General features: G+C 52.5%; 6 protein-coding genes across 6 annotated transcripts; 3 read left to right on the forward strand and 3 right to left on the reverse strand.

The window, feature by feature from the left end:
- Positions 1-12214: 12214 nt before the first annotated feature.
- On the forward strand, positions 12215-19697 carry LOC144950412 (cysteine-rich venom protein-like). The gene is made up of 7 exons (XM_078880524.1): positions 12215-12237; positions 14350-14527; positions 15961-16051; positions 16877-17025; positions 17420-17514; positions 18818-18906; positions 19520-19697. Exons 1-7 carry the CDS (start codon positions 12230-12232, stop codon positions 19657-19659), a joined length of 750 nt encoding a protein of 249 aa, XP_078736650.1. The 5' UTR covers positions 12215-12229; the 3' UTR covers positions 19660-19697.
- A 3423-nt stretch (positions 19698-23120) lies between these two features.
- LOC144950342 (uncharacterized) lies at positions 23121-39158 on the forward strand. The gene is made up of 9 exons (XM_078880460.1): positions 23121-23638; positions 25022-25546; positions 26343-26620; positions 28019-28114; positions 29759-29928; positions 31048-31136; positions 31671-31728; positions 32066-32961; positions 35183-39158. Exons 1-9 carry the CDS (start codon positions 23237-23239, stop codon positions 35432-35434), a joined length of 2766 nt encoding a protein of 921 aa, XP_078736586.1. The 5' UTR covers positions 23121-23236; the 3' UTR covers positions 35435-39158.
- Positions 39159-44173: 5015 nt separating this feature from the next.
- Positions 44174-54719, forward strand: LOC144950413 (procathepsin L-like). Its single transcript, XM_078880525.1, has 9 exons — positions 44174-44223; positions 46178-46287; positions 49293-49435; positions 50904-51098; positions 51732-51923; positions 52327-52492; positions 52955-53060; positions 53656-53763; positions 54663-54719. Exons 2-8 carry the CDS (start codon positions 46191-46193, stop codon positions 53753-53755), a joined length of 999 nt encoding a protein of 332 aa, XP_078736651.1. The 5' UTR covers positions 44174-44223; positions 46178-46190; the 3' UTR covers positions 53756-53763; positions 54663-54719.
- Positions 54720-55563: 844 nt separating this feature from the next.
- Positions 55564-63976, reverse strand: RSPH3 (radial spoke head 3). Its single transcript, XM_078880526.1, has 8 exons — positions 63041-63976; positions 61154-61241; positions 59634-59775; positions 59085-59230; positions 57289-57492; positions 57001-57163; positions 56370-56456; positions 55564-55863 (listed from the first exon to the last, which is right to left on the reverse strand). Exons 1-8 carry the CDS (start codon positions 63136-63138, stop codon positions 55796-55798), a joined length of 996 nt encoding a protein of 331 aa, XP_078736652.1. The 5' UTR covers positions 63139-63976; the 3' UTR covers positions 55564-55795.
- A 3458-nt stretch (positions 63977-67434) lies between these two features.
- On the reverse strand, positions 67435-84836 carry NOX3 (NADPH oxidase 3). Its single transcript, XM_078880499.1, has 11 exons — positions 84768-84836; positions 82804-82914; positions 80700-80813; positions 77682-77863; positions 75596-75728; positions 74552-74644; positions 73494-73711; positions 72188-72483; positions 70300-70469; positions 69430-69554; positions 67435-67561 (listed from the first exon to the last, which is right to left on the reverse strand). Exons 1-11 carry the CDS (start codon positions 84834-84836, stop codon positions 67435-67437), a joined length of 1638 nt encoding a protein of 545 aa, XP_078736625.1.
- Positions 84837-103070: 18234 nt separating this feature from the next.
- Positions 103071-115422, reverse strand: MPC1 (mitochondrial pyruvate carrier 1). Its single transcript, XM_078880450.1, has 5 exons — positions 115250-115422; positions 111147-111150; positions 106287-106383; positions 105072-105204; positions 103071-104203 (listed from the first exon to the last, which is right to left on the reverse strand). The coding sequence occupies exons 1-5, from the start codon at positions 115318-115320 to the stop codon at positions 104173-104175; spliced, it is 336 nt and encodes a 111-aa protein (XP_078736576.1). The 5' UTR covers positions 115321-115422; the 3' UTR covers positions 103071-104172.
- Positions 115423-117663: the final 2241 nt, after the last annotated feature.

Consider the following 117663-nt stretch of genomic DNA (forward strand, 5'->3'; position numbering starts at 1 on the left):
GCTGCTTGTCACTTGCCCCCCCCCAGCTTCGGATCTGTCTGGCAGCGAGCCATGCCACCAACCTCCACCCCGCCCCCGGGAACGGGCCCGCGGAAGCGGATACCACAGAGCCACTTCTGAGATCCCGGCTGCTTCTTGACGTGGCACGCTGTGGTGCACCCATCCTGCCGTACGGGGGGGGGGGGCGGGGGGGTTGATGTTCGTTGCCTGACGGTCATAAGCCGACGTGATAATGGGAGCGGGCATTGTAGCCGAATTATGCGCAGGGAAGACATTTCTTGAGTTGCGTTGTTGTTGTTGTCGTGCGGTCATTGGTGACCCCGAAACCAAGACCGGAAATCCACCACGGCCTTCGTCTCGTCACTGGATGACGGCCGAGACTCCGAGTGAAGTGCAGGTTGCTGCTGCTGCTGGTGGTGGTGGTAGTGTTAGCGGATATTGCTTCCCACCAGCGAGTGCAGGGTTTGTTTTTTATTGCCCCACGTGTTTGTGCTCCCAGGTTTGGCGTTGGTTGCGGGGGGGGGGGTGTGTGGAAAAAGGTGTCGCGGTCACACTGACAATCGACCGAGCCGAATTGCTCCACAGTCGATTGTGCAGAGCGATCTATGGAGTCAAGAGTCTTTCCTTAATAGACGTTTTTTGGGTTCGATCGCGTCAATATAAATGTGCCGTTAAACCCGCCACCACCCGACGCGGCCAATTCATACGGGGTTGTCACGTAAACATAACGTGCCACTTTGTTACACAACGTGCCACTTGGTTACAGAACGCGCCACTTTGTTACACAACGCGCCACTTTGTTACGCAACACGCCACCTTGTTTATACGAGGACAGCGCAGCAGAGTGTTGGGGGAGCAAGCCCACTGCGTTGACTTGGCAGTGACGACTCGTAGCCAATGTGGGTGGCAGGGCGGGTGGCAGCAGGGCAGGTGGCAGGGCGGGCGCGTGCTGATGGCGCTGCTCCAAGAGGCTCGCAGCCGCAAGTCCCTGGGTTCGATCCCCGACTCGGGCGTCGTTCCGGTGTGCGGTTTGTTTTGGCCCGTGTCATGCCATGCTGCGTGTCAGCAACCACCACCACCCACCACCAACCACCCAACCACCACCACCACCCACCAACCACCACCACCATCCACCACCCACCCACCAACCACCACCCACCACCACCCACCAACTACCACCAACCACCAACCACCACCAACCACCAACCACCACCTACCACCACCCACCAACCACCACCAACCACCACCACCCACCACCACCAATGCGTGCAGCTGGTTGTGGCTGCAGGAGGGATTCGTTGCAATCTGTCAATGGATCGGTCTGTATGATGAGAAAGCGTGATTCCTTAGCATTTGGCGCTTCGCAAAACTGAAACCGTGTGGTGTCGCAGATCTGACCTCAAATATCAGCCGGCACCATCAGGCGCCAGCCAGATGATGCCGGTTGTAATGACAGGCGAAACGTCGTACTCAGATTGTGAATGTTGTGGATTTGCTCTCCAACACACTACCGGTCTTGCCGTACTAGTGACGAATTGGCACATTCTGTTGACGTGACAACCCTTACTAGTTGGCTGTGTCGGGTGGTGGCGGGTCTAACAACACATTTATATATTTATTACGCGATCTAACCCAAAAAAAACTTGTATTATGGATGACATTGGTCGTGAAAGCCTCCGTGTTAAACAGACGTTTTAATGTTCTGATATTTGCGTGCTAAAGTTTTTGTTTGTGTAAAAACTTACAATTTACAGCGTTTTGTTACTGATTTAAAAAATATATGCAAATTTGCATTTGATATATCTCTCTTTATATATATACACATCTGTGTTGTGCCAAGGATTTTTGTACAAATGTTGTTTTGTAAGTGTCTTGTTTGAACGCAACGTTGTAATCGGTTGCGCGATGCCGTCTATTGTATTTTGGTAATCGCGCGATGTTAGAACCGACACCGTGTTCGGACTTGTTTCATAAGCAAAAAAAAATGATTCCATGTTGAATTAAAAATATCTATATTTTTTTAATTGACCATATATGTTCGTGGCCTAATCTGTACTTGGAGGTTAGCGCAACCGAGATGTACATCTGTTTGCTAGCCAGCGTCACCAAGTGCCTCACCTCCCGTCCAGCGGCACACCTGTGGGAAAACTCAGAGAATTACCCCCCCCGCCCGCACCCACAACAATTGTTGCGTTGTCCGAATGGTCGAGAATATTGAAGCGGTACATCGGCGCGCGGTCGTCGTCGATGACTTAAATGGTCCCAACCCGCTTGGGAAGAATCGAAACACTCTTTTGTCGCCTTTGCGGTGATTGTCATTTCGCGGAGGCCTTCATCCGGCAATGGATCGAGAAAAAAGGGGGACTGTGGCGTTATTGGTTTTAATGTTGATAGCACCTCGCCCGAGGACTTGAACCTGACCCCAGCATCGCTAAGTAGTTGCCTTGACACAACCATTACGAGCCTGCTGATGAATGGGGGAGAACACCCAGCAGCCTCGGGGGGCTGCGGGCCGCCGGCTCCGTGCAGACCGGCCGGTTTAGAACCCCGCAAAGGGCGAGTTGCGACGGCGCGGGGGCGCATGCGGGGTGCATGCGGGGCATGTGGTGCATGCGGTGCATGCGGGGCATGTGGTGCATGCGGTGGAGGTTGGGAGATGAAGGTTAAGGAGGAGGTGGTGATGGGTGGAACGAGTGTTGTGCAAGGTGGAGGAGGAGGTGGTGATGGGTGGGACGAGTGGTGTGCAGGGTGGAGGAGGAGGTGGTGATGAGTGACACGAGTGGTGTGCAGGGTGAAGGAGGTGGTGATGGGTGGGACGAGTGGTGTGCATGGTGGAGGAGGAGGTAGTGATGGGTGGGACGAGTGGTGTGCATGGTTCATGAGGAGGTGGTGACGGGTGGGACGAGTGGTGTGCAGGGTGGAGGTGGGCAGATGACTGAGACCGGCATTGGAGTGGCACCCAGAGGTGGGCGACCAAGGGAAAGAGAAGACCTCAAGCCAGACGGTGGTGGTGGTGGTGATCGTGGTGGTGGTAATCGTGGTGGTGGTGATCGTGGTGGTGGTGGTGATCGTGGTGGTGGTGGTGATCGTGGTGGTGGTGATCGTGGTGGTGGTGGTGATCGTGCTGGGACTGAGAACGACCCCTTGAAGGTCAAGTCGGTTGTCCACGTCCTTCAATCGCCACGCGCTCTATCGTGCGACGCCGTCGGTCTTGTTGTTGTTGTTGACACGACAGCACGCAGCAGATTGGCGGAGGCGACAATAATTTTCAGGCTCGTCGCCCCGGCGTCGTGTCTAGTGAGACGACGTCGCCCCGGCGTCGTGTCTAGTGAGACGACGCCGCCGCCGACGCCGCTGCTGCCACCGCTGTGCCGCCGCTGTGCCAGGGAGGCGCCAGCTCCACCACGGTGGGCGCCAGCCCCACCACGGTGGGCGGCAGCCTCACCACGGTGGGCGCCAGCCCCACCGTGGTGGGTGCCGCACGGAGGCGATTCACGCCGGGCGGGGTGGCCTCAAGTCCCCGTGAAGGCCACGCACGCCCAAGCCGCCATGTGGCTGTGACAGTCCGACAGAGATCTGGCAGAAGGAAGGAAGCGATGGCATCGAAATTGGAATCAAGATTTATTTATACTGCAGGAGAAATCCGATGAGCTATAAAGCTCTTTTTGTTTTACAAATGTCCGTAAGGGGCACGGGATGAGCACGTTGCAACAACAAACAATACAAAAAAATACGCCAGAAGTTGTACAATACAAGAAAGGTAAAATAATCAACCCAAAAACAAACAAATACAACTAAACCTTCCCCATCCTACCACGCAAAGCCACTGGGGTTTTTACAACGTATTGCTGTTCATAAGCGACCTGGTTGCCACAAATGGTTGCTCAAACAACGTGGCTTTTGGTCGACAATTATTCCGCCTCTTTGACCAACGCGGCCTCACCGTGTCCCGTGACGATGCTTCTTGAGAAGGGTCCTGCCAACATTTCGCAGCGGGGCGGGCGGGGGGCTGGCGATGATCGTTTGCCCGTTCAATCCCTCGGTTTAATTCGGGGTGCGATTTGGCCAACATGTGTAGCACGCATTGTGGGCCCGCGACGCCATCACGCGCTGGGCCCGCTCCTTTCCCCGACGACGTCCACCCCCTTTGACCCCTTTGACCCTCCAACTTCCACCGCGGAGAGCAGGCGGCGATTCGCCGCTACCACGATTGATGAACGCGCAATACCGCGGCCACCAGTAGTTGACCGGGGGGGGGGCAGCCGCTGGAGTGGGAGCCGCGGAGAAGCCCTGGCGAGCGAGTGGCGTGGCCGCCGTCGAGTGAAGGTCACGAGGCTTGACAGATCGACTGCCCGCCCGCCTCGAATGCCACGCGTGGCTGAGACGCGAGACAAACGGAGGCATTCTTTGAACTCCCGGAGGGGCCGAGATGGTCGTGTTGCGACAACAAATGGGTATGACTCGAGAATTAATTTTAGTTTTTTGCAAAACAAGAAAAATGCAATACCCGGATGTGGCGTTTTATCTCTCCACTGCTGGATGAAGGCCTCTCTCTGCGCTTCGCGTGACGGCCACGGCACGGGGAGGCCACCGTGCAGCAGTGGAGTGGCACGCTCTCAACAACGATGACAACTATTTCAGGTTTTTTTTGTTTTTATTAAAATTGGCAGACCTCACTTGGTCTTAATAAACTCAGCAATGTTTATTTTTTTTATTTTGCCAGGAGTAAGACCCCGTTGAGCTATGTAGCGCTTTCTCAGACGCGACTTCCCGGCTATCACAAACGATAGATCAACGAAGTGGCTCATCGTGTGGAAATTCATAGCAGCAAAACACTCTTTGGGCACGTTTCTAAATGTCGAGGGAAAACCCAGAGGACACGGAGAAAATCCACACGACCACGGGAGAACACGCAGACTACAAACATACAGCAGCGTTAGGATCGCACCCATAGCCCCCCTCACACCAGGTGATGGAGTTAACATCTCGCCACCACGACACCCCAAAGTCACATCTGGGGTTTGCAATTTGGTATTTTCCAGTGTTTGCAAGAAGCATTCGTTTCAAATGAAATAACAAAAAATTGTTGCGTACTTTTTTTTCTGAGTAATTATATTCATGCAATTATATGATTCATTGTATATATTATTCGCTGTAGGGATCTCTATAGCTAGATGGTGGTGGTGGCCACTGCAGTGCCCATGTGATGCAGCACTTGTGGAGGCAGCAGCTAGGGTTGGTGGATCACACGCAGACGTTGCAAGACTCGATTCCCAGCAGAGTGTGGACTCGACCTGTTCCGTCTGTATGGGATGGAGTGTTGCCCCCTCGCACCGCGTGGGTTTTCGCAGCTCCTCAAGGTTTCTCCAGCTGCTCAAGGTTTTCTCCCACACGCGTAGTCGCCAATTGCCCGAGAACACCTTCACATATAGAGGACCGCAGAGCTATGGCGATTGGGTGGGTGAGGAGGTGGGTGAGTGGCCCGGTGGGAGAGTGAGTGGGTGAGTGAGCGAGTGAGCGCGTGGCCCGGTGGGAGAGTGGGTGAGTGAGCGAGTGGCTCGGTGGGAGAGTGAGTGGGTGGGGAGAGTGGGTGAGTGAGCGAGTGGCTCGGTGGGAGAGTGAGTGGGTGAGGAGGTGAGTGAGTGAGCGAGTGGCTCGGTGGGAGAGTGAGTGGGTGAGGAGATGAGTGAGTGAGCGAGTGGCCCGGTGGGAGAGTGGGTGAGTGAGCGAGTGGCCCGGTGGGAGAGTGGGTGAGTGAGCGAGTGGCTCAGTGGGAGAGTGAATGGGTGAATGAGTAAGAAGGTCAAATACTTTGCATGAAGTGACAAATTGGAATTCACACCCGGTAGTGGTCCTCCATCGTGTAGATGGAGCGATTAAATCAGTGTAGTGTGGGTGGATTGTCACATCGCATAGCTTGCGGAGACCGTCATCCAGCAGTGGATAGATCACCACCGATGATGGTTTCAGTAAAGAGGGCGACGGGACATCCCTTTGCTTTTGTTCGACCAGCGAAGCTTCACTGAGTCTCAAGATTTTTTTTTCAGGAGGGTCCTGCCGGTACTACAGGGGCGACGTTGCTGTGTGCATATACCAATCGAGTAATTTTGCGGCGTACATTTGGATGTACATACTGGACGCCTTTTGGCGTTCTCTGATCTGACACCGGTGAGACTAGGCTATAGAGGAGGCTTCTGTGTCTTTGGTGTAGGCCAATCCGATTCAAAGACAATGCCAAATAATATCAGAGCATGTTGGTTTGCAAGTTCACCGCAAGTACGCGTGGTTAATGCAGACTTCATTCCTTGCAAGAAGGTTTTCCAGAAAGGGTTAAACCTGTTCTTATTTTTTCATATTCTGATTCTGGCAAAACAGGTCCCATTTTGGTTCACTCTGTTCATCACCAACCCGCATTGGCCGGCATGGCGTGGGGAGGCCTTCATCCAGCAGTGGATTGACAACTGGGTGTAGGTTATTCACGATATGATCGCCTTGTCGAAAGGAGAACGAGTCGTCCTGTTGTCCCCTGTCCAGTGCCAGTGACTTTGGCTCAAACATCATCGCACGCTGCATCATCATCATCATCTCCTTTATCATACACACATCATCATACACACACCATGATGATCATCATACACACATCATGATGCTCATCATACACACATTATACACATCTTCATCATACACACATCATCATACACACATCATCATCATACACACATCATTACACGATGTGACACAATTTTTGTTCCTGGGTAGTCAGTGTTATTTCGTAATTGTTTATGCCAAAAAAGTATGGAAATTGGCGATTATTCCCCACAAACTTTGCTTTTGTGACCAGGACAGTGATATTTTTAAATTTACCTATTTACAATGAGAAAACGGGTGAATTTGTGTATTTTCGTTCACATAAAGTCAGAAAAAACAACATATTAATCTAAATTAACATGTATTTATACTAAAGTAATCTACAAATGACTACAAAATATTTATAAGTGAATCGTTTTTCGAGATTTACGATTATACTGTAAATCACTTTCACGAATCAGCCCGCAAATGTAGTTTCCCATCAAGTTCTCGTTATACTGTCCTCGGTAGCGGCGTTCAAAGTCCAGTATATCCTGGTGGAAGCGCTCGCCTTGCTCCTCCGAGTACGCTCCCATGTTCTCCTTGAATTTATCAAGATGAGCATCAAAGATATGGACTTTGAGGGACATCCTACACCCCATTGCGCCGTAGTTCTTCACAAGTCTCAACCAGCTCCACATCGTTTTCGACCTCGTGATTGCCCAGGAAGCCACGAACCACTTCGACAAAGCTGTCCCAAGCTGCTTTCTCCTTACTAGTGAGCTTCTTGGGGAATTCATTGCACTCCAGGATCTTCTTTATCTGTGGTCCGACGAAGACACCGGCTTTGACCTTTCTCTCAGACAGCTTAGGGAGAAGTATTGAAGGTTCTTGAAGGCTGCCGACTCCTTATCTACAGCTCTGACAAATTGTTTCATGAGGCCCAATGTGATGTGCAGTGGTGGCATCAGCACCTTCCGGGTGTCCACCAGTGGCTCCCACTTGACGTTGTTCCTCCCCACAGAGAACTCGGTCCGCTGTGGCCAGTCCCGCCTGTGGTAGTGCGCCTTGGTGTCCCTGCTGTTCCAAAGGCAAAGATAGCAGGGAAACTTGGTAAAACGCCTTGGAGACCCATCAGGAATGCCACCATTTTCAAGTCTCTGATGACCTCCCAGCCGTACTCATCATACTTCAAGGCATCCAGCAAGGTCTTGATGCTGTTGTAATCCTCTTTGAGGTGCACCGAGTGAGCCAGGGGAAGAGACGGGTACTTGTTACCATTATGGAGCAGCACGGCTTTGAGGCTCCTGGATGAGCTGTCAATGAAAAGGCGCCACTCATTCTGGTTACAGGCGATTCTGATTGCCTCGAACAGACTGGTCACATTGTGGTCGAAGCAGATCCCATCTTGACGGGTGAAGAAGCTGCAAAAAGGTTGGTGACGCTTCCTCTGATCTGCGACTTGCACACTTTTATCCAACAAGTTCCACTGTTTGAGCCTAGACGTTAAAAGCTTGGCATCGGACTTGGTGAGACCAAGATCTCTGATCAAGTCGTTGAGGTCTTTTTGGTTGGGGTAGTATGGATTTCTCTGCTCAACTCCACCTCTGAAATTGTCATCTGGATCTACAACGTCTTCCTCGCTCACTGACTTGCTGCTCTCTTCTAGAGACGGCTGCTCTCGCTCCGGAGGAGTGGGTACGGGGAGCTCATGGCAGTGTGGCACCGGGGCGATGGATGAAGGAAGGTCCGGAAGGGTCCACCATGCAGAAGTAGCAGTTGCTTGAGTGGTCAGTGGGTTCCCGCCAAATTCTTTGGATAGCGAACTTCATGGCTCTCTTTTCTCCTCTGTACCATCCTACAAAAATATTTATTTCACCCATGACTAACGTGTAAGAGATTCTCGCAACATTTTTCATTTTGATATATTTTTTCAATAGCATTCAAAATTGTAAAACTTTTACTTTTTTTATTTTTTAAACAAATTTTATAACGTAAAATTCCGAGCAACAATTTTCCATCTTACCTTCCAGAGTTTTTGTTGCATTGCTCGCAGGTGAAATGAGGTGCCCAGGGTTTGTCTTGATCCCCGACAGGCATGCCGAAATATGCCTTGTAGGCCTCACACATCTTAGCAGACGCTTCCACAGAGTACTTTTTCGCTCGTCTTGATAAATTGGCCGCAGACATCGCAAAATGCGTCTGCCGGATGCTTGCAGCCTCTTGATGACATCTCAGAAAAATGCAGATATGTATCCACTTAGGCAGCTGGCACTAAACTGAACTAGTGGGCTTAATGCCCCTGTATTATTACTATTAAATTACTGGAAAGATCTAGAATGCTCTAGAAGTTACTCCAAGTTTACTCAGCACTGAATCTATCTGGAATGTTCTGGAAAATTTCAAAATATCACTCGTCACAAAAGCAAAGTTTGTGGAGAATAATAGACATTTTCTTTACTTTTGAGACATAAGCAATTAGGAAATAACACTTACTACCCAGGAACAAAAAAAATTGTTACACAGTGTTATCATACACACCATCATCATCATACACACATCAGGATCAACATACACGCATCATCATACATCATCAGCATCATCTTACACACATCATCAGCATCATCATCAGCAGTCCTTCCTTCTAGAATCTCCTGCGTCAAGGTTTCACCGCTCAGAATGGGCTCTACTCTGCACGTATTTTTTGGTAATTCTGGAGATCGTCATCGCCAGGATCATCATCATGACCTTGAGACTCCACCTGCTGGCTCTGTAGAACACTCCCGTCACTCTGAATGTCTCCCCACGCCCGCGTCCCATCGTTACCCCGTGGCTCCGCGCCGTTTGCGAGGTTTTTTTGCGATCTGGCGTCCTTTAGATGTTTTTGGTTCTTACCGAGAAGCGTCGTCATAGGATTCCGTCGCAAAACAACAACAACAAAAACACAACAACAAACGCTGCGGACATCCAACGCCCGTGACAAACAAAGAAAAAAGTCATTCATCGCCGAGGAGTTGAAACCGCGCCGGGGGGGGGGGGGGGGGGGGTAAACGCCCCCCCACACAACGATGTTCGCTGACTTATAAAAGAATGACCGCGGCTTCTTTAAAAAAAAAAAGAACCCGAGACATTGAGACCTCCTGGTGACAAAACACACGAAAACAACAACCACCACCTTAATGTCTCCCCATCGCCCAGAGACAGGCGACACGACACTCGATGATTTACTGGGACCTCAACGACCTCCACACCCTTCGCCGCTGCGAGCGATGAGCACGGGCTGAGGAGGTGGGGCCCATGCATCATCCTCGCTGCCACAAACCTCGCTTCCAGGAGCTTCTTTCTCCGGCCCGAACGTCTCAAGAGACATTGCTCTCGCAACAACGACAACAACGACAACAACGACGACGTGTCGCATTAAGGTCGATGAATGACGGCGGCCACGCGGCGCGCAATACATTTTTTGCGGAATCTTCGATTGCGTCTTTCTTGGCGTGCGGTTGCAATGGGGGGGGGGGGCATGTGTCGCATCGCGTGAACCCATCCCATCCCCGCTCCCCCACTCGCTTCGGTCTTCTCGCGAAGCGTCTGGGCCATAAACCCCTGAGCCGCATCTGCTGCATCAACCGTGGCAGTGACAGCAGCAGCAGCTGCCGCGGCAGAAACTCTGATGATGATGATGATGTTGTTGCACAAATGGAATTTTTTTTGCAAACTCTGCAAGTCGCTGTCCTATGTTGCAAGGCTCTGCTGCTCTGGGTGGTGACCGCAGCCACTTGTGACAGTGACTGCGGACAATTGTGGGACCTTTCTTGCCAGTATCAAATGTAAGAGTAGGTTTTATCCATTCTGGCAATAAAACAGTTGTGTTTAGATGTTAAAACACCAAACAGAATCATTTTTCAAGAAGTCCTGTCTGCTTTAACCACACAGTACTTACTGTGAACATGCAAACAAAAAACATGCTCTGTCAATAAATTATGCATTGTCTTTGAAACAAAGCTGTCTCTGGTGTGGACCAATCAGCTTCAAAGAAAATGCACCATGTTTTATCAGAGCATGTTTTGTGTTTGCATCTTCACCACAAGTCCTGTGTGTGGTGAATGCAGACAGTATTCCTTGAACAATGATTCTGTCTTGGTGTTTTAACATCTTGACACAACTATTTTATTGCCAAAAAGGGTAAACCCGATTGTTATATTTTGATACTGCCAGGAAAGGTCCCACAATTGTCTGCAGTCACTGTCACAAGCGGCTGCGGGCACCACCCAGAGCAGCAGAGCCTTGCTACGTAGGATGACCCTCGACGCCCGATTCACAAACACACACGAGCGAGCGAGCGAGCTAGGCAGGAGGCATAATCACAGCAGCAGCAGCAGCGACGATTCACCACTCCGCCACACTCCTGCCGCCGCAGTCATCTGTACACGTCGACCAACCTCCTCCTCCTCCTCCTTCCTCGATGTAGAATCGCAGCTGCTGCTCGACATCGTCAGCAGCAGCCGTGCGCAGGGGAAGTCCATGACATTCACCGCGGTCACTCAGCAGCTACCGTTTGATTCGACCAGACGACAGAGGTGTTATTTGGTACCGCAACTATAACCGTTTGGGTGTCTAAAATAACGTCTTAAACATTTTATTTTACCAGGTGTAAGGACCCACTGGGCTACAGAGTGGGGTTCTTTTTCAGAAGCGACCTCCTGGCTATCACAACTGATAGTTCGACGAAGTGGGCTCATCACGTGGACATCGGAAGCCAAAGACTCTTAAGCGCACGTCGATGGTAAATGTGGAGGGGGAAACCGGAGGACCCGGAGAAAAATCCACGCGACCACGGGGAGAGAGAGAAATATACAGCAGCAAGCGTCAGGGTCAGGATCGAACCCCAAACTCCTGTATACCAGGCGAGGTAGTTAACATCTCCTAGCCACCGTGATGATGATGATGAAAGAGACACGCAAACTCCAAATATACAGCAGCAGGTGTCAGGGTCGGGATCGAAGCCACGCCCCCCGGTGGTTAAGATCGACAACGGAGCGGCGGCCAAGGCACGGGACGCGCCCGTGAGGACGTCCGCCCAGGGAGGAGACGGAGCCGTGACAATCAGCCGCTCCCCCGTGCGGATCGTTGTATCGTCACGGAATCGTGAGAGGTGGCGGCTTGGGCAAGGCCTCCATCCGGCAGTGGATTGACCATGGCTGATTGATGATGATGGTAGTGGTGGTGTAACAACAACAATGCATTTCGCAAACGGTTTGGAAAAATACGTCGAAACTAAAAAAAAACCCGTCATTTATCTTCCATTTTTAAAACAAAATTACACTTCGAGCCGAGCTCCATTGAAACTCATTTTGAAAATACCAACTTGTCATCGCGTGATGAATGTAAACAGATCGACAAACATCATGGGAAGCCCAGGGCGGCGCAGAGAGTGCGGCATTTGCATGACGGCTGCGCGTGTTTATTGGGGGCACGGAGGGCGCGACTCTGAAGATTTCTGCTGGTCAGGGCAAAAAAACAGAATTGTACAATTTTCGGTGTCTGCTGTCACATTGGCAACATTATTGTGTCGTCACCACATGCGGCTGCGGGTGATATAAAGGGTTTGCTTGGTCCACCGTGGAGCATTTACAGCAGACTCCTGATCACCTGGCCTCTCAACATGAGCACGTAAGTAATTGTCATCGCCACCATCAGGGGACCTCCCTTGCCGCTGTCAAAATATAGGAATAGGTTTTACCCCTTTCCTGGCAATAAAACAATTGTGTTCAGATGTTAAAACATCAAAACAGACACATTTTGCAAGGAATCGTGTCCGCATGAAACACATATACTTGTGGTGAACATGCAAAAACAAACCATGCTCTGGTAGTATATTCTTATATTCGCTGTTCACCCCGAGCTCTCAATGTCCTCATAGTGGCATTGTATTTGTGCTGTTCGCCTTTTGGCGTCCTCTGGTCTAACTATGTTTGAGACTCGGCTCTAAAGAAAGCTGCCTCTGGTGTGGACCAATCAGTTTTAAAGACAATGCGTCAACATATACTCCGAGAGAATGTTTTTTGTTTGCATGTTCACCACAAGTATACGTGTTTAATGCAGACATGACTCCTTGCTAAATGTTTCTGTTTGATGTTTTAACAACGTAACACGACTGTTTTATTGCCAGAAAGGGTCAAACCTATTCTTATCATCACCACCACCATGAGCACAACAATCCATCCATCTATCCACCTGCATGTTGGCCCGTTCTATCGCTCCATCTCCTCCTGCGTGGTGATCCACTTGGACGAATCGTGCCCACGTCCCAACTCGCTCCTCTTCGTGGGCGATGTCGTTGTGGAATCCTCCCGTTCCTCTCTCCGTCTCTCTCGGTGTAACTAAAATACCCTTCTGAGTTAGGAATGAAACTATGTTCTGTTTGACCAGGTAAGAGCCACAATGTCGCTATTCTCTCGGCAGCGACCCGGCCACACGTGACAGCCCAAGTGGCCTCGTCACATGGACACGTGGACCTCGTGGCGGGACCCCGGGGTCCCGCATAAACGGAAGTCAAAATCGTCATTAAATTTTGACTTGAAACTTTCGCGACTGCAGGAATTCATATTCTTTGGTGCTTCCGGTAAAGCCACGTAGATAGAAAAAAATAATAATACAAGTAAATAAAATAAAAAACGACGACGTTTCGTTCACAACACAAGCGATCGTCTTCAGGAGGAAACTTCGTAGTTTTATTTTATTTACTTTCATTATGTTTTGACTTAACGCTTTCATGACTGCAAAAATTCACATTCTTTGGGTCTTTCGGTAAAGTCACGGAGAACAAAACATGTTTTAGCAACACAAGCAGTCGTCATCCTGATGACGACTGCTTGTGTTGCTAGGTCCCCCAGTCGTCATCCTGATGACGACTGCTTGTGTTGCTAGGTCCCCCAGTCGTCATCCTGATGACGACTGGGGGACCAGTTTCGTGGAAGACAATTTTTTCACGGGGGGGGGGGTCATCATTGGGTCTTTCCCCCTTTTCAAAGAAGCTCTCCAGCGACGTTTGTTTTGTACTCATTGTGGCTACTCGGGGTCAGAGCTTGTGGGCTCACCACAACTGTGACTGAGTCAAGTGCGCAATGCGGGAGAGAGGCGCGGATGGAAGTTGTGAATAATAGAACAATGGGGAGGGGGGGGGGCGCACACGGACTCACCGCTCTCACCTCCTGCTGCTGCGCGGCCCGGTTCCTAACAGGCCACGGGCAGGTACCGGTCCGCGGCCCGGGGGTTGGGGACCCCTGCTCTAGATCATCTCAGTGCATGTTTATAATTGTGGAGGGATAAAACCGGAGGAACCAAAGAAAAAACCAACGCGACCACGGGGAGAGAGACACGCAAACTTCAAATATACAGCAGGTGTCAGGGTCGAGATCGAACCCACGACCTCCTGTATACCAGGCGAGGTAGTTAACATCTCCTATCCACCGTGATGATGATGAGAGGGACACGCAAACTTAAAATATACAGCAGCAGGCGTGAGGGTCGGGATCGAACCTCCTGCATAGCAGGCGAGGAAGATGACATCACACCACGTGGCTTACCTTCACTTCACCTTGACCTTCTTATAAGTAGCTGCTGCTGCTGCTGCTCGTGATGATGAAGATATTGATGACATGTTCACAGTGATACGTTTATAATGATGATGTCAGCTTAAACTGATCTATGAGCGTTTTTTTTGGGTGAGATCGCATGAAATATAACGATCGCGAGGGCTGACGCCGCCTTCTCCGCCGTCAGCTGCCGTAACGCGTTGGCGGCGCTGGTGGCCGCGACCTGGCTGCTGGCGGGCGCCTACGAGCTGCAGACGATCGAGCAGCTGGACACGAGCTCGCCGGACGTGCAGCTGGCCATCGTGAGGCTGCACAACGAGCTGCGCGCCAACGTGACGCCGCTCCCCACCAACATGCTCAAGATGGTAAGGCCTGAGCCAGACCAAGGTCCGCCCACACACGGGCACGGGTCCTGCGAGTGGGACAGCAACAACAACAAACGACCACACACACTGGCCGGGTCCTCGTGTTGAACCCACATCCACAATGCGTGTGGGAAGTCCACAGGCCTCGTGGCTCTCCCAGGCCCACACCAAGCTGCGGGATTTGTTTGAGCAAAATAAACTCCAGGCTGGATTCGACTTTTGGGGGTCTCATCCTAAGCCAGTGGGATCTCAATCGGGGGTAGGCACGGACCCCCCCCACCCCCTCGTGGGGGTGCACGTGGCAACGTCCCAGGGTGTGCAACGTCGGGTGATTTATAAATGTGACATATGTCGTACGCGAGAGTCATTGGCGCATAATCATGGACGACTCTGCCAACTGACAATAACTACGATGCAATTATAATCCACGTGGTCACCTTAGAACAACATTAAGGACATTTTCTAAACTCGCTGATCGTGAACAATGTTGGTTTACACGAGCAACCAGCATCGCTGTCAACCCCTTATCAGTGCCCCTACCTCATTACAGACCCATTCAGAACCTTATTGGTCACCCCGTGCCACTTATACATCTCAACGTTAATCCTACAAGGTTCCATCACAAGGGAGAAACACAAATACATAGACAAAGAACACTTCGTGGCCCGTATTGAAACGGTTGTTCACCGTATGGACCTGAAAACTCAATTTCCCCGTAAACCGTGTGGGTTGACACGCTATGAACCAGTGAGCATGAACAAATTACCTCACGCTTGCAGAGCGTCTGTTGATTTTTGTTGTTGTATTCGCTGGCAGTTACATAACTACAAAATGGGACCTTGTTTGCCAGTATTAAAGTACGAAAACAAGAAGAATAGGTTTTACCCTTTCTGGAAATACAACAGAAGGTGTTAAGATGTTCAAACACCAGATATAAACCTTTTTTTCAAGGAATCAAGTCTGCCTTCACCACACATACTTGTGGTGAACACGCAAACATGGCCTAATAATAATGAGGGCATTGTCTGTTTGCATGTTTCGCCCCAAGTGTGTGTGGTTAATGCAGACTTGATGCCTGGCAAAAGGTGTATATTTGGCGTGTGAACATCTCAACACAATTTGTTTTATTGCCAGAAAGATTTTTCAAACTTATTCGTTACCGAACCAGTTGGGGTAACCCCACGAATTTGGCAATTAAGATTAAAATATCGACGTTCATTAATCCATACGTGTATTTCTCAGAACCACGTTGGGTCAGACAAAATGGGGGGGGGGGGGGGGGGGTTAATGGATTGAAACAAAATTCAAACAAGGAGGGGGGGGGGTCACACAGCAGTAGCCAAGAAAGGTTGAGAAGAACCATTGCTCTCGATATCCCCTGCGTGCCATCTGGTGACGCAGTGTGACCGTCTGTCCGTCTGTCGCCGGCACAGGAATGGAACTCGATCGCTGGCAACAACAGCCTGGCCTGGGCCAAGAGGTGCATCCTCAACCACAGCCCCGCGAACAATCGCAAGACCCCAGGTGAGGGTACCTTGAAGAGGGCACGGAGCAGAGGAGGCACTTGGACGTTGAGCTCACCTGAGCGCTCGACCCAGGGCACTCACAGCAACCACGGCCCCGACCACAGCCTCGGCCAGAACCACAGTTCGATCCCGAATCACGGTCATAATTCTGATCGTAGCCCTATACACATCTCTAGCCCTATCCACATCTATAACCCTATCCACATCTCTAACCATAACCCTATCCACAGCTCTAACCATTAACCTGTCCACATCTCTAACCATAGCCCTAACCACAGCTCTAACCATAACCCTGTCTACATCTCTAACCATAACCCTGTCCACATCTCTAACCATAACCCTGTCCACAGCTCTAACCATTACCCTGTCCACAGCTCTAACCATAACCCTGTCTACATCTCTAACCATAACCCTGTCCACAGCTCTAACCATAACCCTGTCCACACCTCTAACCATAACCCTGTCCACAGCTCTAACCATTACCCTGTCCACAGCTCTAACCATAACCCTGTCTACATCTCTAACCATAACCCTGTCCACATCTCTAACCATAACCCTGTCCACAGCTCTAACCATTACCCTGTCCACAGCTCTAACCATAAACCTGTCCACATCTCTAACCATAACCCTGTCCACAGCTCTAACCATTACCCTGTCCACAGCTCTAACCATAACCCTGTCTACATCTCTAACCATAACCCTGTCCACAGCTCTAACCATTACCCTGTCCACATCTCTAACCATTACCCTGTCCACATCTCTAACCATAACCCTGTCCACACTCTCTCACCCAACCCGTGCCCGCCGGTCGTCGGTCGCACAGGGTTCCAGTGCGGGGAGAACATCTTCCTGGCCACGGGGCCGCTCTCGTGGCAGGACGCCGTGCTCGACTGGTATAACGAAGCCGATGAGCCGGGCTTCATCTTCGGCAAGGGTGCGGCCGCCCCCGGAGACATCGGCCACTACACGCAGGTGCGCGCGTCTGTGGGGAGCGGCGGTGCAGCGGTTAGCGCGCTGCGCGACGAACCCGGAGGCCCGATTTCGATGATGACAACGACGGAGATGAAAAGTGCCGGGTGTTTTTTGTTGTTGTTGTCAGCTGCGTAATAAAATCCGCAACTCAAGATGATGAATTCACGCGCGCGTCGCTTTTATACCCCCCCGCGCCCCCCGCTTCTGGCACTGCGAGTCATATTCTTCCTTCTCCCGTGATAGGCCCCGGTTTTTTCTTTTTTGAACCAGAGAGGTGGCAACCCTGGTCGGCGCGGTGGCATCAGCCGCGGCACCCATCGGCCGAGACGTTGACCCCCCCCCCACCCCCTCATTGACATCAAGGCTGTTGCCCTGCTGTTCTCCGTCCCTTCAGGTCGTGTGGTACAGCTCCTTCCAGCTGGGCTGTGGGGTCAGCTACTGCCCAGAGGCCATCTACAAGTATGTCTACGTGTGCCATTACTGCCCCGCGTGAGTAATCCATCAAGATGTGCACACGCGAAACTCGAGGGAACAGCGCCACTCGCGAGCGGGGGTGGAGGGGGGAGTGGGGGTGGAACACCCCACCGTCTGCACTAGACATTAACCAAACAAGAAAATGTTGCATAACAAGACCATTTATAAGGCTCACCCGCAGGGGACACTATTTCTGCTATGCACACGTCACTTTCATCATCAGCAACACGAATTTTACTTAGTTTTTAATACATTTTTTTAGATATTTCAAAATATCGCTGCTGTTTGCATTGTCGTTGTGAATTGTAACTGCCCTGATAGTGCAGTGTCTTTTAGCGTTCTCTGGTCTGACACTGGTAGTGAGACTTGGCCATGAAGAAGGCTGCTGCTGTCTCTCGTGTAGACCAATCAGTTTCAAAGACAACGCATCGGATATTATCAGAGCAAGTTTTTGTTTGTGTATTCACCACAAGTCCTGTGTGTGGTTAATGCAGACAGGATTCCTTGCAAAAGGGTTTTGTTTGGTGTTTTAACATCTTAATGGTAAAACCGATTCTTATACAGCAACACATGTTGACGACGCAAACCTGTTCTGTCCTGATGGGGATAGAGTGTTTCCCCCTCGCACGCGTGGTTTTTCTCCGGGCGCTCCGGTTTCCTCCCACATGTAAACGCTCATCAATTGGCCGACAACACCTTCGTACGTGGACGGCCACAGAGATTGGGCAATTGTTGACGCCGGCCCATCGTGTGGCTGCCTTCCTGCTTGCCTCTGGTTCCTCCTCTCGCCCCTCATTCATTCTCTCTCTGTGAGAGTGAGTGAATACTGTGCACGTTACAAGTTGAAATAATCACGACTATTATTGTTGCTGTGTTAACCAGGGTGGCTACCGGGTTCAAACCCGTGAACCTCCCAACGCCAAACGTGATACTGCTTGGTCATGGAGTTGCCACCTTGACATGCAAAGCATGCTGGGACATCCCGAAAAATTGATTATTCAGGGTGCTTCAAAATGTTTTTACACTCCTAAGAATTTGCAGCAATGCCACAATAAATGTGCTTCCAGGCTCTGGAGACCACCTGGAGAAGATTCCAGGCACGCGTCGACAATGATGACGAACAAGTGGAGACTCTTTGACTTTTTGAAGCTATTAACATCCATTTGTTATCATGTTACAGTGTATTATCCGTTCCTTTTCCGTTCAAAACGATAGTCTCGTATAAGTGTTCAAACATCTTTGAAGCACCCTGTCAAATCGGATAGCCCGGCTCTAGTGTTGAGGCTGCTGAGTATGACTTGCGTGTTGTCTCTCCCAGCGGTAACCTCAACACTCGCTTGAGCCGCCCCTACGACGAGGGGAGCCCATGCGGAAGCTGCCCCAATGACTGCGAGGACGACCTCTGCAGTGAGTGTCCCTCGCCTGGTTTACAGGAGGTCGTGGGCTCGACCCCGACCCTCACGCCTGCCGCGCGTCTCTCTCTCTCTCCACGCGGCCGTGTGGATTCTGGTAGTCTCCGGTTCCTCCGGTTCGTCCGTCCACAGCGAGTAATCGACGTGCGCTTCAGGTATTTGGCTGCTATACATGTCCACGTGACAACCCACTTCGTTGAGCTCTATCATTTGTGATAGCCAGGTCGCTTCTGCAATAAGAGCTACATTCGCTGAGTGGGTCTTACCTGGTAGAATAAAAGTGTAGTTTTAGTTTGTTGTTTAAATCAATGCAATATTAAGTCATTACAAACATGCCCAACCTAATTGCACGTGTGTAGACATTGTTCAGGAAGGTCACTGACCGGTTTCTAAACAGGCGCATGAACAGTTGCCCGACTGAGTGTCCGCGTTGTGATCGCCCTGCACGCGAGGAGAGAATAATAGCACGACAGTTTTGCTCACGTGTGTGTGACGTGTGTGTGACGCGTGTGTGACGCGTGCGTGCGTGTGTGTGGCGCGTGCGTGTGTCTCTGCACGTGTGCGTGCGTGTGTCTTCGTGTTCATGCTGTGCACACGGACGTGCACAGCCAACGCGTGTCCGTACAGAAACCTGTACGCGAACTGCGACCCGATGAAGAAGATCTACGGCTGCGCTCCAACGGGAAACGGGAAAATAATCCGCTCCTACTGCCCGGCCTCGTGCTTCTGCTCGGACAAAATCTACTGACATCCCTCGTCATCGTCGTCGTCATTGCATTACCATCATCATAGCTTCAATATAACCATCGTCATCATCATCACCATCGCATTACCATCATCATAGCTTCAATCTAATCATCATCATCATCATCACCATCACATTACCATCACATTACCGTGGTCATAGCTTCAATCTAATCATCGTCGTCGTCATCGCATTACCGTCATCATAGCTTCAATCTCATCATAGCTTCTTTCTGACAACTTCAATCTCAGGTCACTCTCATCATAGCCACAACATCAGAGCTTCGACATCATCGCAACTACAGCCTGAATCATAGCAACTACAGCCTGAATCATAGCAACTACAGCCTGAATCATAGCAACTACAGCCTGAATCATAGCAACTACAGCCTGAATCATAGCAACTACAGCCTGAATCATAGCAACTACAGCCTGAATCATAGCAACTACAGCCTGAATCATAGCAACTACAGCCTGAATCATAGCAACTACAGCCTGAATCATAGCAACTACAGCCTGAATCATAGCAACTACAGCCTGAATCATAGCAACTACAGCCTGAATCATAGCAACTACAGCCTGAATCATAGCAACTACAGCCTGAATCATAGCAACTACAGCCTGAATCATAGCAACTACAGCCTGAATCATAGCAACTACAGCCTGAATCATAGCTTCAACCCAATTGTCGCCTGAAGTTTAAGTCGTGCCGGAACAGCCCGGAACACTTTTCTAGGAATAATTTTGGCAACCCCCAATCCATCTCACGTTATATTGTCCTCGTGATACTGTGGCGGCGTGTGGGACTGTAGGGTACAATAATATCGGATTGTCATGGGTAGGCGCGCTGTGTACTCTAATGCAAGCGCTTCACGGCAAAATTCTCTTCTCCGAGCCAGCCGAGCAGCGTTCCGGAGAATCTCGAATGATAAATGAAGCTCTGGGTTTAAACTGATCAGAGCTTCGACCTGCTCATAGCTTTCAGACAATAATGTAGTAGCAGTAATAATAATAATGTACAAAGATATTATTGTGGCACCAAACCTCTATGAACACGACCTGGCTATTGCAGCACTCACGTTGACAACACTGGATGTGCTCAGCAGTTGGCGGCACTTGGACGCAATGGGGGTCGGGGGGGGGCATCCCTCAATAGCGCCGTGGTGCTTGGCAGGAATAACCTACAACCCACAGTGACAAAGCCTTTAACTTCAACTCATTCTGCTCGGCTGGCTCCAGCCTCCAGCCCCACTCAGGCATCCATCTCGACAGGTGACAAGGGCGTGGATTGGCTGTCCTGGAGGAACGCGAATACCCACGAGACTGGTGGTGTTGTGGCTTCGCGAAGAGGGCATGATCGATAGCTGTCCAAAACGTCAGAGACAAACACGATGTGCCCCATCTCACACTTGTTCAGATACGGCAACACCCCAATGTACGTTTCCCCTCTCCTCTTCACTCTCCCATGCGCTCGCCACGGGCACAAAGTTAAACACACATTTTTATGACATTTGGGAAATGTATTGCGCGGTTGCATGCTGGTATTGGTTACTTTATCTCGGGATGGTGTTAAGAACTGGGCGGGACAGTCCCAGGTTACCGAACAAAAATCAAATAAAAGTTCCTTCACAGCGTTTGTCCCGTCCGCAATCTGAGCGCCGCCGCCGGCTGCGCGGTGGACGGCGGAGAGAGAAACAGCCTCCACGTGGTCCGCCTTTGGGTGGCGTCTCCCGTCTGGCTGCCGTGTTCACGAGCCTCTCGTCTGTGGCGAGCCGCTGTGTTCTCGTGGGACAGGAGGGACGCGTGGGTCTGCGGGTCTCCCCCATTCGGGTGTCATCCCCCCGTCTGGAACGGAAGAACGATCGGGGCGTCATTGCACGACTGTGATTTTTAATGTCGGTGGTGTTTAGCGTTTAGTGGGGGAGGCCGCGAAGTTTCTTTCACCATTTAGTCCCTCATATAAGAATAGGTTTTACCCTTTCTGGCAATAAAACAGTTGTGTTAAGATGTTAAAACACTAAACAGAAACATTTTGCAACGAATCATATCTGCATTAACCACATATACTTGTGGTGAACATGCAAACAAAAAAAAAGTGCTCTGGTAGTATATGATGATGCATTGTCTTTGAAACTGATTGGTCCACATCAGAGACAGCTTTCTTTAGAGCCGAGTCTCACTAACAGTGTTAGACCAGAGGACGCCAAAAGGCGAACAGCACAGAGACAATGCCACTATGAGGACATTGGGAGCTCGGGGTGAGCAGCTTCATCATGGGAACCCACTTGCCAGTATCAACATCTAAGAATGGGTCTTGAAATCAAATGTGGTGACGAAGAGAGGCCGGGACCACACGAATTAGAGAACACACGCAGCAGGCTCACGGCATCGACCTCGCTGGTCTCGTCCAGGAGTGTAATCCATACCGTGTGAGTTCTCAGGCCCATGCGGCGTTTGTGTTTCTCCCTTGTGATGGGACTTTGTAGGATGAACGTTTAGATGTATAAGGGGCACGGGGTGACCAGTAAGGTCTGAATTTGTCTGTAATGAGGTAGGGCGCTGATAAGGGGTTGTCAGCTGTGGTTAAACCCTCACGTGAGCTCCGGTCATCCTAGCAGCAGCGGCAGCGGCTTCTGGCTGCTGCCCATCGAACAAAGGCGGCGGTCACCGCATCGCGTGGCGCTTTCGGATGTGCTTGTGCGGCCGTCTGGAACGCGCTCTTCCTTCCAATGCTAGGAAGGCACTGGGAGCGACACTTTTAAATCGTCATCTAGGTTGACAAATTCGTTTCTTTAGAACTGCTTGTTGTTGTTGTGTTTAGTTTGTTGTCCTTCCTCCCTGCACCTCCGATTAGCACGGTTAGCTACGTACGGTGCGAAAGAAGTCCAACATCCACGAGTAGAGGGACATTGATCACAGTTCTTCCAACTGCGTGATGCGCTGGTGGATGTTGTGAGCCGAACGTCTGAACCTCGTATTGTTGAAACGTCGTGTGGATTTCTCTTCAACAACTACCGCACATCTTTGAAAAAGAGCTTCATAGCTCATCGGATTCCTCCAGGGTCGATGCAGACTGTGATTGTGAACGCTATTGGCACTGCTGCTGAAGCACGGTGGCCAGGAGATGTTGACTACCTCGCCCGGTCTGCAGGAGGTCGTGGGTTCGATCCCGACCCTGGCGACGCCTGCTGCTGCTGCTGTCTATTTGGAGTTTGGCTCCTCCGGGTCCCCACTAAACATTCAGAAACGCGCGTTTAGGGCAATTAGCTCCTGCTATAAATGTCCACATGATGATAAGCCCACTTCGTTGAGCATATCCCGCAAGACGTCTTCTCAATCTCCGGCAAGACGTCTTCTCCATCTCCACAAGACGTCTCCTGAATCTCCGCAAGACGTCTTCTGAATCTTCCAGAAGCGGTGGTGGCGTTCGCCAAGGATCTTCCAGAATCCGCGCGTTGCCGCTCCGCCAGTCGAGGGCGAGCGTGACAATAGAGGACGGGTGGGGGGGTGCTGGGTGAGAAGGGACAGAAGCACACAAATGAGTTTTAGTTGAAAGTCTCGCTCTGCATAAAATATGCGCGATGCAGTCAAAGATCTGCAGTGAAACGGCCGCCAAGACGATGCCGGAGAACGGAGAGACCGAAGAATCGAGCGCGAAATCTGACGGGCGACACACGCCACGGCCCGGCGAATCTGCGGAAAATGCCGAAGCCTTTCCCTCGCCTGAATCGGCGGCCGCCCCAGAGGCTCCTTGCCCGGCGGACGAAGGGACCCTGGACGGGGTCACCGCCTCGGGACTGGTTCTGAATGGGTTCCCGTTCCTGAAGGCGGGCGAGCGGCCCTTCTCCCAGCGCGGGAGGCTCGTCGTGAACAACGTCCCTCAGGGAGCCAGCGAGGACGACCTGAGGAGGTTCTTCGCTAAGTTTGGGCGCCTCTCTGAGGCGTGCGTCGACTCCGACACGCGGGAAGGAGTCGTGAGGCTGGTGAGGGCACGTCCATGAGTGAGGAGGTGAATGAGTGGGGTGGGTGGGTGGCAGGGTGTGTGAACGAGTAGGTGGGTGGGTGAGTGGGGTGGGTGGCAGGGTGTGTGAACAAGTAGGTGGGTGGGTGAGTGGGGTGGGTGGCAGGGTGTGTGAACGAGTAGGTAGGTGGGTGAGTGGGGTGGGTGGCAGGTTGTGTGAATGAGTAGGTAGGTGGGTGAGTGGGGTGGGTGAGGTTAGGTGAGTGGCAGGGTGTGTGAATGAGTCGGTAGGTGGGTGAGGTTAGGTGAGTGGCAGGGTGTGTGAATGAGTCGGTAGGTGAGTGAGGTTAGGTGAGTGGCAGGGTGTGTGAACGAGTAGGTAGGTGGGTGAGTGGGGTGGGTGAGGTTAGGTGAGTGGCAGGGTGTGTGAACGAGTAGGTAGGTGGGTGAGTGGGGTGGGTGAGGTTAGGTGAGTGGTAGGGTGTGTGAACGAGTAGGTAGGTGGGCGAGTGGGTGGATGGATGAGTAGCTATAGTAAGTTTTACACGAAGGCTTTCGCAACCAATCTCATCCATAATACAGGTTTTTGGGCTAGATCGCGTATAAATATATAAATGTGTCACGTAAACACAACGTGCCAATTCGTTACCAGTTCAGCACACCGGTGTGTTGGAGAGCAAATCCACAACATTTACAATCTGAGTACAGAGTAAAATCTGAGTAAAGATTGTAAATGGTGATTTTTTCTCCAACACACCGGTGTGCTGTACTAATAACGAATTTCCACGTTCTGTTTACGTGACAAACCTTACTACTGTAATTGGCTGCGTCTGGTGGTGGCGGGTTTAACGACTCATTCATATTCACGCGATTTAACCCCAAAAACCCAATGTTATAGGTACAGTATGATAACTAGAGGGTGTGTGAGTGAACTAGTGAGTGAATGAGTGGCTGAACGAGTGAGTCGGTGGATGAGCGAGAGCGTGGGTGGGTGGCTGAGCCGAGTGTGCTCTTGGTTGAGTGAGTGGATTCGTGGATGGGCGCATATTCGGATATTTGAGTGACAAATATCCTAAGCTGGGGCTGGCATTGCATCGGTATAATACTGCAATAATACTATCCCTGATTGCAATCTTATATTATGAACAGTGGTTCTAGTACCAGCCCTGGTGGCTATACGAAGCACTGTAAAAAAAACAAAGATACGACTACTGGTCTCTAATCCCATGCTTATGTCAAAACACTCATTATCCACAAGCGAAGTCTGTTTGTTACCGTCTGTCAGACCAATTGCATAACATATCTCGTGTGAAAAGTTCCATATTTCTCGGCACTCGCCCCAACAGTCTGGTAAGGCTATACGGAGGATCTTTGTTGTTTTATGTGTTTAATTGCACGAGCACAGGAGACCAGCGCTCTGGCTGAAATCGCTCGCACCGAGTTGGACGGAACTTGCTGGGGTCTGCCCGCCCTGCCCAACCCATCGACCCCGCCGCCACCGCCAGACCCATCGGCTGACCCCACCACCGCCAGCGCGGACGCCGCCAGCAACGGAGAATGCAGCCCCGCCGAACTCGCCGACGGCGACGACGACGGCGACGACGCTACCGCGGCGGGTGCGGCGGCAGCAGCCGCGGCAGTCGAACTGGAAGCAGCCGATGCAGCGCAAGCAGAAGCGGCACCAGAAACGCCGGAGGCGGACGCGGCAGAAGCAGCGGGAAGCGACGGCCCGGCCGATGGAGAAGCAGGTGATGCGCCAGGGGAAGAGGGTGAGACGGGCGTAGCGGAGAGCACGAACGAGGAGGAGGAGCAGGAGGAAGACACCACGGTGGAGGGAGCGGATTCGAATTCGGAGACTCAAGATGCGGCGCCACTTAACGAAGGCAAGGGGGAGGCCAACGGAGGAGAGGAGGAGGAGGAGGTAAAGGAGGTGCGTATATGTTAGCATTGAGCTCATGTGTGAGTTACTCTGTCCTGTACAAACATCCACAAAGATCCCCCCCTCCCCCCCGTATAGCCTTAACTGCACTCTCAGGGCAAGTTCTGTTAGCGAACGCCTACGAAGGTCGACACAGGACACAAAGGAGTGGTGTGGCCAGCACCGCCGCCTTTGTCTCCCCAGTGCTGATGGTTACACACCGCACCAGGTACTCAATTAGGGCTCAGTGGCCTGCAGGGAGGCTGAGGACTGGTTCACGTTTCACTCACTGCTGATGTTCACTGCGGGCCAGGAATTAAACTCGGGTCACCAGGTTCATAGTGCCTGCCACTGCTCGCACGTATAAATACACATACGTGCACACGAAGACAAAGATCCCCCATATAGCCTCAGCAAACTTTTGTTGCAAGTACTGTTAGCGAGCATCTATCAAGGCCGGCACGGTGCACGAGGAGGTGGGTGGTCAGCACCATGCTAGGTCGCCTTGGACTCCCCAGTGGTGATATTCACACATCGCACCAGGTACTCATTTGAGGCTGAGTCGGCTTAGGGGGGGCCCAGGACCGGTTTAGATATTCGTCACAGATGTCGGCCATGAGCGGGAATCAAACTCGGCTCGCAGAGCGCTGACCGCTACACCACGTACAAACACACAATCGTGCTCACACACTGACGGCATTAGACGTTGGGCAGACAGAATGTAGACTAAGCGGGTGAGTGAGTGACTGACTGGTTTAACCGAGCGATTGGGTCGGCGGCTAATGGATCGCGCACGTCGCCACTGCAGGCGGCCGAGCCGCAGGGCCCGAGGGTCCGCGTACGCCGCGCCCGCCACTCGGCGGCGCTCTCCGTCGGGAACCTCTCGCCTTGCGTCTCCAACGAGCTGCTGGCCGAGGCGTTCGGCCGCTTCGGGGAGGTGGAGAGGTCCATCGTGGCGGTGGAAGCCTCGGGCAGCGCCAGCGGAGGGAGCCGGGCGTCGGGGCGCGGGCGGCTGGAGTTTGCGAGCACCGAGGAGGCGAGCCGGGCGGCGGAGGCGTGTCGCGACGGCGTCTTCCTGCTCACAGCGTGAGGGCTTCGTGGCGGACGGGGGACGGTCGCGCTGCACGGGGCGACCCGCTTTATTTGGCTCGTTAGATTTTTTTTTCTCTCTCTGCTGACGTGATACTCCCCCCCCCTCCCGCACGTCGCGTCGCCAGACAAAGGATCCATTGGGAAATCTTGCAGAGCGGCGCTCGCTTTCTCGGAGAGCAGCTGCGGAGGGAGAGATTCTTCACGGTAGTGGGCGCTGCCCACTCAGATGAGCACGGTTGGCTCCGTAAATGTTGCGGGTTTACCCCCAAACACAACCGGTGTGCTGAACTCGCAACTGATTGGCGTGTTTCGTTTGTGTGATCAACCTTACTAATCGGCTGTGTCAGGTGGTTGGGGGTTTTTAAAGACACATTTATATTTACGCAATATAACCCAAATAAAATTATCGTGGATGTGAAAAAGTTCAACATGCATATTTTCTTAACCTGACATTGCATGACAGTCAAGCATCTTGGGTGTGTTATCGTGAAATCAAGTTGCTTCTGTTTGGCCGGGTAGAGTTTGTTGTTGTGGCACAAGAGGAATTGGAGTTGAGTGGACCTGCTGATAACAGGCACCGTTATTGACGATATCGGCCTCTGGGATGAGACTCGTGAAGGACGCTCCTGGGCAGGCGGTGGAAGTTACCCTCCAGCAACAACAGAGGGCGGTAGAGCAATGCTCACAATATTGAGCATAACTCCAGGCGATTTAAAGCATTGCAAGGGCACAGATGGGAAGAGCATTTGACAGTCAGCCTCGTCCGTTAACCCATTACAACCTGCTTGACCTGCCAATGGTCCTTCATCGCTAAAGTGTACCGAGTGTGGCACAAGCACCATTGTCTTTTCACCGGCGGATAGAGGTGAATGGCAGTTGTTGCTGCTATACTGTGTACGTGCGAGTGCTGTATTGGCACTTTGCTTATTGCTTCTTTTGCCACCGTACAACCGAGCTGCACCAGGGCCGTGCCGAGCCAGCCCGACGTGGCTCGGGAGGCGCCGGTGTTGTTTGTTCACTGCCGAAGCCGTGCCAAGCCGTGTCGAAGCCGTGCCAAGCCGTGCCGAAGCCCAAGCCGTGCCCAAGCCGTGCCGAAGCCGTGCCAAGCCGTGCCGCCGACCTGTCACACGTGATGAACGAGTCAAGGCGCACGCAGATGACGCCGTGTCCTCCGTGTCCTCCGTGTACTCGCTTGATAGAGTCGTTCATCCTACCGCTGGCCCAGCTTGGCCCCAAGCCAGATTTCAGACGTCTTTTTCCAGATAGGCACGTCAAACACCAAAGCGGAAAAAAACCACCCTGTGCCGGCTCAGCTCGAGTGTGCCAGTGGGAAAAAAGGGGGTTATGTACGAAGGCCCTGGCTCAGGGCTGTTTCTTTACGGCTGCGTGCAGATGCCTCCGTCCTGTGATGGTGGAGCCCTTCAAGCAGCTGGACGAGGAGGAGGGGGTCCCGGAGTCGAGCCTGCCCAGAACCCTGCACTACTACAAGTGAGGGCATGTGCTGGGCCGCCCCCCCCCCCGCCCGCGATCCCAATCATCGCGCGGCACTTTCAGATGCGTTTCTGCGGCCGTCTGGAACGCTCTTCCGTTCCGATCTTTGGAAGCCACTGGAGCTCTGCACTTTTAAAATCATCATTTCTTTAGGACTGCTTTTTGCATTTTAGTTTGTTGTCTTTCCCCCGCACCTCCGATTTACGCGGTTAGCTACGTTACGGTGCGGGGAAAACATCCATACTGTGCATGCATAACACAATCCCAACTTGGCACTGAGATTTTGATCCGTCATGAAAACTTCATTCGCAATTGCATCTGACTCGGATACCCGTGTCTGCCCACCGACTTCCATTGCCCACAGACGAACAATGCCCATTTGACTAGTTTTCTGTACATACAAGTACAATAGTTGCCCTATACCTGTTTAATGTTTCCCTAACTTAGTTTGTATTCGTGCGATGATCAGTCTGAACGTAATCTGCTCGAGCCCACTCGCCCTCCGGGTTAATTTATTATTTGACGTCGATTCATTTTTCGTGCAATATTTTCGACTTTCACCCCATGATGCTGGTTTTTTTTTGCTCTTAATTAATACTTGCCTCATCGCTGTATTTTATTTCGATTTCTTTTCTCATTTTTGCTGACAACCCAGGTCGCTCTCGCAAGCGACTCTTTGTCCCGAGTTCTCACCTGGCTCAACATGATCTCGTCTTAACGTCATTTATATAACGCCTTAACCCAGGCGCTTTACAGAGAATTGAGAATGATATAACAACAACAACGACGCGTGTGTGCGTGTGACTGTAATTGGTCGAGATTAGGTGAATGAAATAGATGGGGGGAAGCAATGGGGGCGGGCGAATCTGTGATGGTGCGTGAATTAGGTGACAGCAAAATTGATGACAAATCGATTGAGTCTCCACGCGTTTGCCCCACTCATGTGCGGGTGTCCCCCAGTCCTTGGCAACCTTCTCCACGCTGCCCTGTCCTGCGCCGTCTCTCTTTCCGCTCCTCGGCCCACCGTGTCCGCTTGCACCACATCGCCCCCCCCCCCCGTCTTCTTCTTCTGCCCTCCTCCTCATCTTTTTTCCTTCCACCTGCATCACTCGCCACCTTCTGACCCACGTCATTTCCCTGTCGTCTCTCCGCATGACCGAACCTCACCTGAGCCTCTCTCTCATCTTCTCTGTGATTTCTAACCACCAAAAAGTCTTCCTCTCACGTCTTCATTTCTCACCCTGTACTTCCTTGTTGAAGAGTGATTGCGGTGCAAAGAGAATATGAAGTGGGAACAGTGACGGTGGTGGTGGTTGTTATGAGGGGGACATTAAGGCGGTGTCGTGGGGGTGAGCTAGAGGTTACACTAAGTGTGAGTTATGAGTGAGGAGCGGAAACTTAGTGAGTGAAGGTGACCGCTTCATGCGGAGGGGGAAGTTTGTTCCAGTGAAGTGGCGGGGGGGGGGCGAGAAGAGAGAAAGAGCAAAAGCGTGGATTGAGCGCAAGGAGGAGAAGGAGGAACAGAGAGAGAGCAAAGATGGAGAACGTAGAGGGTGAGAAGATAAAACACAGTCGCCGAGTGAACTCACCTCCCGCTCCTCCGGCTCTCCGTGTCCCGCTCTCCATCACCGCTCTCCGCAGGGAGCGCTCGAAGGCGCCGCGCTTCGCGACGCCGGGCACCCTCGAGTTTGAGTTTGCGGCGCGGTGCCGCGCCCTCGACGAGATGGAACGGCTGCACGTGCAGCAGGTGGAGCGCGGCGTGCAGCGTGCCCGGGAGAGACTGGAGGCCGAGATGGAGGCGGCCTATCACGGTGGGTGGGTTGGTAGGTGTGTGGGTTGGTGAGTGGGTGTTGGTGTGTGGATGGGTGTTGGTGGGTGGATGGGTGAGCGGTGTGTGTGAGTTGGTGAGTGTGTGTTGGTGGGTGGATGGATATTGGCGTGTGGGTGTTTGTGGGTGGGTGTTTGTAGGTGGGTGTTGGTGAGTGGATGGGTGTTGGTGGGTGGATGGGTGAGTGGTGTGTGTGGGTTGGTGGGTGGGTGTTGGTGGGTAGGTGGGTTGGTGGGTAGGTGGGTTAGTAGGTGTGGGTGTTGGTGGATGGGTGTTGGTGGGTGTTGGTGGGAGGATGGGTGTTGGTGAGTGGGTGGGTGTTGGTAGATGGGTGTTGGTGGGTGGATGGGTGAGTGGTGTGTGGGTTGGTGGGTAGGTGGGTTGGTAGGTGTGGGTGTTGGTGGATGGGTGTTGGTGGGTGGATGGGTGTTGGTGGGTGTTGGTGGGAGGATGGGTGAGTGGTGACACGTTTGCTGGATGATTGCAATTACACACTAAAAAAATCAAAGATCCCCAGTATAGCCTTTAATGGACTGTTAGGGCAAGTGCTGTTAGCGAGTAGCAGCACCTCTAAAGGCCGGCACGGTACACGAGTGGGTGGGTGGCCAGCACCACGCCCGACCGCCGTTGTCACCCCAGTGGCGATGTTTACACACCGCACCAGGTATTCATTTGAGGCTGAGTCGACCTAAGGAAGGAGGCCCAGGAACAGTTCTGATAATCGTCACTGGTGGTGGCCATGAACGGGAATTCAACTCTGGTCACCGGGTTCGTAGCGCAGCGTGCTCGCCGTTACGCTGCCACACAGACCCACGGACCCAAACAGATCCCCCATTTGGCCTTTAGCTTTTCAAATCAACGTGGTGAATACTTATGCGCACGCACTCGCTCACTCACATGCAATCGCTGTGAACTCACGCCCATACAAGCACGTGCGTGCGCTCGCACACTCACTCGTTCGCGTGTTGACTGGCGTATGCGTCGCTCTGTGTGTGTGTCGCTCTGTGTGTGTGTCGCTCTGTGTGTGTGTGTCACTGTGTGTGTGTGTCACTCTGTGTGTGTGTGTCACTCTGTGTGTGTGTCGCTCTGTGTGTGTGCGTAGACCGCGTGCGGCGCCGCGAGGAGATGCGGCGTCTCGACGAGGAGAGGAGGCGTCACATGGACTCCCAGCGAGCAGCCTACTCCTCTGACGTACGCTCACCACCGCCAGCCCAGCGTCTAGCCCAGCCTCTAGCCCAGCCTCTAGCCCAGCCTTTAGCCCAGCCTCTAGCCCAACGTCTAGCCCAGCCTCTAGCCCAGCGTCTAGCCCAGCGTCTAGCCCAGCGTCTAGCCCGGCGTCCCACCCTGTATCTAGCCAGGCCTGCAGCCTGGCGCTTAGCCAAGCATCCAGCCATGCGTCAAGCTCGGGGTCTCGCCAGGCGTCTAATCCAGTATCTAGCCAAGCGTACAGCCTGGGGAATGTGTGCGTATTGAATTTCTTTGCACCGTACGTAGACACCCGTGCTAATTAGAGCCTCGTGGTCTAGTCAGGTGTCTAGTCAGGTGACTAGCCACGTGGTCTAGTCAGGTGTCTGCCACGTGGTCTAGTCAGGTGTCTACCACGTGGTCTAGTCAGGTGACTACCACGTGGTCTAGCCCAGCGTCTAGCCCAGGTGCTGGCTAAGAGGGCATGCCCTGGCGCTCTGTACACTCGGCTCATGGGCATCTTTGTGTTTTGATTTCCAGGCGCAGCATCCCGTCGCGGATGAACACCCTGGAACGGAACTGGAAACGGAGGGAGCGAGTAAGAGCGGCGACGCTCACCGATGATCCCTGTGAATGCTCCTCCTGACGATGACGATGCCTTGACCACCGCTGAGTAGGAAGACGATGAAACTGCTGCCGTTATGGGTGATGATGTCGCTTTTGATAATGTCTCCACGACTGCTGATTGTGGCGGCGATGATGATGATGACGACGACGACAACACTGCAGCTTTTAATGTTGCGACCGTTGACGATGATGGCATACATCATCATCAGTCGCTGTTCATGACAGTCCTGCTTCCGCTCTTGCGGCTTTTTCTGCTCCAGCTGATGCCGATTCTCTCTTTCCCCTCTCTCTTCCCCGTGCACGTACAGACCCTTACTCCTCTCCTCTGCCGTACAAATCGGAGTCGGCTCACTCGGCACGCACCACGCCCATCGCCGCACAGACGCAGCAAGCAGCGCTGCAGCATGCGCAGCACGCAGCACAGCAGCAGGCGCAGCAGCAGCACACGCAGCATTCGCAGTACACGCAGCACACAGTGCAGCAGCACACGCAGCACACAGAGCAGCAGCAGAACACAGCGCAGCAGCAGCACACGCAGCACACAACGCAGCACAGGGAATACTCAGAGCTTCCTTCGCAGCAGCAGCATCCACAGCAGCAGCATCCACAGCAGCAGCAGCACCTACAGCAGCACCAGCAGCACCAGCAACACCAGCAGCAGCACCAGCAGCAGCACCCGCAACACCCGCAGCAGCACACGCAGCACACGCAGCACCCGCAGTACTCGCAGTACTCGCAGCACGCAGATCGCGCCGTGCACGGCTCGCAGGCGGAGCGCATCTCCCGCAGCGTGCACGGCGCTCGCGTGGCCCATGCGGAGCAGCACGTAGCGCAGCACGTAGCGCAGCACGTAGCGCAGCACGGAGAGCAGCACGGAGAGCAGCACGGAGAGCAGCACGGGGCGCAGCACGTGGAACACGAGCAGCACGGGGCGCATCAGCAGCAGGCGCAGCAGCAGCATGCGCAGCATGCGCAGCACGCGGAGCCGCACAGGAGCGACATGGAGCTGCCCTCGTCCTCCGCGCACCAACAGCGCTCGGACCTGGGGCAGCTGCTGCTGATGGCTCCGGAGCAGAGGAGACTCCACGGGGGCCACGGAGGTCACGGGGGTCACGGGGGCCACGTGGGTCACGGGGGCCACGGGGGTGCCGTCGGTGTTGGAGACGACAGGCTCTGGGCCGGCATCCCGGAATCGATGGCGCTGGTGAGTTTGAGAGAGACGCGGGGAGGCGAGCGCGTGTGGGGTTTGTGCGAGGCGAGGCGAGGGGGTGAGGTGTGCGAACGTTGAGTGTGTGCACGAGCATATATTGGAAGAAAATTAGTCACCCCCTGTGAGTGGCTGGCTGAAGCGCCATCTGCTGAGGAGTACTGAAGGCGATCCAGAGTCTGAGACCAGGAAAAGGGCCGGGCAGAGATGATCTCCCTAGCGAAATGCTGAGGGAGGGTGGCGTTTGCGCAGACTGCCCTATATGACATAATAACAATCTGGACCACTGGCCGGGTTCCGCAGGATTGGAAGGATGCCCCGGTGGTCCCCCTCTTTCAGAAGGGGGACCGCACAGACTATAACAACTACAGGGGCATCTCACGCCTCAGTGTGTCGGGAAAGGTCCTGGCAAGGATTCTTCAATATTGCCTTGCCAGGCACGCTGAGGAGAGGCTTGCAGAGCCCCAGTGTGGTTCTGCACAGATGCCATATTTTCTGTCTTTTTGCTACAGCAGAGGTGTAGGGGATTCCAACATGATCTACATCTCTGCTTTATTGACCTGGTTAAGGCCTATGATACCATCAGTAGGCCTATGCTCTGGGTTGTGCTTCGTGCTTTCAGAGTCCCTGACTCTGCTCACTATCATTAAAGACCTTCATGATAATGGGCAGGCCCGGGTAAAACTACGTGGCCGGGAGTCGGAGCCATTACCTGTACACCTTGGAGTTTGTGAAGTCTTCTATGGCTGTACCGGAGGAATTTATATCTGGTACAGATACAGAGGGAGGCTGATCGAATCCCAGGTGTGGTCAAGAGATGGCTCCATATTGGTCAACCACGTTATGTATGCTGATGATCTGGTAATTGCCGCTCACTCAGAGGAGGAGTTGGAGGCGATCTTGCCAGTAAGAGCACCTGCCTGGGTATTTTGTGCCATCAAACCCTCTACCCCCTGAACTCCCCATTGGTGATGGGGCAGATGTGGAGAGAGTGTCGAGTTTTCCATATCTGGGTAGTGTGCTCATGGGTTTGACAGCAGAGGTCTCAGAAGCATTAGAACGGCATTATCTTTTCATCGGCTGCGTAATGCTGTGTGGAAGCTACCTGGTCTGTTGCTCCACGCGAAGTTTTGAGTCTTCTTGGCCACGCTCATGCCCTCCTCTATCCTTGCGAAACATTGACCTTCCTAATGGAACATCTTCGCCAGTTATAAACATTTAGGCTGGCCTACCTACGATCCATCCTGAGTTTAACCAGGCTGGATTGTGTGAGGAGCTCACAAATCCTTGAAAGATCTAGACAAAGTCCCATCGGTGAGCTCCTCCAGCAGGCAAGGCTGCGTTGGCTGGGTCATGTAGTCCGGATGCCCAGCCACCGCATGCATAAACAGTTTTTGTTCAGCCGGATAGAGAAGGCTAAATGGGCACGGCATGGCTAGAGAAGAGATGGAGTGATGTTGTATTGAGTGGACTTGCCAATGACAGGTACCAGCGGTGTCAAGATCGGCCTTTATGGAGGAGGCTCGTGAAGGACGCTACTGGCCAGTTGCAGGCAATCACCCTTCGGCAACAACGGAGGGCGGAGGAGCAACGCTCACAACAACCAGCAGAGTGCCGGGTGGCTAAAACACAGCAAGTTAGCACAGTAGGGGGCACAGTTGGTGTATCCGCCAGCCATCTCAGTCAACCTATGGCACCTGGGTCTGTCCCATGACCTCCTGCCAGAGGACGTTTGACACTTCACGTGGCCTTAATGTGCACATGGCCTGGCACAAAGCGCCGTGCTGACGTCACCGCCACTTAGTGGCGATTGGCGTCCCGTGACGACCTCCTGCCGCCCGAGCCACCCGATACTTCGCGAGTGGCCTCGAAGTGTGGCCTGGCACGGGCGGCGGTTTGGCACTTACGTCGAACTTCGTACGTAGCCCAACTGTGCTCAGCAGAGGTGCGGGGCGACGTCGCCGTCTGTTGTTGTCGGTGTTGTCGTCAGTGTCGTCGTTGTTGTCGTCGTCGTTGTTGTCGTTGTTGGAGTTGTTGTCAGTGTTGTCGTTGTGTTCGGTTTTGTTGTTGTTGTCGGTGTTGTCGTTGTCGTCGTCGGAGTGGAAGATGGCAAGCGGCGTTCTCGCTGCCCGTGCCGCAATCTGGAGCGGTGAGCCGCCGATGCAAAACCGCCGTGTGCACCCCCCCCCCACCCCTGCGTCTGTGCGGTCTCCCGCAGGCCGGCTTCGCGCAGACCAGCGCCGTGGCCCTCGGCGTCGCCGGACTCATGAGCCTCTCCCAGTACGATCCGTACCGGGACGCGGGCCCCGCAGCCGGCACGGACGGCCGGGGCCACGCCTCCGAGTCGGACGCGAGCCGCTACGCGAGGCCGGACCGGGGTCGGGACCCCGCGATGGGCGCGGCGCCGCCCGGCGAGTACGTGCCGGCCGGCGACGAGTACGAGGCGGAGATCAAACGGCGACGGTTTTAGGCCGTGGGTACTCGCGGTCGTGTTGCCGTGCGTGCGTTCCTTTCTGTCGCACCGTACGTAGCCGACCGTGCTAAGTGGGGGAGGCATCCCGCGCACCCGCCCACGCGCGTGCGTGTGTGCATGTGCGCGTGTCTTTTTCGGGTCGTGCCCGCCCGTCGTTCCGCGGCGCGATTCCGTCCGACGTTTCACGCCGGAAGCCGAGTTGAGTTCCTGAGGGAGCCCCCCAGCACGTGCAGCGAAACGTCGGACATCGTGCCGAAGAGCACAACCCCCGAAAACACGTTGGAGAATTGTGGATCTCTCTCTCCCATGAGTAGTGAAAGAACTGTGGTGGCGGTGGTGATGATGAGTTAAAAAATGTGTGTACGTAATTACGTGTTTGAGAGAGAGTGTGTGTGTGAATAATAGGGGGAGCGGTGGTGTAGCGGTTAGCGCTACTCTGCGCAGTGAACCCAGTGGCCAGAGTTCGATTTTCGCTCACGCCCAACACCGGCGACGATTATCTGAACCGGTCCTGGGCCTTCCCTACGTCGACTCAGCCTCAAATGAGTACCTGGTGCGGTGTGTCGTAAACATCGCCACTAGGGAGACAAAGGCGGCCGGCCGGGCGTAGTGCTGGCCACCCACCCCCTCGTGTACCGTTCCGGCCTTCATAATTGCTCGCTAACAGCACTTGCCCCAACAGTCTGTTAAGGCTATACAGGGGATCTTTGTTCGTGAATAATTTAGAGATCTGTCATACAGCGGTGAGCGCTCCGGGCTACGAACCCGGCAACCCAAGTTAAATTCCCAGCCGCTGGTCAAAATCACTGCTGGTTATTTGAACCGCTCCTGGGCCTCGTCCCGAGGTAGACTCAGCCTAAAGTGAGTCCTGGTTGTGGTGTGTAAACATGAGAAATGGGAAGACGAAGGTGGCTGGATGTGGCGCTGGCCACACCACACCCCCCCCCCCCCCCCGCGTTGCTGTGGGGGCGTGGATCTTTGTCTTGGTCTGCGTGTGGCTTCTGGTGGCATTCACGGGCTGCTGAGGCTCTTTCCACCACCAACTCGGCAACCCGCGACCGCCACTCGTCCTGGCGGCGCCACGCGGCCCTTCGAACCTCCCGAGTGCAGCCTGCGGGCGAGGCCCCGACGTGGGATGTTGGAGATGTGGGAGCGGCGCCGCATGTCCCTTTCAACTCGGCTAGCCAGGAACGCCTCCTGCGTCAGCCCAGGGTCTCCGGGGAGGCCCGGACCGCGTAACCCAATGCAGCCACTGCGGCCCTGTGAGCCACGGTCCTAAACTTCGCCCGTCAGGAGGAGGGGGGGGCAGGATGGTGCCGAGCCGAGGCCGCTGTGGGTTCGAGTCGGGGTGGTTAAAAATTGCGCTTTGCTGTTGACCAACCGCGTGAAACGAACTCGCGAACAATCGGTTACCGCTTGGTCGCGACGCCAGCCAATGTCCACAGCTGTAAAAGTCACGTTTGTGACCTCTTAACTGTGTAATGGTCAACGCACTGGAATCCACCCCCACCCCCTCCCTCCCGTCACCGCTTCTGTCGGCTCTGCAGCGTGAACGGGCTCATCGCGGTCGATCCCTGGGCCGTGTGTCCTGTGGGATAAACGTGTGGGTGTGCCGCCCCCACCCTTCCCAAGGTTCGTGGAGGAAGTCGGCCGGCCACCCTCTTAGGCAAAGCTCCCTGTGCGGTCCGCGCGTGTGCGCCAATCGGGCCAGGTTCTGCTATACGTACGTGCGTACAGTGGAACTTCTTTCGCACCGTACATAGCCAGCCGTGCTAAACGGAGGATGGGTGAGTGTGTGGGTGGGTGAGTGACTATGTGAGTGGGTGAGTGACTTTGTGAGTCTACGTATGTACGTACGTTAAACTTCTTTCGCACCGTACATAGCCAACAGTGCTAAACGGAGGATGGGTGAGTGTGTGGGTGGGTAACTATGTGAGTGACTTTGTGAGTCTACGTATGTACGTACGTTCAACTTCTTTCCCACCGAACGTAACCCAAACGCGCTAATCGGATCGTGCTGGTAGCGGTTACCGGGTTAGCGGTTGTCGCTGAGCAACCCTACAGGTTGCAGTGTCCTCCGTGGTTGACGCCCTCCTCCGCAGAGTTGCAGTGGCAGGCACCGCGGTACGGACCCAGCACACCTGGGTTCGACTCCCAGACGTGATGCTGGACATCGGCACCAAGTGGTATCTGTACCTTCCCGTGGGCCTCCCCCTAGGTTAACTCGGCCTTAAATTACCAGCTGGTGTATTGTGCACTGGAGAGAAGCAAAGGTGGCCGGACCAGAGCTACAGTATCACCCCCCCCCCCCCTTCCCTGCCTTCTTTTTGCCAGCCTTAATAGGTGCTCGCAAACAGCACCAGAACCCATGCTGTACGAGGCTCTCTCTCTCGAGAGAGAGTGTGTGTGATCGTGTCTATGTGCGCCTACGTGTACGCGCGCAGGGCTGTGGTGCGCGACGCTCGTTGTCTTTGTAAGACGGTGCGGCGAGTCGGTCTTCGCTGGGGATCGGTGCCAGGGAAGGCCGCTGCTTCCCCTCGCACACTCGGCTCGGCCCACTCCAACTCCCCCTCCTCAAACGAGCGCGTTCAACAACATTGTGGGTGTGCGTACGCGCGCAAAGTGGCCGGAGGCTAGCACAGCTGGGGATTATTGAATCCATCTGTGCGGAGGTCCGAGTGCTACCCCCACCGCCCGACGTGTGCGTTGATGGGTTGTCTGCGGGGGGGGGGGGCGGAACTCTCACGCGATGGCATTCGTGGACAAACGCCCCCAATGCAGCAGCAGCAGCAGCAGGACCCCACCTGAGAAGCAAAGACTCGTGCGAGGCTTTCCCCAACATAGAGGCTGCGAGTGTGCGGCAGCTCGCGAACAAGGGGATTGACAGGACGGGTGCAGAGGATTCGTTGGGACGTTTGTTGCGAGCCGCTGTTAGGTAGAGACGACGTCGTTTGGCAATGCCGCACGGGCGGCGATGCACGTGCCCGAACGTGAAGCGAGCGCACGAAGACAAAGATCCCCCATATAGCCTTAGCAGACGTGGGCCAAGTGCTGTTAGCGAGCGCCGATGAAGGCCGGTAGGGCACACACGAGGGGGTGGGTGGCCAGCACCACGCCCGCCGTTGCCCCCCAAGTGGCGGTGTGCACGCCCCGGAATCTCGTGCGAGGCCGAGTCGGCCTCTAGTGAGGACGCGCCGAGCACCGCAGGCCGCCAGCAAGCGCTGCGGATGAAGCCCTCGCAGGCTGCGGAGCCTCTGGTGCGATCAGCGCCGCGTCCTTGGTTTGAGTTTCCTCCCGGAGAGCCGCCGCGGTGCCAGGTCACGGGTCGTGGGGGGTCGCGGGGGGTCGCGGCGGTGCCGGGTCGCGGCGGGTCGCGGCGGTGCCGGGTCGCGTCTGCCATGCGGTGGGGACTCGCGTGGCTTGTGGTAAAATACAACTGGGGGGCATCTGATAAGGGGGCTGGTCGGTGTTGGAAAAACTCGCCACGTGACACACCCACGCGTGTGGATGAGCTACTACTACTACTGTTATTATTTTGTTGTTGTTTAAAGTACCCGCCCGCCGCGTTCGCATTTCCCCGTCTTGATTGCGGGCCGCACGGGGACTGGGTTCACGTCTACGCCGAATGTCCGGTGCCCCCGGGGGAGCGAGAATCCGCCCAGCGCCCTCCGGTGTCGTGAACAAACCCTGCGCGTGCCGAGCGGTGCCGAATCGTGCACCTGTCCCTGGGGGGGGGGGGGGGTTATTTTTTACAACGGAATACAAAAATAAACTTGTTTCTCTTTATTTTACCAAACTGACGGGAGCCTTGGATTTGTTTTCGCAGCGCGAGCGCCGAGCACAGACACCTCGCGGCCAGCGAGAGGCGGTGGCGGGGCTCTTGAGAGTTGGAGCGACGGCCTCGTCAGAACTTTGTGTTGGGAAGAGGCGATGGCGGAGATGGGTAGGAATGGAATTCCGAAGTGGATCCGCCTGGTGTGAGGGAATGTGGCGGGAAGAGAAGGGGGGGGGGTGACCTGAATTGTGGTGAGTGTGTTGGTGTGGCCTCGATTGTGGTGAATGAAGTGGTTGAGCGAGTGTTGTTGTGGCCTCAATTGTGGTGAGTGAACGGGTGAGTGAGTGTTGTGGCGTGTATTGTGGTGAGTGGAGGGGTTTAGCGAGTGTGTTGTGGTGGTCTGCAGTGTGATGGTTGAACACACCACGGTATAGACGGGGCTAAACAGTGTCTAGTCGACCGAGTGAGCGAAGTTTAACAGCAACAGTCGCCACGGCAGGAGCGCTGAAAGAGTGACAAGGGAGCGACTGGCTGCCGCTGCTGCCGGTGCTGGGTCATCATCATCACCACGACTGCTGCTGCCGCTTCACTCTGAACCCGAACTGCGGTGCAGCAGTGTAGGAGGGAGCAAGGGGCACCGCCCCACGTGACAGCAGCGGCGGCAGCGGCGGCGGCGGCGGCGGCGGCGGCGGCGGCGGCGGCGGCGGCGGCGGCGGCGGCGGCGGCGGCGGCGGCGGCGGCGGCGGCGGCGGCGGCGGCGGCGGCGGCGGCGGCGGCGGCGGCGGCGGCGGCGGCGGCAGCGGCGGCAGCGGCGGCAGCGGCGGCAGATTGTTCAGCGTGATCACGCAACACAAAGCCCATCTTGCTCACGTGCTCACTCGATGCCTCCTGTCAGATCGTTCATTGTGCATCGTCTGTTGTGATCTGGAACTTTGCAAGGGGATGGAGTGGGGGGGGGGTGATCACGAGGCTACCGGTCTACTGGGCTGCGAGGTGTGTGTGTGTACGTATGTTGAACTTCTTTCGCACCGTACGTAGCCAACCGGGCTAGTCGGAGGTGCGTGGGAAGGACAACACAAACTGAACACCAAAACGCAGTTTTAATAGAAATTAGTTATCAACCTAGAAGTGGGAGTACAGCAAGCAGGTTTGAGAATACGTACGATGCAAACAGACCGTGGCTGAGAGAAATAATCAATGGCCCGGCATCCTGAAGCAGGAACTCTCCTTGTGGGTTCTCAAAAGCGTTCTAGACTTTTGTGCACAACTTGTGGCGAGACACGTGATCGGTGTACCTGTCGAGTGATCCATCGCTGCGCCTCGTCATGCCGATGATTTACCCAGAGTAATGTCTTTGCAATGACTAACCGAAGTCGTAGAATTCTCAATATAGTGGAGCTTAACCAATTTAAGTGCAGATACCAACATTTTAAATTACGGGCTTGCGTGTGTGTGTGTGGGTGTGTGTGTGTGGGTGTGTGTGGGTGTGTGTGTGTGTGGGTGTGTGTGTGTGTGGGTGGGGAGCGGTAGTGTAGCGGTTAGCGCGCTGCGCTATGAACCTGGCGACCCGGGTTCGATTCCCGCTCACGGCTAACACCAGTGACGATTATCTGAACCGGTCCTGGGCCTCCCCTAGGTCGACTCAGCCTTAAATGAGTACCTGGTGCGGTGTGTAAACATCGCCACTGGGGAGACAAAGACGGTCGGGCGTGGTGCTGGCCACCCACCCCCTCGTGTACCGTTCCGGCCTTCATAGGTGCTCGCTAACAGCACTTGCCCCTACAGTCTGTTAAGGCTATACGGGGGATCTTTGTGTGTGTGTGTGTGTGGATGTGTGTGTGCGTGTGCGTGTGTGTGTGCGTGTGTGTGCGTGCGTGTGCGTGTATGTGTGTGTGCGTGTGTGTGTAGTGTGTGCGTGTGTGTGTGTGGGTGTGTGCGTGTGTGTGTGTGTAGTGTGTGCGTGTGTGTGTGTGTAGTGTGTGCGTGTGTGTGTGCGTGTGTGTGTGCGTGTGTGCACTCATTGGCGACTGCGTTGCGGTCAGCGCACTGCGCTATGAACCCGGCCCCGAGGGCGATTCCGACTCATGGCCAACACCGGTGACGATTATTTGAACCGGTCCTGGGCCTCCCCTAGGTCGACTGGGCCTCAAATGAGTACCTGGTGCGGTGTATAGTAAATATCGCCACTGGGGAGACAAAGGCGGTCGAGCGTGGTGTTGGCCACCTCCCCCCTGGTGTGCCTTGCCGGCCTTCATAGGTGCTGCTCCCCAAAACAGGTGTTTTGGGTTAGATTGTGTAAATATAAAAATGTGTTGTTAAACCCGCCACCACCCGACACAGCCAATGAGTCAGGTTTGTCACGTCAACAGAACGTGTCAATTCGTCACCAGTACAGCAACACCGGTGGTTTGTTGGAGAGCAAAGCCACAACATTTACTATCTGAGTACGACGTTTCGCCAGTAATTACGACTCGTTTCATCAGGCAACAGCCAGAATTGTGTAGAAATCCTCCCGATTCGTTCCTTACATAGCGGGAGAGATGAGATGACGTCACTTGCGCGAAGTGCTGCTCGCTAACGGCACTTGCCCCAACAGTCTATGAAGGCTACACGGGGATCTTTGTTTGTGTTGTTGGTAGTCATTGGTGACCAGGCTGGCACCAACCCACCACGCTGGAGAAGCCCTCTTTATTGAAGCCCTCTTTATTGAAGCCCTCTTTATTGAAGCCCTCTTTATTGAACCCCTCTTTATTGAACCCCTCTTTATTGAAGCCCTCTTTATTGAACCAGGGATTCAAACTCGGATCTCAGCGGTGACTGATCGGCGGATCTGATCCACGAGGCCTGAGCCACAACCTGGCCACCGGCAAATGGAACGTGGCCGATTGACAGCTCTCGTGAGCGCCAGTTAGCCCCGGTGAATAATTGTCGTCGTCTTAGCTTCATTAAAAAAAAAACCTCAACACCATGCATGGGACCTGCAGTAAAAAAACATAAAAAAGAGAGAGAGATCTGCAAGTCATGGACCGCTCGCGTTTGCCCTTCCGGGCGCTGCTGCCGGCGATCTTGGTCCCCGTGACCCCGAGGTGGAAGTGGTTCCTTGACGGGGAGGCTGCGGCTCGAGTTCGAGACGAAAAGCGCATTTCCAAACCGACGCGGGCACGCAAACATCTCCCGCATGTGAGACCAACTGAGAGATGTTAACCCATAATATCGGGATTTTTGTGGGTTAGTTCACTACACGATCTCACCCAAAAAAAACTTATATTATGGATGATATTGGTCGCGAAAGCCAACGTGTTAAACTCAGAGATTATTGTTGTTGTCCGTGCGGTGCTTTGAAGCCCTTTGTTGGGTCAGCTGCACCTTATAAAATAACTTAAACAATAACAACAATAACAACAACACAACAATGAGAGGTGGCTTCGTAATGGCTGCATCAACGAGACGGAGCCAGCAACGGCCAAGAACCCTGGCTTCAAATCTGTGTCTCAAGCCCCTCCGTGATTAAACCTCAACTAGTGGCAAGCACGTGCGCACATAACGACGACGCGCGTGGCCTGTTTAAAACAAAAAAGCGACGTTTTGGGCAATGGCCCTTCTTAGCTTCGCGCAGAGGCCTCTCCTCTCGAGTGTTCTATGACGACCACCTGTGCACCGCTCCTGCCAGGCGCGAGACGAGGCCGGGCGCGGGGTCGACCACCTCGCTGGCGGCCTCGGGCCCGATCGCCAGGCATGGCTGCAACGCAATGCACACAAAACGAGATCATACTTTATTTTGTTCCGCTTGGCTCCGTTCCAGCTCCGTTCCGGCTCCGTTCCGTTCCGTTTTTGGCTCTGCACGACTTTTTTTGGGACTGCACTCCCCGCTCTCGACATTCGAACTTATTTTTTTAAGTTTAGGATCGCCACGCATGAGACGAGCGCCCCTCTACCCGGGGGGCCGTGATCCAACGCCCCCCCCCCTTCCCCCCGACTGTGGAGAGGCGACTTGTTGAGGCAACCTGAGAAGAAGTTCTGTGATGTCATCATCGGGGACCATTCTTTGGCACAAGCGTGGCGCTCTGCTGACCCTCTCTGTCGCCGCGACACCGACAACACTCACCCAGGTAGATCATTTGAGGCTGAGTCTACCTAGGGGGAGGCCCAGGACCGGTTCAGATATTTGTCACTTTTATTGGCCGTGGCCGGGAATATAACTCTGGATGCCAGGGTTCGTAGTGCAGCGTAGCGCTAACCACTGCACCACCGCTCACCCACATACAGGGACATACTCACATACCTGGGCACGAACACGCGCGTACCTATGCTGTACACACACACACGCCTGTGCACACACACACACCTGTGCACACACACACGCCTGTGCACACACACACACGCCTGTGCACACACACACACCTGTGCACACACACACACCTGTGCACCCACACACCTGTGCACACACACACGCCTGTGCACACACACACACACCTGTGCACACACACACACGCCTGTGCACACACACACGCCTGTGCACACACACACACCTGTGCACACACACGCCTGTGCACACACACACGCCTGTGCACACACACACGCCTGTGCACACACACACACCTGTGCACACACACACACGCCTGTGCACAAATGTGCTGACACTTGTGCAACCACCTCTCCCACCTCCATAGCCGTAAACAGGCGTTTGGGGCAAGCGGCGTTCGCGCGCACCCATGAACGCAGACACACACACGTGGTCACACACACACGTGGTCTCACACACGCGTTGCATCTATAAACGCACATCTGTACACTAATATGCTGACAGTCACACACACACACACCTATAAACACAACCTATAAACACACACGTGCTGACACGCGCCCAGGTGCAGTCTTGTGACTGCAGGCGACCCGCCAGCTCTGTGTGTGTATATAAGGCCCCAGTCCCCACTCAGTCCCAGGTACGACAGGGTGCGGGACTCACCAGGAACTCACCTGTTCTTCAGAAGCCTTCTCTACTCCACGACAGGTAAGGATGGGTCCTCACTTGATTTGCTTTTCAGTCAGCTGAGGATCCTCTTCACGATTTACAACGGCGTCCACCGTGCATTCGATCCGCCGTGTTCCCAACGGGGTTCACGGCGCAACCGTCGAGGAGATGATCCGACGCAGGCGGCAGCTCTGAGCGTCTCGTCTCGTCGTGATGGGTCGCGGCAAATAAGCGGGCGGCGAGTTTGAATGTGGGCGGTGGAGGGGGACCGTGAGGACGATGCACGGGAGGGGATGTTGGGCGAATCTGTGATGCGTGAATTCGTTGTCAAGGCAGAGTTGTGATGAATAAGAATGCGGTTTCACCCTGTCTGGCAATAACACAGGAGGTGATAAGAGGTCCAAACAGCAAATAAGATGTGACTATTGCAAGGAATCAAGTCCGCATTAGCCACACGTCCTTGTGCTAAAACGTGCAAACAAAGTTGCTCTGATAATTAATAAATGCATTGTCTTTGAAGTTAATAGAAGCACAATCGACGAGAGCAAATTATGATGATGAATGGATAGATGGGGAATGAGTGATAGCCATGGAGAGAGGTGTTGAAGAGGACGAGGGAACGGTGGTGGTGGTTGTAAGGGGGGAGATGAAGGGGTCGTGGGGTGAGCGAGATGGTGCGGAGCGGGAACTCGTGAGCGAAGATGACTACTGAACGTAAAATGGTGCTGCTATTAAAGCTATTACAACAACTATAAACTATTTGTTTTATTTGACTAGGTAAAGGCCCACTGAGCTATGTAGATATCTTCCAGAAGCTCTCGCACATGATAGCTCAATGCGGTATCACCACGGGGACATTCATCGCAGCCGCCACACGCTCTGGACGGGACTCGCAGAAACTGAAAATCGGAGCAATTTGACCAGAGGGGGTTCCCCAAAACCTGGAGACCTCAACCAGAGCAAGATTCAACTCGTTTCAAAATACTGAGTCGAGCTAGGGGAGACAAAGGCGGCCGGGCGTGGTGCTGCCCACCTCCGCCCCGGTGTGCCACAGTGCCGGCCTTCACAGGGGCTGCTCCTCGCTAACAGCGCTTGCCCCAACAGTCTGTTAAGGCCGCTGCCTTGCGTGGAGCGGTGGTGCAGCGGTTAGCGCGCTGCGCTTAGGAACCCGGCAGCTCATCCCGGCTTCAGACCCGAATAATAAAACAGCAACAGCACCCCCCCCCCCCACAACTTAAAATGGAGGTCAAACGAGCTGCGTGGACATCACAGCAGCAAGTTGGTTCTGCTGTGCAGGGTGTCCGATAAGTCGGGGTTCATTTGGCAAGAACCACAGCTCTGTGCTGTTGGCTCGCGGTCTGGATGCAGTCTGCTAAAGTCAACAGCGACCTCACTCCGATCTGGACTCGTCCTTCCTTACTACTCGGAGACATCTTGGGCCTGCATAAACAAACACGAAAGACGACTTTGTTATTTCCCCCCTAAGATTCCAGTCTTGTGGGCCACCCTGTCGAGTGGCACTGATTTCATCCCTCGGAACGCGTGGGTTTGGCTTCACTCACGCGGGGAACCTCAGGGCCACTGAGATAAAACTTGTTGACTGATGCTACTGGTGGTGATGATGCTCGCGATAATGAGGTCGCTGTCTCTGATGATGCTTCTCGTGATACTGTTGGCTGCTGATGATTATTGATTACTGATGGCGATGTGTTGTTTATTATGATGGATTAATGATTGTAACGGGTCAGTTATAAATGATTTATGGCGGTGGACTGGTGATGGTGGAGTGCTGATGGTGGAGTGGTGATGGTGGAGTGATGATGATGGTGGTGGTGGTGATGATGGAGTAGTGATGGTGGTGATGGTGGAGTAGTGATGGTGGAGTGATGGTGGAGTGATGGTGGGTGGTGGAGTGATGGTGGAGTGGTGATGGTGGAGTGATGGTGGAGTGATGATGCTGACGCTGATGCCACTGGCGGTGATGGCGCGGTAGAGTCAACTCCAGGATGCTGCTTCGTGTCACGGCACTCGCCGCGCTGTTGGCGCTCACTCAGTCGCTCAGCGTGGAGCAGCTCGAGTGGGAGTCGTGGAAGACTCACCACGGTGACGCTCACCACCTCGCTCACCACTCACCACCTCGCTCACCACTCACCACTCACCACCTCGCCACCTCACTCACCACTCACCACCTCGCTCACCACTCACCACCTCGCTCACCACTCACCACCCCGCTCACCACTCACCACCTCGCTCACCACTCACCACCTCGATCACCACTCACCACTCACCACCTCGCTCACCACTCACCACCTCGCTCACCACTCACCACCTCGCTCACCACTCACCACCTCGATCACCACTCACCACATCACTCACCACTCACCACCTCGCTCACCACTCACCACCTCGCTCACCACTCACCACCTCGCTCACCACCTCGCTCACCACTCACCACCTCGCTCACCACTCACCACTCACCACCTCGCCACCTCACTCACCACTCACCACCTCGCTCACCACTCACCACCTCGCTCACCACTCACCACCTCGATCACCACTCACCACCTCGCTCACCACTCACCACCTCGCTCACCACCTCGCTCACCACTCACCACCTCATTCACCACCTCGCTCACCACTCACCACCTCGCTCACCACTCACCACCTCGCTCTCCACCTCGCTCACCACTCACCACCTCGCTCACCACTCACCACTCACCACCTCGCTCACCACTCACCACCTCGCTCACCACTCACCACCTCGCTCACCACTCACCACCTCGCCACCTCGCTCACCACTCACCACCTCGCTCACCACTCACCACCTCGATCACCACTCACCACCTCGCTCACCACTCACCACCTCGCTCACCACCTCGCTCACCACTCACCACCTCATTCACCACCTCGCTCACCACTCACCACCTCGCTTACCACTCACCACCTCGCTCACCACCTCGCTCACCACTCACCACCTCGCTCACCACTCACCACCTCGCTCACCACTCACCACCTCGCTCACCACTCACCACCTCGCTCACCACTCACCACTCACCACCTCGCTCACCACTCACCACCTCGCTCACCACCTCGCTCACCACTCACCACCTCGCTCACCACTCACCACCTCGCTCACCACTCACCACCTCGCTCACCACCCACCACTCACCACCTCGCTCACCACTCACCACCTTGCTCACCACTCACCACCTCGCTCACCACTCACCACCTCGCTCAGACTCACCACTCACCACCTCGCTCACCACCTCGCTCACCACTCACCACCTCACTCACCACCTCACTCACCACTCACCACCTCGCTCACCACCCACCACTCACCACCTCGCTCACCACTCACCACCTCGCTCACCACCCACCACTCACCACCTCGCTCACCACTCACCACCTCGCTCACCACTCACCACTCACCACCTCGCTCACCACTCACCACCTCGCTCAGACTCACCACGGTACCCCTCACCACCTCGCTCACCACTCACCACTCACCACCTCGCTCACACCACCCAGCTCACACTCACCACCCAGCACTCGTTTGACCCCTGTCTGCCTATGCAACTAGGAGTTGTGTTTAGATGTTCAAACGCCAAATAGATGATACCTTTTGCAAGGCATCAAATCTGCATTAGCCACACACGTTACTTGTGGCAAAACATACAAATTAGCATGATCTGATCATGTTATACGAATTGTCTTTGAAACTGACACCAGAGACAGCAGCTTTCTTTATGGCCAAGTCTCACCGCCAGTGTTAGACCAGAGAACAGCACAAGGCGAACAGGACAAAGACTGCTCGTAACATTAACACTGACCCTAACCACTGACCCTAACACTGACCCTAACCACTGACCCTAACCACTGACCCTAACCACTGACCCTAACCACTGACCCTAACACTGACCCTAACACTGACCCTAACCACTGACCCTAACCACTGACCCTAACCACTGACCCTAACACTGACCCTAACCACTGACCCTAACACTGACCCTAACACTGACCCTAACCACTGACCCTAACCACTGACCCTAACCACTGACCCTAACACTGACCCTAACCACTGACCCTAACACTGACCCTAACACTGACCCTAACCACTGACCCTAACACTGACCCTAACCACTGACCCTAACACTGACCCTAACACTGACCCTAACACTCACCCTAACCACTGACCCTAATACTGACCCTAACACTGACCCTAACCACTGACCCTAACACTGACCCTAACCACTGACCCTAACACTGACCCTAACACTGACCCTAACACTGACCCTAACACTGACCCTAACACTGACCCTAACCACTGACCCTAACACTGACCCTAACCACTGACCCTAACACTGACCCTAACACTGACCCTAACACTGACCCTAACACTGACCCTAACCACTGACCCTAACACTGACCCTAACACTGACCCTAACACTGACCCTAACACTGACCCTAACACTGACCCTAACCACTGACCCTAACACTGACCCTAACCACTGACCCTAACACTGACCCTAACACTGACCCTAACACTGACCCTAACCACTGACCCTAACACTGACCCTAACACTGACCCTAACACTGACCCTAACACTGACCCTAATACTGACCCTAACACTGACCCTAACACTGACCCTAACACTGACCCTAATACTCACCCTAACACTGACCCTAACACTGACCCTAACACTGACCCTAATACTCACCCTAACACTGACCCTAACACTGACCCTAACACTGACCCTAACACTGACCCTAATACTGACCATAATACTGACTCTAACACTGACCCTAACACTGACCCTAACACTGACCCTAACACTGACTCTAACACTGACCCTAACACTGACTCTAACACTGACCCTAACACTGACCCTAACACTGACCCTAACACTGACCCTAACACTGACTCTAACACTGACCCTAACCACTGACCCTAACACCGACCCCAACAACACTCGGACCCGCTCACAGTGACCCCAGCACCCGACCCCCCTGGTACCCGCGCTGACCCTCTGACCCTCACCCCCTTGCACCCCGCCCCCACCTCCACCTCGGACCGTGACCCCCCCCCCCCCCCCCCCCGCTGCTGGCAGGCAAGAGCTATGAGAGCGAGCAGGTGGAGTCTCTCCGCCAGCAGGTCTTCCAGTCCAACCTGCGCCTCGTCCTGCAGAGCAACCTCCTGGCCGACCAGGGCAAGGTGTCATACCGCCTGGAGACCAACAAGTTCGCCGATCTGGTGCGCTGTGCTGCTGCTGTGTCTGGTGGTGATTGTGTTTGTTGTTGTGAGCCTCCAACTACGGGGTAAAGGCATCCTCCAATTCCCTCCACTCCTCCTATGGGTCTCTGTGTGGTGAGTCTATGGGTCTCTGTGTGGTGAGTCTATGGGTCTCTGTGTGGTGAGTCTATGGGTCTCTGTGTGGTGAGTCTATGGGTCTCTGTGTGGTGAGTCTATGGGTCTCTGTGTGGTGAGTCTATGGGTCTCTGTGTGATGCGTCTATGGGTCTCTGTGTGAGTCTGTGGGTCTCTGTGTGAGTCTATGGGTCTCTGTGTGGTGAGTCTATGGGTCTCTGTGTGATGCGTCTATGGGTCTCTGTGTGAGTCTGTGGGTCTCTGTGTGGTGAGTCTATGGGTCTCTGTGTGAGTCTATGGCTCTCTGTGTGAGTCTGTGGGTCTCTGTGTGAGTCTATGGGTCTCTGTGTGGTGAGTCTATGGGTCTCTGTGTGGTGAGTCTATGGGTCTCTGTGTGAGTCTATGGCTCTCTGTGTGAGTCTGTGGGTCTTTGTGTGAGTCTATGGGTCTCTGTGTGGTGAGTCTATGGGTCTCTGTGTGATGCGTCTATGGGTCTCTGTGTGAGTCTGTGGGTCTCTGTGTGGTGAGTCTATGGGTCTCTGTATGGTGAGTCTATGGGTCTCTGTGTGGTGAGTCTGTGGGTCTCTGTGTGATGCGTCTATGGGTCTCTGTGTGAGTCTATGGCTCTCTGTGTGAGTCTATGGGTCTCTGTGTGGTGAGTCTGTGGGTCTCTGTGTGATGCGTCTATGGGTCTCTGTGTGAGTCTGTGGGTCTCTGTGTGGTGAGTCTATGAGACGATGAGACCTATGACTAAGTTGGCTTCGAATGTGCGGGGGGGGGACAGAAAACAAACGAAAACACTAAAAAGCTGCCTGAAATAAATGAGCGTGTCAATGGAGATGATTTACAAGTTCATCGGCTCCCAGTGGCTGCAGGATGCGTGTCGAGGCACGGCGTTGGTCGTGCTCGAGGTGGCGTGGCCCACGGCGCCGTCGTCTGGGCCACAATTTCCAGACATTTACCCGAAAGTTCCCGGATTGATCCGGGCAGACAAAGAAACGATGATGGGGAACTCCTCGCCGGTTGGGATGCGGTGTTGACTCGGGATCTGCGATGGGTCCCTCCCTCCCCCCTGCCTCCTTCACCCTCCCTCCCCCCTACCTCCCCCTACCTCCTCCCTCCCTGCCTCCCCCCTCACTCCTCCCTCCCTCCTCCCTCCCCACCTCACTCACCTACCCCCTCCCTCCCACCTCCCTCCCTCACCCCCTTAACCCACCATTCCTCACTCACCCCCTCACTCACCTCCCTCCCTCCCCCCTCCCTCCCTCACCCCCTCCCTCACCTCCCTCCCCCCTCCATTCCCCCCTCCCTCCATTCCCCCCCTCCCCCCGCGCCACCTCTGTCCGCCCACCCAGACGGGCCGTGAGTTCCGTGACCTCGTGGTGGGCCACTGCCTCCTGAACCGCACGCGCCGCGAGCCGCGCGCCCCCTCCACCTTCCTGGCCGCGCGGGACGCCGTGGCGCCGGCCAGCGTGGACTGGAGGGACAGCGGCTACGTGACCGGGGTCAAGGACCAGGGCCAGTGCGGCTCCTGCTGGGCCTTCAGCGCCGTGAGTGGACAGCGCCGGTCGCCCTGAGTCCGCACCGCGTGTCTACTCGCGTGTCTCTCCACCTTGTGTCTCCACCTTGTCTCTCCATCTTGTCTCTCCACGTGTGTCTCCACCTTGTCTCTCCACCTTGTGTCTCCACCTTGTCTCTACCCGCGTCTCTCCTCGTGTCTTTCCACGTGTCTCTCCACGTGTCTCTCCCCGTGTGTCTCCGTGTCTCCACCTGTGTCTCCACCTTGTCTCTCCACATGTGTCTCCACCGGTGTCTATCCACCTTGTCTCTCCTCGTGTCTCTCCTCGTGTCTCTCCACGTGTGTCTCCCCGTGTCTCTGCACCTGTGTCTCCACTTTGTCTCTCTCGGTGTGTCTCCCCGTTTCTCTCCACGTGTCTCTCCACGTGTGTCTCCCCGTGTGTCTCTACGTGTCTCTCCACGTGTCTCTCCACGTGTCTCTCCACGTGTGTCTCCCCGTGTGCCTCCACGTGTCTCTCCACGTGTGTCTCCCCGTGTGCCTCCACCTACAGCGGCTCGTCTGAGATGAGCGGCACAGGCGCGAGTCGTGGGGGTGGCCCCGGGCTGCGCGACCGCCGTGAGAGCCTCGTGTCCGTGTGCTGCCCCCCCCCCCCCCCCCGGGACAGACGGGCTCGCTGGAGGGGCAGCACTTCGCCGCGACGGGGAAGCTGGTGTCGCTGAGCGAGCAGCAGCTGGTGGACTGCTCGGGCAGCTTCGGCAACAACGGCTGCGAAGGAGGCCTCATGGACAACGCCTTCCAGTACATCATCGCCAACAAGGGCATCGACACGGAGGAGTGCTACCCCTACACCGCCATGGTGCGTGCGTGTTGGCACCGTAGGGGGCACGGGTGGTGCATCGGGCAGCGGTCGTCTCGGTCGGTCGACCCGTGGCACCTGCTGGGTCTCCCCCGTGACCTCCTGCCGGCGGGCGTTCTGACAACTTCACGTGGCCTCACCGTGCACCTAGCCTGGCACGAGCGCCGTGGTGTCGTCACCGCCACTCAGTGGCGAATGGCGGTGGTTGTACGCGTGCGAGTGTCCGTCGGTGTGTGCGTGTCGAGGACTCCCCAGATCTTCATCCTGACGTCCAGAGGGCCTCGTCCTGACGACATTTGACCTGGTTTTGAATCCACTGCTATTCCCCTCGATGATTGATGTCGCCGCCGCTGCTGCCGCCGTGACGATTGGTGCCGTGCGGTCCGGCGTGCCTCCGACGCAGGACGGAGTCTGCAAGTTCAAGCCGGGCTGCATCGGGGCGACGTGCACGGGCTTCGTGGACATCCCCTCGGGCGACGAGGCCCAGCTGAAGCAGGCCGTGGCGTCTGTGGGTCCCGTCTCCGTGGGCATCGACGCCAGCAATCCCTCCTTCCAGCTGTACGCCTCCGGTGAGCAGCGCGCCGGGTCCGTGCCGTGGTTTTGATGAACCGAGTGGACGTTGCCGATGCCCGGGTACCGGCGGCGTCAAGATCGGCCTCTGTGGAGGAGGAGGAGGCTCGTGAAGGACGCTGCTGCTGCTGATGGGCAGTTGGCGGTGCGAGTCGCCCTCACAACAATCACAACGGAGGGCGGCAGTGCGATGCTCACAACAACGAGCGGAGCGCCGGGTGGCTAAAACACAGCGAGTTGGCACAGTAGTGGGGGTGACACGATGACTGGCTGGCGTGGTCCTGGCCCCACACCACTTGCGTGACGTTGTGGCCTTAATAGATGGCAAATAACAACACTTACCCCAGCGCTACGCAGGTTACACGGAGGATATCTGGATTATTCTTGAATGTGTGTGTACACCTGTGTGTGTGTGTACACCGTGTGTGTGTGTGTCTACCCCTCCCCACCCACCTGCCCAGGCGTCTACGACGAGCCGATGTGCAGCAGCCAGCAGCTGGACCACGGAGTGCTCGCCGTGGGCTACGGCACCCAGGACAGCGCCGACTTCTGGCTCGTCAAGAACAGGCGAGGGCCCCGCGTCTCGTCCGTCTCCACGTTTCCCCCTCCGCACGCCCCCCCGATGTGCCCTCTCCACACGCTGTCCCGCATTTCCCCCGTGGCTCTCTTATACCCAATCGTCACGCCCTCCCCTCTATACACAGGGTGCTTAAAAAAATGCTAACACTTATATGGGACTATCGCTGTAACATGATAACAAGTGGATGTTGATAGCTTCAAAAAGTCAGTCTCCACTTGTTCGCCATCGTTGTCAACGCGTGCCTGGAATCTTCTCCAGGTGGTCTCCAGAGCCCAGAGGAGGCAGCACTTGTGTTCATGGTATTGTCGCACACTCTGAGAAGTGTTCACATCTTTTTGAAGCACCCCCCTGTGTTTCCCCGTGAAACAGAACTGATTCAAATGGTGCCGCTGCGTTGACAGTGGTGCTCAAGCACAATTGACAATAAACAACCTCCCAAGACATCCGCTCATGAAAACGAAACGCTCAAACAGTTGCCATTCGAAGGTGGAGTGTTATTGGCGAAAGTGTTCAATCATTATTTATCCCGCTGTTAACCCCCCTTCGACCTGTCTCCCCGTGTCCCTCCGTCCCCGCGAGCAGCTGGGGCGCGGACTGGGGCAGCAAGGGCTACATCCTGATGAGCCGCAACAAGAACAACCAGTGCGGCATCGCCACCGCCGCCAGCTACCCCTTGGTGTAAGCGGCGAGGTGAGGCGGAGACGCACGCTCCGTAGCCACGGAGAGTGGGGAGGCCTGTTGGTCGTTGCGCCTCTGGGTCTGCCCCTTGACCTCGTCCTGCTAGCAGCGAGCCGTGCGCACTTCACGTGACAGCCTCAAAGTGCACCTAGCCTGGCACGAGCGCCGTGGCGACGTCACCACCACTTAGTGGCGGTGTGGGGTCTGTGTGGTGCAGCTGCCAAAAAAGTGGGGAGCGGTAGTGTAGCGGTCAGCGCGCTGCGCTACGAACCCGGCGACCCGAGTTCGATTCCCGCTCATGACCAACATCGGTGACGAATATATGACGAGTATATGACCTGGTCCTGGGCCTCCCCGAGGTCGACTCAACCTTAAATGAGTACCTGGTGCGGTGTGCAAACATCGCCACCGGGGAGACAAAGGCAGCCGGGCGTGGCACTGGCCACCCACCCCCACGTGTGCCGTTCCGGCCTTCATAGGTGCTCGCTAACAGCACTTGCCCCAACAGTCGGTCAAGGCTATATGGGGAGTTTTTGTCTTTGGAGCATCTATCAGTCATCTTGGTCAGGCAATCCATGGCACCGGAGTCAGTTCCGACACATCACGTGGCGTCGGAGTGCACCTGACCTGGCACAGGCGGCATGGTGACATCACTGGCGCTTAGTGGCGAATGGTGGCAAGTGTATTGGAATGGATTGTTTTGACACTGGGAAGACAAAGACGGCCAGGCGATATGCCGACCACACCGCCTACTTTTGTGCCATGCTGGCCTTCATAGGTGCTCGCTAACAGTACTTGCTCCAACAGCATGCAAGGCTAAATGGGGATCTTGGTGTGTGTGTGTGTGTTCGGCAATATAGACACAAATGTATGTTGAGTATAAAAAAGCGCATGTCATTATTTTGTTTCAGATGAACCCAGCCAACAAATGCCTCCTGATCGGACACATCCAGAAGATTACACCAACACCTACACACATGTAACCCTCAATGAACATTCCATCACCATCAAGTCACCCCTATCTCCAACCTTTGAAAAGACCTATATACCCTTACGTGCTACCGAAGTGAATTGCTTTCCCCTGTAATGTGAAATAAAAAAATTCAAACAGATGAACTGTGCAGCCATGTGCGTTACTCCGAGCTCGTCAAGGCACACACACATTCACGCTGAAGGCCTCGATGTAATCTTCTACACCGAGCAAACACCCAGCACTTGCTGTTCATCTTGAGTGAGGAATGGACTGTGCCCAACCTCATCGCACGTCAGGCTAAGTAGGCTTTGAGCCTGGTTGGTGCTTGGGACGGGTGACCACCAGGGCTTGCCAGGTGTTGGAGGCGTGGGGCTGCGATATGGCCAGGAGTTGGTGGTGTTCTTCAGGGTGGGGACTAAAGCCTTGGGACATCGATGATGATGATGATGACGGACCAAGAGTATTTCACTTCAACGGGAACGTGTATAAATATAACGTAGTCTAACCATGTCATCATCAGCTGTGGACGAAGGCCTCTCCATGCCACCACCACCACCTCTCACGAAACTTGCATTTCAATAATCAGTCGAGCACTTTCGCACGAACTGATGTCATCGCTGCATCTCCTTCAGTGTATGGGCCCTCTCAGACGCGTTCTGTTTCTTGGCTGGCACGCTAACCAGGTCACCCTTCGCTTGCTTTGTTCAGACAGACTTTTCAACAACCCTCCAACATTCAAGTACATTCACATCAACGCAATGATATCCATTGCAGGTATATTTACCAAAAAGAAATGTATTTGATTCACATTCAGGAATGAAGCAAAAATTCCAGTTTGACAATTACATTTATTGTTATGCTCACTCATTGGCAATATAGCACAACAGCATTACACTCTTTAAAACATCGCCTTCTTTTTGCAATACCACACGAATGGGAAGCTCTGGATTCGAAGCCAGGAACTCGGTGGCTTTGACGCGGCCATTAGGATTCCTCTGAAACCACCCGAACCACTGAGAGTGGGGAAGATGTTTTGGGTTGGCGTCACTTCAGATGACATCCCAGGTGTCCTTAGCTCTCAGAAGGCTCTCCTCCTCCGTAGCTCCTCTCTCTACGAGCTGCCACGTCCCGGATGATCGCTGCGAAGAACGAGAACAACCCAGGCTTGTGAGCTCTTCCGAAAATGTGTGGAAGTCTCTCCTGACTCTCACCTCAAGAGGGCGTGCTGCCATCGCGGGCTTCAACATCCCCTACCCTCTATGCACTGAGATCCACAGACTGAATAAGTACCAACTTGGTCCTGACAAACGCAGCAAACTGAGAGAATGTACATGTGTATGTAGGGTGTACAGGTGTATATGTTTAACGCACGTAACTTGTGGATATACCGTGTGTATAAGTACCGAATGTGTATGTATATATACGTGTGTATGCCTGCGTGTATGTGGGTTCACGTGGTGTATCGGCCAGTCATCTCAAGTCAGTCAACCCATGGCACCTGGGTCGGTCCTGTGACCTTCTGCCAGCGGGCGCTTGACACTTCAAGTCACTGCCGCTTAGTGGCAAATGGCGATTATTGTGTTGTTGTTGTGTGCACTTTGTTTGTAGATTTGTATTGATGTATTGTAGGTGTTTGGCTGCTCACAGTCCAGGAGAGCTCGGGCCTCCAGTGCTTTATGGAGCTCTGCCTCCACGGCGTTCATCAGCCAGGGCATGAACGCATTCTCCACATCTAGGGACACACGGGGAAACGTGGGGTCATCACACAGGGCAGTACAAAGAGCCCCGTATAACCTGTAGCAGTCCGTTGGGGCAAGCCCTGTTCGCGAGTAGCATCTATGAGGGCACTCGAGGGGGTGGGTGGCCAGCACCACGCCCGGCCGCCTTTATCTCCCGAGTGGCGATGCCTACACACCGCACCAGGTACTCATTTGAGGCCTAGTTGACCTATGGGAGGTCCAGGACCGGTTTCAGATAATCGTCACCGGTGTCGACCGTGAGCGGGAATCGAACCCGGGTCGCCACGCCACAGGGCGGTACAACGACAGACGGATGGATGTATGGGGAGGCACAAGGGAACGCACACGAGGGAGACGTGTGGACGGAGGCACCGCAACAGAATGAATTGCGACTGCCAAACCCGCTGCTAAAGTGGCGGCGCCACCTCTCCTCACGGCGCACGGGGGGAGGGAAGGGGGGGGGGGTTAATTGATTGGGCGGTGCTGCCACGACGGTCGGACGCGCGGCGTCGCGCTCCCCCGCGGTCATCCGCGCACCCCTCTCGACGGGATCGTAGAAGTATCCCGTGTCGCGCAGCGTGCTGAACACGGCCGGGATGAGGTCGCCCAGATAGCGCTTGGCGAACGCCCGCGCCGCCACCTTGTCCGCCACCTCCTTCTCCTGCGCCACCACCTCCTGCTGCTGCCGCCGCCGGCGATCCTGCAAGGGGCGGCCGGGGGGGGGGGGTTTGGGTGACAGAGCTGTGGGTTAGAGTTCTCCCGTATGGGTGCCAGGCTGCAGTTGATCACTCTGGCCGGGCGGCAAGGGGCGCGAGGCCGCGTCACCTTCTCGGCGCGCAGCCTCCGGTCCTGCTCGTGGAGCCGCTGGGCCTCGGCGCGCTCGGCGTTGCGCAGCTCCAGGAAGGCGCGCTGCTGGGCACGCAGCGACGCCAGCTCCTCCTCCTCCATCACCTCCAGCAGCGACTGCTCCACCGTCTTGCCCACGAGCACCTCCACCAGGGGCCGTACCTCCACCTCAAAGTCAAACAGCTACGGTGCGCGGAAATCAGCCATACGTACAAACATATATATATAAACATGTATAAATAAATATAATACAGGGTGCTTCAAACAAATGTTAACACTTCTGAGAATTTGCAAACAGCACCACAAGAAATGTGCCTCCGGGCTCTGGAGACCACCGGGAGAATATTCCAGGTGTGCGTTGACAACGATGGCGAACGAGTGGAGACGCTTTGCCTTTCTGAAGCTATTAACATACATTTGTTATCACATTACAGTCTATTATCCGTTCTATTTTTCCAACAAAACGATAGTCCCATATAAGTGTTAACATTTTTTTTTAAGCACCCTGTATAACCGTACACACAGGATGCTAAATTATTAAGCGGTGCACCTCATTCGCATATCTGTCCTTCCACACAGGGGTGCAACTATGGCGGAGTGGGGAGGCTTTGTGGCAGCAGCGACACGCACAGGGGCCCAGTCGGCCGCTAGGGGCCCCCAAATCAAACAGGGAAACAAGTAATTAAATGTAAATAAATATTAAATAAACTTTTATAACAAGAATAATATATATATAGTTGTAGCCTACAAATTATTGTCTACGAGTTAAAAACATCCGCAGCTATTTCAGTTAAAAGTGAGTCGGAAGAAAGGGAGAGGGCCCACGGTGGTATCTTGCATAGCCCCCCCTCCCCCCCTGGGCCTGCCCCGTGACCTCCTCCTGCCAGCAGCGGCGAGCCGTCCGCACTTCGCGTGACGGCCTCCAAGTGCACCTAGCCTGGCACGAACTACCGTCGCGACGTCACGTCCACCTAACGGCGAATGCTTGGTTGTTGTGGCAAATGCACGTATATCGAGGTGTCAGTGTGGTGTCAAATGCGGAAGTATTTTTTTACACATCTCAAGTCAGCAACACGGCCTTGCTGGGAGTGCATCATTTCAGCAGCACTGGACTAGTTTTGACACACGGTGTATCACCAGCAGAGGAGCCATTGATTGCTTAAACGCAAATTGTGGTGAACCACGAGATATCTGCAGACAAGGACGCTTGCTGCCAGACATATATATTGGGTGGAGTGGTGATACAGTGGTTGGTGCGATGCGTTGTGAAGCTGCCTAACACGTAGTAGTAGGGTTTTCGCCACCAATATCCATAAGAGGTTTTATTTTCGTTAGATCGCGTAAATATAAATGTGTCGTTAAACCCTTCACTGCCAGACACAGCCAATTAGTAAGGTTTGACACTTAATAAAACGTGCCAATTAGGCAGTAGTTCAGCACACTGGTGTATTGGAGGGTAAACCCACAACATTTACAATTTGAGTACGATGTTTCGCCGGTAGTTACAACTAGTCTCATCAGGCGACAACCTATACGTCGTTCTCACGGCCAACACCAGTGACGATTATCTGAACCGCTCGGTCCTGGGCCTTCCCTAGGTCGACTCAGCCTTAAATGAGTACCTGGTACGGTGTGTAAACATCGCCACTGGGGAGGGGAGACAAAGACGGCCGGGCATGATGCAGACCACCCGCCCCCTCGTGTGCCGTGCAAGCCTTGCCCCAACAGTCTGTGAAAGGCTGTGTGTGCGTGTGAGTGGGCGTAAGTCGGCGTGCCTCGCCCGGCAGGATCTGCGTGGTGGCGTCGCGCCCGCTCTTAGCGGGGATGAAGAGAGGGCTAGCGGGGCGGTCGAGGAAGGCGTCCGTCTGACAGCCCCAGTCGCGCTCCTGCACACGGCCACTCAGCTCCTCCAGGTACAACTCTGCGTGCGAACGCAAAACACATACACGGTGCGTACACACGTCAATTTCCACCCGGGTGGGCAGTCCGGTGTGGCTCAGGCGCCAGGTTGTTTATCCGCTGCGTCCACGGTGCGGAGAATAAGGGCGCATGCGATGACCGCATCGTGAGCCCCCCCCCCCACTGCCCGTGGCCCTGCTTGGCCCCCGAGCCACATTCAGATTGTCAGAGCGCAGCGAGGCGCAGCGGAGCGTCGCAGTTTGGTTCCGGCTCGGCTTGGTAGGTAAATGGACAGCGGAAAAACACACCCGTGCCGCGAGGTGCCCCCCCGCGCTGGCCCTGCTCGTGCTGTGTCAGCGGAGAAGGGGGTCAAGAGGCTGCGAGAGAGAGAGACAACGCGCCCTCCCACCCCCCATCGTGCCCACCGGTCTGTACGTCGACGTGCTTGCGGCCCTCCACGGGCTCGGGGGAGAAGGGGCGCAGCGCGGCCTTGGCTCTCTTGCGCGCGAGGGCGCGCCGCCGCGACTCCTGCTGCCTCTGCAGCTCCACGGGGTCTGGCCCTGCCGACTGGATTCACAGGCAAAGACGAAGATCAACTCCCACCTTGTAGCCTTAACAGGCTGTTGGGGCAAACGCCGCTGGCGAGTAGCGCCGATGAAGGCAGGCGCGGCGCACGAGGGGGTAGGTGGCCAGAACCACGGCCGGCCGCCTTTGTCTCCCCAGTAGATTGTTTTTAAACACCGCACCAGGCTGAGTCGACCTAGGGGAGGCCTAGGACCGGTTAAGATAATATTCACTGGTGTCAGCCGTGAGCGGAAATCGAACTCGGGTCACCACGTTCGGAGCGCAGCGCGCTAATCACTGAGCCATCCACTAGTTTACCCAGGAGAGCCTCGCTGAGTCTATTAGACTATGCCAAGTTTGTCGCAGTCGGGGTCGCGATGTTACTGTGAAAACTCCCAATTGAGTCATTTGCAATTCATTTTTCAGCATTGGGATGTTTTGACAAATGAACGTATTGGCGGTACACCGGTGGTGCACGGCATAAAAATAAATCAAATTTCTTGTAATAATTATTTATTTTCCCGCGATTAGCAACCCCGGTCAGAAAATCTTGCGGGGTGATGGTGGTGCATCAACATCGGTTCTCGATGTTGATGATGATGTCGAAGCGGTCGTAAGACGGAACGTTTATACGAGCGGCTGCTCACGAAGAAGCTTCACAGTCTGTTGCCGTATAGCAGCACCCAGCCTGGTGACCATTGGCTTGCTCTGTGTTCCCAAGGCAGATTTGACTCACGCCATAGACTTGTTCGGACGGTTCCTCGATTCAATTCCAGAATAATTTCTTGGCGGACGGTGGTTTCAAAAGATGATGCCTCAAGTCACACGTTCGAATGGGAAAGCAGCTGCTGAATCGAAGTGCAACTTCTGATGGAGAAGTCTGCGGCTCACTCAAGGGGCAACAGCGACATAGTCAGACTGTTTGATGAAGACCGGCGTGTTGTTATGCTTCACCAGTGTACCACCAATACGTCCAAATACAGTACCAGTTACATTGTGTTTTGTTTAGCTATGGGAGGCATGCGGTTGATGGCAGTAGTCTAGCGGTGGTTGCAATATTGATGATGATGCTGACGATGTTGCCGCTGATTTATGATGGAAACAATCAGGGGCCGGCAAACCAAAATAACAAGGAGAGGCATTTTCTTCGGATTCGGAATATTTAAAAAAACCCTCCATATTTCCAGAGCCGCCAATGCGGTGTGAATAACGTCACGGAGCAGCAGTCCTTAAAGAGCCACCGCATGTGGCTCCGGAGCCGCAGGTTGCAGACCCCCTGGTGATGATGATCAGCACGGCACTGTTGTCGGCACTTCCGCTCTCGGTGATTGGCAATGATGGCAATGTTGAATGTGAGTGCGGGTATCGTCGATGGCCTCACCGTGGGCTGCAAGTGCTGCGCGTACGTGTTCCCACGCACAACGCGCCGGTCGTACATGATGTTGCCAAAGCGATCCAAGCCATCGTCCCTGCAACGTCACCACCACCACCATCGTCGTCATCATCATCCTCTCCCCAACATGGGGCAAAACAAAACAATATCTTACATCGCATTGTTTTCTCAAAAGCCAAAAGTGTCTCCCAGTTCAAAGGAACGACGTATCATGTCCGGCACTGCCAAATGTCAACGTAGCGTCCGACGTTGACAGCGGCCGACATTCACCGCCAAGTAGCTGTCACCACGGCGCATGTGCCAGGCTAGGTGCGAAACTTAGTTCGACATACACACACGCAAGAGGTCACGGGAGGGAGCCGTGCGTTATGGGTCACTTGATACGACTGGCAGGTGCTGTCCACTCTGCCACCTCGCTGAGAATTTCCTGTCCGGCGATGTTGGGACGGCGACCGCCAACTTGCCCAGCAGCTCTCGAATAATCCACCAAGACGGTGGCACTTGACCAGGAGCGTTCATTCACGAGCCTCCTCGTCCAGGGAGGCCAAACTTAACATCGCTGGTGCCGGTCACGGGTGACGGAATACAGAGATGGGGACTCACGGCTGGCATCAGTCAAGGATTTAGTCAAGGAGTGATGAGAGAGACTCACGGCTGGCATCAGTCAAGGAGTGGATATAGACTCACGTCTGCCTGTAGTGAAGCAGTGAAGTAGTGATGATAGAGACTCACGTCTGCCTGTAGTGAAGCAGTGATGATAGAGACTCACGTCTGCCTGTAGTGAAGCAGTGATGATAGAGACTCACGTCTGCCTGTAGTGAAACAGTGATGATAGAGACTCACGTCTGTCTGTAGTGAAACAGTGATGATAGAGACTCACGGCTGCCTGTAGTGAAGCAGTGATGATAGAGACTCACGTCTGCCTGTAGTGAAGCAGTGATGATAGAGACTCACGGCTGCCTGTAGTGAAGCAGTGATGAGACTCACGTCTGCCTGTAGTGAAGCAGTGATGATAGAGACTCACGGCTGCCTGTAGTGAAGCAGTGATGAGACTCACGTCTGCCTGTAGTGAAGCAGTGATGATAGAGACTCACGGCTGCCTGTAGTGAAGCAGTGATGATAGAGACTCACGGCTGCCTGTAGTGAAGCAGTGATGAGACTCACGTCTGCCTGTAGTGAAGTAGTGAAGCAGTGATGATAGAGACTCACGGCTGTCTGTAGTGAAGCAGTGATGAGACTCACGTCTGCCTGTAGTGAAGCAGTGATGATAGAGACTCACGGCTGCCTGTAGTGAAGCAGTGATGAGACTCACGTCTGCCTGTAGTGAAGTAGTGAAGCAGTGATGATAGAGACTCACGGCTGTCTGTAGTGAAGCAGTGATGATAGAGACTCACGGCTGCCTGTAGTGAAGCAGTGATGAGACTCACGTCTGCCTGTAGTGAAGCAGTGATGATAGAGACTCACGTCTGCCTGTAGTGAAGCAGTGATGATAGAGACTCACGTCTGCCTGTAGTGAAGCAGTGATGATAGAGACTCACGGCTGCCTGTAGTGAAGCAGTGATGAGACTCACGTCTGCCTGTAGTGAAGTAGTGAAGCAGTGATGATAGAGACTCACGGCTGTCTGTAGTGAAGCAGTGATGAGACTCACGTCTGCCTGTAGTGAAGCAGTGATGATAGAGACTCACGGCTGCCTGTAGTGAAGCAGTGATGAGACTCACGTCTGCCTGTAGTGAAGTAGTGAAGCAGTGATGATAGAGACTCACGGCTGTCTGTAGTGAAGCAGTGATGAGACTCACGTCTGCCTGTAGTGAAGCAGTGATGATAGAGACTCACGTCTGCCTGTAGTGAAGTAGTGAAGTAGTGATGAGACTCACGGCTGTCTGTAGGGGGCCCGCAGCGGCACGGGTCGCGGGCGGCTCGTGAAGGTGTAGTAGGCCTCGCTCTGGGGCTGCTGCGCTAAGAACGCCGCCATCTCCCTGCTGGGCGAGCGACTCGGAGCTCCACCAGAGACGACTCCCTCGGGAGGCGAACAGCGACGTGGACGTGAAGCGGAGCGACAGAGGAGATGAGAGAGGTGAGAGAGATGAGAGAGGTGAGAGAGGGGATGAGAGAGATGAAGGAGAGAGAGATGAGTGAGATGAGAGGTGAGATGAGTGAGAGACGGAGATGAGAGGGAGATGAGATGAGGGAGATATGAGAGAGATGACAAGAGAGATGAGAGAGGGGATGAGAGGTGAGTGAGAGATGTAGGAGAGAGCTTCTGGGGGTTGGATTCTTCAAAGAAGTTAAATTCTCAGTTGGGCCGCGGCCTTCCCGTCTCCATGGAGACCGACTGACGCACCGCTCCGCCGCAGGTAAATATAGCGCGCGCGCAAAACCGCGGGTTTATATTAAAGTTTACTAACTTGCACTACTAAATGCTGCCGCATACATATCTTCGTTCGTTTTGTTGTTGATTTTAAATGAATTATTTTTTAGTTTTCTCTCGGTTGTCCGGAACGGAGCCGCCTTCCCGCATATCGCTGCGCGCCGTCCCCGCAGTCTCAATCGGCCGGCGCTACTTTTGTGTACACAAGCCCCGTTGTTGCCAGGGGCGACGCGGGAACGTCAACAACAAAAACCGAAGCGGCGCGTTCGGTGGTTGCCCCGCGCTGATTCGCGCCCCCGCAGCAGATTCTAGATTTGAAGCTTTCGTGACTGCAAGGAATCATCTTCTTAGGTTTTTTCGGTAAAGTCACGTAGAAAGTAAAATAAAATAAAAACAAAAATCACGACGTTTCGGAGGCAACACAAGTCTCCGTCATCAGGTGGGACCGTCACAGCCAGATTAGCTGTATCAAGTGAGGCAATGATTCAAGATGTAATCCCTTAAAAGCGAGTTGAGGGGGGGAGGGAGAGGGAGGGGGGAGCTCATCAGACTATGGTAGCCAATGAAAGGAACGTATCGGGAGGGAGGGGGGGCGGGGCCAAAGGGTGGGCGATGGACGTGGAAGCGCTTGTGCCCCCCGCAGCAGCCCGATAACATTGGGGCGGCAGCCGCCGGTCTCCCGAACGCACATTCGGGAATTGTTGATCAATTTAAATGCGTTGTTAAAACAATGAGGATTGTGACTTTGTTTTTTACCCTTTCTGGCAATAAAACAGGAGGTGTGTTTATATGTTCAAACACCAAATTGATGATACATTTTGCAGGTCTGCTTTGACCACACGTTACCTGTGGGAAAGCATGCACACAAACATGCTCTGATAAGAATGGCGGGATGCATTGTTTATTAAACTGATCGTCCTCCACGAGAGACGGCAGACTTCTTGATGGCCAAGTCTCTGTCTCTGTGCCAGACCAGAGAACGCCAAAAGGCGAACAGCACAAAGACAATGCAATTATTGAGCAGTTCTATCTATGGGACCTTTTTTCCAGTCTCAAAATGATGAAACTTTAGTAGCTAATTCCCTCTTCCTGATGACGAACGCTTGTGTTGCGATCGAAACGTCGTTTTTTGAAAGTTTTTGTAATTTTCTTTGAACCTATCTACGTGACTTTACCGAAAGACCCAAAGAATATGATGAAACAGTGATAGGTTTACCTATAAATGCTCTGCGACGCTGCAGTGTCTTTGTCCCGTTCGCCTTGTGCTGTCCTCTGGTCTAACACTGGCGGTGAGACTGGGCCTTAAAGAAAGCTGTCCCTGGTGTAGACCAATCAGTCTCAAAGACAATGCGTATAACATGACCAGAGCATGTTTATTTGCCTGTGTTGCCCACAAGTAACGTGCGTGGTCGATGCAGACTTGATCCCTTGCAAGAGGTATCATCTCTTTGGTGCTTGAACATCTAAACACAACTCCTTTCTTATTGCCAAAAAGGGTCAACACCGATTCATGTTTCATCATTTTTGATACTGGCAAAACAAGGACCCATCGATATTGCGTCGTTGTTGTTGTTGTTAAGTAAATCTTGATTTGTTGTTAAGTAACGTTTGTTATTTGACAGTGAAGTTGATCGTTTTACTGGTAGGAACGAAGTGGACCAGACCACCAATAGATTATATCGTCCGACCGTTTGTCCGTCCGTCCGTCCGTCCGCGTCCGTTTGTCCGTCCGTCCGTCCGACAAGATGGCCGCCCGCTCCCCCTGCGCGCGTGTGTGTGTGTGCGTGTGTGTTTGCGTGCGTGCGTGTGTGTGCGTGTGTATGCGCGTGTGTGTGCGTGTGTGTGCGTGTCTGTGTGTGCGTGCGTGTGTATATGTGTGACTGTGTGCGTGTGTGTGCGTGCGTGTGTGCGTGTCCGGCCCACTCGAGCGGCGTGATGAATGGGCGCTATTGGGCTTCGGATCGTTATTCACGGCGAACTGGAAGCGTAGCAACACAACTTCATTACGTGTGCGTGTGCGTGCGTGCATGTATGTGTGTGTGCGTGCGGTGTGTGTGCGTGTGTGTGTGCGTGTGTACGTTTATGCGCGTGTGTGCGCGTGTGCGTGTGTGTGCGGTCGATATCCCTGTACCGGTATTAGTATTATTCCTACCAGCCCACCCCGCAGGGTCCTGTTATTGTTCAGTTAATTCGGCCCACCGAAGACTCGTGTCCCCTTCCGTCGTATCCCGTCTGTGGATATCAAAACAAACCTTGGGCGCTGCGTCTCATCATTCGGTAACTCGTTATTTTTTGCACGTACTATGAAGAAAAGGGCCATTGACCGAAACGTTGCCTATTATATATTTCCTTTTAAGGCTGACTGTGTTGGTGTTTAAATATATATATACAGGGACTCCCCTACTTACGGACGAGTTAGGTTCCTGAAGGCTGTTCGTAAGTCCATTCGTTCGTAGTCCAACTTCACTCCTGTCGATTCCAAACGTGTTGTACGGCATGTACACTAAACACGGGGAGTGGCTTTAAAAGTTGTATAATCCCCTGTAGATGCCACTGGTTCTTCATGTTCTGCAGATGTAGATGCCACTGGTTCTTCACGTTCTGTAGATGTAGATGCCACTGGGTCTTCATGTTCTGCAGACTTAGATGCCACTGGTTCTTCATGTTCTGCAGATGTAGATGCCACTGGTTCTCCATGTTCTGCAGATGTAGATGCCACTGGTTCTTCATGTTCTGCAGATGTAGATGCCACCACCGCCATCTATTGCACGGCGGTTGAACTTACGACTCTCGATCTGAACATGCAACTGGACATACGTACAGGTTTGTTCGTATCTCTGAAAGTTCGTAAGTCGAATATTCGTAAATAGAGTGCCTGTATTTTATAATCCGAAAGGTGAGTGTGTTGACCATATTCGTGTGAGGTTGCTGCGTCTTACTCTCCGGCGCATCTTATATTTGGGACAATAAACACGGCGACTGGAAACACTGCGAAGTTACACGCGGAGTGATTGTTTAACAACAACAATAACACAACACGGTATGTATGGAGATGGTTACTGTGAGTACATTTTTATTTATTTCGGTACTGCTAACAAAGTGTCAAAAACAGCCAGAGCGAATGCGAGCAGAGTATTAATCGAGCTGTGGGTTAAATGTTTAACGCACTCTGCGAGTGGATAAACTATCAAAGCATGATGAATATTTAAATAAAACAATAGTTTAGTGTATGGTTTCACTTATTTGGCCGCAATGAATGTCCACATCATGATGATAAGCCACTTCGTTGAGCTATCATTTGTGATAGCCACGTCGCTTCTGAAGAAAAGCGATATAGCCCTCACCTGGAAAAAATAGTTCAGTTTTAGTTGTTTTTTTGTTTAAATGAAAGCAATATTAAGTAATTAAAAACATGCCCCCTCTTACCGCATGTGTGTCCACATTGTTCAGGAAGATCACTAGGAGTAGAATGATGATAATAACGATAATGTAGAGACAAGGCCACCACATGGAACTCAACGCGCTGGGTGAAGTGGGAAAATGTACAAAATGCACCTCTCACATTACACCCCTCGAAAACACCGGTCGTGTCAGCATCGAACCGACCGCATCACGGAATCAACAGGCCGATGCGGACGGCTCCTTCATGAATGGTAAATTAGAGACAATCCAGCTACACAGGAATAAAGGAACGATAGATGTTAGGATAGTTTAGATGATGCTGTTGGTTAAACCAGGCTGTTGTGATGACAGCTGTTGGTTGTAACAGCCTGTTGTGATGACAGCTGTTGGTTGTGACAGCCTGTTGTGGTGACAGCTGTTGTGATGACAGCTGTTGTTTGAGACACGCTGTTGTGATGACAGCTGGTAGGTGCACGAGACGCGCTGTGTGGGGCTCTGTCAGTCCGCCTCTTGGTGGAACCTGAAGGCCGCCCGGTCCGGCCCCGCGCTGCAGTGGCGAGCGCAGCGTCGACGAACGCCCTCGCACAGGGCGCGGGGTCCGCACGCGAACACTCCGACCTCCACCCTGCACACACAAAGACAAAGACCCCCCGTATAGTCTGTAACAGACTGCTGGGGAAAGTGCTGTAAGCGAGCACCTATCGAAGTCGAAACGGCACGCAAGGGCACCATGCCCGGCCGCGTTTTGTCTCCCCAGTAGCGATGTGTACACACCGCACCGGATTACTCAGTTGAGGCTGAGGAGTGGCCCCGAACCGGTTCAGGGAACCATCACTGGCGAACCAGGGATCGAACCCAGATCGTCAGGTTCGTAGCGCAGCGTGCCGACTGCTACGCCACTGCTCCGCGCTTCCACCCTGCACACACGCAGAGGTCCCCAGGCATGGGGGGGGGGGGGCTTCTTGCTGGTATCAAGATGATATACATCTTAACACCTGAACGTCGTGGGGCACTGCGGTGGCGAGATATGATCTCCCTCGTCTGCTATGCAAGAGGTCGTGGGTTCGATCCTGATCCAGACACCCAGTTGTATATTTGGACTTTCGCGAGCAATGTCATCCATAATAGAGGTTTTTGGGTAAGATCGCTTAAATATATAAATGTGTCGTTAAGTTCAAAGGGCTCGCATAATGTACGTTGACTCAGTAATCCCCCCCCCCCACTTTGCGTAAGAGCGCAGAAGCGTGGTCACCACATCTACGTCTCTATATAAGGAACGAAACAGGTGGACTTCTCCACAAATCTGGCTGTTGCCTGATGAAGCTGGTTGTAATAACAGGCGAAACGTCGTACTCAAATTGTAAATGTTGTGGCTTGGCTCTCCAACACACCGGTGTGCTGTACTAGTGACGAATTGGCACGTTCTGTTTACGTGACAACCCTTACTAGTTGGCTGTGTCGGGTGGTGGTGGGTTTAACGACACATTTATATATTCACCCGATCTAACAAAAAAAACCTCTATTATGGATGTATACGTGGAGTTTGCATGTCTCTGTTTTCCCGTGGTCGCATTAATTTTTATCCGGGTTCTCTGGTTTTTCCACACGATGAGCCACTACGTTGAGCTATCATTAGTGGCCAGGTCGCTTCTGAAAAAGATTCTAATAGCTCAGTGGGCATTAACTGGTAAAATAAAAATAAATTGATGGGTTGAGTTTATTATTGCACAGATAGCCTTTAACAGTCAGGCCCATTGCTGTTAGCGAGCACAATGTGATCACTGGTACGGCACACGAGGGAGTGGTGTAGCCAGCAACACCGCGTTCGTCTCCACAACAGTGCTGATGTTTACACACCGCACCAGGCACTCATTTATGGCTGAGTCGATCTAGGAGAGGCCCAGCACAGACTCAGATATCGCTGGATGTTATCCGTGGCCCAGAATCGAACCCAGGTGGCCGGGTTCGTAGTGCAGTGCGCGGCCCACCGTACCATCGCTCCCCGCACACAACACACCATGGGTAATAAATTAGATCTTTAAAAAAAACGGATTTAAACACGGCCAGCTAAATAAAGGTTTGAACACAGCATGGTGTCAGTATCCTAATCTCTGAGCCACCAGTCAATCTCTGCTACTATACTGCTACTATACACCCACTACTAGACACTACATATCTGTCAACCCCTTATCAGTGCCCGACCTTATCACAGACCAACTCAGACCTTATTGGTCACCCCGTGCCCCTTATACATCTCAACGTTCATCCTACAAAGTCCCATCACAAGAGAGAGACTCAAATAGACAAAAAAAATGTCCTATTGAAACGGCTGTATGCCGTATGGATCTGAAAACTCAATTTCCCTGTACGAGAATACGGGGTAAGCCGTGTGGGTTGACGCGGAATGGGATTCATCTTGAGGAGCCTTGAGAGTGGACGGGCAGTCCGACTGGAGAGTTTGGCGAGCTCCGATCCCGGTCGCAAGGCCCTCACCCCGGGTGCGCGCGGGCAATCTGATCCAGCTCGACGCTCCAGTTCGGACGTCCGAACCACGTCTTCTGCCTCAGCCCCGTGATGGTGTCCTCTGCCTCGTCCCAGTGAAGGGCGATGTGGACGGCCTGTGTGCGGTGGGGGGTGAGAGGGGGTGAGAGGGGGTTAAACATTTCTCAACACGGCGGCGAGGGGTCAAGGGGCACTGGGCTGGACTTGCAGGCCATGACTTCACCCGTCTCCAAGTCCATCTCCGGACGCGACAATTCAAACAATGGGGGGAGGGGGGGGGAGTTTCTTAAATCCAACCGCCTTTGTTCGCCCCGCAGTATCAATGTGTTTTTACACCGCAGTTAAAATTGATCGGCAGCTCGAGAGAGGTGGGGTAAAGCGTGAGTATTGTCGCCTCTGGCCAGCGGGGTAAACGAGTATAGTAGTGTATAATAGTGTATAGTAGTGTATAGTGTAGTGTATAGTGCAGTGTATAGTAGTGTATAATAGTGTAGTGTATAGTAGTGTAGTGTATATAGTGCAGTGTTTCTTAACCTGGGTTGCACGCAACCCCTTGGGGGTGCGAGATGCCGTGTCTGGGGTTGCGAGATATGGACAGATTGTTTTGAAGGTAAAATAATCTAGAACGCAAATTAAGTACGGGCACGTAAGTTACAACTTACTTGTTTCACCAAACCCTGCGTAGTTATTCACATAACACGGGAGACAGGATGGTCATGATCGATGAGATCGCGTCGCAGGATCGGTGTTTTGAGAATGGGATTAAGGAGCGGTGTCTTCAGTTGGGGCTGATTAATTGTCAGGTTCGGCGTGGCAGAGATCGTGCAGTTGGGTGCACATAGCCTGGCACGGCCTGGCCACCTGTGTCTCGTCCCAGCGGGTGAGGTAGAGTTTGTAGCGGAGCTGGTGGCTGCACCCAGTCTCCATGAGATGTCTCTCCAGAGATCGCAGGGGCTCGCAGAGCCAGGCGAAGGAAGACGGCTCCCGGCATATCCAGTACAGGTACACCTGTATCAGAGACAGAGATCCCCCTTCACAGGCTGTTGGGGCAAGTGCTGTTAGCGAGCAGCATCAATGAAGGCGGGCACGGCACACAAGTGGGTGGATGGCCAGCACCACGCACGGCACAATTTTGTCTCTCCAGTGGCGATGCTTACTATACACCGGGTACTAATTTGGGGCTGAGTCGACCTAGGGGAGACCCAGGACCAGTTCAGGTGATCGTCGCTGGTGTCGACCGTGAGCGGGAATCGAACTTAGGTCGCCGGGTTCGTAGCGCAACGCGCTAGCCACTACACTACCATGTCCCACTCACACCACCACGACGTGCGGACACACACATAACCTGCACCCACTTCGACACACACACACAGCCTGTACCCACTTACACATACACACAGCCTGTACCCACTTACACACACACACAGCCTGTACCCACTTACACACACACACATAGCCTGCACCCACTTACGCACACACACAGCCTGTACCCACTTACACACACACAGCCTGTACCCACTTACACATACACACAGCTTGTACCCACTTACACACACACACATAGCCTGCACCCACTTACGCACACACACAGCCTGTACCCACTTACACACACACAGCCTGTACCCACTTACACACACACACACAGCCTGTACCCACTTACACATACACACAGAGACAGTACCCACTTACACACACACACACAGCCTGTACCCACTTACACACACACACAGCTTGTACCCACTTACACACACACACACAGAGACAGTACCCACTTACACACACACACATAGCCTGTACCCACTTACACACACACATAGCCTGTACCCACTTACACACACACACACAGCCTGTACCCACTTACACACACACACAGAGACAGTACCCACTTACACACACACACATAGCCTGTACCCACTTACACACACACACACAGCCTGTACCCACTTACACACACACACATAGCCTGTACCCACTTACACACACACATAGCCTGTACCACCAAGTATTAAGGCCTACACACACGGGTACGTAATTATTCCACATGTCTACCACCTACTTATCTGTGGCCAGGTGCGCTATTGTTTTTGACACTAATTGTCTCAATAAATCTTGACTTAAAGCTTTCGTGACTGCAGCCATTCATATTATTTGGATCTTTCGGTAAAGTCACGTAGATATGTTCAAAGAAAATAACAAAAATAATACATTTGTTAGAGGGTGTAATGGTTACTTTACCGAAAGACCCAAAGAATATGTCTCAATAAATTCAACCGCATGGCGTCACTGGTAGCGGCCAGTCTATGTTTGTGCCGTAAGCCCCCTTCCACCCGACACAGCCAACGAACAAAGTTGTCACGTGATGAACAATCATCCCAAGTGCTGCTCCAGCAGCGCTTACGCCGCCTTGTTGGCACAGAACGATGCGCACGCATTTAACGATTGGGAAGTCCGACGTTTCGTCGGTAAGTCACAGCCAGTATCGTCAGGCGGTTGCCAGAAACGTGCAACAATGTCCTCCCGACTCGGGCCGTAGCAACTTCACGAGTTCGCTGCGTCGGGTCGAGGGTTTCTGACGCATTTCACGACTTTGCCCTCCGGTCGTGTTTTTTGGACTGTGATCGTTGTTGTTGTAACGTTCTTACCCCGTGCTCTTACTGGACTCTGTGAAAAAAAGAGCTTTATAGCTCATCGGATATTCTCCAGTATCAATAAATATTCTGAATCTGAACCAAAGAAACGTAACCATTACACCCAGCCGCGACAGTGCACATCTCAAACCCAACGCTTAAATGTGTAACCACCGTGGTGTGCCGGGTTGCCCCCGCGAGCCAGGAGCCCAGGTAGGCCGCGAAGGGTGTGATGCCAATCCCCGCGGCAATGAGCACGCTCACGGGGTAGCGATCCACGTCCCGGGAGGAGCCCACGAAGGGGCCATCCACGCAGAGCCTGGGGGGGGGGGGGGGCGCACGGTGTGAGCCGTCGGGCGTGTCAGGAGTCCCACCACGCAGACTGCCCCGCGCGTGGCTATGATCAGGGTGGGCCAACCTGCCCAGGGTTGGCACCCCAACCCAAGACGGGAATTGGCATCCGTGTTCGGGGTGGTCGTGGGGTTGCTGTGCTGAGATGTGTTACCTGTCAAAGTAAAAACAACTAAAACGTGTTTTTAATCGTTCCAGGTAAGGCCCACTGAGCGATGTGGCTCCTTTAAAGAAGCGTCCTGGCCACAATCGATAGCCCCACGAGGTGGCCTATCGCGTGGAAATGTATCGCAGCCAAACGCTCTGAACGCGTGATGGTGATTCTAAATGTGGAGGGAAAAGCCGAAGGACCCGGAGACAAAACCACGCGACCACGGGGAGAGAGACACGCAAACTCCAAATATACAGCAGCAGGCGTCAGGGTCGGAGTCGAACTCACAACCTACTGTACACCAGGCGAGGTAGTTAACATCTCCTGGTCACCGCGGTGCCCCATGTGGCATCTGACAAGTCGCTTTCGTTTGGCTGTTGGGAATCTTTGGCATTTGGACTGAACGGCGAGATCCCTGCCTGTGGTCTGGTGTCTCTTTCGAAACTTGCAGCGACCCACAATTCTTAGACTCGCAAATTGTGATCGGTATTTATCTTAGTTTGTACACTAATTATCATTAAATGTATTAACGTGCAATGAACGCATCACCGTTATGTAATGTGAACGGCATGTTGATGTTATAAAGGTAATGTTATATTGTCTATGTCAGCGTTGAGATATGCTTTTTATGTAAATGGTATTTTACATGTCAGTGTTGATTTAGATATCGTTGACGCTAACTGTTATTACCCATGTTGTCTATCCTTGATGCTGTTGACGCTCCTAAGTTACCCTGTTGTTGGTGTCGTCAGGGTTTATGTTAACGGTTGTTGTTGTTGTTATGCCCTTATCAACACTTGCGATCATTTGGGATGTTGTTAACCTCCAGTGATAACTCTCAATGTGGTTTGTCGTTGTTGTTTATTGTGGTTGTTCTTTGTGACGTAATCAACCTGGGAGGCTCGCTGCCCCCAGCGCGCGCGCACCGCCTCAGCAACGCGCGCGTCCAGTCGCCATCCGCGTGCACGTGCAGGCTCCCCGCCCCCTCCCCTCCCCCGCCCCGCCCCACCCACGTGAGCGTGAGCGCGTGCCACTGTGCGCGCGACACGGAGGCGCAGCGCACGAGCACGTGGTCGCCGGGGCGCGCGCGCGCCGGGCAGCCCAGCACGCGCACCTCCAGCACGTGACCCGGGTGCTCGCGCACCTGGGGGGGTGGGGTGGTGAAGGAATGGAGTGAAGTGGGTGAAGCTGTCACGTGGTGGTGAAGTGGATGACGCTGCCACGTGGTGGTGGTGAAGGGGGTGAGGCTGTCACATGGTGGTGAAGCTGCCACGTGGTGGCTCAGTCCCGACCCGGGTTGTTGGGATCCTGCTGCTGCTGTTAACTGCTGTGGGGTGACCAATACGATCTAAATTGGTCTGTAACGAGGTAGAGCACCGATAAGGGGTTGACAGCTCTGCTTCAATGATGCTGCTCCTCCTGCCGCTTAACCTAGAGGCGGCCTCGTGGTGGCACATCCACACGGCTCGTCGCAGAGCCACGGCCACTCCGCTGGTGGTGCTGTGCTTGTGTGTTACCCGCGGCAGCGATGCCCCTGACGTTGTTTACAAGAGTAAACTCTGAATATTTGTGTTCATCTTAGCAGGTAAGAAGCGACCTGGCTATCACGAATGATTGACACACCATCGTGTGGAAATGTAGAGCAGGCACATACTCTAGATGCGTGCTGTTGATTCTAAATGTGGAGGGGAAAACCGGAGGATCCGAAGAAAAATCCACGCGACCACGGGGAGAGAGAGACACGGGGAGAGAGAGAGACACGGGGAGTGGGAGAGACACCGCAAACTCCAAATAGACAGCAGGCGTCAGGGTCGGGATCGAACTCACGACTTCCTTCATGCCAGGCGAGGTAGTTAACAGGCAGAGAACACTTCCAAAGTACACATACAGCACACCTGTACAACACAGACACAGCACACCTGTACAATAGGCAGCGATTCTTCTGAAGGGCAGGCGCACGGGGAACGAGAGGGCAACTTGTTACCTTGGTCACGACCGTCGGGTGACAGCAGCAATAGCAGCGCAACAGCTGCTCACCCGCGTACAACAGCAGCGGGAGCAGCAGCCAGCGCCACGTCTGTGGGGCACAACAACAACAACGCAGCAGCAGCAGCAGCCAGCGTCACGTCTGTGGGGCACAACAACAACAACGCAGTGGGCACCGCACGTGCTGACCGGGAGCCGAGGTGGTTTGGTGGTGATGGTGGTGGTGATGGTGGTGGTGGTGATGATGGTGGTGGTGATGATGGTGGTGGTGGTTTGGTGGTGATGGTGGTGATGATGGTGGGGAGCGGTGGTGTAGTGGTTAGCACTACGCTGCGCTACGAACCCGGCGACCCGAGTTCGATTCCCGCTCAAGGTCAACTGCCAGTGACGATTGTCTGAACCGGTCCTGGGCCTCCCCTAGGTCGACTCGGCTTCAAGTGAATAACCTGGTGCGGTGTGTAGTAAACATCGCCACTGGGGAGACAAAGGCGGCCGGGCGTGGTGTTGGCCGTCCACCCCCCTCATGCGCCGTGCCGGCCTTCATAGGTGGCGCTACTCGCTAACAGCTCTTGCCCCAACAGTCTGTGAAGGTTATACGGGGGATCTTTATCTTTGATGGTGATGTTCACTGAGGCAATGATGATGGTGTTCACCGATAGGAATACTGTAGTGGTTTGTTTCTGCTGCTGCTGCAAGCGGATGCTGGTGATTATTGCACTGATCCTGCTTTTGCTGATGATTCTGATTATGATGGTGGTGCTGATGATGACACTGACGATGATGATGCTGACGACCAAGCTGATGATGACACTGATGGTGCTACTGCTGATGATACTGCTGATGATACTGACGATTATATTGATTGTGATGGGGATCAAACTGATGATGACACTGATCGTGCTGCTGTTGCTGCTGATGACACTGACGTTGACACTGACACTGACGATGACACTGCTGATGACACAGCTGATGACACTGATGGTGCTGTTGCTGCCGATGACACTGACGATGATGGCGAAGCTGCTGATGCTGCCTGCGTCACCATGGGAGGGTTGCCGCTGAACTGCGGTGTGGGACACGCGGCCTCGCGCCCGCCCCACTGCTCGTGCCGGGCGTAGCACCACGTGATGTTGTGTTCCCGCAGGCTGGCCTCCGTCTGGCCACGCACCACTCGCCTGCAACAGCAGCACCAGCAGGAACAACAGCAGCACCAGCAGTACCAGCAGTTAGCAACACCAGCAGTTAGCAGCAGCCGCACCAGTAGCAGTACCAGCAGCATGAGCAGCAGCAGCAGCATGAGCAGCAGCACCAGCAGCTGAATGACCAGCAGCAGCACCAGCAGCAGCAGCATTCCCCCCAGGTCACTCTTGCAAATGAGACTCATCCTGGTCGCTCCTGAATTCTCACCTGGCTGAGAAGTTGCAACAACACCACAAGTAATGAGCCCCCGGGCTCTGGAGACCACCTGGAGAAGATTCCAGGCACGCGTTGACAATGATGGCGAATAAGTAGAGCAGGCCGGCCATCTGGCCTGCTCTAGACCAATTCCTCGACCACATCCTACCAATTCCTTGACCAATTCCTTGACCACATCAATTCCATACACCCAGCCATCAGATTTACCATGGAAGTCGAACAAGATAGCAAGCTACCTTTTTTGGATGTCCTAATAAAAAAGAGACCTGAAGGTTCAATGAGCCACTCTGTCTACAGGAAAGCTACCCATACGGATGGCGTCTACAAACTAAGTTGCCTCTGTGGTAGCAGTTACATTGGAGAAACCAAACGATGTCTCGGACCGCATCCGTGAACATAAAGCAGACCTGAAACACGGTAGGACCAACACCTCAGCCGTGGCAGATCACTGTTATAATTCAGTGGGCTCACATGACATTGACTTCTCCAAGACGGAGGTTCTCTGCAAGCCATCCGGCTACCATGAGAGATTCGTTCATGAGGCCATCCACATATACAAACACAGAGACAATTTCAACTGAGAAGATGGATTCTGGCTCAGCAATCATTGGAAGGACGTGATCAACCATTTCGGGTCTTGATTGATTGTGTTCACGTTTACGGTTACTTTCAGACCGCATTCCATTAGCTGGCATTGACTATATAGCTTTTGTATTTTCCTCACAGATCGGAGTTTTTTGCTCCGCTGCAAGTTTCCTGCTACCACCCTCCCATTGACATATTTCTTTGCTCCCTCTTAGTACCTTTAGTAAAATTTTCCTCCCTTTATTACTGCTAATCCTGCATAATACACGAGCATAATGACTTTGAGACCCCCCCCTACCGCCTACACATTCCACAAGGAGTGACTCACCCCATATCTGGATTTGTCATCAACATGCAAAATTCATCTGTTGATATGTAAACTCCTTTGTCAAGGCGCTCTACTCCTCCCACCCAGCTTAAAATACGCTGCCAAGCTTAGCAGTGTTCATTAAGACGCTGTCTTTCAGACAGCTCTGTTTCTTCACCTGAGGACGGCTGCTTGCGTTGTGGCCGAAACGTCGTGAGAACTTTATTATGTTTTATTTTTATTATTTTATTATTTCCCTTCTACGTGACTTTACCGAAAGAACCAAGAATATGAATCCCTGCAGTTACAAAAGCTTTAAGTCGAAATTTAACATCTATTTGTTATCATGTCACAGCGTATTATTCGTTCTTTTCCATTAAAAACGATAGACCCATATAAGTGTTAACATTTATTGAAGCACCTTGTATGTGTATATAGAGAGCATAAGATAGCACAGCTGTCATCACATCCACGGACAGGGGTGGGGATGTGTCAGGAGGAGGCGAGGAGGGACGAGTTGAGAGGTTGAGAGGAGGGGCCAGGGGGAGAGAGAGGAGGACAAACTGGCGGCCGAGACTGTGACTCAAGAGAGCCCCTCGCCATGTGCTGAGCCTCTGTGCTCCTCCTCACAATAATACTGACGAAGCGTATTTATTCACTTTTCCTGCATAGCTGGCGCTCTAACTGCACGACAGTCACATGTCACAAAGCATTTGCTCAATACATTGTTCTTATCTAGTCGGGGTTAAAGACGGGGTCAAGGTTCGGGTCGCGGTGAGCGCCAGGGTTAACGGTGAGAGGCCGGACGACGAGCGCTCACCCGAGCCCGTGGACGAGGAGGCCCGCGTACATCACGGGGGCGAGCAGGTGAGTGAACCAGAATATCTCGTAGTTGGCCCGGCGCACGCTCTCCCGCGACGAGGTGGCGACGAGCACGAGGCACGTCGTCATGAGCATCCCCGACGCGCCCGGAACGCCCGACAGGGACTCGCGCAGGGGACTCTTGGGGGGTGGAGCAGGGGGGGGGGTTGGGATGAGGCATTCGTCAATTAGCGTAATCGGCGGTACACCGGTGGTGCCATGGTATTTAAAAAAAATTTTCGCAATAATTATTTTTTTCCTGCGATTCGCAACCCCGGTCAGAAAGTCAACATCGTGGTGTCGAACCGGTCGGATGACGGAACGTTCACACGAGCGGCTGAACACGAAGAAGCTTCTTCACACGCTGCTGTCGTAGAGCAGCACCCAACCTGGTGACGATTGGCTGGCTCCGTGCTCCAAACGCAACTTTGACTCCTCGTGCTCTAGACTTGGTCGGACGGTTCCTCGATGCAAAGAGACCCCAAATCAACGGCCAATATTGACCCTTTTCTAGCAAGTCTCAGTTGACTGAATAAGCCTTCGAATCGCGTCAAACTTGGCGAACCGGTCGATTCAAGACTGATAAAAAACTGATTTGCCGATTCAAATTTTGATTTTAGAACTGTGTTATGAGGACCGGTTGTGTTATGCTGAACCGGGGTACCGCCAATACGCCAAAATATGGGAATTGGCAACGGAGTTGAGGGCATTGTTAGACGTGTAAGTGGGGATTGTATGTGGATGAGAAATAGGGATTAGGTTCGGAATAGGAGAGTATGATAATAATGGGTTGGAAAATGAAATAGCATTGAGACTTTATTTTTAATTGAGATTGGTGAAATTTGTAATTTACTTTACAGCTGCTGGCGACTCATTGAATCAGAATATTTGTGCGGAATCCGGGCTCCGCCAGTGGCGAAAACAAGCGGCGTGCGACGCCCTCTCTTCCATGAGAGCCGCACGCTCAGTCTTGAACGTTAGTCGGGGGTCAATCTTACGAAAGCTCCGACCGAATGCACTGGTGAGTACGTAACATCGTTGTAATGTCGTCGTTAAAAGTTTTTTTTTTTTATAAATTGCTTGAAGACATTTATCATGTGGACAGTATCAATGACGGAATGTGCAGTGGACACCTACAGGGTATCTGCCCATGGGTCATGATGATGATTATGACAGTATCATTATTAAGGCTACCAATAATGAAGCTCTCATATATCCCTCATAGGTAAAACAATATATAGCGCTCTCGGTAACGCATCTCCATTGGAACCACGTTATAGTGACCTCTTATAGCGCTGATTCGTACAGCGCTCTCAGTAATGCATCTCCATGGGAACCACGTTATAATGACCTATAGCGCTGATTCGTACAGTGCTGTTGGTAACGCATCTCCATTGGAACCACGTTATCGTGACCTCTTATAGCGCTGTTTAGTATAGCGATGTAGGTAACGCATCTCCATTGGAAGCATGTTAAAGTGACCTCCTATAGCGCTGTTTCCTATAGCGCACCGTTTACCAAGAACGCATCCTGAGCACGATAAGCGTTATGCCTGTATGTTATTCTTGCATGTGTCAATATGTTCAGGCGCTAGATGCCACTGACGTTGAGGTCTGCTGGATACGACGAGTGGACTTCAGCAGAGAGTTTGTAGTTTTGATAAGTCTTCCTCCACTGAAGGGGCACGGATTATAGTGGCTTGCTATGTGATACAGAGTTTGAAATGCGTGGCCACAATTGCATATCCTGTGGCTTATCTTTAATGTATCTCTATGGGTCTCTATAGTTCTGTATGCAACTCTATATATCTCTGTGTCTCTATGGGTTATTTGTTCGGTCAATAGTTTGGGTTGCATGGCCGCAAACACACTACGATTGGCTTGCCTTAAATTTTTAGTGTATGAAGGAGATGTGCACATTGGCCTGTTGATGATGTGTCTTTTTTTTTTACAAAAGTCCAGAATGCTGACGGCTACACCATGCCACGGCGTCTCATGTTAAAATGTAACGCGGCACGGTTATTGTGATATCGCAAAAGAATAATCGTGAGCTGAGTGCCGAGTGTGTGGTCTTGGTGAGGGGGCCCCGCGGTGGCTAGGAGATGTTAACTACCTCGCCCGGTATACAGGAGGTCGGGAGTTCGATCCCGACCCTGACGCCTGTCGCATATTTGGAGTTTGTGAGTTGGCTTGTTCTCCCCGTGGTTGCGTGGATTTTTTTTCCCTCCAGGTTCCACCAGGTTGTTCCCGCCACATTTTTTTATCGACATCCTGCGTTCATAGTTGTGTAATGTGAGGTTATATCCGGGTTGTTGACGGATTACAACTCGTCACGACGATTGGCTCTGCCGGTCCTGGTTCATAGCCAATGGGGGGAAGCCTAAGGGCGTGGCCCTGACGTAATGGAAAGGTGACAGCTGGTTGTAGAGGATTGGTTCTGCTGGCTTTAGCCACAGCCAATGGGGAAACGAGTCAGGGGCATGGTCCCGGGAGCCTCTGGAATATTCCATAGAGGCTAACCAGGATTGGTGGAAACGTACCACGTGACCCGGGTATTAAATAGGGGTGGAGACGAACGACAATGGGTCAGAACGGGAACGAACAGAGGAAGGGGGCCACGCGGGAGCAGGGCTCCGGGTTGCCACGTGGCAGTGGGTCTCTATCTATCCCTCTCACGCTGCCTGTCAGCAGCGTGAAGGAAAGCTGTAATGCAAAGTTGAATAAAAGACCGGATTCCAGAAGTCGCCTCAACGACCTTTATTACAGTTGTATGGCTGCGGTACATTTCCACACGACGACGACGACGATGACAACGAGCTACTTCGTTGAGCTGTCATTTGTGGCCAGGTCGCTTTTGAAAAAGAGCTCCACGTTATGGCTCAGTGGGGCCTTACCTGGTAAAATAAATACAAATAGCTTGGTTTAGTTGACGTGCGGGTGTATTGGGTGCGTAGCGGTTGGGGTTCAGGGCGAGTCACCACCGTGTTTGCGCGCCAGACTGGGTTCAGCCGCGTCTCGTTGGGATTCGTCCCCAGCGCAGAGAGCCGGGCGAGGAGGGAGTTGTCGTGAGCTCGGCTCGCCGCGCAGAATCGCTCGGATCCGAGGATGTGGGCCACGACGTGCACTGCTACAAAGACAAAGACCCCCGTGTAGCCTGAACAGACTGTTGGGGCAAGTGGTGTCAGCGAGCTACCTATGAAGGCCAGCACGGCACACGAGGGGGTGGGGGGCCAGCACCACGCCCGGCCGCCTTTGTCTCCCCCGGTAGCGATGTTAACACACCACACCAGGTACTCATTTGAGGCTGAGTCGACCTAGGGGAGGCCCAGGACCGGTTCAAATGATCGTCACTGGTGTTGCCCGTGAGCGGGAATCGAACTTGGTCGCCGGGTTCGTAGCGCAGCGCGCTAACCACTACACCACCGCTCCCCCCCCACACACACACAGACACACAGACAGCGCACTAACCACTACACCACCGCTCCCCCCCCACACACACACACACAGACAGCGCGATAACCACTACACCACCGCTCCCCCCACAGACACACACACAGACAGCGCGTTCACCGCTACACTACCGTTCCCCCCACACACACACAGACACACAGACAGCGCGAGAGACGTTACGCTACCACACAGACACACAAACACAAACCGATTCCCCCATTTAGCCTTTTGTCTTTCAAATCACTGTGGCGTTCTATGCCATACCGTGATGTTTTGTTGAGTTTAAGGCAGGGGTGGGGAACGTTCGGCCCGCGGGCCGTGTAAGGCCCGCGAACTCATTTGGTGTGGCCCTGCCAAGGCAACCGCAGGCGGGACTCGAAATTCAACAAATCTCGGAGCAAACCTGGAAAAGCAGTTGCGAGTAGCAGCAACATCATCAACACCAGCTCACATCACACGCCTCGCCAAAGAGAAGCAGTTCCAGCCATCGCATTAGGGCTGAGTTAATGAAATGTTTGACCAAATATAACGGGCTAATTTTTAAGTTGATAATTTTGTATGGCCCGCGAATGATGTTATAAATATCAAAATGGCCCTTGGCGGAAAAAAAGGTTCCCCACCCCTGGTTTAAGGCTACACCGGCATTTAACCGCGGCTTCTGAAGGCTATACTGGGTTGTAGATTTACCTACCTGTGAGTAGTACTATGGTATAGGCGATAGTCCGATGAAAATAACCACAGTGATCCATCTGCCTGCGAATTGCGGGTCTGCAGTGCTGAAACACACACGCACACGGCAGTCCATGTATTATAGGTTATCATCAGCCATGGTCGATCTCCTGCTGAATGAACCGAACGAAAGCCTCCCCAAGCCTTAATTTTAGAACTTTCGTGACTGCAGGAATTATTATTTGTTTCTTTCGGTTAAGTCACGTCTAAAGATAAAATAATAAATTAAATTAAATAATAGAATACGACGTTTCGATTGCAACACAAGCAATCATCATCAGGTATAATGAAATAGCGACATAAAATCTAACCATTATACCTGATGATGATTGCTTGTGTTGCAATCGAAACGTCGTATTCTATTATTTAATTTAATTTATTATTTTATCTTTAGACGTGACTTAACCGAAAGAAACAAATAATAATACCTCCCCAAGCCGTCACCACATATCTCCCGATCTTGCAATGTAATAAGCGGCATAGCACGTGAACTGATTTCATCGCTCCATCTCCCCGGTGGATGTGCTCTCGTTGCTTCGGTCTAATACATACACACACATGCACCCAATGAACAGGCTGTTGGGGCAAGTCAGCACCTATGAAGGCCGAAACGGCACACGAGGGGGTGGGTGGCCAACACTACGCCCGGCCGCCTTTGTCTTCCGAATGGTGATGTTTATACATCGCACCAGGTACTCATTTGCGGCTGAGTCGACCTAGGGGAAGCCCAGGACTGGTTCAGATCATCGTCACCGGTTTTGGCCATGAGCGGGAATCGAACCCAGGTCGTCAGGTTCGTAGCACAGCGTAGCGCTAACCGCAACACCACCGCTCCCCACATGTATATGAACGCGCGCACACGCACGCAGATGCACCCACGTGCGAGAGTCACGTGACAGTTACCCAGCATGCAGCGCGGACACGTGACATGAGGTGGCGGCACGTGGGCAGCAGGACCATGGTGCAGTTGAGGTTGAGGCACGCGGCTGAGGCGCGGGCCCACGACAGGGCGTCCTGCATCGCGCACAGAGTGGCGGCAGCGCGAAGGCAGAGGGGGGGAGGGACACTTTAGCCCCCCCACCCCCAAGGCAGCTCAAAGGGATGAAAAATAAGAATCGCTTTCTACCCTTTCTGGCGATAAAACAGGAGGTGTGTTAAGATGTTCGTTCAAACGCCAAATAGATGATACATTGTTCAGGTCTGCATTAACCACACACGTTACTTGTGGCAAAACATGCAAACGAACATGCTCCGACAACAATAATGTCATGCATTGTCTGTCAAACTGATTGGCCTACACCAGGGACAGCAGCCTTCTTTATGGCCTTGTCTCACCACCAGTGTCAGACCAGAGAACAGCGATAGGCGAACAGCACAAAGACACTGCAAGCCTCAGAGTATTATTATCTCAGGTCGAGCAGTTTTATCTATGGGATCTTTTTTGCCAGGATCGCAAATGATAAATCGATAAGAATACGTTTTTTTCCCGTTCTGGAAATATGCAAACAAACATCAGAGCATAGTTGTTGACATGTTTTGCCACAAGTACCGTGTGGCTAATGCAGACTTGATGCTTTGCAAAATGTAAAATCTATTTGGTGTTTGAACATCTTAAGCACCTCCTGTTACATTGCCAGAAAGGATAAACGCCCATTCTTCATTCTCATCATTTTGGGTACCGGCAGGCAAAAAGGTCACGTGGATAAAAGCTCAAGGGGAGTGCATCCTCCTCGTCCACATCTCGTAGCTGTAAGTCAGGCAGGACGTTTATCTACCCAGCAAATGGACACTTCAGGGCCAGTCGCCACCGGACTGGAGGACAATTCTTGATTTGGGTGACGAAAAAGAAAACGAAACAAAAATCTGAGCCAGTGGTGATATCACGCAAGGCCGGCAACGCCACAGTTCCTCGCTGTATATTCCATTCCGGTCCTTCCTAAAAAAAACATCTCGTCTTGCCGAGACCAAGCCTGCTACTCCCTGCCTCCACGCCCCAAGCAACGACCTGGCCTACCCCTATCACTACCCCAACCTCAATCACTACCCCTATCACTACCCCTATCACTACCCCAACCTCAATCACTACCCCTATCACTACCCCTATCACTAACCCAACCCCCTATCACTACCCCTATTACTACCCCAACCCCCTATTACTACCCCTATCACTACCCCATCACTACCCCTATCACTAACCCAACACCCTATCGCTACCCCAACCTCAATCACTATCACTACCCCTATCACTACCCCAACCCCTATCACTACCCCTATAATTTCCCCAACCCCTATCACGACCCCTGACCAAACCCCTCCTTAACCACTCCGCCTGCCCTCCCGTCACCAGCATCTACGCCACCCCCTGTTAATAACAACCCCACTCTTTATTTTAACCGCTGTCATCTAAATGTACAATTTTATCATTCTTGTAAAGCCCCTTACATAAAGGCGCTTTATGAATCAATATATAAGACAATTCAACAGTGGCATTCTCAGCCATGGTGAAAAAAACGCACACACAGATGCTCAAGACAAAGACGACTCGCACACACGCACGTGCACATGGACACACAACACGGAGACAAATATGTACAGCAGCAAGCACGTGCATATGTCAAACAGACAGACACACACAGACACAGACGGACACGTACACAACCAAAACATTGGGGCTTGATTTCTCACTCCACGTTCACCAGAACGCTGCTTAGGCTAGCGCTGAGTAGTGATTGTTGGCGTAAGGCACTACCACGAGAGTAACCGGGCGCTACAATAATGATCGTACACATCATGTGAGGGCAGAGTAATGCGAGGTGGCTGAAGGCAGAGTACTGGCGGCGATGGAGTAGGAGGAAGATTTGACTCACCCCCACGAGAGCACGGGTGTAGAAGTAGCGGTCGGAGCGAGAGAACTTGGCGTAAGAAAATCCGAGCATCAGCAAGTTCACGAGCAGCCATGCGGCCTGCAAGCAGCGTCAGCAGCAAGGGCAGCAGCAGCAGCAGCATCATCATCATCGGCGGCAGTGGCAGTATCAGCAGCGGCAGTATCGTCAGCAGCAGCTGCATCATCATCATCGGCGGCAGTATCAGCAGCGGCAGTATCATCATCATCATCGGCGGCAGTATCAGCAGTGGCAGTATCATCGTCATCATCGGCGGCAGTATCAGCAGCGGCAGTATCATCATCAGCAGCAGTGGTACGATCATCAGTATCAGCGGCAGTATCATCATCATTAGAAGCGGCAGTATCATCAGCAGCAGCAGTATCATCATCAGCAGTATTAGCATCAACAGCTGCATTATCATTATCAATATCTACATCAGCAGTAATAACAGCATCATCAGTATCATCAGTGACTCGAATAGCATCGGCAACAGTGGAATAATCATCTACACGTAGTCGTCAGTAGCACCAGCAGCGGTACATTAAGAGGCAGTAGCAGTGGCATCATGTTGAGCATTTTTCGTAAATCACGAAACAATCAGGACGCACCAATTATCGGCTCGGAATCAGAGCCTAACAAACTTAAAATCAATTGACGTAGCGAATGTAACACCTCTCATCTTGTCTATGCGGGTATCCCTCGATATACGGAAGGGATGCGCTCTTCAAAAAATCCCGCGCTAAGCGACATTTCGAAAATTGGAACGGCTACTCGTTCCCCACTCATTTAACACCAAAAGTACGGGCTGCGCTTCGGACAGTCATTTCAACTGGAACTCCCAACCCCCAAAAAATTACAATACACCCACAATCGCATTTCACAAAATAATAATAATTAGCAATCGCGAAGGACACACAAACTATTGAAACGATTGAATAATAACGACTCTAAAACAAAACCAAACTCACCAACAAGAGGAAAACTGCTGCGCTTTGGAATGTCATGGCAGAGGTGACGCGGAGACGCCATTGCACTGCCGGGGGGGGGGGGGCATTATGACGTCAGTCGCGGATGCACGAGGCAGCCCCCCGCCCCCCCCACTTTGGTGGCTTCTCGTGCGGTGATTTTTTTTTCTCGTTGCGCGCGCCCGTTTCGCCCGTGGTGTGGTGGGGAAAAACTCAATTGTCCGCTCGTCCGAAAAGTCGCCCCAATTTGAGGGTTTACTTTTTTTTGAGTTCGCGCGAAAAAAACATTTCTTCCGTAAAGCCGCACGTTCGTGTGAAGTCTGAGGGACACCCATCTGCCTGTTTCATCAGCTCACTGACATTGGCCGTCCCTTGCCCACGTCGCTCATTGACTGCTTGGCACCTCGATATCTTCCGTCTTGAAGAGCCAGCAGCGTCTCCCGTCTCTTGTCGCACCTCTGCCGTTGGCCCGCGTTGCCCGCACCACCGTGACCACATCTCTGTGTCTCTGTGTGCATCTCTCCCGTCATCTCGCGAGGAGTTGCACATCGGAAGGAGCGGAGGGCAAAGGAATCCGTGCCGAGGAACCTCCTATGGGGCCAGCAACCCGAACTATGGGTGTGCGTCGCGCTGCGAACCCGAGATCGACTCGGCCTCAAATGAGTACCTGGTTCGGTGCGTAAACATCGCCACTAGGGAGACAAAGGCGGCCGGGCATGGTGCTGGCCACTCACCCCCTCGTGTGCCGTGCCGGCCTTCATAGGTGCTCGCTAACAGAACTTGCCCCTACAGTCTGTCAAGGCTACACAGGCAAAATTCTTTGTCTTTGTGTGCGCCCTGACGATTATTTCAACCGGTCTTGGGCCCCCTCTAGATTGACTCAGCCTCAAACAAGTACCTGGTGCGGTGTCCAGTATAAACATCGTCATGAGGGAGACAAAGGCAGCTCGGCGTGGTGCTGGCCATCCACCCGCTCGTGTGTCATTCCGGCCATCATGGTGCTACTCGCTAACAGCGCTCGCCCCAACACAGTGTGTTACAGGCGACACGGGGCCGGATGTGTTGTGGGTTTGCTGGTGGTGGACACTCACCGGTAGCAGCGTCCTGGTGTCCCGCAAGAAGACCCGAAGCCTCATTGTTGGGGATCGAACGCCGGGGCAGAGCCAGTCTTGAGACCAATGGTAAAAGCCGCCGGCGAAATGTGTTGAGCAGCACCTGCGCTTTGCGTGCAGATATGGCGACGTGCGCGCGCGTTTGTGGGGCTACGTGTGAGATGCGAGCGCCGACTCAACATAATGAGGCTTTGTGACGTCACGAGTCTGATGAGATTAGGGCCACGTTGGACCTGAGGCGGTGAAGAGAGATGCCGAATGATCTTGGCGGGTGTGCCAGCAGGTGTCTGTGTGGGTCCGTATGTGTCTCTGCGTGTTTGTGTGCATGTCTTTGTGATGATGTTCTTTGTGCGCGTGTGTATATATAAAATAACCCCCGTATAGCCTTAACAGAATGTAAGGGCAAGTGCTGTTAGCGAGCACCTATGAAGGCCGGAACGGTACACCAGGGGGTGGGTGGCCAGCACCACGCTCGACGGCCTTTGTCTCCCCAGTGGCGATGTTTACAGACCGCACCAGGTACTCATTTAAGGCTGAGTCGACCTAGGGGAGGCCCAGGTCCGGTTCAGATACTCGTGACTGCTGTTGGCCGTGAGCGGGAATCGAACCCGGGTCGCCAGGTTCATATCGCAGCGCGCTAACCGCTACACCACCGTTTCTCACACACACGAGTTCATGTCTGTGTAGTGGCATTCACGACATCTGTGTATTTGTTTTGTCTTTTCGTGTGCCCTTGTGTGTGTAACGGTCAGCGTGCTGCGCGACGAACCCGGCGACTCCTAGGTCGACTCAGCCTCAAATGAGTACCTGGTGTGGTCTGCAAACATCACCACTGGTGGAGACAAAGGCTGAACACCCACCGCCTCATGTGCCTGGCCTTCATAGGTGCTCGCTAACAGCACTTTCCCCAATAGTCTGTTCAGTCGCTGTGTGTCTGAGGGATCTGGAATGCTATTGTGTGTTAACCCGTCTTGGGCCTCCCCTAGGTTGACTCGGCCTGGCGGGCAACCACTCACGAGTGAACACGCAGCTCGGGCGTTTCTTGGTGTAAAACATTCCCATCGAGTACCCGATTCGTGTGGCCTATTCCACCTTTGCCACTGGCACTTGCGAGCCAGCGTTGGAACCTCACACGTACGGGTGGGTTTTCCACTGGATGTTTTTCAAAGCCGAGCCAGAACCAAACTATGCTGCGCTGACCTCACAAGACGGTGCTTGAATCCGGCTTGTTGCCAACCAGCGCCAGCGGCGCGGCTAATAACTCATTCATTTTGTGCGACGTCAACAGCGGCACAGCCCGGCTCTGCAGTGGAAAAAAACGTGGCACCTCCCGAGTTCGTGCCAGGCTGGTCTGGCTCGATACGGCTCTGACGTGGTTTGGCGCGCAGTTGAAAAGAGGTGTCGTCGGACATATGGCAGCAACGAATTGATGTCGTTTGTGGGGCCATTTCGACGGCGGCAGGACTCGTGTAGCCGCGGGCCATGTGACGAGAAGTTGCAGGCCATATGAAGCGAAGCTGTGCGACACCATCTGACTCGCGCTGGAGGTTCACCCACGCTCATGGCAGAGTGACACAGAGGACATTACTCGCGCCTCTCGAACACAGCACAGGAGGACCCGCGCCTCTTATCCCGACTCACACAGGTGCGCACGACCACAAAGGACCCTTGTAACCACTATAGCCTAGATAGCGGCCGTTTTCATTAATACATTAACCCCTGTACCCGACTCCAAAAGAAATCCGCGGAAGCCGCGCGTTATCGCTTTGGTAGAATGATAGAGGGTCTAAATGTGAAGTGCCTTCCAGCTCAAATGAGCGACAGGGTGGCGCTCTTAACTATGTGGTCCTGAGCAGGTGATGGAAAGTCCACGTTCCGCTGAAAATGTTGTTTCGGGAAGGGAAGAGCTGGAGGTGCAGAGTCGGAGTGGCTGATCTGGTCGTGGGAGTCCAGCCTGGGCAGACGTCGGGCTGCTGCGTCACGGTCGGAGTGTGCGTCTCGTGCGCACGCACACGCCACTGCAGTCCAACAGAAACCCATCCAGTGGTCCAGACTGGTATAATGATGTCATATAGGGCAGTCTGCACACAAACGCCACCCTCCCTAAGCAGTTCGCTTGGGAGATCATCTCTGCCCAGCACTTTTCCTGGTCTCAGACTCTGGATCGCCCTCTGTATTTCCTCAACAGATGCCACATCAGCCAGCCACTCACAAGGGTTGACTACAAATATTTGAGGCAATGCAGCCTGAGCAGGGTTATCCCCACCTTTCCCCTCCCCCAAGACCTCACAAATGCTCAGCAAATCTGCAAACCTGCTCCTGGGGGTCAGATCGGATCACCTTTCTTTCCCATAATGATGGTGGTAGGTGTGCCTGCACATTCATGCTCACGCAATATGCACCGCACACAGAGTCTGTTGGTCTCTGTGTGAGTCTGTGGGTCTCTGTGTGAGTCCGTAGGTCTCTGTGTGAATCTGTGGGTCTCTGTGCGAGTCTGTGGGCCTCTGTGTGCGTCTGCGGGTGTCGGTATGAGCCTCTGGGTGACGGTATGAGTCTGTGGGCCTCTGTGTGTATGTTATAGAGCAACAGCCAGTGATAGGCAGAGACCTGTGCTCATAGCCAACATTGGGTATGAAGATCGACAGCACGGACTGACAATGATCCGATACCTGACTCCTCAGAGGCTCGAATACAAAATAGATCCATTGTACACACAGCCTGTACCACACACACACAGCCTGCACCACACACACACACAGCCTGCACCACACACACAGCCTGTACCACACTAGTACCACACTAACGCAATCTGCACCACACGCTTACACTGCCTGAGTCGCACTGTACACACTGTAGTACACCACTAGACATGGCACAGTAGATCAAACACAGATACACAAACAGATACACAGATACACACATACACAAATACATAGACACAGATACACAAACACAGATACATAAACACAGATACACAAACAGATACACAGATACATAAACACAGATACATAAACACAGATACACAAACACAGATACATAAACACAGATACATAAACACAGATACATAAACACCAGAGGTGGGACAAAGTCATTGTTATGCAAGTCCAAGTCGAGTCGCAAGTCATCAAATTCATGACTCGAGTCTGACTCGAGTCCAAGTCACATGACTCGAGTCCACATCTCATAGGTGGGACAAAGTCATTGTTATGCAAGTCCAAGTCGAGTCGCAAGTCATCAAATTCATGACTCGAGTCTGACTCGAGTCCAAGTCACATGACTCGAGTCCACACCTCTGATAAACACAGACACACAGACACACAGATACACAAACACAGACACACAGATACACAAACACAGATACACAGATATACAGAAAGACGAAAAATCACGTGCCGAAGAGAAGATAAAATATTATACATACATTTCGATTTAAAGCTTTCGTGACTGCAGGGATTCATCTTCTTGGTTCTTTCGGTAAAGTCACGTAGAAGGGAAGTAATAAAATAATACAAATAAAACATAATAATTATACATACACACCCAGTCACTCACCCACTCACATGCCCAGTTACTGACCTACCTACACACTCACCCAGTCACCCACTCACACACCCAGTCACTCACCCACTCACTTTCCCAGTCACCCACTCACCCATTCACGTGTGTATACATGCGTGTGTAAATGTGTGCGCATGTTTCTACATATGCGCGCACATGTGCACACGCCTGTACACACACGTGCACATACACATGCACACATTTACACGCGTATATACACATACATGTACATACACATGCGCTCACCCGCATATACACGCGTACACGTGTACATACACGCACACATGTACATTTACACATGCACGTACACGTGTACATACACATGCGCACACGCGTGTACACAGACGAGTAGATACACACGCACATACGCATGTGCACACACGCACGTGCACACGGCACGTGATAATCTCGCGAGACGCGACGTTCTTCGAGCACGTGACCAGTTCGGCGCCGCTGCTGTCGTCACAGATTTCGCTCTATCGTGGGCCCTACGTCATCGCTGACGTCACCGGAAACGAGCGCAAGTCCACGCTGATAATCTGCGGCAGGAGGAGCTTCGCATCGCGACCAGCGCCTCGCAGTTTCACCAGCACCACCACCACCATCACCACCACCATCACCACCAGCAGCAGCAGCAAGACAGAGAGAGGGCAGTCGTCTACCCCGCGGTGAGTAGCAGCGGTGGCCACGAAGTTCCAACCACAGCGCCATCTTGTGGTTGCGAGGCACACCGCGCGTGCGGCTCAACCTGGGATTTGTGTGTCTCCGTGTCAGTGTGTCTCCGTGTCAGTGTGGCTATGTCTGTGTGTATCTATGTCTGTGTGTCTGTCTCCGTGTCTGTGTGTCTCTGTGTCAGTGTGTCTCCGTGTCAGTGTGTCTCTGTGTCAGTGTGTCTCCGTGTCTGTGTGTCTCTGTGTATGTGTGTCTCTGTGTCAGTGTGGCTATGTCTGTGTGTATCTATGTCTGTGTGTCTGTCTCCGTGTCTGTGTGTCTCTGTGTCAGTGTGTCTCCGTGTCTGTGTGTCTCTGTGTCTCCGTGTCTGTGTGTCTATGTCTCCGTGTCTCTGTCACACGGATATTCACCAGGGACGTGCGGTCAGGGGAGGCAGAGCCTCACCTGTCATACTCCAATGAAAATAGCTGTTATGAAAAAAAGGATTTTCCACTGATCTGTGTTATAAATGTCATTTCTGTACGATTACAATCATTTTTAAATCCTTTATATTAAGTTCGCTTGCTTGCGTGCTTGCTTGCTTGCGTGCTTGCTTGCTTGCTTACGACCGTGCAAATCTTTCGGTCGTTTTTTAACCCACTTCCCGTGATCCAATCGAGCTGACATTTTCCACACAGACTCGTTGTGCGAGACAATTAATGTTCGTGAAAAAAAAATTCCCAAAATTGTACACTTTTTAGGCAAAAAAAAAGGATTTTACATATATTCAAATAGAACTCATTCATGGCTTTGGCTGAACGTCACAGTATAAGAGCCCAGAGCGTAACCCCTCCACAGGCCGTGGCGGAGTAGCGCAGTTGGTAGCGCCCTCGCTTCCCATGCCAAATGTCACGGGATCGATCCCCGCGTCCTCCACAGGCGAATATATTTTAAAATCCTTTATATTAAGTTCGCTGCCACGCATATAAAGGATTTATAGTGAAAAACTTTGTTTTTACGGGTTATACTTATTAAATCCTTTATATTAAGTTCACTTGCTTGCTTGCGTGCTTGCGTGCTTTCTTGCTTGTTTAGGACCGTGCAAATCTTTCGGTCGTTTTTTAACCCACTTCCCGTGATGCAACCAACCTGCATTTTGCACACAGACTCGTTGTGCTTGACAATTAATTTTCATGAAATTTTTTTTCCAAAATTTTACACTGTTTAGGGAATTTTTTTAAAATATTTAATTACCCATTGCTTAATTGTGGCAGACAATCATCTGACCCATAAGTGGCAGCCATCTCAAGCCAGAGGACGAGAGGACTGTAGCCGCCCGTTTCATGATGACGCAAATGTTGACTAATCACATGGCATGAAATCCCTGCCCCCACGCTGTACAGTGGATACTATTTATAGAGCAGTTAAATTGAAGCCGCCAGGTTCTTGAAAGTGGTAAAACGGGTCAACGCTAGTGACCTCGGGAATATACGTGGCATGTCAAGAGGTGATCTTTCATTTTTAAATCCTTTATACTAACTTCACTTGCTTGCTTGCTTACTCAAGAAAAACAGAAATGAATAATAAAATGAAACCGATGCCACGCATATAAAGGATTTATAGTGAAAAACTTAGTTTTTACGGGTTAATTTTTTATAGTCAAAATCGCCAAATTTGCGGAGCTCCGCTGCAAATACAGGAAGAGACGAGAGGTGAGGCAGCGACGAGCTCAGCCTCCCCTCTAATTGCGCAACCCCTCAGTAACCGTATGGAGCGCGGGCAATAAGCGCGTGCCTGTTACTATCTCAGTATGTCACCAATGTAATGTTTGTAGACCCCGTCATTTCATGTCCTCGCCTTCCATACTCCAGGTAACTTATTTCACGTGTGTGCATATAAAGATATTGAGGCTCGCTGATCTCGTCATGAAACTGCAATGGAAAAGCACCAGGGGAGGCAGCTATCACATCTGCCTCACTGAGGGGGACGTGTCTAACACGCCCCTCTCAGTGAGGACACGCCCCCTCAGTGAGGCCACGCCCCCTCAGTGTGAATCTGGCTCTGACACGAGTCAGTGCCTCCCCAGTCATTGACCTCACCGCACGTCACTGATATACACTACAATGGGCGTGCATAATGTGCATGCATAATGTCAGTTGATTACATGTGTAGTGGTGATACGCGCTGGGTGTATATGTCGTGTGCCAGCGCGTATGTACGGGTGTGTGTGTGGTGACGCGCGCTGACGGGGAGGAGCAGGCGTCAGTGCGCGGGTGGGGGTAGTGCTGCTGATTGGCTGTGTGCCGGTGACGCGCCCAGAGGGAGTGATCGGGTAGCAGCGCGGTGTGATTGGTCGGAGAGTGGAAACACGCGCTGAGCGGAACCGGATCGTGGGGATAGCGCGTGGGGATTGGGTAACGGAGGAGCGGTGCCGACGTTGAGGTCCGCATCCGCTCCGTCTCCCGGGAAGAAGGGGTATATAAGGTGATGCACAGAGGAGCAAGGGGCAGAAGTGGAACCATCTAAGAATGAAGACGAAGGTGTAGAGATAGAGCCCGGAGAGGAGAGAAATGGAGAGTAGAAGTGAGTAATGTATAGTGTGTAGCCAGCGAGATAGAAAGGTCTACACGAGCTGAGTAATGTATAGTGTGTAGCCAGCGAGATAGAAAGGTCTACACGAGCTGAGTAATGTATAGTGTGTAGCCAGCGAGATAGAAAGGTCTACACGAGCTGAGTAATGTATAGTGTGTAGCCAGCGAGATAGAACGGTCTGCACGAGCCGAGTATGCATACGGTGTAGCCAGCGAGAGAGAACGGTCTGCACGAGCCGAGTATGCATACGGTGTAGCCAGCGAGAGAGAACGGTCTGCACGAGCCGAGTATGCATACGGTGTAGCCAGCGAGAGAGAACGGTCTGCACGAGCCGAGTATGCATACGGTGTAGCCAGCGAGAGAGAGGCAAAGTCTACACGAGGAGAGAGAGAAGAGTGTAGCAGAGGCGCAGAGTCTACACGAGGCGAGAGAAGAGTGTAGCCGAGGCGCGGAGTCTACACGAGGCACAGAGAGCCGGCAGCACAGAATCCTGAGTCAAGAGAAGTGCGGTGTGAAGAAGAGAGGCCACGCGTTGTATTGTTACAAGTCAAGATTTAATAAAAGAAGTGTGTTCCCGTCAAGGAGTTTCCTGCCGTCATTTTCCAATACTTCACATGTAAATAACCCAACCGCCAATGGATACCCTCCCCCACCACATTGTTCACGAAGTGCTCAAAAGTGATGCCATCACATCTACCCCTCTATTTAAGGAAAGAAACATGAGGATTTCTCCACAAATCTGGCTGTCGCCTGATGAAGCTAGTTGTAATTACTGGCGAAACGTCGTACTCAGATTGCAAATGTTGTGGCTTTGCTCTCCAACACACCGGTGTGCTGTACTAGTGACGAATTGGCACGTTCTGTTTACATGACAAACCTTACTAGTTGGCTATCGGGTGATGGCGGGTTTAATGACACATTTATATATTTATGCGATCTAACCCAAAACAACCTGTATTATGAATACCAATTATTATCTCTATTTAAGGCAGCTCTCTCCACGCCATGTGCTACCCGTGCACGCTAACCCCTTGGCCGATCGCACGCAGGAGGAGATGGAGTGCGGAGCGCCTGGCAGCAGGAGGAGCCTCGCCAGCCCAGACGTGAGAGCTTCGACTCAAGGAGCTGACTTCGCCCGGGGGACGCGACTGCCACGACTCGTGATCACCGCGCAGTCACCGCGACTCTTGCCACAACAACGCAATGATGTGAGTCCGATGGTACGACGTGTGAAGGAGGAGGAGGGAGGAGGTGCATCACCTGATAGGTTATCGGGTCGCACTCTTCATAACGACGTCACGGAGTATGTTGCGTCGTGTGTAGAGAGAGAGAGAACGCGCAACCAAGATCTGGCCAGGTGGTTCTGCAGTTGAGCAGCGGCTCGCAACTGGAGTTCACGTCCTGGTTTGAGTCAAGGGGGGGCGGAGTGGTGGAGGTAGCGGTTGACGTAGCTCATCAATCTTCCCTTTGGGGTCTATTAAATAAGTAAGACTTTTTGGAAAGATCCGCACTGGTGTTACTGTGGATAGACTCGCCTCCATCATAGGAATGATGAATGTTCATCACTCGCCAAATGTATGTATATATGTGTATTATCTTGGAGGAGGCTCATGAAGGACGCTACTGGGCAGTTGGAGACAGTCGCCCTCCAGCAACAACGGAGGGCAGAGGAGCGACGCTCACAACAACGAGCGGAGCGTTTGGCGGCTAAAACACAATTTGGCACAGTAGGGGGCACAGGTGGTGCATTGGCCAGTCATCTCAGTTTGTCGACCCATAAAACCTGGGTCTGCCCCGTGACCTCCTGCCGACGGGCATTCGACACTTCACGTGGCCTTGGCGTGCACATAGCATGGCACAAGCGCCGTGGTGATGTCACCGCCACTTAGTGGCGAATGGCGGTTGTTGTTGTATGTTAAACATGTTGAGATGATAATTTGAGTGGAAAATCTATTTTATAGTTTCACAATTCAATTTTTAACTTGCGTGACTCACGCATCCTCCCTGCCTGCCTGACACAGAGACCGCCATGGAACATAGCCAAGAGGGGCCAGGTCAGGGCTCCAGCATGAGGGACCATTGCTGCCTCCCTGATGTCCAGTAGTTCGCTGTTTTAGAGGTTCATGGTTCGAATCCAGCGGCCACCCTAATTGCTGAGGTGTTGGTTCTGTACTCACCACAGTAACACTGGATTCACAGTAGACAATAAAGATGCCCTGATGTCCTTCGCAAGAGTAGGCCATCGTCAGATGATCTCAGGGTCCAAATTTAAAATTGACGCTCAAATTACTCAATGCCCCAGGTTACTCTTGCAAATGGGACTCTATTCTGGCCTCCTGATCTCTCACCTGATTCGACAAAATCAACTTAACCTGGCCATCCCTCCCACAGAGGGATGCGTACTTACGAATCGATGGCGTGGCCCTGGCCCTGAAGCCGAACCCCCATGCGGCACGTGATCACGGCGTCTCGCAGGGCACCACGGGGATGAGGCTTTGGAAATTGAACGAATCCATCAGCACCGGCAGCAGCAGCACTGACACCAAGGAGGTGATGTCTCACTTCATCGTGGGTGCCTGTGTGGTAATGGGCACTATAATGCTTACAGTGCAAGGCTGTCATAATTGAAGGTGCTGCTGTGCCTCTCACGAAACCCATGCAGAACAGAGGGAGAACATACAAACTCCACCCAGACACACGGTCACTCACACACTCGTGTACATTCATACTCTCACGTTCACTCTCTTATTCAAACTCTGCAGAACAGAGGCAGAACATAAAATGTCTACACAAAAAGGTACCCGAGTAGAAAATTTAATCTCGGCCCTTCTTGCTGAGCTGAGGCACGTGCTTTAGCATTATATTAACACACCACACCAGCTACTCATTTGAGGCTGAGTCGACCTCGCGGAGGCCCATGACAAGCTCAAATATTTGCCACTGTTTTTGATCGTGAGCAGGTAGTGTTCTCAAGTCGCCGGCTTCTTCGTAGCTTTGCCTGCTAACCGTTGCACCACCGCCCCCGCAGTGAGACACACACACACACGTGTCCACACAGACACACAACAACAGCTGCAACTCACCCCTCCCTCCCTGACACAGAGACCGTCACGGAACGTGGCCACCAGGGCCCAAGCCAGGGCCCCGGCGCCAACGCGGGGGATCACTGCCGGCTCACTGAGGCCCACCCCGAGTCTGCCTACCATCGCCATTGGTGGAAGCAGCAAGAGCAGCAAGAAGAGCATCAGGGCATGGGCAATAGCGGCGAAGCGCTGTCTAAAGTCATATCACGAGGAGGTGAGGGCGATACAAAGCAGAGGGGGCGCTGCTCTTCAAAATGACCGTTTATCTGTTTTTTCTCAATTGTTTAAAAAATCCTGACAGATGTCGGCAGCGTCACACGGCAAAGAATCCATTCAGAACCCGCGTAGCATGGCGCATCATGCCTGTGTGTTAAGACGATGGCACGTGAAAGTGGATATCACAGATCTACATCTGACATCTCTTCTTAACGTGACCCCATAGTACTTTTCCACTCGGCCTGCCACTCGAGCATAATGTTTGACACGTGATAATCAAACAGATATATTTGTTATTTCGCAGAGCAGGAATTTAGCCACATTAAGTGCGGAGTGAAATGCCGTGCGGTTACGTTTTGTCGAGTCGCAGGTAAACCAGACGTAGCGGTAGCGAGTAAACCACGTTGCAGAGGTTCACAGTTCGAATCCAGCGGCCGCCCTGGTTATTACTGCGGTGGTGGTACTGTATTCACTACGGTAACACTCGACTCACAGTGGACAATAAAGAGGCCCTGATGCCATTCGCAAGAGTCGGCCATCGTGGGCTGACGTGAGGGTCCACATTTGCCAAGTTAAAAAGTTGACCCTCAAATTTCTCAATGCTCCAGGTCATCCTTGCGAATGAGACTATTCTGGCTTCCTGAGCTCTCACATGGCCCAACATAATCAACTTTACTTGACCATCCTTCCTCTTGTTTACAATCAGCAATGGTTATTTTGATAAAGGGATAGGTGTTTTTTTTTATTTGAAATTACACAATATGCCTGAAATACCAATATTTACCAGTTCACATTGGTAATATTTATTACATGACCATCAGCATCCCTGTGTTGCCGCTTGGCATAAATCATAGGTTAATTTTCTGTTGCTAAATGACAGTAAAGCCGCCACACTGCCCGTAGTCTGATTACTAACTCCATGGAGTAATGGACTATCCATGTTATTTAACAAATATAACCACTTTATACTGGCAAAATAATTTCCGAAAACACTTTCTTTATATCCTGCATATGAAGCATTAACAAGCATGCTTTGGTAACAAAAACATTATTTGGAATTGGCAGCACAGCCTTTGTTAATACAACAGAAAAACTAATGACCCTGTGTCAAGAATGGCTCCCTTATGAAGAACTACAGTAGATCATTGATAATTATCTGGCGTGCGATTATTGGCGTCCAACATTATCTGGCGATCCCGGGCTGATCCGGCAATACTGCTCCTACCAAGGCAGTAACCAGTCCGGCGTTTTTGGAAATCGGGCACCCCCTCCCCCGCCGAATAATCGACGATCGACCGCATTGATGTGAACGGGGCCTTCATGGCACCACAACTCCAATACAGCAGGAGTCCCTGTGACACTTTCCCTTTGTCTCCCTCCCTCCCGCAGCAACAGCCCCAGGACGCGTCGTTGAAAATCAACGGCGTGGCAATGGTCCTGAGGCCGACCCCCCGTGCAGCGCGTGGGCACGGCCTTTCTCAGGTGACCGTGAGGACGATGACGTCGTCGGTTTTTAATTCAGAGCCGGAGTCCACGTGCCCGACAGCGGTTTTGCCACCGGCGTCGAAGCTGTCGTTGTCGTTCATGTCCGTGGTGCAGGAACTACCCTGGGAGGCGAGCGACCCGCCCAGCCGTCAGGAAGCGAAGCAGCTGAAGAGAAATGTCTCCTTCGCTCGGCGTGCGGCCACCGAGGCCCTTCGGCTCTCGGGACACAGCCGTGGTGACCAAGACGGCGACCAAGACGGCGACGGCTTCCACAAACGTGTGAGTGCTGCCACGCGCGAAGCGCCGGGGCGTTCAGTTGGAAGTGGCGTGCACGACGCACGTCTAAGAGCGACGGATCTCGTCAGATCAGATTTTTTCAGGGATGCCTCTCGTATGTCCCCCTTCATTCTACAACAACGCTAGTGTAGTAGGTTCCAGGAGACTTGGACGACGTAGTTGGAGGCACACTTATTTATTAACCACAATGTACATAACAGGCCGAGATGTACAACACTCGAAGGGGTATCGGCCCCTTCACCCGTCTAACAGGGAGATCCCACAATCTCTGTCCCGGCTAGCCTACTCCCAGGTCCTCCACTACCGGGCTAGGGGAGGCTAGCTGACCCAGCCCTGGTTAAGCTGGGTTTACGGCACCCTGAGTCCCCAGACCGGCTCTTACAAGAGCATCAGCTCTGGGCTCTCGGGGCCACGCCACTGGCTTGCCCTGGTCGGTCCTGAGAAGGACAGCGATCCAGGGGAGTCCCAGGGCCTATCTAGCCGGTCTTCTTGCTTCACTGGTTAAGGCTGAACACTGAACCCCGAGCCCTCCGGCTCACCGCCTCATATAGCCACGCCCCCCTGAGGGGTGGGGCCGTGGGGGATCCCAGCGCCGTGTCAGCCCCCCAGGCTCAACGGTGCGGACGTCGATGTAAGCGCCTCTCGGCGTACGGTCATAACCACGCCCAGTGTGTTTGTTTGCCCTCCGTAACACCTCTACACTAGTAACAGAATCGCCGCTGTTTGGCCGTACTTAGGGATGGCAAGTTGGCACCGCACGTAGTATCCTTGCCCATATTCACCCTCTACTGAGTGTAAGCCTCTCCATGCCATGTGGGTTGTGAAGGTTATTTGACCTTACTTCACCTCACTGGTTATTGCGGGTTGTTTAAGGGAGGGAGCATAGCAATGGATGTTGCTACCCTGCCCTCTGGGCGGGTTGGAAGGGGGGCTAGACCTGGTAAAAGCCCAGACATCTATCTGCATTGAACTTAGTGCACTACGCCGTGAACCCGTGCTAACCACTACGCCCCCTCTCTGCAAACCAGGAGGTGTAGCGTCAGCTCCTACTCCGTGTTGCGTGGCATTGGTGAGTAATTGTATTGTTGTATTGTGTACTGGGGGTAAATCCCTGCACGTTCACACGGTGGCCTGAAGGGGGTGTTCTGTGCCTTGGCATTGCAGGTGGGATCCACTGAAGAGAATGGGCCGGGTCCAAACAATGACCCGTCCGTGGATTCACTCGAAGAGGCCTGAAGCAGTGGGACACGGATGCACACGCACACACACCCACGCACACACACCCGCGCACACACCCACGCACACACCCACGCGCACACACACACCCACGCACACACACCCACGCACACTCCCACGCACACACACGGTCATACATACGCACACATACACATACTCACACATACAACGCACATACATGTAAATTTGTTCTTAACTTTGTAACTGTGCAATACAAATGGAACTACTGTATATAAATATGTATCAACTACTTTAATAACTTTTAATAAAGCCCCAGGGGTTAAAATAAGCACTTGTATGGCATCAATAACTGTACAAACAAAGAAACTCTGCTTGGCCATTGAAGATACGAATCGTCAAGATCACGGGCATCAACGTGAACGTCAACAACACAAACATGGATGCCTTCAATGCCATCGACGCGACTGGTGTAGATGGTCCCCCGGAGGGCGGTGTTCGCTATGGACTCGGGTTCCTGTGTCAGCACGTGTCCCAGCCACCCGAGTCTTCTCTCTGTTGTGTCCCGTGTTATGCATCTTGAATTGGTCTCGATGTACAGGTCCCGGTTTGAAACCTTGTTCGGCCAGAAGATGCGATATATTTTCCTCAGGCAGTTGTTGTGGAAGGTTGATAGGGGGTTCATCATGCCTTTATCTTGGTGGTTCTCCAACTTGCACTATTGTACAGAAACATTGATTTTTACATTGCTGTTATAGATTCGTACCTTTGTTGCAGATATCTATACACGTATAAATTATCTGAATTAATTATATACGTGACTTCGGGAGGTTCACATCACGCAATTGAAAAAAAACCCCTTGGAATTAAATTGAGATGCCGAAAGAGAAACGCGTGGGTTGGGGAACATCTGCAGGTCACGAGCGTCAGCCGGACTGTCCGAGAGGGCGAGTGGGTCGGGGCAACAGCGAAGCTGTCAGCGGCACGGCGGAGACCCACGACGGATGAGGGAGCGTGAGGAGCTCCCGTGCAGGAGCCAGACGGAGGGCCGCATCGCTTGAACAACCGTGCGAGATGATGGCGGCTCTTGGCTTCGTTTTGTTTCGACGTTTGCTGGGTAACGAAGAGCAATACGCCCGCCATGAGAACGAGCCGTGCCAGGTAGGCCGAGGATTGTGCGGGCTGTGTGCTGGATACACATTGCCCTACGGGGCTAGTCTCCGTACGTTATTGGTCAACACACGTATGTGTTGGTTATGTTTGCTGGCTTAGGCTTTTGTTTCCGTGCGATGAGTTTCTTCATCATCTGCCGATATGAATTTGTAATCTAGGCAGTCCCTGACTTACGAACACAATTAGTTCCAGAGCAAACCCAGATGTGCGAGGAGGCAACACTTGGTGCCATTTTTTGCCATCCCGACTTCTGGCGAGCCAGGATACGGCTTCACTTCTCGACGCCCACGCGCAGTAAGTTGGAACAGACGGATGTTAGTCCACATTGCTGCACCGCCTTCTCCAGGCGAGCCTGGGTACAGCTTCCCCCCCCCCCCCCACCGCCTCGACGCGCAGGAACGGCAATGGAGTTGCTCGCCATCCGCGTGTGGTCCACCAACACACGCGGCGGAGTCCGCAGTGCCGGGTCACACAGGCAGCCCCCGCACGACGCAGCCGCCACCGCGGCTCCACTCCGCATCCTCGGCAGAGGACAGCCTCTCCCCTTCCGTTCACGGGGTTCTCGGTTTGTTGAGCAAGATCAAGTCAAGCGGTAAACCATTTGCAAAATAGGTTACCGGTTTCAATAAGTCAAGAAGCGGTAACCGTTACCGGTGGGAATGTTTGTGATGAACGTACCGGCTGGCGCCCGCACGGACAAACCGCACGGCGGCATAGGTCACCGTTAGGGTCAAGGCGACGTCCTGAATTTGTGTCATTGAACGAGGGAGGCGTGGGGAATATTGTTGGCCTTTTGAAGAGGCGCGAGTGCTGACACTGACACCGCCACACGTCACGTACCGATCGTTGATTCTACTGTGGTGAACCCATGTCCACTGCTGCTGGGGGACAGAGGCGGTGATGGTGGGGGGATTTACAGACACGTGACATGGACGTTTTAGCGCGTATGAAGCGAAGCTGCGGGGCGCCATCTGATTTGTAGGTTCGGCCACTCACGCGCCAGTGACACCGGGTCCCTGAACACAGCACAGGAACATCCGCGCCACTCATCACGGCTCACACAGGTACACAGGTGCGCACGAGCACAAGGAACCCCTGTCACCCCTGCAACAGAGGCCGTTTTCATTAACACACGACGCCCTGGAAGCCGACGGCGGAAGATATCCGCGGAAGCCCCGCGTTACCACCTTGGTCCATGGAGGGTTTAAATGTAAAGCGTCTTCCAGCTCAAATGAGCAAATAGGGTGGGCGCTCGTGACCGTTTGTGGTCCTGAACCAGTGATGGAAATTCCACATTGCCATGCTGGGTGCCAGTCCAGCCATATGACCATAACACGCAGATTTTGGAAGCTCTGCATATTCGCAGGGCTTATTTCAAATTAACTAAACACTATTTACAGGATGGCTACACTGAGGTCATGTGAATTGTGAAAAGCTCGCTGGCAGGTGGTCATGGGACAGGGCCAGCTGTTAACCGAGATGACTGGCTGATACCAGTTTGTGTGTATGGTGACTGAAGGTGAATTGTGTTCGGCTACGCTAAAGTCCAAGCCATCTCACTTGGTACCAAAACAAGAAAAATAATTGGCTTGGGCCCCATAGTGGGTACACCCACCTTTGCCACCCACATCCCAGCATCGGTTAAATCACCCAATGCTCTAGTGCTGAACGAGACAAAATAACTCTTAAAAAATAATGCGATGTTAGCAAGGCGTGCGTTTCACGGTTGTGGTCGTGTTTTGTTAGCAAGGCATTAATTTCACGTTGGTGGTGTTCGTGTGGTTGTTAGTAGGGTGATTGTTTCACCTCTCCCAAGACATAAAATACCCGAGAGCAAATGCCCTCTGGTGGAGGTTCATCTGCCAGCAGTCGCCTGACCCAGCAATGCGGGGCTGCACCACTACCTTTCACAACGCAAACTCGGGTCATGCAGAATTTTAGCACACCAAAACACGCGTATGTGGACACACCTTTTATTTTTTAGGACTGACAAACATTGTCCTGTTCCAGCACACACGAAGCAAAGCCCAAACTCCAAGTCCATGACAGATAAACTTCCGTGCGAGCGCTCATTTAATAACGTCTGACTGAGCAAAACCAATCTTGGTCCAAACGTAACATGGTGTTGATTTATTATGGTGTGGATTAGCCTCTGCGTTGGCGAGTGATACACGCACATATGCATGCGCACACACGAACACTAAACACTCCATTATATTACACTATACACTAAACATGTGTGCATGCATATCGTGTGAACATTAACTTTCACCAATTATATTGTGGAGTATCAATTGACATTTAACCTCTTAAAAACGGCCAAATTGCAATGGTGTAGCGCTCAAGCATTTTCGGTTTGTACCACATTGCGTTCGATTGGCACATGTCCAATGTTCCGTGCCACGTGCTGGCGCAAGTTAACACTCGATTGAATGTTCAGTTCCCACAAGCTACCGGCGCGTGGAGCAAAACGTCAGACGTCGCGTGCAACGACCCAGAAAACACATCGAGAGCTGCACAGCACAACCATGAAGACCTCCGCAGTAGTCATAGTTTGGAGTTTAATTGAGGTTGCTGGGGGGGGAAAAAAATTTAGCTACAACCGTGGGTCTTCTAAACAATTAAAAATGCTTAACGGAAGATATGTGCACGTGTCAGCATATAACGCTGCGCTAAATGTTAACCATTCGCGATTTAAAAACGGTGTTATGGAGGGACAGTGCAGTTGCAGACATTAACAAACACAAACACCGCAAATGTTTTCAAAACATCATTCCTGCGTCGTAACAAGCCAGGCTTTGTGCATTTTTATTCAAAGAAAATCAATTTGCGTGTGAAAATTATTGATTTATTCCTACAAACCGTTGCCAGAATGAGTTTCCGCTTAAGATTTAGTTTTCGGGGAGGGGAGGAGAGTTGGAGGTGCAGAGTCGGAGTGGCTGAGCCGGTCTTGGGAGTAGAACCTGGGCAGACGTCGGCGTTGGGCTGTGACGACCGGAGTGTGTCTGGCTCGCGCGTGCACCGAGACCCCACAGCAGCTACACGCGAACCCACGTGCGTCTTATTGCTTCAGGGCCTTCTCCTTCTGCATGCTGCGGGTCACACGCGAGGGGAGAGACACGAGACTTGATGCGAGACAGACCCGAAGAGGACGAGGGAGACGGATGAGAGGCGGACGAGGAACGCACAGCCAAAAAAGGCACACGTGGAAGACGTAGAGGGGATGTACACATAAACAAGTGGGTCAGAGAGCCACGAGACATGGGAAAAACAAGGACTACGCAGACAAGCAGGCGACACGGAAAGAAAAGAGACCGTGGACATAGTTAAAGAGACTGGTTATCTGTTAATCATGGTAGCTGACAATGGTCCAAGTTGCTTAAATCCCCATGTCTGTCGACCAGCAGCATAAATGGGTATGGCACAGTTAGTGGATCTGCAAGTTGTGTGTGGTGGAGTAAGGTGTGGGGGCTCCCACCCCTTCCAGGCTGTCGAGAGGGGATCTCGAGCCCTCTCGAGTGAAAATCCTTCTGCTTGCAGTAGCATCAGCAAGTAATTGCAGGGCTGCACCTTTACCTCTACCTACCTGGGTGCCCCAGTAGCGAGATGTTATCTGCCTCGCCTGGTATGCAGGAAGGTGTGGATTCGATCCCAATCTGGATTGCCTGCATTTTTGGAGTTTGCGTGTTCTCCCCATGGTCGTGAGAGTTTTTTTTCCAGCTCCTCCGGTTATTCCCTCAACATTTAGGAACATGCATTTAGAGTATTTGGCTGCTATAAATGCTCACACGATAAGCCATTTCGTCGAACCATAATTTGTGATAACCCGATCGCTTCTGAAAAAGAGCTATGTAGCTCAGTGGGCCTTAGCTGGTAAAATGAAAGCGAGTTTACCTACATGCCAAGCAACCAATCCGGTTACACGCGTAGCTGAGCTAGCCAAAGTGGGGAGTTACTCACTTGTGTTGGATGAGGCGGCCACCCTGAATGAGCTGGCACGACTCGTTGGTTAAGTGGCAGGCGAAGAGCAGCCAGTTCCGCGGCTGCACCTTGTACGCGAAGCGCATGAACAGCAGCGAGTACAAGCACAGGGCTGCAACACACGAACGCACCACACCGTCATCAATAACACCATCGTGCGTCATCAACTTCATTAACATCGGGGGCCATCATCATCGCCGTTGGTAACTTCGTGACCTTCACCAGCAGCAGCATCGGTCACTCACCATCACCGCTATGATCATCATCATCCTCCACTCAGATCGTCCTCTACACAACGCAAGTGGATAACACCATGTCCCGCAAATATTAAGGGTTTATATTTTGGAATAAAAGTTATTTTGGGTTATATTGAGTAAATATCAACGTGTCGTCAACCCCGCCACGGCGAATCAGTCAGGTTTGTCACGTAAATAAATGTGACAATTAGTTACTACTTCAACACACCGGTTGTGTTGGAGAGCAAACCCACAACATTTACAATTCGAGTACCGTGATGTTTCGCCAGTAATCACAACAACCAGCTTCAAGAAAAGCGGGTGAATCGAGCCAGCACATTTATTTTTGTGAATAACATTGGGTTGCGAATGCCTGCGTGTTAAATTGTTTTTGTTGTTGTAAAAAACCCCTTAAAAATTTAACCAGCGTGCAAAACGAGGCGGACTCGTGGCTTTAGCCGCGTCTCCATGCTGGGCGGAAACGCACCAGCCCCAGCAGAATGCTTGCACTGCACAGCCCGGGTTTCAAATGGTCCCTTTACAGTGCTCGTACACATTTAGCACGACCCTGTTATTTTCCACAAAGACTAGGCCTTATCCCATTTGCAACATGTAAGGCTATTGAATACCACTTTTGTCTCTGATGATACTAAAAACAGTGTTTTGCCACAAGTACGTGTGGTTAATGCAGACTTGATGCCTTGCAAAATGTATCTATTTGGCGTTTGAACATTTTAACACCTGTTTTATTGCCAAAAAGGGTAAAAACCTATTCTTATCTTTCATTAATATAAATAACATTGCAATCAATACATAATCTAAAAATAAAATAACAAGGTTTTAGTAAGCGGACAGATTATACCGGGGCACCCCACCCCTTGAATTTATTCTGGGTGCTGGACAAGATCCTGGCCCACGTTGCTTCAGGACTTAGAGCGAGGGACGAGGTGACCCTCACCAAAGGTCATGCGTCCACTGATGATCTCTGGGCTCTTTTTCATGTCATTGATGGCTGCCAGAGGGAGACCCCAGTTCACAACAGGCCCCCAGAAGTGCTGCATTCACACGCAAAGAATACAGAGGAGTGTGCATCACAGTTAGAGATCGTCATGAAAGCCACGGCCAGCCTCGTACCATCCCCAACGGCCTCAAATTTACATGCTTTGTGTAATTTTTTTTGGCAAAAATCGCCCGATGACGCCGAATGCAATTGTAAGTAAAACGTCGTACTCAACTTGTAAATGTTGTAGATTTTCTCCCACACACCGGTGTGCTCAACTAGTAACTAACTGGCACGTTTTGTTTCCATGACAAACCTTACTAATGGTCTGTCGGGCGGTGGCGGGTTAACGACACATTTATATTTACGCGATCTAACCCATAAAACCTCTTGTGGATAATATTGGTCGCGAAAGCCTACTGTGTGTTAAACTGGTTGTTGTTACGGTTGCTCCGATTTCTATTTGCATCGCTACAATACAGTACAGTAGTTTATTTTATTGTTTTTTTTGCTTTCGTCATTTTGGTGACCCCAACAAAGCCAACGTTCACCTCGCAGAAGATCGCGAAATTGGCTGTCGGGTAGTGGCGGGTTAATGACACATTTACGACTTGCGCGATCTAACCCATAAAACCTTTATTCCGAATGAGGGCCTCCCCACGCCGTATCGGCTATAGGGGGTTACAGGACCATACTTCACGGCACTGGTTTAGTGGGCGCGTAGGTGACGTGGGAAGGGGCCCCAGGACTGGATCACACAGCGCCTCGCCACTCATTAGTCACAGCCGGGAATCAAATTCGGGATACGCTGGGTTTAGTGTAGTGCGAGAACCACAGACCAAACATTTACGTGCGAGGCAGGACCTCACACCTGACGCATCATATCCACGCCGTGACCCACACTGCAGTGGGAAGGCCCTCATCCAGCAGTGGATTGACAAGACGGCTGTGCATCCTTATAGCGCAAAGGTGACTGCCGCAGCACTCCAGTAACATTTCAATCAATAAAACGTTAATTTCCGCACCACCACTGGAGCGCAAACCATGTACTTGACCGGGACCAAGTCCCTCTCTGTTCATTCACGACTTCCAAGCAGAATGGGCTGGAAAAGTGATGCCCTCTACCTGAAGTGATCTCAGAAGTAGCTCCCGTGGTATCTCCTCTCCAGTAGGTCGTTCTCTAACGACAAAGTTTAGCACTGCTGTGCGGTTGAGGGCAGTGCTCAGCTCTTGTTTAAAAGCCCTCAGCCAGTGGTGGAATTTCCACATTCATATGGCGTGGGCGAGTCTATCCCCAGGACCCCTGTTGACTTCCCCGCAAGGTGGTACTCACTTTTAAATCGACCCCGGAGAGATGGGACGAGTTAATCCTCAACCGTGGATTTGAAATCGCAACCTTCGATTGCCAAGCCACCTGGCCAGATTTATAGACTGCTGGGGCAAAATAAAAAATGTTTTGTTTGGTCATGGAAAAAAATGTGGAGGCAAGGGAACACACAACCCTGGTGCCGACGAGAGTCGTTTGCATTGCGGCTAGCGTCGAAGGCGACGGGGAACAGAAAACACGCCAGTCTCACATTTCAACTCGCATCCACCCGCTTTTAAAAATAGCAAGGTTCTCTTACCGTGCTGGAGCGGCGGTAGTCATGTGTCGGAGGCAGTCAGGCGCCCGGCGGGGGAGGTCAACCGGGGGAGAGAGACGAAACGAGAGAGAGCGTTAACAAGAATCGAACGTCATTTCTTGATGTACAACCTACAGGCAAATCGAGCGATGAAATCCACCTGTGTGCCGGTGCTAAGGAGAGGGAACCATTGCGTCGCAGGATCGATGTGGCTTTCATCCAGCAGTGGATTGCCATGGTCGACGATGACCAAAATCTCCCGGCAATGCGCCCACTCATAAAATCTCGGAAAGCCAAGCAGTGTCGAGGCCGGTTAAGCGCTTGGATGGGCGACCATGAATGCGCGGCGTGTTGTCATAGGCGGCAGTGGGGGCGGCTACTTGAGGGTAGCAGAGTGTGATGCAGCAGACGCCGCTGCTGTGCTGCTCAGCAATGCTGCCACACCCACGCTCCGCGCCTTTACCAACCTTGCACCGAGCAATGTCAAGTGCAGTAGACTTCTCGATTATCAGAGGCTAATGACGCGGAGGATGGCCGCGGATTATTCAAAACCGCAGAAAATCCAAAAATAACTATTATTCGATTAGAATGAATACTAACCCAACTAAGTGGGTTGCAGAGCCACGCTAATCAACATCAAACTCCGCCCACTGTTGTCATGCAACTACTGTACTATAGCGGCGACCGTGTGGATTTCGGATCAACCGGAGCGCATATTTCGGTTTAAGCATGTGACTTGTAATAAACATTTGCAAGAATAACAATACGTAACCGTTTTTAGAGTATTAATTTTAGCATAAAGTAAAATCCACGAGTTATTAATTTGTCAAAATCTCAGGTGCGCGGTTAATCCGCAAACCGGATAAACCGCACGCGGATAAATCGAGAGCCTACCATCTTCTTCTTGGTTCTTTTGGTAAAGTCACGTAGAATGGAAATAATAAAATAATAAAAATAAAACAATAAAATAATTCTCACGACGTTTCGGCCACAACGCAAGTCGAGGAGAGCAGGTCTGAATGACTCAGACAGAGTCTGAGTCATTCAGACTCCGTCTCCTCGACAGACCTGCTCTCCACCCGAGGACGGCTACTTGCGTTGTGGCCGAAACGTCGTGAGAATTATTTTATTATGTTTTATTTTTATTATTTTATTATTTCCATTCTACGTGACTTTACCGAAAGAACCAAGAAGATGAATCCCTGGAGTCACGAAAGCTTTAAATCGAAATTGAGCCTACCATCTTGCGAGAGAACCCACATGGCATGGGGGAGACCTTCATCCAGCAGTAGAGATTGACAACCCGTACACTTTAGGCGTGCGTGCGGAAACAAGAGTGCCTGGAGATATAGCCCAACGAATCTGAATCTTCACCTCGCAATGCTGCTCCGCAAACAGTCCAAACGACATTTGAGCACCAACGCTGCACCACAAGGTTTGAGTTTTTTTCCCCCCAACAGATCGTTTGCAAAGTGGTTAGGCTCACTCGCTGGATTGGTTTCAGAACGTGTAAAGTAATGAAGGGGTGAATGCAGGCTAGAGGGGAAAGGGGGGGGGGAATGTGACATTGCCAAGTTTTTCCAGTTGAGGGCATACCCATGAGGCTCATTTACTGTTTGGCTCACTCCGTTTGTTTTCAAAGGGGAGAAAAAAATGAAAACCATATTGCTCAATTGACACTGGACGCAAGTATGTTCCAACTGTGGCACCACATTGTCTAAAAGTCAGGACACAAAGTAACCAGACTTATCACAACTTGCATCATAAATGTAACGTGTATGTGGATGGCTATCTGTGTGCATCAGTATCTGCGTGTATGTACATGTGCACACATTTATACGTGTGTCCATATGTAGCTGTGGTTCGGGGTCTGTGGTTAGTGCACTGCACTTTGATAAAAATTTGTTTGCATAAGGCTTGGCAGTGCACATAACTAGTGTCGTTGTTGATCGATTTCTTTCCAACCCAGCTGCATTTTATATTCTTAGTTTTTTTGACGATTTCTTATCCTGGGGCAGAATTTATGTTTATGTTTGAGTCAAATCTCAAAAAGCGTCTCTCCCTGCACAAACGAATGTGGGGTGACGCTCGTCCCTACTGGTGGCTCCAAGCCAGCAGTAGAAATTCCACATTCCCATGGTAGAGGCCACTCCATATAATAACTGCCTTTGGCTTCCTGAAAAACTGTTTAACCAAATTTATGAACTCGGTAATGATGATGGCTCTGCATCAACCACAAACCAGGATTCCAACCTATGGTCTTCGCGTCACGAGCCCACATCGAAAAGGTTAGAGGGCCTTCATACCGATTCAAACTGACTGAACCGGCGACAAATTCTTCCATGAACGTCACGGTTCAAAAAAAACAAATTAATTCTTGCCGTGACCTGCCGTTACCAGAACGTCCACAGACCCGGGTTGAACCCATTACAGAATGTCCCCTGGCTGGGGCGGCCGCCCACCCGCCTGGCCTCCCCTGACCCTGCATACGCGAGCATTCCCCCTTTTTGAGATCTGGCCGCGATTATAAAAATCGCACCAGCCTCACGAGCCGATGGAACGCACGGCGACCTCCGCGCGTCCCTTTCGCCAAGGTCAGATGCGGCATACCAACCCGGGGCCTGCACGAGCACCGGTACCGACGATGCTCTCTAGGGAAACTGAACTCCTGTGCCCTCAAATTTCACACTTTTTTATCTCGGTTGCTGAACATAGGCAAAAGGTTTAGAGTGGTCCAAGCGACCAGTAACAAACTGCACTTGGAGAGGTGTAATAGATAAGTGCGAGGACGTTTCTGCAATTGAGAAATGTTGTTTTGAGAGTGTGCAGATAAGGTGCGGTGGTGTAGGTGGGATTATCAAGTTGAGCTTTACAACTGCTTTTGGCGTTTGGTTTGTGGTTCTTCCCCCGCAGCTTCGATGAGCATGGTTGGCTACGTACGGTGCAAATGAAGTTCAAGATGCATACATACAGAAAAGTTTTTAACACCACCGCCATTAAACAGTAATATGTTCACCATCAACACCACTATCACCACCATCTGATTCACTATTAACACCATCAACACCATCACCACACCAACACGGTCATACATCACCATCACTCAATAATATAAATCAACACAACCATCAACTCAAACACACATATGTGGTGCAGACTGCAGTCTGAAACCTTTGTTTTTACTCTCTCCGATCACTGTGCTGTTAAGGACTACTAGCCAATGTCACCTTTTACATATTTTTTGTATCCTTTTAAGGTCACAATATTCGTGGTTGTTATTTGTGATAGCGCACCACTGACAATGTAGCACCAAATAATGTCTAAAGACTCGTTGACCTTTCCCCCCCTTTAACAAAGCTGTTTATGGAGGCCAGCACAGAACTGCTTGTTTTTAAGTCATTGCTCAAAGTGTTTTTTGGGAGTGAACTCGCAAACAAGTCATGCAGCATTCTACGCAACTTAACATGCTGTGAAGTTGCAGTCTGCCTGCATATTTGTCTTTTATAGACAATCAGTTAAGATATTTGCTATAAATCGCAACGATTTAGCAAATTATCTCCATTCCAAAACTGTGAATCGCGTGGGCAACATTGGCAGGGTGAGTTGTGAAACGTAGCCTCCGACCACTGATTACGTAAAGTATCAGATCACTAAATAACAGAGGTTTAAAATTTACTTAAACCCAAATATTGCATGTTTTTTATATAATATGATTTTAGTAACGCGATTACTGTAGAAGAGATGCGTTCTTGGAATTACATTGCAGAGGCAGAGCGAGGGACATGGATCATAGAATACGCACGCAAGCTCGTGTCGTCATCCAAACCCGTTTGGAAAAGTGCGTGTGGGCCTCAGGCCAGGGACACGCCATGGCGAGAAAGGGCGACGGGGAGATGGTTAGGAATAACAAATGGTTAGGAATAACAAATGGAGACTCTGTCTTATCGACAGACCTGTTCTTCACCTGAGGACGGCTGCTTGCGTTGTGGCCGAAACGTCGTGAGAATGATTTTATTACGTTTAATTTTAATTATTTTATTATTTCCATTCTACGTGACTTTACTGAAAGAACCAAGAAAATGGAGCGATGTCCGAGGGATGAAATTCCCCCTGTTAGGAGTCAACAGTGGGCAGCTGCCGGGGTGGCTTATTACGGCGCAGGATTGTGAAAAGGTGGCGGCAGCTTGGAGAGGCCTTCATCCAGCGTTGGAATAATCTTCGGCCGACGATGATTTTCATGAATTATCACGATTCAGGGTTGAAAATTATTAACTTGCTCATCCACTCAGACCCCTAGAATAACCTATAGAAGACTATTGGGGCAAGTGCAGTCTGCGAGCACCTACTAAGGCCAGCAGGACAAATGATGGGGTGGTATGGCTGGCTCCACCCACGCCTGGCTACCTTTTCCTCCCTAGTACCGGTGTACATACTGCACCAGGTACTCATTTGATGCCGAGTCAACCTATGCGAGGCCCACAACTGGTTCAGATATTCAATCACAGATGCTGGCCGTGAGTGGGAATCGAACGCGGGTCTTGCTAGATTCAGAGCAGTGCACCAACCACAATGCCACTACTTCCTTACCTCACACGGACACACAAAAGCAAACATGCAGGAACACACACGTACATGCCGGTCTCTATAGAGACGACTTACCAATCTACACACACCAAGGTCAAAACCCAACCGATTTTCCATTGCACACACATCTATTTCATGCGTGCATATCTAGACGCACGCACACACACACGAATGTAAGCATCCATGTAGAGAGTGCTGTTAGCGAGCTTCTAATTCGGTAGGCACGACACAGGAGGGGGGGGGGTTGGTCAGCACCACACCAGTCCACCTTTGCTTCCCCAGTGCTGATCTTCACACACACACACAACACGAAGCAGTTATTTCGGGTTGAGTTGACCTAGGGGAGGCCAACACAGATTTAGATACCACACGACACGGATGTTTTCAGTGGCGGGGAATCGAACGCAGGCAAACGGGATAATGATGCAGGGTGCTATCCACCTCACCACTGCTCACAAACCAACTCACTTACCGGACACATACATGAGATAAAACAATAGACAAAGATCCCCCGTATAGTCATAGAAGATTGTTTGGGCAGGCAAGTGCTGTTAGCGTGCACCTATTAAGGCCGCACGGCATACGAGGGGGTGGGTGGTCAGCACCTTGGTCTCCATAGTGGCGATGTTTACACATCGCACCAGGTACTCATTTAAGGCTGAGTCGATCTAGAGGAGGACCAGGACCGGTTCAGATAATCGTTACTCGGGTGGCCAGGGTTCGTAGCGCAGCGCTAACCGCTACACTAACGCTCCCCATACATGAAACAGACACGTGGACACAAACACAATCACTCCTACTCTTTGTGTCTTTCGGTAAAGTCACGTAGATCGAAAAATAAATCACGACGTTTCGATTGCAACACAAGCAATTGTCCTAAAGTGAAAATATATATATATTTTTTCACTTTAGGACAATTGCTTGTGTTGCGATCAAAATGTCGCGATTTATTTTCTATCTCCGTGACTTGACCGAAAGACAAAGAGTATGAATTCCTGCAGTCACGAAAGCTTTAAGACAATCACTCCTCCCAACACACACAGACAAACAAACACTTTCACACGCCGACTTGGGCAAACACCCATCGTTGGTTTAACCTTCGCGTGCACAAGGTCATGCTTTCAAGAAGGTGGCCTTTTAATCTGGCGTGGTCTCGTCTGGCCTCTGAAATTTTTGTTTTGTTTTGTTTCAACGGGCCCCTAACTTCTACAGTTAGAGGTTATTTTTGGGGGTTAGATCGCGTAAATATGAATGTGTCGTTAAACCCGCCACAGCCAACTAGTAAGGTTTGTCACGTAAACAGAACGTGCCAATTCGTCACTAGTACAACACTAACCGGTGTGTTGGAGAGCCAAGCCACAGCATTTACAATCCGAGTACGACGTTTCGGCAGTAATGACAACTCGCTTCACCAGGTGACAGATTAGTGGGGGAGTCCTCCGGGTCCGTTCTTAAACAGAGGGACAGATGCGATGACGTCACGTGCGAAGGCTAGAGGAGGGGGGTAATGAATGCATATTAATTACAACGGGTATCCATTTAATGACATATATAGTTAGACGATCTAACCCACAAAAAAAGCCTACGACGTGTTATACTTCTACAGGTCTCTTGTCAACACACACCGCTGGACAAAAAGACAAATACATATTCCCCGTGTAGCCTTAACAGACTGTAGGGGCAAGTGCTGTTAGCGAGCACCTATGTTGGTCGGCACGGCACACGAGGGGGTGGGTGGCCAGCATCACACCCGGCCGCCTTTGTCTCCCCCGGTGGCAACGTTTACACACCGCACCAGGTACTCATTTGAGACCGAGTCGACCTAGGGGAGGCCCAGGACGGGTTCCGACAATTGTCACCGGTGCTGGCCATGAGCGGGGATCGAACTCGGGTCGCCGGGTTCGTAGCGCAGCGTAGCGCTGACCGCTGCGCCACCGCTCCCCACAAAGGCCTCGCACACAGAGGGAGAGGGGTCAAGGAAGTCGTTCTTTGCCGCACCGCTCGGCTGCAAGTTGGCGAAACGGGGACCGAGTTGAGATGTCACCTCGCCAATTTCAGGGCAGTGCCGATCTGCGACACTGGGTGTAAATTCCAGCCTCATGTCTGGAACCCATGAGGAAGGCATTACCATCATTTAATTTCACCACGCAGTCCTATATGTACCCATCATCCCTGGAAAGTGGTGAATGATCTCGGTGACCGAGTTGAACTGCAAACAGAAACTTCTATTTCTAACATCAACGCCATTAAAACCATAACATGTCCACCATTAACACCCCACTTACCACAAACGCCATCACGACCATCACCACCACCTCGTTCACTATTAACGCCACCACCACAGCAACACCATCAACGTCACCACAGCAACACCATCAATGTCACCACACATCACCACTACTCAATAATATAATCGACACAGCCATCAACCCACACGCCATTACCAAACACCCACACGCAACGAACACAGCATCGCTGTACAAATCTCACCCACCACATAGAAAAACAGCTCACCCGCAAGAGCCACGAATTAATAAACACCAACAACAAGTTAAACACACGCGGAGCCATCACCAAACCACTTAAACCTCGACACGGCGAACAATCCACCAGTGCCGTGTTATGGCGGCCTACGCCACAATCCGTCACCCACTGCACATTCCAACACAGCCCCTAGAACAGAACCACAGCCACCGCCAGCCAGGCCGCCATCACCTGCAGAAGTAGTCCCTCCATTCCTTGCTCCTGAACACGTCGCTGACTTTGCGTCCGATGATCCCGGCCATGGTTGTTGGTTCGTTAACGTCTCGCTAACGTCGTCAAAGTCTTGGGTTTCGGGTCTCGTCCACCTCTGGCAGCTGAGCACGGAATTCCTCCCCGCCCGCCTCTTATGTAGCGAGTCCACGCGTCCGATTGGCCCAGCCCGCTGGCACGTGGGTCGGCCGGGTTCCCTCGCCGCCCATTGGTTGAGGGCCACCCCCCCCCTCGTCCCCCCTCCATCCCCCCTCCTCCCTCCCCTCCCCCTCCATCCCCCCTCCTCCCCCGTTGTTGAAAGCCCCAAGGTCAATCGCGGGCAGCCAATGGTTGGTGGTGGTGAGGGGTGGGGTGTGGATAGCACTTGCCCCTACAGTCCTTTAAGACTATACAGGGGATCTTTGGTGTGGAGACGTGGCGTCTCAACTGCGCTACGAACCGGGTTCGATTCCCGCTCACGGCCACCACCACCAACACCGGTGACGATTATCTGAACCGGTGCTGGACCACCCCCCCTCCTAGGTCGGCTCGGCCTCAAATGAGTACCCGGTACGGTGTGTAAAAAAAACATCGGCCACTCGAGGAATACAAAGGCGGTCGGGCGAGATTGTTGGCCACAGTGCCGGCCTTCATAGGTGCTGCTGACTCGCTAACAGCACTTGCCCCAAGTCTGTTACAAGGCTACACGGGGGATCTTTGTCTTTGTTTTTTTAGGGGGGGGGGCGGTTGACGTCTGCGGCAATCCCCGCTTCGCAATTGGCTGGCCGGATGACTTTCAACCCCCCCCCCCCCTTTACCGAAGGGGCTCGCGATCCCATTGGACGGAGTGCGTCACGCGGTGCGGGCGGAGCAGCCGATCCCGTTGTGCCCGGCCCGGAGCGTCGCCCTCGGGGTCGCACGCGGCGGGCGGCCCGCCAAGGTCGACGCGCGGGCCCCGTTGGTGGGGAGATAAATGCCCCCCCCACCCCCCGGTGGGGAGTTGGTCGCTCGATAACAAACTCCCATTGTGGAAGTTCGCATCGTGCCGGGAAGGGGGCCCCCATGTAACCAAGCAGAGGGGTGAATCTTCGCCGCCGATTAACATCTGGAGAGCTTTGGTTTAAACTAGCAAGCCTGGGTCTGCTGATGCAAACCTGTCAACCCCCCTTATCAGTGACCCCGTGCCCCTTACTGGACTTCTATGAAAAAAGAGCTTTATAGCTCATCGGATTCCTCCTGCAGTATAAATCAATATTCTCACTGATTACTGTCAACTCGCCCTCTACAAATTGCAGCTGTTCAGAGATATCCCCGTCTGCTCGTGCTCCATACCTGACAACCCCTTCTTGCCTTCGTCATTACAGACCAATTCAGACTTTATTGGTCACCCCCGTGCCCATTATACATATCAACGTTCATCCTACAAAGTCCCATCACAAGGGAGAAACACAAACAAACAGACAACACATTTTGGTTGTTGCCCTATTGAAACGGCTGTATGTCGTATGGACCTGAAAACTAAATTTCCCTGCACAAGAATACGGGCTAAGCCGTGTGGGTTGACAGGTGTGCTGATGAGCCACGTGTCAAATCGGGTCCAGAGTGTTGCTTTGTTGAACCCAATGCTGCTGTAATTATGCACTTCCTTGGGGCCGATGAGCTGTGTTCGGCTATACACTACTTAACATCTGAACACCTTTTTTATTGCCAGAAAGGATAAACACGATGATTTGATACTGGCAAGAAGGTCCCATTTTGTAGCTGCTCACCCCGAGCTGTAACTGCCCTGCTAGTGCAGTGTCGTTGTGCTGTTCGCCTTTGGCGTTCTCGTTCTGACACTGATAGTGAGACTTGGCCGTAAAGAAGGCTGCTGCTGTTTCTGGTGTAGGGCGATCAGTTTCAAAGACAATACACAACATGATTATCAGAGCGTGTTTGTGTTGGCGTGTTCACCACAAGTCCTGTGTGTGGTTTAGGCAGTCACTTGATTGCCTGCAAAAGGTTTATATTTGGTGTTTGAACGTCTTACCACCTTCTTCGTTGCCAGAAACGGTAGAACATATTCTTATTTTTTCATTATCTACTTTTGTTTTTCATGTGGAGAGACGGATCCGTCTTGCTTTCCTATGTTCACATTGTAATAGGCTGGGAACGTCCAACGTTACCATATTAACAATTTAGATGAGAAGACACTGCGTCTGTTAGCAATGAATGCAACACGGTCGGCTTTTGTGACCAATATCATCCAAGATAAAAGTTTCTTGGGGGGTTAGATCGCGTAAATCTCAATGTGTCGATTTAAAGCTTTCGTGACTGCAGGGATTCATCTTCTTGGTTCTTTCGGTAAAGTCACGTAGAAGGGAAGTAATAAAATAATACTTCCCTTCTACGTGACT

The sequence above is a fragment of the Lampetra fluviatilis genome, chromosome 57 (assembly GCF_964198595.1).
Source record: "Lampetra fluviatilis chromosome 57, kcLamFluv1.1, whole genome shotgun sequence".
Classification (NCBI taxonomy): Eukaryota; Metazoa; Chordata; class Hyperoartia; order Petromyzontiformes; family Petromyzontidae; genus Lampetra; species Lampetra fluviatilis.

Bases quoted from the DNA above. Each gene is read 5' to 3' on its own strand.
- MPC1 (XM_078880450.1), bottom strand. From the start codon at position 115,320: ATGGCCGGGATCATCGGACGCAAAGTCAGCGACGTGTTCAGGAGCAAG. The intron at 105,205-106,286 runs GTGAGGGTCACC...CGTGTGTTGCAG, and splicing joins CAGTGGACGCATGACCTTTG to CCCTGTGCTTGTACTCGCTG. The intron at 104,204-105,071 runs GTGAGTAACTCC...TGTGACCCGCAG, and splicing joins GGCCGCCTCATCCAACACAA to CATGCAGAAGGAGAAGGCCC.
- LOC144950342 (XM_078880460.1), top strand. From the start codon at position 23,237: ATGCAGTCAAAGATCTGCAGTGAAACGGCCGCCAAGACGATGCCGGAG. The intron at 23,639-25,021 runs GTGAGGGCACGT...GCACGAGCACAG, and splicing joins GGGAAGGAGTCGTGAGGCTG to GAGACCAGCGCTCTGGCTGA. The intron at 31,729-32,065 runs GTAAGAGCGGCG...GTGCACGTACAG, and splicing joins ACTGGAAACGGAGGGAGCGA to ACCCTTACTCCTCTCCTCTG.
- RSPH3 (XM_078880526.1), bottom strand. From the start codon at position 63,138: ATGGCGGCGTTCTTAGCGCAGCAGCCCCAGAGCGAGGCCTACTACACC. The intron at 57,164-57,288 runs GTGACGCGGCCT...CGCCCCTTGCAG, and splicing joins GGAGGCTGCGCGCCGAGAAG to GATCGCCGGCGGCGGCAGCA. The intron at 55,864-56,369 runs GTGAGCAGCCAA...CGTTCTTCGCAG, and splicing joins GGCCCGAGCTCTCCTGGACT to CGATCATCCGGGACGTGGCA.
- LOC144950413 (XM_078880525.1), top strand. From the start codon at position 46,191: ATGCTGCTTCGTGTCACGGCACTCGCCGCGCTGTTGGCGCTCACTCAG. The intron at 49,436-50,903 runs GTGCGCTGTGCT...CCGCCCACCCAG, and splicing joins CCAACAAGTTCGCCGATCTG to ACGGGCCGTGAGTTCCGTGA. The intron at 52,493-52,954 runs GTGAGCAGCGCG...CCACCTGCCCAG, and splicing joins CTTCCAGCTGTACGCCTCCG to GCGTCTACGACGAGCCGATG.
- NOX3 (XM_078880499.1), bottom strand. From the start codon at position 84,836: ATGCTCGGATTTTCTTACGCCAAGTTCTCTCGCTCCGACCGCTACTTC. The intron at 80,814-82,803 runs GTAACTGTCACG...CTCGGATCCGAG, and splicing joins GTGTCCGCGCTGCATGCTGG to CGATTCTGCGCGGCGAGCCG. The intron at 72,484-73,493 runs GTGCGCGCGCGC...AACCCTGGGCAG, and splicing joins ACGCGCGCGTTGCTGAGGCG to GTTGGCCCACCCTGATCATA.
- LOC144950412 (XM_078880524.1), top strand. The intron at 14,528-15,960 runs GTAAGGCCTGAG...TCGCCGGCACAG, and splicing joins CCACCAACATGCTCAAGATG to GAATGGAACTCGATCGCTGG. The intron at 17,515-18,817 runs GTGAGTAATCCA...TGTCTCTCCCAG, and splicing joins GTGTGCCATTACTGCCCCGC to CGGTAACCTCAACACTCGCT.